Source organism: Micromys minutus (genome assembly GCF_963924665.1).
Source record: "Micromys minutus genome assembly, chromosome: 11".
NCBI lineage: Eukaryota > Metazoa > Chordata > Mammalia > Rodentia > Muridae > Micromys > Micromys minutus.
In genome coordinates this window covers 51,738,393-51,852,070 of record NC_137980.1, presented here as the reverse complement: position 1 = coordinate 51,852,070, position 113,678 = coordinate 51,738,393, and the positions used below count along the sequence as shown (strand labels likewise).

The following is a 113,678-nucleotide window of genomic DNA, read 5'->3' as shown; positions in this document are numbered from 1 at the left end:
TACATATGAGGCACACTACAGAGCTTATTGTGAAAGCATTGTACCTTACTCATCTGTAACAAGTTCCTGTTCACTTGTTTTGTATTTTGTGGTGGTGGAGATAGAACCCGGGCTCTGTGCACGCTGGGGGACATGGCACTAACCAATAAGCAACCTCCACATCTCTTAACGTCTGTCTTATTTAGGGCTGAAGTCTAGTGCCTGAAATATAGTGGCTAATAAGACAAACATGGTAGTTTGAATGAGAACAGCCCTCATGGGCTCCAATGTGTGAATACTTGGTGGAACTTTTTGGGAAGAATTAAGGGTAGCCTTGTTGGAGGAATTGTGTTACTGGGGTTGCATTTTGAGGTTTCAAAAGACTCCCAGAAATTCCCAATGTTCTGTCTCCTACCTGCAAATCAAGAGCTCATAGCTGCTGTTTTAGCCCTCTGTTGGCACGCTGCCATCAAAGACTCTAATACTCTGCAGCCTAAGGCCCAATTAAAGTCTTCCTTTTTACGTTGTATTGGCCATAGTGTTTTGTCACAATAATAGAAAATAACTAACACACCATGTACAAATGACATTACTTAGGAAAGGTACTTGTCAAGTGACCTATTATTCTTAACAAAGAGCTCACCCAGTAGTTGTGAAATTGGTTAAGAAAACAAGTTACAGAGTTAGATATCTGAGCCTCAACCCAGGTTCTTCTACTTAACAGGTAAGACACTTTGGACGAGTCCTTTAAATAACTTTTTGCCCATATTTCATCAATAAAGTGAGAATACTATTTATATCTGGCTCATGAGGTTTGTGACAAAGATTAGGTAAGATCATTTTCATAAAGTGCTTAGCTTAATTTCATTAAGTGCATTTAATAGATACCTACAATAAAAGTTATTATTTGTAATTACTAGTATAGTTTTGGCAACACAACCCCTACTAAGTTGATTCCAGGATGTCCAGGTGTCAGGAGCTTCTAAGATAGAGCAAGCCAAGGTCTCCTCTCTCACTCTTACTTCCAACCCCATGTTTGGATTTTTGGTCTCTAGTTAGGCATACTTTGACATTTTTTTGGAGTTTAGAGAACCCCTGGAGGTGGGAACTAACTGGAGGAAGAGGGAGTCTAAAGAACAAGGCTTGCGCTACTGACCTTCTTTCCCGTGCTGTCTCTTTCTCCTGATCTGCCCTGGTGTGAGCAAGCTCCCCTGCCACAGCTAGAAACTCTTTTATCACCAAGCCATCTAGGCCTGATGGACTAGATCCTCTTAAACTGCAAGCCAATGTCAACCTTTTCTCTCTTAAGTTGCATCCTGCCAGTTATTCTATCAGAGCAATGAGAAAGCAACTACTATATCAGTTAAGCAGAAATCAAGCCAGAGTCAGGGTTAAGCAATATTCTTCCTTTAATTCCCCATTGCAAATGGAAGCCCCTGAGCTGATACCCACCCCCACCCCTACTCGGCTGTCTGGGGACCTTCAAATGCAAGGTCCTCAACCTGGTGGAAGGGGAGGATTACCTCTCCCTATAATGGCCAATTTTAAAAAATCCTAGTCACTTAAGAAATGGGGCCAGATACAGGAAAAGGGAGCTGGAAGACAAGGCCTAGGTCAGACCAGTCTGAAGGTGTTGGGGTTGAGAGACCCTTGAGAAGGGTTTGCAAGCACATCCCTAAGCTCAAGGATAGCATGGCTGAGATAGGAGAAGAGACAGACAGACAATCTGACTCCTCAAGGTCCTGCCTGTCTGGTCATGACACTGATGTCATCATTACCACCAAAGGCCTCCTGTTGGAGAATTTTCCAGTTACTCTGGGATAGGGTTTGCTAAGCATCCCTTCTGGCCCCTGATCTGAGGCATCCATGGGGTCCCCCTGAGACCAAACCTGGGAAAAAGAGGGACTCTGGGAACATGCAAAGGCGGGGAGCAGAGATCCCGCCCACCCCGGTGCTCTACAGGATGGTGGCTCCAGCTGCATCTGGGCTCCGAGGGTCCTTCACACCGATGATGAAGTTGTTGGTTCTCCGACTGCCGTGGACCCAGGATAAGACATCTACCTTCTCCACATGGTGACCCCTGGCTTCCAGGAACTCAATCTCTTCCTCAGTGAACTCACCTGCAAACCATCCCCACAGCACACACGCATTAGAGCCCTGACTCAGGGACCTCACTATCAGATCTGAGTCATGGTCTTGGCTGTTTCAACAGCAGGAACCACATGACTTTGCATAAATTGCTTTGCTTCCGTGAGCCTCAGTGTCCTCATGCACACATGGGGTATTATAGAGAAGTACTATATACGTTGTTTCAGGGTTTAAAGGAGATAATACATAGGAGCACTGAGCTTAGAGCCTTGTAATCAGTCAGTGGTCTTAATAAGTAGTTGTTCTTGTTTTGCTTGAGTCAAGAGTCTCTCTATTAAGGAACCCTAGCTGTCCTGGAACTCATTCTGTAGATCAGTCTGGCCTCAAACTTGCAGAGATCCACCCACCTCTGCCTCCTAAGCACAGGGATGAAAGGAGTGTACTATCAATACCCAGCTTAGGCAGGATTCTTAAAAATGCCAAGAGGCCTGGACTCTTATTGCCAAGTGGCCATCCTTACTCATGAGGACTACTGTATGGTCTACTGAATGCTCCCCCAGCCCTGCCTTCTTTACGGCTTTACACAGGAGCCAAAGGGGCTCTTCTCCCACTCAAAACCATCCGACAGCTCTGACAGGTTTTAAATAAAAGTCAAAGTCCACCTAAGCCTTCAGGGCCCACTCGTCCCTTTCTAAAGTCTTTCGAGTTCCTTCTGTTCTCCACTTTGCTTAACTGTTCTGGCCTCACTGGCATCCCTGCCCTCTCTCCAGCCACACTGGCAACCTTGCTGTCTCTCCAGCACAGGCCTTTGAACCCAATATTGTTTCCGTTTAGAATGCTTTCCCCTTGGTAGTCACACAGTTGGCTCTTTACTTCATTCCTGTCCTGGGTCAAAAGGCACATCTTTGAGAATTTTCTGATTATCTAGAATATCAATCTGTTAGGCTTATCCTGCTTTATTTCCTCTTTCTCCTGCGTTTGGAATGGGAGCCTTAGGTAGTCATGGCTGACTTCAGACTCATGGCTGACCTCAGAGTCATGATGTCCCTAGGTAGCCAAGGATGACCTTGAACTTCTGATCCTCCTGCCTCCACCAAGGGCAAGCACCACAAGGTCAACTTTTTATGGTACTGGGGTAGAACCTAGAGCCTCATGTGTTGTGGGCAAGTATCTATCAACTGGCTTCATCCCTATTCATAACCAGCCATTTTATTTTGTTTGTTCTGTTTGGCTTGTTTGAGAGAACATCTCATTGTGTAGCCCTTGCTAGCCTGGAAGTTGCTCTGTAGATCAGGCTGGGCTTGAACTCACAGAGATCTGCCTGCTTCTACCTCTTGAGTGCTGGGATTAAAGACATGCACCAGTAAGCCCTGCTCCCCTCCACCCCCCCCCCCCGAAAAATTATTTACTACCGTTTCTACTGGTTGACTATATCACTTGCCTTAACTTAAGGTTTTTAAATGGCTGGTTGCCTTATTTGTGATTGCTTTCCAGTGTTCATAGAAGGTCAGTACTCACAAAGTTAAGTCTGTATTTGTGAGACTGTGGTTGCTTAACCTCTGGTTTGAGTTCAAATTTTCATCATCTTCAGCCCTGAGCTATATCCACCTCCCCTCACAAGAGCAAATCAGGCTCTAAGTTTCTCCTCAATTGGCTGCTTCTTAACTTAGACCCAATGATAAGCCTTGTTAATATCTCTTCCCTTGTTCCTCCATAAAGGCTTAGTCTTATGTCCCCCAACAGGATGATTTTAGGGGTTCTTTTGAGAAAGCATCATCATCACCATTTTAAATCTATTTATTTGATTTTTTTTTTGAGACAGAGTCTCTCTATTATGTAGTTCTGGCTATCCTGGAATTCACTCGTTAGACCAGGCTGGCCTCAAACTCACAGAGATCTGCCAACCTCTGCTTCCTGAATGCTGAGATTAAAGGCATGCACCATTGTGCCTGGCCACTAGGGGAAAAAAATCCATATTATTGAATGGCATTAAATAACCACATCAGAAATCAATTTCCTTTGTGCTTCACTCTTTGTCCTTTGGATGAAGGCAAGGCCCATGAACTCTAACATTCCCTGAAACTTCTTAAACAGTGAGTGAGAGAGATCCTCTGGGCCTTCTGAAAACAATACCACCCACTACGACCTAAACATACTTGATTTTTAAATAACTCTTCATCATCTATTTGTTGCAAATTATATCATTTTCCTACTTGTGAGCATAAGGTTTATGGTCAAACTACTGATTGACTGTATCTCTCTCCTTAGAGTAAGGGTTTTAATGGCAGGCTGCCTCATTTGTGATTGCTTCCCAGTGTTTACAGAAGGTCAGTACACTGTAAAAGTCACAAAGGTGCCAGGCAACCTCAGGAAACACCTGGTCTCCAGTGCCATTCTTTCTGGGTCTTTCGTAGATTGTCCCTAAAGGCTGCCATCACTACATGCCGAATTCCCACTTCTTCTTTTTTGTTTTTGTTTTTTTTTTTTTTTTTAAAGATTTATTTATCTCATGTATATGACTACACTGCAGTTGTCTTCAGATGGTTGTGAGCCACCATGTGGTTGCTGGGAATTGAACTCAGGACCTCTGGAAGAGTAGTCAGTGCTCTTAACCACTGAGCCACCTCTCCAGCCCCGAATTCCCACTTCTAATTCAAGGCCCAGCTGGTCACCATCTCCATTGTAAAGCTTCCCGAAGTCACTTGCTCATGGCTTCTTAATCTTCAAAATGAAGCTTTGTTCACCAACCTCTGAGGTCCACGATCTGATCCCTGTTCTCTCTGATCTCAATGTCTCCTTGCCCACCCTGGTCACTTTTTATTTCTCAAAAACATGAAACTGAACCCTGCTCCAAGCTCTTGGTACCTGTTTTCTTAGTCTACAGAGCTCTGCCCCAGTTTCTGGTGTGTGTGTGTGTGTGTGTGTGTGTGTGTGTGTGTGTGTGTGTATGGTGGGGAGTAGGGGACCCTTTGTCATTCTTCAGATCTCAGCTTCGATGTCACCAAAGAGAAGCTTATTGCCCTTGTAGGTCCCATTACATCATCCTGCTCTGATGCTTGGCCAAGTTTTTCTTTCTCTATCTTGTGTGTCTCTGATTATTTTTTCTGTCTGCCCGTAAGTGCAGTATCCCTCCACAGCTGGGACAATGCCTGGCACACGGTAGGTATTTATAATATGCTGTTGAATGGAAGTTTGTCAAAAGATAGCTGTATCCCATTTTATAAAGGAGAAAACGAAGTCTCAAAGGCGGAGGCATGGATTTCCTAACACTAGAAGGTCAGGGAATGCCAAGATGGTTCCAATCCCCAGATTTTACATTGGTCCTACCAAAACCTTCTCAAGAAGGATGTTAATGGTGGGCAAGGCAGGGAAACCATGGGAAGAGCCCTTCTCCATCCATCCCTGTGCCCATCCTATGGGAACCTGCTCTGCACTCACTGTCCACCTGCAGGAGGTTGGACTGCAGGTCTGGGTGGAGACGTCCTCGGGCCAGGCTGTCACTGAGGTTCCGGTTCAAGGTCAGGACATTCAGTAGAACCTATGAGCAGGCCAGGAGCAAAACCATCAGAGCTGCCCCATAAACAATGCCTCAAGCTCTCATCCTCTGTCCAAACCCTCTGGTCTTCAGAAAGCTCACACTGAGTTGGTGTATCATCTAAGTCTTGCCACTGCCCTAGGAACAGGTGAGCTGCGGTAGCTGTCCCCATTTTACAGAGGAGGAATCTGAGGGCCACAGAGACTGTGACTCCCCTTCACAGAGTTTATGGAAAAGGCACTGCTAGCACTGGTCTTCTATAGTCCAGCCCAGGGCTGCCTTCCTTCTTCCCGATAAGGCAGGGCTAACAGGGTGGTTCTGAGAACAAACTGGGTAGTTTCATCTCACTGGTTAGGGGCTGGACAGGCTTTGGAACTCAGCTTCCTACCAAATGTGATAGCTGAATGAACTGGGGCCAAGTTCTTAACCTCCCTAAGGTTGTTTCCTTACCTGTAAAATCAAAACAATCATTCCTCCCAGATTTGGGGGAGTTAAAGGGGTTAGCATACACACATACAAACATACATATCACACAAACACATCTTACATACATAGACACATCTCACACATATTTCACACACATACACATTACATACACACAAATATACCACACACACATCACATATATACACCACACACACATCATACACATATACACATTATACACATATACACAAATACACATCATACATCACACATACTATATAGTTTATATATATATGTATGTATGTATATATATATATATATATATCGCACACACCACACATCACACACATACACCACACACACATCATACACACATACACATCACACACACCACAGTGCCTAGTACTAAGTAAGGACTCTGTGATATTGGCTATTGTGATCCACTTCACAGAGGATACTGAGGCTCAAGAGAGGCTAAGTGATTTCCCCAGCATGCCACAGCTGAAGGCTGGCAGCACTTAGGCTGACCTCACGGGATTCTAATTCCAGAGTTAGCTCATCACCTGTCTGGGTGCTCATGGAACTGTTCTGAGGCATTCTGGAGAATAGCAGGAGACCTTCTTTTCAAAAATAAGACCTTACAGAGGCCTGGTGGTCTATTCATATATAGAGTGGGGGATGATGGGATGTGAGGCTTACAGAACACAGGTGGCCCAGATGCCAGGGCCCCATTTTCATTATGAAGCCCAACCAGTACCTCCGTGCCCAGGATAGGGCTGGCACAGTGCAGCATAGCCTGCAATTGCTGGAAAGGCATGGGAAACATGTGGGACGTGGCAGGCCAGGTCACAGCACAGCTCCTGACCACAAAAAATCCATAATGGAGTAGCTCTCACCTGGGTCAGACCACTGAGGCCTCGGGCAGCTCCGTTGGCCCCCAGAGCGAGGTAGGTCCCACAGAGCCCTTCTGCTGGTCGGACTACAGTGGGCAGAAGGAAAGAGAGGGGCCGCTTCCCTGGCTGCACCGAGTTCTCCTGTTGCCAGAGGACAGAGATGAAAAGGAGGATGTAGAATGGAGCAGAGGGGAAGGCCCAGCCCCCCACCTTTCCCACTTCCTTTCTTCTATGTGGTTCCTCAAGTTTGGCTCCTGGGACATGGGCCCCTTCCTGGCAACAATGTGGAACAATGTCTGTGGAATAGGACGTGTTCCAAGGGAAAGGCAAGGGAGAAGCGGAACCACTGAGCTATGATGCCTGTATGGTATTCTAGAGAACAGCAGGAGACAAGACTGAACCAAGAAAAAAACGGCAATGGGAACAGCAGAATTCCCGCAGTGTCCAAAGACCATCTCTGTGTCTTTGCCCTATAGGAAGCTTACAGAGGCAGAAGTGCCGGCTCCAAGCAGGTGGTGTTACCTTGGTCCCTCTTCGGTGTCCCATCACAGATCTGAACACCGTCAGCCCAGTGTCAAGTGATCCTAGTAGCTCTTTAGTGCCAGAAGAAGCCTGAACACTGAATGGGGGTCAGTGGTCTCACTGTCCAGAGAGGAGGCCCGTCTTTCCCTAGCTGCCCTGATATCATGACAGGATGGCACAAAGATTCCTTAGAGCCACCAGCTTCAGATGGGAAGGAAGTGAACATCTCATTTCCTTAAAACAGAAAGCTCTTGAAGGATACAGGGAGGGAGGGGGATCCACAGTACTGTGTGTCCTGCCTAGCCTCAAGGTCCCCGGGGGTGGGGGGTGTGCGACCCTACCAGGCTGGGTGCAGAGTGATTAGCGGTCCTGTTGGGCCAGGAGAAGTCTAGCATCTGGCTGTTGAGAAGGATCCCGGACGGAGTGAGGAGGCCACTTCCAAAAGGCCGGTTCAGGGAGCTGGGGGTAGAAGTGAGGTTGAGCCTATCTGTGGGTGACTTCACACCCACCCAGCCCCTACTTCCATCCTCCTTGGAATGGTCTCCTGTCATTGGTTCTAAGCCTGAGCTGGCGTACCTGACCATGGCCACGATGACGTCATCAGGGCCCATGACCAGCACCTGGGCAGTTGTGGGAGCCCCGTCCAACTCATAGACAGGCAGGAGCGGGGCGGGGGCTGCCTGAGAGTCACTGATGTGGCCCCGGAAGTTGGCGGCCTCCACCTTGCTGGAAAGGGGTTGGTAAAGAAAGGAATACACAAAGGATTTTCATCACATCCTACCAATCTGTGGTATTTATGTGACTGCTTAGGTGACATCTGCCTTCTTCATTGGAGCATTAGCCCACAGAGGGAGACCACACCGCTAAGATGTAGGAAACGCCCAGAAAATAACTATTGTGTGGAACCAGTTTGTTCAGGCATTGTTCAGAATTGAGAGCCAGCCTTTTGTTTTATTTAATGTTCCGATCAAGAGTTACAGTTACTTGGCTAGGTCGGAACTAGAAGGCAGAGCTCCAGGACGGGCTTGGCTATATAGCAAGATCCTATCCCAAAAGGAGGCGGGGAGGGGAAGGGGAACAGGAAGGGAAGAGAAAACTGCAGTGTTATAGCTGAAGAAAGATTTTTGTATATGGGGATCTTTATCTGTTATTAATTTTATTTTATTTATTTATTTTTTTCTGTTTGCAAGGCAAAGAATACATGGTAAGCCCTAGATAGCTGTTTACTGGTGGAATTAGCTGTAATGTTTCATGTAAGCGCAGGCATGTTTTAGAGCTGTAAAGAGCTGAGGAGCTCTCCATTATCAGTGTTATTGTATGCTGGGTTATTTGTGGTGATCAAGAAATGATAAGTTAGGGAGGATTACCAAAGACATTTATTTGGTTTTCAACCGAACAGGCTGGTGACCATGCAGAGTGGGCTCGGGGCTTTGGACAAACGCTGAGCGTTCACACCTCTGCGGAGTGGGCTCGGGGCTTTGGGTGGGAGAGCTGAGTGTCCAAGGCTTGTCCTTGCTGCTTTGATGTTCACTAGTGTTCTTACTTTTGCCTTGTTTCGATAAATGATATTAACGTTTGCTTTTCTTTTTTGAGACAGGATCTCTCTTTTTAGCCCTGGCTGTCTTGGAGCTCTCTATGTAGATTAGAGATCGGCCTGCCTCTGCCTCTAGAATTCTGGTGCCCAGCCTAACTTTTGTTATGGTGTATATACTATGAGTGCATGACATGAAGTACATGTGGAGGTTAGAGGACAGCCATGGCTGTCTGTCCTTACTGTCCACTTTGTCTGAGGTGGGCTCTGGTGTTTCTTCCACTGCATATACCAGGCTAGCTTCTGGGGATTTTATCTCCACCTCCCTCCTTTGCCTTCAGAGGCTACTAGAATTACAGACACCATGCCATGTTTTTATATGGGCTCTGATTTTAACTAAGGTCCCCAGGCTGTGCTGTAAGTAGATCTACCCACTGAGCTACCTCCCCAGTCTCGGTATCTTCAAACTGGCTGCCACAATTAAATGTATTTCATACAGAGCAGCTCACTTTAGCTCAGGTTGACCCACAACTTACTATGTATACAGTTCCAGCTGACCTTGAACTTATGGCAATCCTCCTGCCACGTCCTCCTGAATGCTGGACTAAACAGGCACAAGTCACCAGTGTGATGTTTTGAGGAGGTGTAGACACGCAGAGGAATGGTCAAATCTAACTAACAACTGTGATACTCCACACTTATTTCTGTAGTGAAAAGACCTAACTCTTTAACTATTCAAAATATAATAGCTTGTCATTAACTATGCAAGAGACCTCTGGAACTTATTCCTGCTATCTGCAACTATACATCCCTTTCTCCGAAGCCTCCCAATCACCATCTTTTTGTTTTTAAATTATAAGTTGCTTACAATTTAATTCACAGAGTGGTGTTTGAGTAACAGCGCAAATTTACATTTGCAGTATTTTTGGCTTGCGATTTTCTTGGAACTAGACTGTAAGTCAGGTACAGTAACAGTCAACCCACTCTGACCTTTATGGGCAATTAGTAATAATAAATTGCGTTTATTGCACATTTACTATGTTCCCAGTTAATGTGCAAAATATCTAACATGTCATCTTGTTTCTATACATGTTCTCTTATTGATTTACACGTTATTATCATCAACACCTCACAGAGTGGACACAGTATTGCCAGACTCTTTACATAATCAGACACAGCGAGTTTTAAATTACTTTCCCAGTGTGATAACTAGGAAATATTAAAAGTGGTGGTCTAACAGAGGTGGTCTCACCGAGCATGATCTTACCACCGTGGTGCTGGCAGAGATATAACCGCTCAGAGTTCCCATCACCATCTGCACAGAGACTATTGTATTGCTCTCAGAGTTTTCCTTTTCTACTCAAAGTGGAGGACAGCTGTGTCTGCACAGGTTAGGGTCATGCAAAGGTCCAACGGGCTCATAAGCAGTTGACCAACCCACTCTGCAGACAGGGAAGGTGATGCAGCTAGGGGCACCATGTGTCACACAGAGAGACTTCCCCAGCTTTTTGCCTGATCCCTTCTCCCACATCTCCCCAGATTACTGCAGCACCCAGGGCCATATCCCAGGACAAACCTGAGCATGTCGTCCATGCTCTCAGTGATGGTAGAATCATAGACAGGGTCTCCCAGTCTGCTAGCCAGGGCCAATGCAATCTTCAGGGTCTGAAAACATAGCAGGGATGGGGGAAAGGCTGCCGGGCCCCTCCCAGCACCCCCCCACTTGGGGGAATCCTCAGAACTCAAAGGTGTTTTAGTCCTGCTCCAAAGGAGGTTCCCAAATCCAGGTGAGATGGAAGAGCGAGCCTTACCTCGGCTACCCAGTGAAGCGCTTGTTCACGGGATACCAGGCTGGTGAGGTTGAAGCCCTCCAGGATGTTGAGCGCACTGATAAGGGCAGGGCCTGTGTGTGGGGGTGGGGGACTGAGAACCAGGTGGCCTGAAAGGATAGGAAATGACCAGATAGCAGGAGAGGGGTCAAGTCATCTTCAAGAACACATCTCATATGCGCACCTCACAATTACACATACACAGTGACAGCCCCTATCAGACCAGAAAAAGAACCGCTCAAGAGGTGAAGGGACCCACGGAAGGTCACATGCTCGCCAACCAACGACCAAATGTCTATAGAATCCTGGTTTGCTCTGAACTTCCTTCAAACCCTCTCACAGGTCGGGAACTGCTCATGGGCTCTGATGGTTCCACTCAACCTGAGCCATCTTGGGAGCAGCATCCTTTTCTTCCTACTTAGTCATTCTGCGGTTGGACATTAAAAGACTCAGAACACCACTGAGAACACGGAAACACCGAAGACACGGAACACTAGCAGTAATAACTGACGAATCTAGTCAACGCTTTTCTATAGGGACAGAAACCGAGGCACACGAATCGACCGGGCTAGGATTATAGGCGGTCAGGTGAACCTATAGCACTCGAGGCACTGGATGGCTGAGACAAAAAAAAATCCGCCATGGATTTAGTGTCCACTGTGGTCAAGGTGATACTGTGTCATCAAGCTCTAGTGGGCATCCTGTTACTGTCTCCACCTTACAGAGGGATCCAAGGCTCGAAGTGGGAAGGGCAGGGAAGAGGCGCACACCTGATGCTCACCTAGGCCTTCCTGACCCAAAGCTACATTCTTTGCTCTGTGTCATATACTACTCCCTCTAGATGAGGACCAGGAAGACAGGAGCCTGGAAACAAACTGAGAGGAGGCCTCGCCCAGGGCTCGAGGTAACCTGTCCTTCCTAGGGAGGAAAGAACCTAAGAATTCCCAAGAGACCTAGCACATCGCACCTTGGAGTCAGCACATATAAACTGCATTCATGCCACAGGCTTGGCTTTCTAAGTTTCTGATTGGTTCCTGAATTGTTCCGTTCCTCCTTAGGTCTCAACTGTCTTTTACGGACAATGACGGGCAAATCTGTGGCTGTGTTAAAGGACTTGTTCTGCCCTTAGATGGACTTTGGTCTCAAAATTTCTTAGGAAGCTCACAGTTCAATGAGAAGGGAGCTGGAGGACAGAGTTAAGGCAACACAGAACCCAAGTCAAGGAAACCTAAGACGTAGCTCGGTGATGGGGAATTTGTCCTAATTCCCAGCACTATTAAAAAAAAAAACAAATAAATAACAAATCCCCAAGCAACAAAAGAAAAAGCCATGTCCAAACCCCCAAACCTCTAGGTCTTAGACGTTGTGCCCCCAACATCCTAATCACGAACTGACCAATGACTGCCCAGGGAGCTCATTGCCTCTGTTTATCTCCTGTGACAGGGAGAGGGGTCTCCAGGCCAAAAAGATGTGGCCATGAACTAGAAAGCTTCTCCAGAGTGGGGCCCCTTAGGAGCTGGGGGAGAGGTCACCTCGGTACACGCCACACACAGGCTTCTCCGTGAGAGCACTGTAGTTGGTGAAGTCCTCCTCGGTTATGACACCCCCTGCACGCTGAGCCTAGAGGGGAGAGAATCACCATTCATCCCCGTGAGCATGCGAGGGTGGCCCCATGCCACATGTATCAACCGCAAGCGAGCCCTTTACAACTTGTGTTTCTTCTATAACCTTTCGGGATCCCATCAGCCCAAGGGAAAAGGAGGCAGAGGAAATTACCTCGTACATAAGAATTATTAAAGCTAGCTACATGGTGGTGGTGCGCACACCTTTAACCCCGGGAGGCAGCGGCAGGTGGGTCTCTGAGTTCGAGGCCAGCCTGATCTACAAAGCGAGTTCTAGGACAGGCAGGGCTCCACAGAGAAACCAAACAAGAACAAGAACAATTAAAAAAAAAAAAAACAAAAAACAAAAAACCCATCTGGCATTTTACTATAATTAACTAAAGACACAACAGGGCTGAGGGTATACCTCAGTGGTAGACTGCCTGTCTAGTATGCTCAGAGCCCTAGGTTTGACCTATAGGTTGGCCTTCCTCTACAGTCAGATTACTACAGAACTATGGACTTGGAATGACTGGGCAGGACTGACCCACCCTATTCAACATGACTGACCACTCTTCCCTGACCAATGCGCCAATCTTTGCACCAATCTTGTACAAATCAGTGTGTGCACTCCATGCCAGCAGTGCATTCATGGTTAATCTTTTCAAATTGATTTTAAATTATTTTATTATTCTAGCATACAGGTGTTGTGGGGTGTTTTGTCTGTAAGTATGTTGCGCACCACATACATGCAGGGCCCGTAGAGGCCAGAAGAGGACATCAGATCCCCCAGGAACTGTAGTTGCAGCTGGCTGTGGGTGTGGGGAAGCAAACCTGGCCCTCTAGAGAAGCAGCCTGTGCTCTTCACTACTGAGCCATTTCTCCGGCCCCAGGCCAATTTTAAATTAGTATTACCACAATCAGTTTTTTCTATACTTTCTAGTATAAAACTTTAGACTTATCTGCCCTTAGGGAACTACCCATTGAGTTTCTTGACTAGTATATAGTTATGTGTCTGGTAGATTAATAAAACACAGTGACCAGTAAGGAGGGTGCACTTCATGGCAGACCTATGTAATCCCCACAGTATAAGACAGTGGCTTAGCTAAATGTCACCTCTGTATAACACAACTCGACAACATTCTCTGTACCCATTATTACCCCCAGACTAAGCCTCTTTGGAGTTAGGAGTAACCCCTTGTGTCAGTCTCCTATGTCAATATCACTATCAGCTCTTGGAACATCCCAGACAGAGCAGGGAAGAGTCGAGAACCAGGGGAACTGAGACCTGAGCTGGGTTTCCTGGGAAGAAATAGACCCAACACCTACACATCTGGCCCCAGGCCTGAGAACACACATCTGGCCCCAGCCCTGAGAACACACATCTGGCCCCAGCCCTGAGAACACACATCTGGCCCCAGCCCTGAGAACACACACACATCTGGCCCCAGCCCTGAGAACACACATCTGGCCCCAGCCCTGAGAACACACATCTGGCCCCAGCCCTGAGAACACACATCTGGCCCCAGCCCTGAGAACACACATCTGGCCCCAGCCCTGAGAACACACATCTGGCCCCAGCCCTGAGAACACACATCTGGCCCCAGCCCTGAGAACACACATCTGTCCCCAGGTTCCTCATGTCACAGAGAAGACAGTGCTTCTTGTCCTTAGTAATCACTGGTCTGACGTCTATCGCCAGAGGTTAATTTTGTTTACGAAGCACACAACCAGAAACTATGTACGTAAAAGATAAAGGGTGGTGGTGTCTTTGCCATACGGGCACTGTGAATACCCCACCTCCCCCTGTCACACTCACCTCAGCCACCATCTCCAGTGTGAGGTTGCCACCATTGTAGAAGGCAGCGGGGCCAGAGATGCCAAGTATTTCCAGCACCTCAGCTAGATCAGGCCGTCTCAGCAGGGAGCCAGGCAAAGGTAGATGGCCCAATGGCAGGAAAGTCTCCAGGAAGCGATCAGATGCATTGGGAGGCAGCTGCTCAGCCAAGGCATGAGCTGGGGGGGGGGGGGGGTGGGGGGGGATGGTTGAGAGGCTGGGTGGGTGGTGCCCAGATTGGACTTGATGGTTTGGGTGGAAGAGAGTGAGAAGTGACTGGCTCTGAGCTCCCAGAAGCCTGTCCTCTCACCGGAGGCTGCCTCCAGGGAAGAGTGGGATGGGAGGAAGACTGAAGTGCAAATTGGAAAAAAAGCACCCCTTTGCTTGGGGCCCAAATCTCAAGGCCTCCCCATTAACCTTGTTCGTTCCCCCCTACCTCCAGGCCCCACTGACCTAGATCATGGGTCACGTTGAAGCCATCTTGGGCCACAGCTGCTGCGAAGGCCAGGACTTGGGACCAGGGCAGCCTGAGGGGGCCGGAGAGCAGGGGGTGGAGGAGGTCCTGGGGGGAGGAGGAGGGGTCCTGGGGGAAGGGGGGTTCCTGGGAAGGAGAATCCTGGCAAGGGAAGGGGATATTAGGAAGGGGAGTTGGGAAGGAAAGAATCCAGGAGGACAGGAACAGGCCACCCAGGGAAGGAAGTAGGCAGAGACTCCTGGTCCCCAGGGGAGGGTCTTTACCTGCCAAAGAGCTGGTGAGCTTCATGTAGCCCTTTCACCATTCCGGGGACCCCCACCAAGAGCCCAGGCTGGGCGAGGCGGGCAGGCGAGGGAGAGAGGAGACCAGGTCACTGGAAGGGGGGGGCTGGGCTGAACTCCGCAGAGCCCCAAGCCAGGAATGGCTGGCACAGGGGAAAGACAGGCCAAGTATCCCAGGAGATGGGCAGGCTTTCCCCAGGGGGTACCTCTCCCTCACCCCTGACTTCTATGCAAATGTAGAAAGGTCTCCCATAGTTAAGGGGTTTGATAAATTAAGTGAACCCTTCCAAAAGCCAGGGCACAAACTTTCTAGGTAGAATCACTTCACACCGGGTAATAGGTACCCTTGTCTTTTTAAGTGGGGCACAAAGGACCTCAGTTTAGCCAGTTTACCTTCATGCCACCATTACCTGCACTGTGATAACTCAGGGGTGTGTTTGGTTTTGGCCATGGCACTAAATGCCTACTTTCCCAGGTTACTGCCTTTCCTCCTGTGCTCTCTATAAATAGTGAGTTTGCCTCTAGCATTTCTTTCCCCCAGTATGACAAAGCCTAAGAAAGTTAGAGTCATCAGTCTTAGAGTGAGATAGAGGAGTTTGTTTACTTTGGGATTCTCTGTGTAGCTCTGGCTGTCTAGACCAGCATGGCCTTGAACTCAGAGCTCTTCTGCCTCAGCTTCCCAAGTGCCTGGACGAGAGGTGAGCTCAGAGAGGTGACTTTTATCACACCTGAGTGATATCTTAGGGTACTCAAAGGTAAGGCTGTCAGAGAAAAAAGATGTGGGAGTCTAATCTGTTAGTAGTCATTCAATTTTGTTTTGTGCATTTTGCTTTCCTTTTAAGATTATATTTTATTTATTAACTAGTGTGTGTGCACGAGTATGTGCATGTAACCATGATATGGGTGTGTGAAGAGCAGAAGAGAACTTGTAGGAACCCGTCTCTCTACTATGTGGGTCATGGACACTAGACTTAGGTCATCAGGCTTAGTGACAAATGCCAGCACCAACGGGTCCTTGTTCGTTATTTTAAATTGTGTAGCTAAGAGCATTCTGCTCAACTCATTTTGCTACTCCATAGTAAATACGGAGCACATTAATGGCCAGGTTAGCAGAAGGGAATGAAGGAGACCTCCCCCTCCCCCTCCTCCTGGACCCTCCCTTCTCCCCAGGGTCCCCACCTTGGTATCCCAGGATCTCTGCAGGGCCTCTTCTCTGAGGGCCCCGGGTGCAGACTCCCGGAAATCAATGAGGTGGCTCTCGTTCCGTCGGATGTCGTGCACAAGCATCACGCCCCCACTGGGAAAGACACAGAGAGTGGAAACTGAGGAGAACTTGCCACCCTTCTGAAAGATTCAGCGACCACTCCCTTAATCCCCCGTGGGAAGGTTGTAGGCTGTCGGCCACACTGGGTCAGACATTGGAGCCCCCTCCCCAGCAGGAATTCAAAAACTCAGCCACACTACAAAGGGTGAAACCTAGGAGGTGGGGAGCCCAGGTTACTGGAGACTTTAATCCCTGATTAAGAAAAATGCAGGAGACTGGGGGAACAGGCTGTTCTGTCCCCTCCCTAGAGCGGAGATGGACCCCTGCCAGCTTCCTGCACCTGCCTACTTGGTACACCCCCTCTTCCCCCCAGGGCTGGATTATGTAAGGAAAAACCCCCTGTGAGAGGCCAGAAGGGGGAATTTCATTGGTAGGACCTGGAGGGTTGGTCCTACCAAGAGAATGATTTTTGTCAGCCTGTTCCTTCTGTGTGGCATATTTGCATCTGGGAGGGGGGGGGTGGCAAAATTAAATGCGTGCAGCTAAGTAACAAAATAAACAAAGCAGAGCGGATAAATAACAAGGTGGCTGGAATTACAGCAAAGTGGCCAGCACCCTGACCTACCACGGGAAACACTCTGCTCAACTTCAGACACCTGCAGCCGCATGGGAATGTGGGCTACATGTTACCAGATTTCCTGATTGTCCCTGAGAGGTTAGCTGTTAGCAATCTGGATTTTTATGGAAACCGTCAACATTTTAACAACACAACAGCAAGCTTTTTTTTTTTTTTTTTTTAGATATGCAAACCAAACTAGCCTAGGTGCTGGGTCTGACTTTAAAATGTCCATTTTGTAGTCTTGGTTTTAAGAACTCAGCCTGGGGTGTATTTTCTGTGGACGAGGCCCACAGTTTTCATTAGAGTCACGGGGATTTGTGAACCTGGAAGTTGGAGCCTTTTTGCCTTAACTGATACCCCATTGCTTCCCGTGCACCTCATCTTACACATCACAGAACTTCTCTCCTTGGTGGAAAACCATGGAAGCTTCTGAACACACCTCCGTATCTTCCATATGGTCTGCAATTTGGACTCCATCAAAGGAGGAAGAGTGAAGCTGACCATTGAGAGAGAAAACGCTAGGAGTGTAATCCCACCTTCGCCTTAAGCTCAAACCTAGAGAAACCTGCAGCCAGGCCCAGAGATCAGGAGACAAGAAGTAGGCCTGAGGGACCCAGGCCTCCACCAAGTCCTTACCCAGCTCCTTACCCGCCCAGGCCAGAGCTGTGTGGAGCCACTATTCCCAAACACAAGGCTGCTGCCACCGCTGCATCCACAGAAGAGCCCTGTTTACTGAGCACCTCCATGCCCAGCGCCGTGCAACGGGAGGCATCGGTCACCACAGCGCCCTGCTGGAAGATCTAGGGGCAAGAGAAGAGCAGACCAGTAGGGCCCTCCACCACCCTCACGCACCTCCATTACTAGAACCTCTCTCTTCCTGTCCCCTTGTCTTGAGCCACTTCCTTCCTCTTCCCTTCCCACTTCCTGGCAGCCTCCCACCACCCCAGCCATTCAATCCCCATCTCCCTCTCACCCCCTTCACCCAAGTGCCCTTCTGCCCATCTGCTCCCCTCACCTGGGGATCCCCGAAGTATATTTGCATGACCAGCGCCACGGTGACACCCGTGGCGAAAGTGAGGCAGGCGGTGACGATGACCGTGAGCCCGTCCTGGCGGCAGGAACACTCGGCCGCTGCAGCTGAGAATGGGTCCTTGCGGGTCTCGCGAAGTGGTGACCCGTCCTGGCTGCCCATCTCCGACGACGACGAAGGCAGCCGCTGAAGCCGGGCAGACTTCAGGAAGGAGTCTGGGTCTGTGGAGAGGCTGGGCGTCTGTCTGGCAGCCTCCTACCAGGCCCTGTGACCCTCAGGGCTGGGCGTTCCACACACCCCTCTGCCCCGCCCATCGCACAAACCCCACTGCCCTGCACCGCTCAGTTTTCCTCCACTCCAGCAGACCGTGGGGGCCGCAGGACGCCAGTCCCCAGGTGGAAAAAGACCTCAAACTGGCCTCAGAAATGTTGGGCTCCACCTCTGGTGAATACCCAGTCCAAGTTCCATGAGTCTGAGAAGAGCCAGGAATTCGTGAGGGTGATCAGCCTCCCCTGGAAACCTTATCCTGTCCTAGCTGGTATCAGCCTTCAGGACAAGGATATGAGCCAATTGCCTTGGCTTCCAGCCTTGCTCCACGCATCCATTCAGCAACCGAAAACGAGAGCCTACTATATGTCTGGCCCTAAACTACAGTAGATAATCGCCACCTTTGTAGATGGTCTCAGGCCGATGGAGGAAAAGGAAATTAAAGTAAATACATTGTGGTGGATGTTATAAAATGCATGTGTCGGCTCAGTCTGCAAGCACGAGGACCTGAGTTCAACTCCCCAGCACCCACCATTTTAGCTCCTGACACCATTGTGGGGCATTACAGGGTTGAACCTGAAAACTAGCTCCTCGGCCATTCTAGCCGGAGAAGCCAGCAAGAGACAGACTAAAGGCAATAAGGCTGAGAGCAAAAGGGGGAAGACACCAAGGTTCTACAATGGGCCCGCCTCCATACATGCTCCCATGAGCAAGTGCGTGCTCGTGCAGGCTTGTGCTCGAGTACACACACACACACACACCTCACACACACACATTCCCACACATATAACTTAAAAAAACCACACCCCACCCATACACACACTCCCCTACAAGACTCTCCCCATATTCATATCCTGCCCCCCCCCCACACACACACACTCTCCCCAGAGCATGAATGAAATATGATGTCAAAAGGGAAACTACTTACGAGGGAAATCAGGGAAGGGCCTCACGAGGAAGTGACTTCCCAACTGAGAATGAAGGGACAAGAAAGAGCTGCCACCAAGAGAGAACATCTATGTATAGAGTGTTCCAGGAAGAGAGAATAAATAGCAGGTTCAAAGGCCCTAATGTTAGGAATGAGTTTGACATTTGAAAGAAATAACAGGTCTGGTGGCTCTGGTGTGGCAGCAAAAGAGGCGGAAAAAGCCAGTCAGAGTGGACACCAGTCCTATATATTGGTCCTATGGACACTGAGAAGTTGGACTTGACCTTTTCCTTAGAGGCCACTCGTGAGTTGTGAGACTGAAGCAATCTGCGATGGTTTGAGTAAGAATGGCTCCCAAAGGCTCATACATCTTTTGAAAAGATAAGGAGGTGTGGCCCTGTTGGAGAAATATGTCATTGAGGATATCCAGATAGAGGACTTTCAGCTACTTCTCCAGCACCACATCTGCTGGGACGCTGCCATGCTCCCTGCCCTGATCATAATGGACTAACCCCCCGGAACTGTAAGCCAGCCCTAATTAAATGCTTTCTTTTCTAAGAGTTGCCGAGGTCACGGTGTCTCTTCACAGCAGTAGAGCACTGACTAAGACACCATCTGGTTTGTGTTTTCATAGGTTCCCTCTGGCCGCCGTGTGAAGAGCAGACTGCAAGAAAACAAGAGTGGAGGCGAGGGAGCGTTGGAAGCCATTTGTGGATAACTCACTCCAAGCCGTGAGCCTCATCTTCTTCATCCTAACAACACAGCTAAGCCCTGACACGATGTGTGTGTGTGTGTGTGTGTGTGTGTGTGTGTGTGTGTATTCCATGAAGTGATGTACCCATGTAAGATGCTAGGCAGGGCTATGCACCCCTGTAAGTCCAGCACTGTGTGACAGAGACAGGTCAATCCTGAGAGCTAGCTTCCCAGCCAGGAAAAGGCCAGCTGCTGGTTCAGTGCTGGACTGTCTCAAGGGATGAGGGAGAGACTGTAGGAAGATGCAGGCCTTACTCTGGCTCCTCACACACCTCTTACCCAAGGAGAAGACTCCTCTGGGTGCCATTACTCTGAACCCACTCCCCAATGACCTAAGAGGTCTAGATATTTGTGAACAAGGAGGTAAGAGGATGACTTTAATGCCTTACTTAATGTATACACAATAAATTCTTACAAGTTTAAAACATTTGAGTGATTTTATTAAAATTTGACTGCCATATTTTTCATGTTTACTTGTTAAAAATCCAAGGTCTCTGACTTATTTAAGGATATTTGAGGACCTCCATAACTCACACCTCCTCCATCTTTTATGTAAATGAGAAATCACAAACAGCTGGGCAGTGGTGTCGAACACCTTTAATTCCAGCAGACAAATGCACTTTTTTAAATCCCAGAGTCAGAAGCAGACAGATCTCTGTGAGTTTGAGGCCAACCTGGTCTACAGAGTGAGTTCCATGACAGCCAAGGCTACATGGAGAAACCCTGGCTCAAACAAAAGAAAATCACATAATAAATAAAACGATCTGTGCAAAATTATTAGAATGCATTTAAAGTGGTCACTTGTAGGAAAATATACTTTAGGTGGGAATTAGGTAATTACATGTTTTGACTGAAAAAAAAATCTACTTTCATTTTTATTTACTGTGTGTGTGTGTTTGTGAGACACTCAGCTCTAGCTGACTTTGAACTTCCTAAGTAGCCCAGGCTGGCCTCTAACTTGAGGCAATCTACCTGTCTTTACCTCCCAAGTACTGTGAGTGCACGTGTGAGACACCATGCCTGATGTGTGTGCGTGTGTGTGTGTGTGTGTGTGTGTGTGTGTGTGTGTGTAGAGAGAGAGAGAGAGAGAGAGAAAGAGAGAGAGGGAGAGAGCATCAGAGACAAAGGCAGAGAGACAGACACAGAATAGAGAGGCATGTCTGTCAGCAAATGCAACATCAGACAGTTTTCTGAGGCTGCTTCTCTCCTTTCCCCTTGTTGAGACAGAGGCTCTCTTCTTGTTTCTACTGCTTTTCCCACCCTAAGCTAGACGGCTGGCAAGCTTCCAGACAATTCTTCTGTGTCTGCCTCCTATCTTACTGAAGGACTTTTGGGATTAGAGATTCGAACCACCACATCTGGCTTTTAATGGGTTTGGCGGGGTAAGCCATCAGGTTCGCATGGCAAGTGCCTTTGCCTATTGACACATCTCCACAGCCCTGTCCCTTTCTAATTTCATCTCTTTCTGTATGTGTGCACTTGAGTTTACACATGCATTGCTTGTGTGTGTGCAAGTGTGCACACATGCCCAGCCGTGGAGAGAGGACACCTTGCAGAAGTTGGTTCTCTCCTTCCACCATATGGATCCTGGTCTTGAACTCAGGATGCCAAGCTTCATGCCATTTGGCTGGCAGCATACCCAGCTTTTGTTAATGTGGGCTCCAATTGAGCTAGCTCTTCAGCATTTATACTTCTCTAAAGTTTCTAACATATATACTTTAAAATAAAAATCTAAAACTACACAGAAATAAGAATTGGAGGACGGCTGGATATGGTGGTGCACACCTTTAATCCCAACACTCAGGAGGTAGAGACAGGTTGATCTCTGAGTTCGAGGCCAGCCTGGTCTACACAGTAAGTTCCAGGACAGCCAGAGTTTCATAGAAAGAGACCCTGTTTCCCTTGCCAAAAAGAATTGGAGGATAAGACTGGAAAACTGGCTCTGAGGCTAAGAGTGTGTGCGGTTCTTGCTGAGAACCGGAGTTCAGTTCCCAGAACCTATGCTGGGTGGTTCGTAAATGTCCATAGCTATAGCTCCGGGGATCTGACACCTCTGGCCTCTATGCGTGGGCACTGTACGCAATACAGATACCACACACACACATAATTAAAGATAAAAATAAAATGGAAGATAGATTGAGCATGGTGGCACATGCTTTTACTTGCAGCACTCTGAGGGCAGAGGCAGGAGATCTCTGAATTCAAGGCCAGCCTGGTCTACAGAGTGAGTTTCAGGACAGTCAGGGCTACACAGGGAAACACTGCCTTGGGGGGAAAAAATAGAGAAGGGGACTTTTACTTCCAATATTTTATTTTGCTTTTACATTAAGCAAATAATACGGAATTTGCTTTTTAATTCTTTCGATTTTTACATATCTTATTGTAGTTACATGCATTTTGGCCACATACATATCTGTACATTATATGTATGCCTGATGCCCTGTTTTTAACTTTTTATTTTTTAAAAACAGCTTGTCAGGCTGGCCGGAGAGTTGGCCCAGAGGTTAAGCGGAGTACTGCCTGATCTTCAAGAAGGGCTGGGTTTGATTTCCAGCACCCATGTCAAGATTCACAAGGGTCTGTAACTACTGTTCCAGGGAATCCAATGCCCTCTTCTAACCTTCCTTGGACACTTCATGCATGTGGTGCATAGATGTGCAGGTAAAACACCCACGCACATAAAATACTAAAATACTTTCCAAAAAGTTTGTTATCCTTAGATAACCATGCTATGCTTAGATAATCATACTTATCTCTAAACCTCGACATCGTGACAGTCTGTAGATGAGAAATCATTTTTTAAAAAAAGTTAAATATCCACTGTGGATACAAGACCCTCCTAGACCCTTAGAAGTGTCAAAAGAAGGGCAAAAGGGACTTTGAACTTTTGTTTACTTATTGTAGGAGGTGTGTGTGTGTGTGTATGTGTGTAAGAGAGAGAGAGAGAGAGAGATCTGATGTGTATTCACAGACATGTATGTTCTTGCATGTAACTTCAGGCACTCAAGCATGTGTGGAAGTTAGCGGACAGCTTGGGCATTAATTAGCCCTGGTCTTCCATCTTGCTTGAGACAGTCTTGTTTGCAGCTGTGTGCACCAGGCTAGCTAGCCTCTGTGCTGCCGAGTCCCTGGCTCCATCTCCCATCGCACTGTAGAAGCACTGCCATGCCTAGCTTTTGAGATGGGTTCTGGAGATCTGAGCTAAGGTGCACACACTTGGACAACACCCTGCTGACACACTAGGTGTTTTTCATTTTCATGAGCTGGGCTCTGCTTTTCTCATTTTACAGATGAAGAAGCTGAGGCTAAGTGGTCCCGTCTGTCTACAGCCACAACACGAATAAGTGGGAAAATGGAGGCCTTGATGTCACCTTTCTGTGTCACTTGATGTCACCTTTCTGTGTCACTTGATGGCCTCCTTTCTACTGACTCACGTGGCACTGGCAGCTATTTCTAACCCCCAAAACCATTGCAGTGAGCTGGGTGAGTGTGGTGGCTCACATCTGTGATTCCTGCACTTGGAAAGTGGAAGCTGAAGGGTCAGGTGATCAAAGCTTGCCTGGGATAAAAAGAGACCTTGTATCAAAAAAAAAAAAAAAAAAAAAAAAAATCGAATAAGTAAAAATCCAACCTTACTAGCCAATTTTAGTTTCTGTTTCCAGGTACTTGGCTTAAATGGCCCCGCCACAACTAGATCATTTAAGATTATCCAACATATCAAGTTACTCATCTATTAGCAAAATTACATACTGAGTAAAAGTATCAAAAATGGGGGGGGGGGGGTCTTGAGTATATATTATGTGCCCTGCATGAATAGTAGAACAACAATCCCATTGATAAAAGCAAGAGTGGCATACGGGGAAAATTTGGTTTGGGAACAGAAGAAAAAAGTTTATTAGAGACGGACTTGTGGCTGGAACTTATAATCCTAACACTCAGCAGGCTGAAGTATCCAGACCGAAACAAGTTTGAGGCCAGTGTGGGTTGAAATAGTGAGTTCCAGGCCAGCCTGAGCTACAGAGTAAGATCTCAGTCTCGAAGCAAAGACCCGGTGTGCTTTCAGAGACAGGTGGGTTTCGTTTTGATTATGCCGAGTTAGTGAGTCACAAGTCATCGCTGTCTCAGAGTAGCCAGTCAAAAACTGTACTTTTCTTTCTCTTTCATGTTTTTTCCCCCCAAATACAGGTTATAACACATCCTAGGCTGGACTTGAACTCTCTTGAAGGGGAGATTCTTGAACTTGGGGTGACATGGCCGGAAGTTCGGAGTGGTGCGTGAACTTGAAGTGAGGGCAGCAGCAGGAAGTACAGCTGTGTGGTTTAGGAGTCACACAGGTGTGGCAGGTGCCTGGCATGGTGATCAGATGGGATTTAGGAGATTCTCAGGAGGGAGGATATAGAAAACCAGGTCACATTTTGAAAGTGAGAAGAGGAAGACATTCAAAGGGAGAGACTCTGGACATCTACTCTGGATTTGGAAGGACGGTGCCCCTCACTGAGAATAGCGCTGCACAAAAAGGAAGCATGTGAGGAAGACTTGCTGATTTCCGCATAGAAGGTTGAAGGTTGGGTATCTACAAGATACCTAGAGGCTAATGCTTGGAAGAGGAAGGCTCGAATGGCTTCCGTGTGTACGAAAGGAAGCATTTCCTAACTTTGGAGTGGTCACTGACGAGCTAGCTCTCTTTTCTCCAGAGCCTGCCGTGGGGTGTGTGGCACTTGATTTTGGAGAATTCCGGGCTACAGGCTAGCCAGGCACAAACAACCAAGGTCCGGCGAAGAACACAGAGCAGTGCCACTAGGTGGCACTACCAGGCTGCAAATATAGAAGGTCATGTCAGCTTACAAGCTGGTCTAGCTGGACCAAAATGAGTCTTGGGACTTGGAAACAGGCCTAGATGACATGGCATCAAAATGCTTATACTGTTGTGACAGCAAGGCCACCAAATCAAGTCCTGAGAACCTTAGTGTACACCCTTGTGGTAAGGTTTAGGTTCCTGGGAGCTCAGGTAACCAGTCTCTAGGCTGAATTTCTAGGCAAGTGTTCTACCACTGAGCTATCTCCCCAGCCCCTCTCTGTTGAATTTCTACCCACATCAGGATGCAGCCTACACTGAACTCCCCCAAAGCATTCCTGAGATTTGGAAACTCAATTCCCTATCATTACTTCGTCTTGGCACCTTCTCTCTTTCATCTCTTCATTCAATAATTATTTACTGAGTACCCAACACTTTGCTGAATGCTGGAGAAATATAAGTGAATAAAAAGGCCACAATCCCTGCCCTCAGAGGCCTCATGACATGCAGAAGAAGAAGAGAAAAAAAAAAAAAAAAAAACTCACTGCCAAAATAAATAACCACAGGCTTTTTATAAAGCGATGACTTTAACAAGGGGCCAGAAGAAGACAGGTCAAAGGTTCCACTCTGTTATTTAGGACAGATGGATATCCTTTGTTGAGGTAGAGGAGAAAAGGAAAGCTCAGTCCAGGGTAGGCACACCTACTATACTATGAGTCACAACTGCACTGCTCTTGATCTCTGAATAGAAAATGCAGACTGGCCAGGTCGCCAGTGTCAATAGACGACCACAAGGCTGGTCCCACATCTTCTATCTCCAACGCTACCAGCCCCGCAAGAAAATTAGTTTTGAAAGGACCCAAAGTCTCCACACCCCATTCTCACACCCATCACAGGTAAGGTGAGACCCAGTCAGGTTGGTGGGATCTGGCGGTCAGAAAGCAGGGGAGAGGCTTTCCATTTGCCAGGACAGGAGTGACAAACGGAAGAGCCAGGCTAGAAAGAGCCGGAGCAGCATCCTTCAGTACAGAAAGGGAGAAAGCTCAAGTGCAGGCACCACCAGGAGGAAGTCAGAGAGGGAAGCAGAAGACTGCTCTAATGCCAGGAAGTGACGTTGAGGGAAAGAGGGCAGAGGGATGCAGGGTAAAGAACGGAGGGGAGCACAGAGCTGGACCACATGGACAGGAGAGACAGCAATAGGGAGGAAAGCCCGGCTTCCTTCCCAACCTCCATCTCCTTCAGTTTCTGCAGAGGGCTGAGGACACGGATCTTGCTGCTGACCAGAAGCTCCTACCAACCTGACTAACATCTGGGCCAGATCCACATCTCTGGAAGGGGTAGGGTAATCCACAGAACGGCAAAGGCACAGTCGTCCCCAAGGACTTTGAGAGGTCATGCGGTCCATCCCCTCGTTTCCCAATACCCAGAATTCCCAGACAGAGAGGAATCCTATTTTCTTTACCCTTCTCTGGATTCTCAGCTCTTCTCCGGACACTCTGCTTCCCATAATCCCTGGCTATGGAGAAGTTCTCCTTAAGGTCTAGACTCCATCCCGCCTGCTGCAGTCTCCTACTTGGTTTCTTCTATCCTGTCCTCTGTGGCTAGAGAAAAGCCTTTACTAGGTGACCACAGCTGTTCTATAGGCTCACCCTTCCAGCATCCCTTCCTTCTCAATCGGTTCTTCGTAAAAGGTAATCAAAATCCCTCCTGCTGCAGTCCTTACATCCCCTCCCATGTCGCATCCTACGCCTCTCAGGCAAAAATACCCCTTTCCCCACCAGTTAACAGGGCTGAGGGAGAAGGGGAGAGGTCCAGGATGCAGAGGATGAATGAAGGAGATAGGAGAATGGAAAAGAATGCTCCGAACACAAGAAGGAGGACCCGGACACCAGCCCCCACCCTCACCCCCCAAGGGGGGGCATGGATAGGACCAGAGGGCCTCACCAGTATCCGGGTCTCCCAGGAAGGCATCCTCGTCCTTACGGCCCCTCAGCGGGGCCGCAGGCGCTGGCTCATCCTCGGGCAGTCTCGGGAAGCTGGTGATGCTCATGTAGTCCACTGGTGAGTAGGCGCCTAGGGCGCTCTCCTGGCTAGCCTCGTTCTCTGCCGCCATCCTCGCCCTAACCCCCAGCAGCGCAGCGCCTGCCGGAAGTGGCAGTGAAGAGGGGGGTGCGAGGGCGGAGGGCGGGGTCTGAGCTCCTGGACAGCCGGGAGGGGGCGCCCCCACCCTCAGCAATGTCCTAGTCTGACTCGCCCCCGCCTGCTTAAAGTCTACTGCTCGCAGCCTGCAGGCAGGTCAGGAGGATGGGAGCCCAGAGGGCAGTGGAAGGTTGCCAGGAGGACGATGCTACTCTCCGATCCTCAAACAATCCCTGGTCCTTCCTCCATCCAGTCCGAATCCAGCTCAGATTCCATACGCTCCTAGGACCACACAAACTGACTTTGGAGCGCAAATTTCCCCTTGACTTCAGATCTTCTGAACACTCACTCTTTGGACCCCAAATATCTCTGTGGTCGCCAAGATTCTCCTCTTCGGATCTCAAACTACTCGCCCAACCCCTCTCAAGACCACTCTTCACACACTCAGAGTTCTTTTTGACTTACAAGTCTGGCTGCATTTCACCCCAAGATTTCTTTTCAATCCCCAACCCTTATTTATCCCGACTGCCTTTTCACCCGTAGACCCCTCTTTCGACCTCACGCCTCTCTCTGTGCCCCCACCAAATTGCTCACATTTCTCTTTAAAACCCTACCTCTTTCTGGAACCATCCTGATGTATCAGCATAGGAGACTGCCCCCCCAAAAGCCCCCCCCCAACTTTAGGATCTTTAGAAGCAAATCCTCACTTCCCTCTTCAGGAATCGTGATTCAGTAGACAAGAACATGCTCTCTGAGCCCTATTCTTTGGCATTTTAAAGAGTTCTTGATGTGGGTTTGGAACTAAAGTAAAAGAAGTAACAATGGTGTGGTAAGAACAGGACAGTGGGCTAACAACAGGGGCTTAGGAAGTAACTCATTGGTAGAGTGCTTGCCTGTGTGAGGGTTTGACACCCAGCATCAGAAGAAGAAAAAAAAATAAGAAAGAGAGGAGGAGGAGAGAAACAAAGAAGTGGGGGAGTAAGAATGGAAACTTATTTCTGAACCCTAGGTGCTTGCCAAGCCCATCTCTGGAACTGCCCTCCTAGCTCCAAGAATGAAAGTTATAAGTCCAAGCTTCCACTCTTGAGTCCGCAGAGAGATGGGGTTGGTGGAGCTGTGGATATACAATGTTCCTTTCTTCCTGACGCAGGGTGACTTGAGCTGTTTTAGCATTTACCACGAAATATGAAGCCGCAGTGCTACCTACAGACAGCAGGGGGCAGCAGTAGACAGGGAAGTTAGAGGAGAAAGGTCCTTATCCCCGAGATGGAAACCTGTTTCTTACCCTGATAATTCCATCTTCATCCTATAAGCAGGGCTTTTCCATGGGGTCAGAGCTCTCCAGAAAAATTCCTGCCTCCTTAATACAGTTTAAACAATTTCAATGATGTGTGTATCTGTTCAGAGGGCTTGATGTCTCAGTGACAAATTATCTGTTCCCTCACTGAGACCTGTGTCTATTCTACAAGGTCTGTATGTGTTTAGTAAACCTCAAAACCTCCCCTCAGGATCAGGTAAGCTCTGAACAAATACCTGAGCATGAGGAGACTTTTCAGTCTAGGTTGGGCTAAGCGTATGGTCAGTTGGACAAAGATGAGGGTAGTAGGTGGGTAGATGGGTACAAGCCCTAAGTAGATATTAAATGTCAGGAAGCTGCCTGCTTCAGACCTCAGATTCAATCTTGTTGCTAAATATTTAAAGATCCTTGTCTTGACAGTCTGAACTTTTAGATGAGGTAGTCCTTGGTGATAACTGTAGGAAGGAAATGCAGAGTATCCTACTCAGCTTCCTTTTTGGTGAAGAGGATAGAGGGAAGTTGGAGGTAAGTAAACTCAATTTGTGGCAGAGTGTACTTAGGTGAATTAAAGAATGTAAATTTTTCCTTTCTATACTTGTATTCTTTTATATTGCATAGACCTTGTGTTTTACAAGATCTGGCTTCTGTTTGTGTTAGTAAAAACAGACAACGCAACTCAGACTTAACCCTAACTTGATCATTATTTGCTCCCCAATTCTGTAAAATTTTCCTTTCCTGAGTTTACCTTTAGTGCAGAGAGAACTTGTGCTTTTTGGGCCAAGATCGGAAGGATCCTCTCGTCTTCACTTAAGAGTCTTGTCTTGTACTTTAGATCAGGATGGAGATTTATGGAGGCAAGAAAGAATGACATCTCCTAAGAGGTGGGAGAGAATCAGAATAACCCAAGTTGGCATGAAGGGTCATATCCGGGAGCTGTGCCCTCAGGGTCGCAGAGGGATTTTTTTCATGGGTGTGGAATAGAGGTGCTGTTCGGTGGGAGACTTGGAGGAGTGTCACCCAGAAGGAACTGTACTCCACCTGGCTATCCAACTCTGTAGTGACAGGATCGCGCAATCAGACCACGGTAAGTGCACAACAGATGACACAATGCCTCTTATTAGCCAGCCCTTCACGTCTCAAGCTGCGCGGCGCCATAACCCAACCACTATCTGTCACTCCAAGACTCTAACTTGGTCACTCCACAGCCCTGCCTCCTCTCGTGTCACATCCAGCCAGGCTACACCCCATCACTCCACGGGCCCGCCTCCTCGCCTGTCACCTCTGGCCCCGCCCCTCCTCTGTCATTCCAAGGCCCCACCCCTCTCCTGTCATTCCCTGACCATTCCCTCAGCTTTCACTACGGCTCCACCCCTTCCGGCAAGTCAGCTCCGCCCTTACCCCTCGGACTTGTCTTCAGCGGTTTTTGCTGGCCCCGCCCCTTCACACATGGCCCTACCCACTATTGGATGCCTAGAGCACGGCCTCTAGCCTCAGGCTCCGCCCCCAACCGAGGCCCCGCCTCTAGGGTCGACCTGTTTTCCCCGCCCCGGCACCCGCCGCGACCGCAACGGCGGCCAAGGTGCTCAGAACTTGACGCGATGGGGCTTCCCGAGGAGCGGCGCAAGAGCGGGAGCCGGGCTCGCGAGGAGACCGGCGCCGAGGGCCGGGTGCGGGGTTGGTCCCCGCCGCCGGAGGTCAGACGCTCGGCGCACGTCCCCTCTCTGCAGCGCTACCGCGAGCTGCACCGGCGTTCCTTGGAGGAGCCGCGGGGTGAGGCTGGGCCCGGGCGACTCTTGGGGGCGCCAGTGAGCAGAGAAGCCGGAGTCCGAAGGGGATTTACCGAGCTCTGTTTGAAAGGGAGGAGATGGAGGGTCCCCCGAGGGAGATGGAAAAGGGATTCGAAAGAGATGGTATTCCGTGAGAAGCAGGGATCTGTGAGGCGAGACTTTCTAGAAGTTGGGGGAACTCTCTGGCGACTTGGCAGTTTTGTGGGATGTGATTTTTCACGAGGAGATGCGGGTTCTGTGAGAAGAAGCGGGGTTCACCGAGGAGAAAGTTCCAGGAGAAAGAGAGCCTTTGAGGGGAAAAGAAGGGCTACACGGAGGAAGGGTGAACGGGGAGGGAAGGAGGGCCCTGAAGAGAGAGAATCACCTTTGCCTCCAATTCAACAATTGCCTCCCTCGGGCCTTTAACGAATGCGCTCATCTCATTTTGCTCAGCGTCTGTGCAAGGTCTGTTTCCCATCCAGGAGTCCTGCCTCTGTAAAATAACAGCAATCCCAATACACAACTGTACAAATGCCGATTATTTGGGTTGTTTAGGGGGAGTTGTTTGTTTGGTTTTTGCTTTAAAAAAAAATAAACTTGGACCTAAATTCTAGTAACTCCGATTCTGAGAGAGAATTCCATGCCTTGACACGTTCTTCAGTGTCAGGGCAGTTTAGGATGCAAAACCACATCCTGTCGAGGCCTGGTGCATATGCCTCTAATCCCAATGACTGGGGAGGCAGAGGCAGGTCTTTGTAAGTTCAAGACCAGCAAGGTCTGCACAGGTAGTTCCAGAACAGCCAAGGCTCCGTAATGAGACCCTGTCAAAAACAGAAAACAAGTAACAGTAACCCACCACCACCACATCCTGGTTGAGAGGCAGTGTGATATTTGGTAATAAGGCCAACACAAGCCATATAGATCATGCTCAGAAAAGTACATAATTAGCTTTGCTTGCAGTCTTAGGCAGACTAAAAAAACCTGTATTGAATTTATTCATCTTTAAGATAGGAATAATAACACTAGATCCATAGATTAAAAAGTCTAAAGTGGGTAATAAAGGGTCCATTATCGAATATTTGATACCGAGAAGCTACTAAATAAGTAATGATTTCTTTAACAACAATGCGGGTGAGGCAGATACTAAGCAATGCAAAATAGTATTGGATCAAGCGTGAAGTAGTTCATCGCTACAAGTGGTGTCCAACTTTAAGTCCCCGGGTGTCTGTGTATTTTCTTCTATCACGACTTCCATATAGTTCCTTGGTAAGCTAGTACTAAACAGTAATTCCTAATCTGTGTATATAACCACATAACTTGGTTTTCACTTATATTTTATTCCCAAGTTTCACAGGACTATTCACCATTTGTTTTTCACACTACTTGATAATGTCACACTGAACAAAACCAGACTATGAGTGAGGTTTACCACCAAATCTGCATTTTCCCCTAGTTCTTCCTCTCTCTCTCTCTCTCTCTCTCTCTCTCTCTCTCTCTTTCTTTCTTTCTTGCCCTAATTAGTGTCAGTGGCATTGTCATAAACTATAAATTTTTTCTATCATCATCTCATATTTTTTATACCTTATGAATTATTATTGTTTCCTAAGAAGTATTTTGGTATCATTTGATGTGGGTACAACCAACATTTTACAGAGAAGGAAACTGAAGTTTAGAAAGACTAACCTACTCAAGTTCATCAAGCAGGGCTTTCATGAAGTTAGGATTTAAACCAACATCACCTTGGCTAGAGAACCTACACTCTGAATATTATGCTATTCTCTGACTCCACAATTTGTGTTTCACAAATTCCATCAAATACTACTTCAAAGTACCTCTCAGATAGACCCTTTCTGCCATTCTCACAGAAACTTGAAATCAAGAAAGCAGGAAACAATCTCCTAATTTGTCTCCTCCTCCCTAGTCTTAACACCTTCAGTTGTTCCAGCAGAGTTACCTAACACGATTAAGCTGATATTCTGGAAGCACTGCTTTCATATGCCACTGTAAAAAATGTTATGTGCATGTGTGTATATGTGAGGGTCTTAGTACATAGTTCTGGCTGGCTTCTTTAGAAAATGGTCATTCAGTATTTTATTATATTAAAAAATAGATAGATAGATACACACACATACTAGTTTTGACTACTTTTTAATTGTTGGACTTTGGAGTTTGTTTGAAGGTGTGTGTGTGTGTGTGTGTGTGTGTGTGTTGACTAGAGGACAACTTTGGCAGCTCATCAAGCCCCAGAGATCTACCTGTCTCTGCCCTCAAAGCGCTAGAATGACAAGTGAGTGCCACCTAATGCTTGTGTGAATGAACTGAACGATTTCTCTAGCCCAAGTTTTATTATTTATGGATTTTTTTATAGTCAGTGTTTCATGTAGCCCAGGCTCAAATTTTCTGTTAGCTAAGGCTGACTTTGAACTCCTGATTCTCTGGATCTACCTCCCAAGCAGTAGGATTACAGGCCTGCATCATTGTACCCTTTTCTAGTTTTCACTATTGTAGTGTTGCTATGGAAACCTTTTTAGTAAAGCCTTCTTCCCTCTTTGGGGTTATTTTCATGGAATATACTTCCAAAATTAAGTTAGCAAATAAAGATTCTAAAAAGTTTTATAGCTTCTCTTTGCTAGATGTTTCTTACAGCATTGTTGATGTACAAAAGTATCTGATTCCCTAGACAGACTTCGTGTAGAGTTAATTTTTTTAAAAAAAATCTTGTTTTATAGGTATATATACAGTAGCACCTTGGGTGTATTTAATTTTTATTTTCTTAATAGATTGAAAAGTGGCATAACTGATTTAGCTTTCATTGTCTTGTCCCACTATGACAAATTATGAATTAGTTCCTGCTGATATTTTCATTATTTTTAATATTTCAACTTCAAATAGTCTCTCTATCATAAAATAGTTTCAAACCCTGTTTAGTTTCTTCTCAGACCATTTTTATTTGGTTCCAGAGTAAAATATATACCTATTTTTTGAAAATTAGCAAGGATGTCTTCTCCAGGAAATTCAATTCTTGATTTGGTAGCCTGCAGAATCCTACTTGTGTAAGCAGTTGTATTAGGAAATGTTCAGTAAACAATAGCTAAGAGATAATGAACAAACTAAGAAAAGATGATTGTGGAAGACGTTATGGGGAAAGAATTTACTTTTTATTGACTGCCTATTGGATACTGGTCATTGTGCTATGTACTGCATGAGTATGATTTAAATAGGTGGTAAAATATGAACAAGCTTTTGAATGTGTGTGTGTTAGAGACAAAGTCTCATATAGAACATGCTGGCTTTGAACTCCCTGTGTAAAGACCGCTCTTGGACTCCTGATACTTCTGCCTCTACCTCCCAAGTGCCTGGATCATAATAGGCGTGCGGCACCGCTCTTGGCTCCGGATAGTCAGCTTTAAGTATACAAAGAACAATTTTGATGAACGTTTTGGAATAGCCTGTAGAAGGGAGAGTAATAGATGTCTAGGTTAGACAGATAATGAGTTCTAGGACAGGGTGATTGTAACTTGGTCCTGTGCATATACTAGCAATCCATCTGACGATAATGTGTTTGATACAGAGTGATATGTGGATTATCTCTTTTTGTTGCAGAGTTTTGGGGAAACATTGCCAAGGAATTTTACTGGAAAACCCCATGCCCTGGCCCATTCCTCCAGTACAATTTTGATGTGACTAAAGGGAAAATATTCACTGAGTGGATGAAAGGAGCAACTACAAACATCTGCTACAACGTGCTGGACAGAAATGTCTATGAGAAAAAACTTGGCGACAAAGTTGCTTTTTACTGGTAAAAATATTTATAGTCTATGGCAGAGAACAATCTCGTATTTACATAGTGTTTTATAATTTGCAGTGTGCTTTATCTTTATGTTTTAAAGTATTATTAACATTAATTGTGTGTGGATGGCATTTGAAGGCCAGAGGATAGCTTTCAAGACTTGGTTCTGTCATTCACATTGTGGGCTGTAGGGACCGGGAGCAGATCATCAGGCTTATAGGTAAATAAATGCATTTTCCATGTTGGTATCTCGCTACCTGTGACTCCAGATATCTTGAGACAGAGTCTTACTGTAAAATCCTGGCTGGTCCGGTATTTGCTATGTAATGAAAAAATAGTTTTGAACTTGCAACGACCCTGCTGCTCCAGCATCAGCCTCCTAACTGATGGATTTACAGTTGTATGCCGTCCACACTGGACTGGCTCAAAGTACTTCAAATTCCACAAATTTACTCGATGCTTACGGTAACCAAAAGGAGTTAGCAAAGGATCATTAATTTGATATTTCAGTAAGGAAAGATAAATCAAGGAAGTTAAATTATTTTCTTCAAGTCACATAACTACTGGGTATTGGTCAACATAAAGTCAAGTGGCCCTTTTCTGGTTGGAGATGAGGAGAATGGATACATAGGAGAGAACAGTACTAGGTTGCTTTTCTCATTCTTGCTTTGGGACAAACATTGAGAGTTATGTTTGTACTAACTATATCCCTGTTATCGTTGCCATTTAATGCGTTAGCTGTTAGATACTATATTTAACAGCTTAAGAAATAACATATTTGATGCCCACATAGTAACTACAAAAGCTACTACTATGCCTGGCAAAATTTCCTTTTAAAATATATATGTTTTACTAGTTCTTGAACATTTTTTTTTACAACATATTTGGTTGTATTCAATTCCAACTCTTCCCCCTAATTCCTCCCAGACCTACCCTCACATGCCTACCCCCTCAGACTTGTCTTAGTGGGACCCCAACGTATGTTAACACTGTCTCTAAGAAGAAGTGTTCAGTGCAACACTAATTTGGGAAGCACTGCCTTAGTAACCTGCGGATGGATTTCCATTGCTATTAATTCCGTGGTAAGACACCCTTATCTTACACAATCACTTGTGCAACAGTAGTTTTTAAAGATACTGGGTACCATGGCTGGAGAAATGATGGCTCAGTGGTTAAGACTGCACTTGCAAAGGATCCAGGGTCAGTTCCCAGAACCCACACAGAGCAGCTTAACCTGCCTGTAACTCCAGTTCCAGGGAATCTGATGCCCTCTTGTAGATGCCACCAGTACCTGCACTCATATAATAAAAATTGTAAGAGGATAACAGATGCTTAGCCTTGTATTAGGTGTTGTGGACACAGGGGTAGAAAAATGGAAGACAGTACAGTGAGCAACTGATTTTCAATTCTTTTATGCTTAAAGTAAACTACAAATGGATTATATGTTATAATAAAAAATGAAGGGCACAAATACCAGATATGTAGTTGCTTCCCTTCATTGGGCCCATATTTGTGAATATACTTAAACTACTTCCTCTTCCTTCTCTTCCTCCTCTTTCTCTACTGCTGCTGATTTTTGTGGTACTGGGGATTAAACTTTTGCACAAGCGAAGGAACAGCTCCATCACTGAGCTACACTCCCAGCTCTCCTCCCCTTTAATTGTCTTTAAAGAAGAGATTGGCTTCTTGTTACCCTGGATGAGAATTTAAACCTCAGATACTCCTCTGACTTCTTCCTTTCATTAAACATGGTTTTAAAATTAACTTCAGACCACAGTCTTTATCAGAACAGTGTAGTAAATGTATTAAGATAGAATTGCCTCTTTTTTTCTTTTCCCTCTCCTCTCCTCTCCTCTTCCCTTCCCTCCCCTTTGCTCCACTCCCCTCCCTCCATCACCCCCCTCTCTCTGAGATAGGGTCTAGCATATCTCAGGCTAGTCTCAGTAACAGTGTAGCTAAGGATGACCAAGAGATCTGATCCCCTTCCCTGTACTTTCCTCTACTGCTCTACTGTGTCCTGGGATTAGAGACCTGGGCCACCGTCACCTGCCCAGTTTACACTGGGGACTTGTCCACGGTAGGCAAGCTTTCTACTAATGGAGCGACTTTCCAGCCTTTGGGTTTCCTTTCATGTGCAGATTTTTTGTTTTCTCTGACATTAGCAGTTACCTACCATCTTTTTCTTGTACCATTTGCCTTTATCATATCATTATAGAATTCATTGTGTGACCTGTTTTGGGTTCAAAATCATGGCAATTAAACCCACAGCTTTGTACATGCTAAGCAGCTGCTCTACCTGCCTCAGCCTCCTAGATATTGAGATTACAAGTCTGAGTCATCATATATGGCAGGCTTTCTTTTCTTACTGCTTTCTCCTTAGCTTAAATAGTATCGTTTAGATGAATGTAATATTATTACCATACCACATTTGTGGTTTATTTCTTGTATTGGGAAATACTTATGCACTGAAGTAATACACAGGAAAATAGCACTCTTCAGAATGTATTCTAGTTAGCTAAAACAGAACCACCGCAAGGAAGAATTTGGCCTTTTACTTTGGCTTGGCACATAATAAATATTTATGGAATTATATTATTTTTAGAACTCTATGTGCCTGTTAGAATCTACATAGGTCAACTTTCTTTATAGATTAGCACATCTAAGATTAGCTAGATAGGTAAAATGCTTTCTGAAAGAGTTGTATACCTATTTGAAGATAAAATGAAGACTAATCTCAGATACTTTTACTAGCCAACTATACTTTTCTTTACTATAGTACTGATTTGTTCAAATTGACAGCATTTTATTGTGATAAAAGAGAAATTAACCATGCTAGTCATATATTTATTTTCAAAGTAAAATTTAAAAGCCAGGTAAGATTTGTTAAATCAGGATTAAGTGTTCTAGGCACAGGTATTATAGGGTTTATCTTCTATTTGGGGAGATTAAATTGATATTTAAAATTGATACCAAAAAGTAAACAAAAAACTAAACAACAGCAATTCAGGAAGTAGAGGCAGAAAAATCAGGAGTTCAAGGCCAGACTTAGTTACATAGATAATTTGAAACCACACCAGCTACAGGAGATTCTGTTTCCAAAAACCCAAAACAAAAAATAAAATATACATAAAATAGCTTTAATATTATGGAGTTGTCAATTGAATAAAATTAAATAGGATAATAATCTCATGTATCCAGTATCCTGGAATGGTAAAAGTTGTGCCTGTTAATCACTGTAGTTTTGGACAGAAAAACACCAAGTCTTACCAAATGGTCAAGCTAAGAAACCTTATACATATAAGCAACACTAAACAGACTAACTAGGTTATACTTATGTACTTATTCACACATATAAAATAATAAGAATTTTTTGAAAAAAAGACCATAAATTTGAGTGGGGGAATAGAGGGAATATCGGGGGGTTGGAAGGAGTAGTAAGATGTAATTATACTTGAGATTTTAAAAGTTGCAAAAAAAAAGTTGGATGATAAACAAAACAAGACCCAAGAAGTCTCTTTAGAATAAAAAGGTTTTTTCAAGGAACAATTTATTTACTTAACAAATACTTGAGAATTTACTATATACCAGGCACTGTTCTGAACAAAATAGACAATTTTTTTTCTTTATGGACAAACAAAATATGACAAATAGAGGCTGAGGATATAGGTCAGGTAGTAAAGCATTTTCCTTACAAGGACTTGAATCCAGTCCTCAGAAGAACACGCACACGCACACATGCACATGTGCACACATGCATGCAGACACATAAAGAAATTTAACAAATAGCGATAGATAATATATAAAAATCACTAGGAAAGGGAATGACAGTACAGATAGGCTTGATAAAGGAAGATGCTTTGATAGGGTGACATCATTTGGGCAGATACTTGAAAGAAATGATGCAGAATGGCACGTGATAATTGGGCTAGAGAAGAGCAGTGTTCCAGACAGATGGAAGAGCAAGTGTGCACTGATGCTTGGTGTGTCTGAAGACTGCACGTTAGTGTACTTCAAGCCATGTAAGGAGGAGTTCAGGGAAAGGACTGAGGTCAGCAAGTTGTGAGACCAGTTACAAAGCACAGTAGAAATCTAGGTGAGACGTGATGACGTAGGTAGAAGTTGCAGGTGTGAATGTGGTGAAAAGTGCTCACAATCTGGATCTATTATGAATAAAGAGTCCATAAAAGTTGCTGTCTTGGAAGGTTTTCAGCCTGCTGACCTCAACACCTTTTATATGATGGATAAGGTCCAGGAATGGGAGATCACTACTTTTGAGATGTTAAAGATTCTTATAAAGAAGAATGATGTGGCCACAGCTAGATTTAAGAAGGTTAATCTGGAACTGGACCAGGTGGCACACGCCTGCAGTCCTCACAGTTGAGAGGTGGAAGTGGGAGCATCAAGAGTTCAAAGCCAGCCTCAGCTACTCTGCAAGTTTGAAGTACGCCTAGCTATCTGAGACCCTGTCTCAAAAGCAAAACCAGAAAATGTGTATGGTAACAGGAGTGTGACTCAAGAGAACTGAGAGTTTATTCAGGGTAGAGATGCCTAACTGGGTGCCGTAGACAGGTAGACAGTACCAAGGTTGTTGGGCTTTGGTGCCTGGGGGCATTTCTTAGTGTAAACTAGAGATAGAATTCTAGTACATATGACAAAAAAATCAGTCACCAACCATTATTTCCATTTTCTTTTCATAAGCCTTATTTAGCCAAGGCTTTTCTTTAACTTGCTGTGTAGCCACGGATGCTCTTGAGCTATTATATAGGCTACGTAAACGAATCACTACCTCTCAGTGTCCTTTCTACATACCAGTTCTCACGCATTTAGCTACCTATAAAATACATCACGTATCTCTCCCTGAATAACTGTCCTAATATTTTGTGACTGATTATTTTATTAATCATGTAAATCATCACTAACATTCCTACCTACCACACTAAGACAGAGATGGTGACAGAAGTTATAGGCAAAGTCTTATTTTAGAGGACAAATTTAACCCTTGCTCAAGTGAGCACGTACCTGTGAAAGACAATATACTAAACAGAATTCCTGTTCCTTTGCCATATTCCATTCTGCTTACCAGCAATACTTCCCTTCCTCTAACTGAAAGATGTCTTTCCATTCCATTCCCAGCAATGTTCTCTCCTACCATGTGGGTTCTGGAGATCAAACACAGGTTATCAGTGCTGAGTGTCCTTATCTGCAGTCACTGGCAAGATGGCCCTTTAAAAAGAGCTAATGTTTAATCCAGTCATTCTAGTTTTTATTTGGGCTTCTTTTATTTCTGCTTGAATTATGAACATATTGATTACACCTTCAAAACTCCACATCTAGGGTCTTTGAGCTCTAATTTCTTTGAGCATTTAACTTGATGATCACTTTTAGAGTTTGTGGATTCTTCCTGCTTCTCAAATTCTAACACCTTCCCTAAACATTAATGAGTTCAAATCAGATTAATTCCCTAAAGAGCTCTATATGGATATGCAATATGAAGGTAAAAAGAAGTTGTTATATTTTTCATGGTTTTTGTTAACTGTCTTGTAGTTCTTTCTGACAAACCTAGACATAATTCTGTAAATAAATCAAAGTCACAGAGTTACTCTGAAAGGTGCTTTCAATAATGTATAGCTACTGGAGGAGGCCTATCACCATACACATTAACTTATCTTACCCCTTTAAGTCTTAGTTTTCCCATCTGTACAATGGGAATAATAGCAGTGTCTATCACACAGACTGTTGTGAGACGTGGATTAATTTTTGTAGGAGCACAGAGGGAATCCCAGAGTCGCATTGCACTGTTTCCTTTCCCATGTTCCTGTGGAGTCTGTGATATATGTGCATGGGAACTTCCAGAGTTCATGTAAAAAAGAAAAAAAACCTTTTAATCTCTTGTAGTGTTCTTGTTGTATAGATGAGGTAATACTGAGTCCACATTCATTCTCTGGTTCTTCACATGATATAGTTTCCTAAATAACCCTTTTATCATTAGCCAGTTTCCTCCAGACATACTCTGGTTGGCTAAGGTCATATTCGCTGTGGTCTGCTTCATATTTCGATGTTAGCATGTTTGACCGTCATGTCTGCAGTGATGCTAACTACACGGGTAGCTGTGCTTGCCAGACCTGAGGTTGGTTGACTGATCTTTTACTCGTTTCTTTTCCTTAGACATGGGGTCTTTTTGTGTAGTCCCGACTCACCTGGTATAGAACTCATAGAAATCCTCCTGCTTCAGCCACCCAAATGCTAAGATTACAAGTATGTGCCACTAGTTCTGGTTATAAATGTCTCTACTTATTCTAAAAATAAACTATGTCTCCTGTTGCTGTGTTTATGTATTTGTTCCCTTATTTTTTGACCTGGGTATAGTTCATAACATTTTGGATCTTGTGGCTCATATAATATAAATGACTTGGCCAGGGTCTTGAAGTAGTTAGAACTTATTCTGGAAGTAGGTGATTTATATTCTGTCTTCCAGACACCATGCTTCTGCCCACACAGCCTTTGCTTTTCTGTCACTCTGCCATTTGTCTATTCAGTAGTTTATTAAGAGAGTAAAAAAAGAACTGCTTTTGGAAATGTCAACTACTATTTATAAAGCTAAAGATACTAAAGGAAATCTTAATAGAGTAGGATCTTTTCTGTAACTGAAATACACCTGCTCATTAAACAATTTCCCACTCAACATGTGCAATATATGGTTTACATATTAACTTGAGAACAAACAATCCATAGGTGATCAGCAGAGAGGCACTTTTGTAGTCCAGGAAAGAGTCAACAGCAGTGATAATGGTAGAAGTCTAGGAAAGTGGGCAGATTTCGTATATTAAGATATGTGTACACACACACATAATGTAAATAAGTAAATTAAGAAAATACATTTAAAAAAGAATATCTTCAAGGAGCCAAGCATGGTGTCTATGTGTATAATCCCAGCACTCAGGATGTTGAAACAGGAGTATGAGGCTGGGCTACACAGAGCAGCCATGTTTCAATAAAAACCAAAGGGCTGACTGTTCTTCCAGAGGTCCTGAGTTCAAATCCCAGCAACCACATGGTGGCTCACAACCATCTGTAGTAGGATCTGATGCCATCTTCTGGTGTGTCTGAAGACTGTGACAGTGTACTCATACACATAAATAAATAAATCGTTAAAAATAAACAGAAAGACACATCACTTAAGGTTTTTGCGAATTTGTCTTATCAACTGGAAACAATGAAATGGAATTTTCATTATTTTAGATGAATAAAGATACTTGGGGGAGAAGTTCTGGGAAAAAGACCAGAACTTTTTGTTTCATACAAAAACATACAAAGTTGTAGTTGTGACAAGTGTTAGAAAGTCATTGAAGGGTTCAAGTATAGTTACAACAGATCAGATTTATATTTTGAAAAGAAAACATTCTTTAGATTGTGAGTATTATTTAAAAAGATAAGCCCAGCCTGAGGATTTGTAGGTAGAGGCCTTAGTTGCTTTGGAACCTTAAACGAGTAATGACATCCTTCCTGAGGTTTAGTTTTCTCAACTCTCAGTGGGGATAGTGAATCTTGTCTATCTCAAGAGTACAAGGGAGCCAGGTTGGGTGGAACAGGTCTGTAATCTCAACTACGCAAGAGAACTGGGCAGTAAATTGAGAATTCAAGGCCTGCTCATCCTGGAGAATAAAGTTTAAGTCCAGCCATGTACAAATAAATGAGAAGGTTGTAGCTCAGTGGTAGTGGGATCGTACACATAGTGGCTTCTATGTGGGCCCTAGGTTCAGTCTCTAATATTAGAAACAAAATCAAAACCAGAAGAACCGCCACAGGACTAGCTGGAGTTTAAGATGAATAAATATACTACGACAAGTAGAAAATATCACAATTATAGAAAAGTTGCAAATGCAGTGAAAACAACCTTTCCCTCAACAACTTGAGGGCACTACAAATAAGATCTCTCTCCTGTGTAACTGTGATATGACTCAAAATACAGAAACCAACACCCATATATCACTTGACATCTAATCTTTTTATTCTATTGCTGATTTGTTGAAATTGTTCCAGTAATGTTCTTTATAGCAAGAGGGCTCAGCAATAGAATTATGTATAATAGATGCTGCTTTGTCTTAGTCTCCTTCAGTCCAGACTAGTCCCTCAGTTCAGTCTTGACGCGCATGGTCTTAAACGACTCTCTTTTCAGTCTTAGCAGACAACAGGATGTAGCCGAGATACTTAACTCAATTGGTTGCTATCTATTTTATACCAGTAGTTGAGATATATTTATGGAAGTCTACTTAGTCATACAGGCCTCTTATTACTAACTTTAGAGCCAGCTGTTTTTGATGACTAAATAATTGAAGTATCACCCCAAACAACCTAACACCTTAATGTATATTAAGTTAGAGAATCTTAAATATGACATCTAGATTTAGTGGACATCGATCCATAAATACTCTACTAGACTCTAGCAGTCGGTTTTAAACTTTTTGATATTTATAAATATTTATAGATAGGTTTTAGGTAGTACAGTAAGTAGATAATAAAATAAATCTGGTCCTTGTTTTCGTGGAGCTCACAAGATTGTTTAGAAACGAATTATTAGGATCAATGGGAAATAAGGAAACAAAGAAATGTAAAACAGGAAATTATTTCAAGGAAGAGTGTGGGAGTGTGGGGGGCACAGGAGCAGATGGCCATGCATGTGCCCCCGTGACTCTTGACAGTACCTGAGACTTTCTTTCATGTACTTATTTATTTATTTGTGTGTGTGTGTGTGTGTGTGTGTGTGTGTGTGTGTGTGTGTGCACGAGTAAGCCAAAGAACAGTTTGTGGGCAGCAGTTCTTTCTTGCTACCATGCAGGTTCCAAGAATTAAACTCAGGATGGCAGGCTTGGCAGCCAGCATCCTTACCCACTGAGCTATCTCACTATTCATCAAGGACTTAAAAGTTGAAATGTGAGTTCATCCTTGCTTGATTGAGGAAGTTGTCAGCAGCTGAAAAATTGTGGTGATACCTCGGTTGCTGTAGTAAAGCAAATCGTCTGGGATTCAAAACCTGGGCCCTCGGTACAGGTTTACATTTAGTCCCCTATGTGACCTTGGCAAAATCTTCCTCTAGACTTCTTGTAATTTTTTTAATCTATCAGATTTATATGTTAAAGTCTCAATCCACAATCCGTCCACACAATAAGCTTACAACTGATTGACAAAAATATAAACCACCCACTGAACTAAGACAAACCGACCTATTGAAACCCTTAAAAATGTTCATATCTACCTATCACCAGTTAAGACCACCTGGATCTAGATTCTCCTTCTCTGGCTCCATCTTATCTTGATTCCTTCTTGTAATTTTAAAGTAAGAATAGTGATACTTGTTCTACCTATTGCTAGGATAGTTGTGAGATCAGGTTAAAGGTGACCTTTAAAACGCTTATATATAGTCATGTGGGGAACCAGCTGCACCTGGATTGATTTACTCATCATGTGAGGCAGGTATGGCATTACTTTTCTTTGATCTCTGTATCAGCTAAGTTTTCCCTCTACCCCATGTAAGCAAGTATTCAATTACCATATAAGTTTCATATTCTGAATCTTCCAGGAATGAGCCCACTGATCCACTGTAGAAATGCAAGAACATTTGTCAACCTGACTCCAGGCTCTGCTCATTTCCATCCTCTTCCTTTCTGTACCTACATATTTTCTTTGAAACCGATTTAGAGAACTGCTTCCCTACCAACTGAGAAGGAAAAAAAAAGAATAAAAAAATGTAAGATGCACAGAGATTATCCAGTCTAACACCAGTTTCTTCCCTCTTCCACCCCTCTTTTTCCTGTCTTATATTTTACTGCATTTTTGCATGTAAAAGTAGACACTTGAAAGTTGTGCTAGGAATCCGGGACCCTGTCCCAGGCTACTTTATTTTATGAATATGGGTGTTTTGCCTGTATGTATGTTTGTGCACCACACGTGAGCAGTAACTGTGGAAGGAAGAAAAGGAGTCAGATCCCCTGGAACTGGACTTACAGACAGTTGTGAGCTGTCTAGGATATGTGAGGCATAGGGTCCAACTACCTCCATAGTGATGTTAGGTAAGGAGGGGAAATGACGGTTTTTAAAGCATAGGAGAAGAATGGTTGTGAAAGACAGCAGAAAAGAGAATTCTCTCCAGATTTTCCAACGGGTCAGTGTTAGGAAAGATTACGTAATCTCTCAACATCTTTTGGCTGAGTGTTGGTGACATACTAGTCGTGGCACTTAGGAGGCAGAAGCAGACAAATTTCTGTGGGTTTGAATTTTTCAGCCACACAGTTCTCAGGGCTTTAACACGCCAATTTTCTTCCTTAACCTCTCCCTGCTGGCTCTGGAGATATCTCCCTTGGGAAAAGGACATGTTGTTTAGGAGGAAAGTATCTTGGATAGATAGGCATTTAGAATATCCATCTGCTGTGTCCAATGTGATGACTACTAGCCACAAGTTAATTTATATTTAAAGTAAGATTAAATAAAATGAAAATGTTTGTCACTCACATTTTAAATGTTTCCTAGTCACATGTGGCTAATACTAGGTTAGATGGCACCATCTAGAATAATGTAATGTGCTAGGGAGCCCCAAGGCCATCACTTCCCAGTCCTGTGTCTTAGGCTACTCGTGTGTAAGAAAGAGTGGTGGATACCAAAAGCTTCATTCTTTAACTTTCTGGGGAATTTATAATTCAGTTTTGGAAATATGGCTCCCTCCACCCTTCTTCTGGTCTTTCTGCTGTAGTTAGAGCATAAGGATACCCAGGGGAACATGGCTGCTAATTTGTCAAATTACGTTGTTTCCATTTCCTACTCTGTTGGTGGAAGGGAGAAGTGACCTGAGGGCACACTTACATCAGAATTTCTTACATTTGTGCAACACTTTATGGGTCATAGAACCTTTTTGTGTTATTTCTTTATTTTATGCTGTTGGAGTTTTTTTATTTACTATTTTTAGTATTGTTATTGTTTTGTTTTTCAAGACAGAGTTTCTCTGCCTAGTAGCTTTTGCTATCCTGTAACTCAGTCTGTAGACCAGGCTGGCCTCTGACTCACAGAGATCAGCCTGCCTCTGCCTCCTGAGAGCTGGGGTGCTCTTCTTCTGCCAGGCATGTAATGGTGTGCATGTAATCTCACAGCCCCACGGTTGAGGGGAGCTTGAGTTACATAGTGAGACCTTAGAGCTGTGACTCAGTTTGGAGCCTGACATGTACAGGACACTGAGTTTGATCACCAATACTAGGAAAACTAAAAAAGAAGTTGAAAGGCCTTACAGCTAATCTTTAAGACTATAAATTATACGAGGACTTTTTGTAAAATGAAAAGTCCAACACTGGTGTGATAGCACACACCTATAATCCCAGCATTCACTGGAGATATACCAGGAGTTTGGAGCCCATTAGCTGTATAAGCAAGACTGTCTCAAAAACCAAAACCAAAAAACACCAATGTCACACACTCTGAGAATGATCTAGTATAAATAGTTGCTAGAGTTGTCCTGGACAAACTGAATAATCCTATTCTTAACCCCATAGTGTGTGTTTGGGGATGTTTCTTGGAATCTACATTGCTAGCGTTATTTGAGCATACCTTCAGAAATACTGGTTTTGCTTGGTTCTCATGACAGACCTGCCTTTTAGTATCTCTGCAAATCTCAATTCTACATTTTCTCCAGAGGTAGAGAACTAAAAGAGCATATTCTGTCTTTGGATATCTCTGACGGTTAGAAAGGCTTTCTTTATATCGAGCTCTCCAAAGAGATCTAAATATTCCACTTATTACTACATAGTGCTGGCCTGCTTTGTTCCAGTAAAAATCTTTCATATTTATTAATTCATTCAGAAAAATATACAAAGTACCTATTATAAACAAGTTTCTAGGAAGACACTGGGAATTTAACAGTGAACAAGACCACTTTAGCCTCTACCTTCAGGAGGTAGCTTCTATCATGCTGGGGCAAACAGACAATTTTCTTTCAGCTATTTTTTATTAGTTTTAGTGTGTGTGTGTGGGGTGTGTGTGTGTGTGTGTGTGTGTGTGTGTGTGTTTCTATGGTGTGTACATGTTTATATGTGTGCAGGTGTGTATGGAGGCAAGAAGTCAACATTGTGTGTCTTTCCCTGTTGCTATTTTAGTTTCTGAGACAAGGTCAGTCACTGAAACTAGAGCTTACCAATTCAGACAGTTCAGTAAGACTAGCTGGCTAACAAGCCCCAGACATCTTCATTCTCACCAGCACGGTATTTCAGGAACATGCTGCTGCACCCAAAGACTTTAGTGGGTGCTGGAGATCCAAACTCGGAAAGATAGTAAATGAGCTGGGGTGTCCTGTCTATAGGAAGGCTGGTGCGATCCGAGCCTTAGAAAGGAGACTGAGAGAATGGCACAAGGGGAAGAGACAAGCAATGGCAGTTTGGTTTTTCTTCCTTATATGACAGCATCCATTGATGGTTTTTAGGCAGAAGGCTATGTGGGCTGATTGATGTTTTTAATTGAGCGTTTTGAATGATGTGTAGATACAGAGGGGGAAGAGTGAAGTGGGAAATCAGTTTGGAGGACATTGTGATCATGCAGGCAACAAATGAAAGTGGCTATAGCTCGGTGTAGGCAACAGAGAGAGCTGAGGAAGGCCAGGGAACCCCTCAACAGCTTCTTTTTTTTTTACCCAGATAAGCCTCTGGTTAGTGCTCCTCTCATACAGGTTTGACTTCTTATCAGGTGTTTGTTCTTTGCACAGCCTGGCTCCCTAGAGTAGACCGTCCCCCTAGCTGGTTCTAGGAACAAACCAAATCTCTCATTTATATTTTATTGGAAGGCAAAGTATTGGAGATCTTAGTGCATGCTGGGCAAGTACCCAGGCCTACCACCCATCTGCTTCCAAGTCTTTGGTCCTATTTTATGCTTTATTTGTAGTTGTAAGAAATTAAGGTCGTCAACCTGATGCTTATCTTTCTAGTAGAAAGAGGATCCCTAGTCTTCTCCGTTAACCACCTATAAGTCTTCTAATGATCTGACCTTGAGCACCCTATTATGCTGGCTTTATTTGGAAGAGGCAGAGAAAGCACGTGACTCTCACCTCCGGGGTAATAGGAAAGGTTAGACCCATACAAGTGCAGTAGAAGGTTGTGTGTATCATGGTGTCACGAGGAAAATGATGTTTTGGTTTGGTTTTTGGTGGGGGGTTGTGGGGTTTTGTGCCTGTTTTGTTGTTGTCATTTTGCAAACACCTTTTGTTGGTTTATTTTTCTTTAAAATGTTATATTTAATAGAAGAGCAGTTTTAAAGAAGAGGACATGAAACCCTTGCATCCCTTTCTCAGATTTAGGATGATTAGGTGGATAATAGAGCCATTTCTTTTCTTTTCTTTTTTACTTTTTGATAATTTTTTATTGATTATTCTCTGTATTTACATTTCAAATGTTATCGTCTTCCCCCCCCACTCCCGCTCCCCCTCCCCCTCCACTTCCTTTCATGAAGGTGCTCCCTCTTCCAACCCCCTTCTCCCACCTCAGCTTCCTGATGTTCCCCTACATTGGGAAAATCTGCCTTCCTTGGACCAAGGGCTTCTTTCCCATTGATGCCAGACAATGCCATCCTCTGCTACATATGCAACTGGAGCCATGGGTCTCTCCATGTGTGCTCAATGGTTGGTGTTTTAGTCTCTAGGAGTTCTGAAGGGTTGTTTGGTTGATAATGTTGTTCTTCCCATGAGGTTGCACCCCGATCCCTGTGCTCAGTCCAATGGTTAGCTGCAAGCATTCTCAGCTGTATCTGTATGACTCTGGCAGAGCCTCTGAGGAGGCATTCATATCAAGCTCCTGCCAGTAAGCACTTCTTGGCATCATAAATAGTGCCTGGGTTTAGTGGCTGCATATGGGGTGGATCCCCAGGTGAGGCAGTCGCTGGATTTTTTCTTCAATCCCTTCTCCTCTCTTTGCCCCTGTATTTTCTCCCCTGAGTGTTTTGTTCTTTCTCCCTTCTAAGAAGGACTGAGGCATCCATATTCTGGCCTTCCTTCTTTTTGAGCTTCATAAGGTCTGTGAATTGTTTCTTGGTATTCAAACCACCCTTTGATCCCAATCATAACTAATAGTCTCTTTAAACCTCAGAAGTAGAGCAGACTAATCTGTTAAGAGTTGAAAGATGCTAGTGGGCTTTGTATCTTAAGAAGGCCAATTCTTATTTTCTTCCCCTTCTGAGCAGCCAGGGTCCCCAGCCTGGTGTCTATGACAGAGAAAGAAGACACTGGAATTAGTAATGTACCTATATCAATAATGTATAGCTTGTGCCACAGCCAAGGAGAGGAACACACACTGGTATGTGTGTGTGTGTCTGTGTGTGTGTGTGTGTGTGTGTGTGTGTGTGTGTGTAATTGGGTTCAAAAAAGCTGTGAACATAAGAGCTGTACACATCAATTCCCATCCATCATCCATGTACCAAACCTTATTCTTGGTGCTAGAAATATAGCCAGGAACAAGAGAGAGCAGGTCTCTGATGTAATGAAGTTTATATTCCAATAAAGTACATGTGTAATAACCCTGGCTGCTCTGAAGGGGGGAAGGAATGAGAATTGGCCTTCTCAAGATACAAAGCAAGTAGGATCTTTGAATTCTTAACAAATTCTTAATTTGATCTACTTCTTAGGTTTAAAGATTTTATTAGTTATGATTGGGATCAAAGGGAGATTACTTCAAGCAATAGAAAGTTTTATGAAAATAAAAAGCAGAATGATTTGATGAAAAGTTTGTAAAAAAAAAAAAAAAGGCAAGCTGTGCCTGTAGGTGGGTACGTAAAGGTGCTTTCAGGCAGACCTGTGTTTGAGTTCTGGGTACATATATTATATATGTATCTTCTATATTAGTATATATGGTTTTATGCAAATTATATACAAGGTGAGTTGGTATGTGGTACACTCTGGGGATTCATACACGGGTACACACATGTCAGCATTTGTGGAGATGGTTTGACGTTTCCATAGCATTTGTTTGTGGGCAGCATTTCTGCTTCTGTCATTCAGGGCCATTTGCCAGCTTCCTCTGTCCTTGTCCTGTCCCATGTCCCATCCCGTGTCCCGTCCCGTTTTAGTAAGCCTGCTATGCCTGGCCTCTCTCAGCCCTAGGAGGGTTAAAGCCAAGGAGAAGATAGCAACTGACTCATCAAGCCAGAAGCTGGACAGAAGCTGATAATTCCTCCGTAACTTCTCAGTAAGAAAAGGTCTGGCATCCTTGCCTGTCCTTTACACTGTGATGAAATAGTCCTGACTTGAAATCAGAAGATCTGAGGCTCTATTCTTGGCTCTATCACTTATTATTGTGTGACCTTGGCTAGTTCTCTCTGGGTTTGTTCCCTCCTTCATAAGTGCTCCGGATAGTAAAGGGGAAGGGAGCACAGACGGCATGCTGGGAATATTATATAGTAGTGCATCTGAAAAAGGAAGAGGAACATTTTGAGTAGAAGCAATGGCACGGTGAGAAGAGGAGAGGCTGAGCAGACGGCTCGGTGGGTAAAGGAGCTTGTCACCCAGCCTGACGACCTGACCTACATGATGGTATTGAGACATCAACTCCTCTAGGTTGTGCTCTGACCTCCACATATATGCATAGAATGCCCCCTCTAAACAAACACAAAAATGTAAAATGGAATTTAAAATGTGGAGGTAGGCATGCGCTTTGTATAAGGAAATCCAGAAAGAATGTACTTAGAGTCAAATGTAAACACCCAGGCGCCCCTTGGTGTGGCTGACGCCTACCTGTTGTTCTCATCTGTTACTCAGTGTTTTCCAGCCACACTGAGCTCCAGTCTGTCCTTCGAGTGGGGTCTCGTCACATTCATGTTTGAAGCCTTCTATGTGCAGTATATTCGTTCCAAGAATTGGCATGGCTACCGATTTCTTATTGAGGTCTTAGCCCAAATTGCACTTCCCCAGGCCTTCCCTAGACTCCTATCTAAAGTGCTTATCTCTTAATAGTGATCAATCTATAAAATGCACATATCTTTTAGCCATAAAATTGTATTTCTAGTAATCCATTCTATGGATATATTTGAAAATGACACATGAATAAAGATGGCTACTGAAGTATTACTTGTTAAATTAATTCTAACATACAAATAGTAAATAAAGAGCATGGAACTGGTCTTGATAAAGAATGGTAGCAAGACATGTTTATGTTTTTAAAAAGCAAGCCGATTGAGTTATACGTGTAATGTTTGTCCAGTTTATTCCATAAATATAACATCTAAAGGCTAAAGCTGTGCTCAGTGGTAGAACACTTTTCTAGCATGCCTGAGACTCTGGTTTACATCCCTGTCAACACACACACACACACACACACACACACACGTACCCAACTGCTTGTGTATGATGGCACATGCCTGTAACAGGAGCCCTTGGGAAGTTCTGACAAGAGGATTGTGGTATTGAAGTAATCCTGAGCTTCATAAGCTTACAGTCTCAAAACGAAGCAATGATTAAAATTCTGTCATTTGCATAGAAAATTAGAATCTGTATGAATACATGTACGTAGACATCTTTGTCTGTGTGCCCCTTGAGTAACCTTTTCCTAAACCTTACTACCCCATGCTTGGCTAGTCTGTAAGGAGCTTATCTCTTCAAAGTCTAACATCTTAAGTTCAGTTTTTAAGTTTCTGTCTCCATTGGTATCCTAAGGATCTTATGAATGATGCTAAAAGTATAGATGTCCTTTCGAGTCATTACTTCGGCCCCTGTACACAAGCTCTCCATACGAAGAATGGCCTCACCTGCAAGTTATCTCTAGAAGGTTATACAGAGTATCAGTAACCGTGGTTGTCAGCAGGCGAGGTGATTGGGAGATAGGATTAGGAGGGACACTTATCGGTTCTTACCTTTTCATGCAGTATCACTTATGTCACGTATTAAAAATCATTAATTAGCAGTAGAGGAAAGTGGGAAAAATATTTTATATCTACATTTTCACATGTAATCATGTATTTCCTTTGTATGTGTTTGTTGTTTTTGACACAAGGTCTCGTTCATTTTAGCCCGGGCTGGTCTAGAGCTCACTTTATACCCCAGGCTGACTTCAAACCTTTGGTAATCCTCCAGCCTCAACCTTCTGGGTTTCAGAATTACAGGAATATGCCACTGTATATGAGTATGCCAGAAAAATTGTGTAGCTTTAAAAGATATTTTCCTTGCCACTCTGTTTTCTATCACTATATTTTATTTATTTATGATACTTATCATAATTTAATTGTTGGTTGTATATTACCTACTGTATCATTCACATACAAGCTCCATGAAACCAGGTACCTTGTATGTCAGTGTCCTGTTTGGCACATGCGTATGGCGTGCGGTAATTGCTGTATAAGAAAGAATGATTTTAGAAAAAAAAAAAAACAAACTAACTAAAGGCCAAACTTAGAACTTAGGGAGTCAGGAGATAGAAATTATATTATAGAAAGTGGGTGACATTTTCATTGTTTTGTTATTGATTTGAAAATTATGTACATACCTTTAATCGCAGAATTAGAAAAGCAGAGGAGGTGGATCTCTGTGAGTTCGCTCCCAGCCTGCCTGATCTATATACGAGTTCTAGGCCAGGCAAACCTACATAGTGAGACTGTCTTTAAAAAGTATTTTATTCATTACTTTATTTATTTACTCATAGGTAAGATCTCACTTAGCTCAGGCTGGCCTGAAACCCACCAGCCAAGGATGGTGTTGATCTTCTGTTCTTTATGCCTTTACCGTTTGAGCACTAGGATTATGTGCTGCCTGCCCATTTTATGCAGTGCTGGAGATTGAACCCAGGGGCTTCATGCATGTTAGGCAAGCATACTACTAACTGACTATATTCCCAGCCCCCGGAAAGTTTTATTTTTAAACATGTTACCTCTAGAATTAAAAAGTAACTATATCTATTTCAGAAGTTATTTTATTTTTATAGTAAAAGTTGTTCATTTATTTATTTATTTATTTGTTTGTTTGTTTGTTTATTGGCTAAAGGGCTTTTAGCAAAATGGCATAGCATGTAAAAGTGCCTGCCACTAACCTGATAACCTGAGTTTGATCCCCATAACTCAAACAGGGTAGGGAGAGATCTCTGATTAACACTTTTTGTTTAGTCACCAGAAAAGTAAAGATTTATAAAAACTAATCATCTTTTGTGAAATCAAGGTAATAAGAACTGTTTCAGCCTAGGATTATTCTGTCCAAGAAGAGATGGCAAAGCACCACGTGATGCGGTTGTGCGGACTTGCACCTGGAGTCCCATTCTTTGAAGGTGGGAGGCAGACAGGAGATTGGAAATCTGAAGCCAGTCTGGTCTGCATAGCGAGACCCTATCCCTTGGTCTAAACAAAGGGAAGAGAGAGGGAAGGAGGGAAAAGAAAAGAGCCAGTAAGATAGCTAAGTGGCTAAAGGGTTAGCAGTGCTGAGACCTGAATTCAGTCCCTGGTCCCATATAGAAAGCCAGATGTCCCAGCAGTCCTGTGTGAGATGGGAGACAGAGACAGGAGAGTTGCCTAGGAGCTCCTGAACCAGCCAGGAATACACAGCACAGCAGAAACAGAGATCCTGCCTGCTTCAACGGGGTGGAAGGGGAGAACCAATTCTGACCTCTACATGGGCACGATGGAATGTGCGTGTGCACACACAAGTAAACACATGGATATTAAAAAAAAAATGACTAATGAACAGGACAAAGCTTTCTCTGCCATCTTGGCACATGTTGAGGCCTGCTAGGAATAGTATTATTTCTTCTTCTCCTCCTCTTCCTTCCTCCTCCTCTTTCCTCTCCTCTTCCTCTTTCTTCTCCTCCCTCCCATTTCCTTTTTTCTTTTTCAAGACTGGGTTTCTCTGTGTAGCCCTGGCTGTTCTAAAAATCACTATGTAGACTAGGCTGGCCTCAAACTCATAGAGATCTACCTGCCTCTGCCTCACAAATGCTAGGATTAAAAGCATGTGCCCATCTTTTGGGAACAGAACTTCTAAAAGGTAAATATATCTGGCATACTATGGGGCAAGGTCATTTTTTGCTATAACCAAGGTTTCTAGACCCAAAGAGAACACTCACCTCTTCTTAAAATCAATAATAGTCATGCTTGAGATGAAACTGAATTCTGTAGGCTAGAGTTGTGCTTATTTGTGTGTGTAAAGCAAAAGACAACAGACTTACTCCTGGAGGCAAACTGAATCAAACCAGACTACTCTGGAGAAAGGCAGTTGAGGCTCATGGAAACAATGGCATGGTTTGTGCCAAATCCCAGAGCAACTTTCCTACAAAGGACACAGAGTCTGTGTGATGCTGTACCCTCACAGATGTAAATAAATAAAAGTGGGTTTGTGGAACAAAATAATCAAACTCCATTTAAAAGGACTTGTGTGTAGCACATGATTACCTTGACTTTGAAATCTATCCTTCATCTCCTGAGGGCTGAGACAAAAGATGTGCTCCACTATGCCTGGTTTCATTAGCTGTCTTTAAAAAATGACTTTGTTCCTCACTGCCTCCACAGCCCACATTTTCTGATGCTTGGACTGTCAAGGGTCTCTCACATGCCAGGCAAATGTTGTACCACTGAGCCATGTCCTCAAGTCCAAAGGTAGTGTTTTTCGCCTTTTTTGTTCCAGCTGTAATAAAGAAGCAGACGCACAGTGCTTCAGTGGGTAGCTCAACACCCATGCTCATGTAGATGGTGAACTCAGTGGGTCACAAAACAGAAGTAGATGGCATGAAAGTGGGAAGGGAATTAATAGGAAAGAAAGAAATTGTCAATATTGGTAGGAGTGAGTGTGCTCAGAATGTATTTTGTACCTATTCAAATTGTCCAAGAATAAGTGTGCATATGAGTGTGTATGTGTGTGTTTGTATTTGTGTGAGTGTATGCATACACAAATAAATAGATTTGTATTCTGATTCATTGGGTCTGAGTTGAAGTCTAGGAATCTATATTCAAACAAATTCCTTAGGTAACGGGGCACAGGTAATGTGAAGGCCCTATTCTAAATAACAATATAATTTCTTTTCTTTTTCCCACCAATTTTTTTTTCCTATAATAGCTCAGTCTAGCCTCGGAGTTTGTGATCCTGCTTTAACCTACTTAGTGCCAGGATTACAGGCATGCACCAACCTTACCTAAATACCACAGCAATTTCCTCATGTCTTTTTTGAGAAAGGTCTCATGTAGCCCAGACTTGCCTCCAATACTCTAAGCAGCCAAAAATGACTTCAAATGCTTGATCCTCCTGCCGTCACTTCTCAAGTATTGAGGATGCAGATGACGGCCACCATACTTCTATCTATCTATCTATCTATCTATCTATCTATCTATCTACCTACCTACCTACCTACCTACCTACCTACCTACCTAGGACAGGGTCTCACACTATAACCCTGACTAGCATGAAACTTAGTATGGAACACAGGCTGGCCTTGAACTTGAGATAGTTCACTTGGGAACTTCCTACCTTGGTCTCCTGGGACATTACAGGATATTACTCCTTACTTTACAGGAGTGAGTCAATATACAAAGCCTTAATTCAGTCTTGATACTTTACAAAAGTCATATCTTGCTGGGCCTGGTGAGATACATCTTTAGTCTGAGAGGCAGAGGTAGGCAGTGAGGAGTTCCAGGCACCAGACTCTGACTCAGCATTAGATCCAACAACAAGAAGGTGCATCTGTTATATGCTTTCTCCTTAATGCAACCCTAGGATAAAAGAGGAGGGCTCATCACTTCATTTTGTTGACATAAAAAATATGACTCAGAGATAGACAGTACTCTTTTAATCTTATAAAATTTGTATATAAAGTATGTTGAGAGGCCACAGTGTCAATCCAGTCAGCTCATGGTGTGGTATTGGGATTGGAGAAACTGACTGCTCTTCTAGAGGATCTGGGTTTGATTCCTAGTATTCACATGGCAATTTATAATCATCTGTAACTTCAGTACTAGGAAATACAGTGCCTTCCTCTGGCCTCTGGTGGCAAACAGGCCTGCAAGGTGGTACATTCATTCATTCATTACATTCAAATAAAACACTCATACACATAACATTTAAAAATTAGTTAATTAAAACATTTTTTAGAAAGATGTAGCAGAAGATTCATTGACAGGAGAGTGTCAGGCATTGATATGAGCAGATGGAATTTTGTGACTGCTCCTCTCTTGCTTATAAGAGAACAAAGATGTATCGCTAATTACCGATTCTTTCTGGTTCATTTCAGGGAGGGTAATGAGCCAGGGGAGACCACCAAGATCACATACCGTGAACTCCTGGCCCAGGTGTGTCAGTTCAGCAATGTTCTCCGAAAGCAGGGTGAGTATGGGCGTGGGAGAAGAACTAGAGGACCTAACCCTGAGGTATCTGGGGAATTGGTGAGAAAGAGGACAAGAAATGGAGGAAATTTGGTAACAGGAACAGAAAAAGTTAACTGGGAGGGACCCTCTGAGTGGGAGGGACAAGGAATAGCAAGAAAGGCCCATGGTGTCTGTTCTGTGTCTTTTCCTGTAGGTATTCAGAAGGGTGACCGCGTGGCCATCTACATGCCTATGATATTGGAACTTGTGGTGGCTATGCTGGCGTGTGCTCGCCTTGGAGCTTTGCACTCCATTGTGGTAGGAGCTCGGGCTGGTGAAAGCAAGCAAGGGTGAGGGACAGGGTTGTGGAGAAGGGAATTGGACCTGGATGGTGAAGGATCATAAATATAGGTCCAAATCAGTTATTCAGTACCTTCCGGAACCCTGAGAACCTCCTCTCCTTAATCACTTACCCATAGTTCTCCCCTTCCCCTCAGCTTTTTCCCCCTTCCCTAGTTTGCAGGCTTCTCTGCAGAGTCTCTCTGTGAAAGGATCCTGGATTCCAGTTGCTGCCTGCTCATCACTACAGGTGACTAATTTTTTCACGCCTTCTTCAGATCCTCCTACTCCTCAAGCTTGGTCTCCAGTCTGCTTGTTGACTTGGGGCTATTGGAATGGAGGGTAGGGACTGCTTGCCCGCCTTCTCCTCATCCTGCATCAGCTGGCTCTGTGTCAGCCCAAATCTCCTGGGAGAACCAGAGTCAGGAGGCCTATTCAGGAAGGGCCCTGTGGTCATTGGGCCCACTGGGGAGCATAGTGTGTACTAAGGCCTGGAATGTTTATTGCTCCCCAAAGATGCCTTCTACAGGGGGGAAAAACTTGTGAACCTGAAGGAGCTGGCTGATGAGTCCTTGGAGAAATGCCGAGAGAAGTAAGTTTGCTGGCCTACTGGCTACTAACCTGGTTAACAGGGTCTTTCTCCACTGCCAGCTTCCCTTTGTCTCTTTCCTAGAGGGGCATGGGTGCATCCTGTCAGCTTCTTCTAGCGAACCAGGCCAGTGCTTCAGCCTTCTTCTTCTTCTTCTTCTTCTCCAGGGGTTTCCCAGTGAGATGCTGCATTGTGGTTAAACATCTGGGGCGGGCAGAGCTGGGCATGAATGACTCCCCCAGCCAGTCCCCACCAGTTAAGAGGCCATGTCCAGATGTCCAGGTGAGTCTGACACTACTGTACTCTCCTTTGGGCTCTAATTCCCTCTCTTCCTTCCCCCACCACTTTTGCTTCTTCACCATAATGCTGAGGTCTAGGAACAATTCTAGGAAAGTGTCTTCTGATAGAGCTGATTGAGACAAGGCGATTTTGACTTTCAGTATGGGTAGAGAAGCCCTTGGGCTCTAGGATTTTGGGGAAAAAGCTGTGATGGTTGATAAGCACAGGGGACCCTTAGGGTTTGGGCTTGGGTGGGAAAGGTGCTGACTTGGGTGACTGTGTTCATCCTGATTGAACTGTGACTTGAATGAGCTACATTTGTGGCTTTGGACCAGTTACTTCTGCGGAAAGCTGTAGGACATGTTGACAGCCTACAGTTCTGAGGGGTATAGGTACGTTAATTCTGGGGTCCAGAAGGATAGAAGATTACTTAGGTTCTTTGATTTGAAGTATCTGAGAAGTGCTGGGAGTAGAGAGGCTAGCTAGTGTGAGACTAGGGAGGTTGGAGAGCCAAATCAATATTAGAAATTTTGTTCAGAATAGGGGTTAGGAAAATAGAGGCTGGGGGGACTAGTGAGAGGGCAAGCTGGGGAGAAAGAAGGCAAGTAGGGGTTGAGGGAACACTCACCCTTCCCTCTCACCTCTATCCTTGGACCCTGCTCATCAGCCTTTCCATTCCATGGGCTCTTAACAGGGTAAGCTGAAAGAGAGATCCAAGTGCATCCGGCCCCAGGTATCCACTGCTTCCCTGTGTGCTGCCTGTATGTCCATCTGCTGTCTGTCTGTCTGCTCCAGTGAGCTTACTGCCAGAGCTAAGCCTGGTCCCTTTGTTTCTGGGCCTCTTGATGTCCCCTGTCATTCTGAAGGGCTATGGAATCAAATGTCTGATATGCCTTTGTCAGTTCACATATAGCAAGGATATCGGAGTTAGCAACAGACATCAATCCACTCCTGCCACATATATCCTTTGTAGGAGAGGGGACTAGGTAACCTTTAGGAAAGCATGTGCTATGTACTTAGCTGGGCAGAGTGTAGATCCAGGAAAGACAGGAGGCATCTGGAGGAAGTATAGGCTCTGATCTTGGGATTTCATCATCAAGTGCAAAGTTAGACCTGTGTTGCAAAGAAAAAGAGTTTTGTAAGGACAGCAGAAAAGGGGTTCCATAAATACATTGTATGCAACTTAGCATTTCTAAACCATGCATTATTCTGAAGTAACTAAATGCTAAATTCAGCAAAAGTCACACTGTGGCGCTCAAAGCAGACTAGTATAGAGCAGTGGCTTGGCATTCAGAGGCCAAATTTTAGTTGTATGGCTTCAAACAAATCATGCCTCGTCTCTGGACTTGACTTTAAAAAACATCAGTAATAAAGAGATTATGAATGGTTAAGCAAAAAAACAGTTCCCACCCCTAAAAAAAATGTAAAGGCCACCGTTCCTGTGAGCTTCGCTGTCTTCACAGGTTACTTGAGTCTTCCATGAATCCTTGTGCTGGCGGTATATAAACTTACTCTGATGGGTGTGGACACAGACCTGGTTTCTAGAAAACTGTTTTTCTTACAAAATTTAGTCAAAGACTGGCTTGGGAATGCATGCCTTTTTATCCCAACACCAGAGAGGCAGCATCATAAGGATCTCTGTGAGTTCAAGACAGTCTGATGTAGCAAGTTCCAGGCCAGCCAGGAAGGGAAGGAACAAAACCTAAAGGAGACTTTTTTTGAAAGAGGTAACAAATGTGGTGGTTTAGAATGGGGTCTCCAGATCCAGACTCCCTGGTTCAAATGTTGTCTCTGCTGCCTGCTACAATGTAAGCTAGGGCAACTTAATCTCTTTTGTTTCAGTTTTGCTCTATATAAGGGAAAGATAGTAATTGTGCATATCTCATAGGATTTTATCTATCTATATGTTGTTTGGCATGTAGTAACTACTCAATATATGTTAGGTGTTGTCACTGCCTTAAAACATCAGACAGACTAGCAATTTATAGAAGGAAGGCTGGGCTAAGTAAATAAATAAATCCAAAACAATACAACAAGAACATGTTCTTGTAATTTGGCCTCAAACAGCAAACTCATGGGTTTTTGTTTTTTGGAGAAGAAAGTAAGTCAATCACAAAAACAAAACGAGTCACAAAAACAAAGATAAAAAAATAAACCGCAAACAAATAAAAGCAGCGAAGAGAATTAAATTACTCTCACAAAGCTCAGGTTGGCTTGTGTGAAGACTGCAGTGAAAGCTGTAGAAACCTTGTTGGCCTCCAGGCTCCTGCCTTGCTCCACAGTCTTCGGAGGAAGGCCCGGAACAGTTTGCAGGTGCTCTCTACCATACCACCTACAAACTCCATTTTCCTCTTACATATCTCGTAATCTCTGTTCTGGCCCAAGGACAAGGCCAGCTCCTCAGTTCTTATTTTAGAAAACCCAGCCCTTCTCCTTCCAAGGTCACAAGCCTCCTAGGTACACATTCATAAGCAATGTTTGCTTCACTAACAGCTCATTCTGCTTCCTGGTGTGCACTATGCTCACTATCAGCTCCACAGTTGGAGCACCACACCTACTCCACCCCCCCACAGACACCCACAAAGGAAACATTGTTATAAGACTGTTAAAAATTCTCTCATTGCCCCAGTATAACTGTCTTACCCTATGACAATTCAATGCACAACAAACCAGCACCATTTATAAAGAATATTGACATAGTTACACTTAAAAGCACTAAAGCCCTCAGCTCAAATAATCATTTGACAGAAAAAACGTATTCATGTGACAGTGTACACATATATAGATCAACCACTTAATGATGGGGTACTTTTTGTTTTCTTGCTGGGACAGTTTTTCCTGTCACATAACCAGATCCCTCTAGAACAGGGCTTCACTCTGTTATGGCCACAGCTGACCTGGAACTCCCCATGTAGATCAGGCTGGCCTTGAATTCATCATGCCTCTACCTCCTGGGTGCTGGAATTAAAGGCATAAGCCACCCTACACAGCTTCACCTTTTATAATCTTCATAATGCTCACATTCCAGACATTTCAATATCTCTTGAGTAAAGGTCAGGTGGTACATAAGAATAGGAGTGATTAGAGAGTCATATTCTAATTTATCAAGGTATATGCCTGACACTTTGGGGATTTAAAAAAGCAAATATTCACAGAGCATTATGGCTATATTACTATGTATTAGAGAAAGGAACTTATCTAACATTGCTATATCTACCAGTCAGCCAGGGTCATAGAATATTCCAAGAATCTGATGGAAGCAGATGGAACTACATATCCATGTAATCCCACCAGTGTGGGTGCTGAGACTGGAGAATTATAATTGGAGGCAAGCCAGAGACCTTGTCTTAAAGTAAAATAAAAATAATTTACTGACTGTGAAAGAGCTTTAAGGTAGATAAAGAAAACCCTAAACATTTCTCACCAGCTTAACCTTTCCTCCAGTGGTCATTAGACTTACCCCTAACCTTTCTGACTTTAGTTAGTCTTTCTCTCTACTTGCAACAATCATGTCTCTGTTGACTTTTACAAGATCATGTCAGAACTTTCTGGCAAAAGGAACTATTCTCGTTTAAAACCACTTAAGGGGCTAAAGAAATTGTTTAGCATTACGAGCATTTGCAGTTCTTGAGGGGAACAGGGCTCTAAGAATTCACATCAAGTGGCTCACAACTGTCTGTTAACTCCAGTTCCCAGGGATGCAAAACCCTCCTCTTGCCCAACCACCTGCTTTTCCATGGCACACCAACATATGTTCAACATACACATATACACATGAATAAGAAAATAGGAAAGTGGGTGACTTCCCATGGCCATATGGGTAAAAGATTGAACTCCAGTGTAATTTTTGAGACATCAAGGGACTCCAACTTCACCCAACAGAGCTTAAACTGGGAACATAGTCAGGAAGAGAAAACAGTTTCAAAGGAGAGGTGAGAAATAGGATAGCAGATGATCCTGAAGTCATTGTCAAAGGCACTCAAGCACAGTAAGCCGTCCCTTTCCTGAGAGGAATTTACCTTTGGCTTTCTACTAACTTGAAACGAGACTTACTGCTGAGTGGAACCTGTCTTCAGTAGGAGCTGCTATGGGAAACCCTGTTGGTTCTACTTTGATAAAGATACCAGAGAGAAACTCCAAGATGGCTTCTAAACACATGGGAAAAATTCCTGAGCCCAAACGTGTTGGGTTCTCTTGCTATTAACTAACAGAATTAAGTGCTCTTCTCACCTGTAGGCAATGACTAATTTGTTTTTCTGGATTGTGCACTTGTCTACGTACCTGCTAATGGGCCACCAGTCCTAGAGTGTGTATGTGTGTATTCAGGCTGTGTATGCATAGTTATTTATTCATCAAAAATGCCTTTTGAGTGTTGAATACATTACTAGATGCTAAGGCTATGGGAGATGGGGAATACAGCTATGCCACTACCCTCCTAGAGGTCCCTGTCTAGTTGGGGGAGATAATAATCAAGTAGAAAATACCTGGAAATATGTGTTGTGTGGGAATAAACCAGGCGTGATGATTAATAACGACAGGTGGGGTAGGGGATGTCAGATACTGTTCAGGGAAGTCTTTCTAGGAAGGTGGTATTTCAGCTGAGAGGAGCAAGACATGAAGGAGCCAGTAAAGGAGCAATTCTTAGAGTAAGCCAGGTAAGTGAGGCTCTGGGGTAGAGGAAGAGCAGGAGTAGGAGCATAAGTCTGTTCTCTCTGCTCCATTGGACCCATGAAATCCATATATGTAGGGCCTTAACCCCTCCAGGTATCAGGTAGGGTATCTCCTGCCTCTATCTTGAACTGTTTTACAGTTTTCCCTGCCCTTTTTTACTGTTTTACTGTCTTCCCTACAGATCTCCTGGAATGAGGGGGTTGACTTGTGGTGGCATGAACTCATGCAGCAGGCAGGAGATGAGTTTGAGCCTGAATGGTGTGATGCTGAGGACCCACTCTTCATCTTGTATACCAGTGGCTCCACAGGCAAACCCAAGGCAAGTGTGTGTGTGTGTGTGTGTGTGTGTGTGTGTGTGTGTGTGTAAGGGTTAAAAGGGTGAGAATTGAGTTTCCGGGGAAGCTTGGAATGACTGACAGAAACTTTTAGAATGAGTACTGGGGATCCTAGTGACATGGTGACTCAGATACTCGATCTAAGAAGGTAAGTGGTCAGGATACTTTTGTGGCACTGGGGTACAATAAAGGAGATCGAAGAGAGAGACAGATGCCATGAAAGGGCATTGGCAGGATTAAAATCTTCAGGAAGGATCTTTTTCCAGCTCTGTGCAGGCTCTCTCTGTTGGTCAGTAGAGGTGGACACAAAACCCCGACCTGAGGCCCCATTCTCCCCACAGGGTGTGGTGCACACAATTGGAGGCTACATGCTCTACGTGGCTACAACTTTCAAGTATGTGTTTGATTTCCACCCGGAGGATGTGTTCTGGTGCACAGCAGACATTGGCTGGATCACTGGTCATTCCTATGTCACCTATGGGCCACTGGCTAATGGTGCCACCAGTGTTTTGGTGAGATGGGAGATGGGCATGGACAGAGTTCTCCTGGTGATCATTTCCCAAAGCTTCTTCATCTTCCTTGAGAAAAAGGAATTTTGAGGGGTTGTATATCCTACTAGAAGGTTTCTTGACTTGTGTGGACAGAGGGTAGAGACACAGTTGGTCATAAAGGGTGAATATTTGGTAGGGAATGGAAAGACTATTGGGAAGGGCCCAAAATAACCAGATTTCACTGGGGTCAGTTTGAGGGGATCCCCACATACCCAGATGAAGGCCGCTTGTGGAGCATCGTGGACAAATACAAGGTGACTAAGTTCTACACAGCACCAACGGCAATCCGGATGCTCATGAAGTTTGGAGATGATCCTGTCACCAAGTGAGACCCTTCCCCATCTGTTGTCCCATAGCCTTCAGAGCGGAACACTGCCCTTCATGCAGTTTCTTTCTATTGTCCCAACTTCCTGACCGGGGATAGGGGAGGGGCAAAGGAACACTGCATGCATGTGTACTTTGGCTCCTAATGGTACTCAGAATTTTCCTCTCTCCCATTCTCCTGTTCAAGGCATAGCCGAGCATCCTTGCAGGTGCTAGGCACAGTAGGTGAACCCATCAACCCTGAAGCCTGGCTTTGGTACCACCGGGTAGTAGGTTCCCAGCGTTGCCCCATTGTAGACACCTTCTGGCAAACAGAAACGGTGAGTAAGGGATTAAGGAAGCTAGGGGTCAGGAACACTGCAGGAAAAGTGATTCAAATCTTTGATCTCTGACTTCCACAGGGTGGCCACATGCTGACCCCTCTCCCTGGTGCCACACCCATGAAGCCTGGTTCTGCTGTGAGTAAAGACTTCTGCTTGTCCTAGGCTTGGCAGGGATAGGACTTGGGGCTGTTGGCCTATTAGAGAGTAGGGTACTGGCCTGAGAGCTAGGAGGAACTGGGGCTCTGTGGAAGCTGAGTCAGAGTTCCCTGTTCTTGGATTGAGCCTCTCATTTGCTTTTAGTCTTTCCCATTCTTTGGTGTAGCGCCCGCAATCCTGAATGAGTCGGGGGAAGAACTGGAAGGGGAAGCTGAAGGTTATCTGGTAAGAATCTGGAATCTTTGGGAGAAGAAAGTGTCTGCAGAGGGTACTTTGTTTTAGAATTTATAACCGTATCTTCCCTGGTAGTTGCTAAGAACCAATACAGTTTACAGTTTGTCCTCTGCTGAAAGACACCGATAGAGATCCTTCCAAATACTTTCCTGTATCTTTAGTTTTTCGTACATAGGCTCTTAAGGGCCCTTATAGATTATATTCCAAGATTCATGATGATAATTTTTTGGTGTCAGTAAGTCTTAGTCTTAATCCTTCCTTTGACATCCATTTCTAGAGAAAAGAATCTTTGTAGCTTAAAGACTAATCATATAAGCTCTGAAGTCAGCCTGCCTGAATTCAGATCCTGACTCTGCCTCTTCTGTGACCTCAGATAAGCTGTTACCTATTGCCTTTGAATGTAATTTTTCTCATTTGTAAAACTGGGTTATAATATGCATAGATAATAGTATTTTATCTCCTACATTTTATTAAATTATTGGATAATCTGTACAAAAAGGTTAGTCTGAAATTGCACACTTAAGTGTTTTTAAATGTTAGCTGTTGCCATTTTTGGGATTTTTGGTTTTGTTTTGTTTTGTTTTTCTGGTTATTAACTGTCAGATCTCAATCTCATTTCACCTTTCCAAGATCAAGTTAGTAACAAAGGCAGGACATGAATCCAGGCTTTCTTACTCAATCTAGAATTCTGCTGGCATAGAATTCTATTGATTGGAAATTATTTATTCACTAATATAGCTTCCATTTTTATGACTTGATTGCATCTAATTGAACCTGCTTTCCTGGGTATCCAAAAGAAACTCTATTTTCCAGATGTTTATTTATTCACAGAACACTGTGCTAGACAGTTTTTCATACACTAGTGATTTAATCCTTATAATAACTTTAGGATTTATTATTTACAGATGATGGTCCTGAAGTTCAGAGAAGCAAAATAACTTACCTGAGGCCATATAGACTCGGGATTCTAGGCCAGGTTCATCTACCCCCAAAGCCTATACTTTTCAGGGTTGATATTTAGGATATTTTTCCTTAATGTTCAGCAGTGCTATGATTGTCTCCCTGTGAGACAGCCTAGAAGATGTGATCATATATCTTCTGTACCTTCTGTATCCCCCAGGTGTTCAAGCAGCCCTGGCCAGGGATCATGCGCACAGTTTATGGGAACCACACACGTTTTGAGACCACCTACTTTAAGAAGTTCCCTGGCTACTACGTGACCGGAGATGGTGAGCCTTGGCTGTCCTGCCCCCAACCCTTCTCTGCAAGACATGTACCTTCCATTTTCAGAAGAGTTGGCTAGGGATGAATGACAGAGAAAGGAGTATGCCCTAATGTCTGAATCTGGTACCCAGGAGAACTACAGTGAAGGCTATAAGAGCAGGAATGAGGGATGGAGAGATGGCTCAGTGGTCAGAGCACTTGCTGCTCTTCCAAAGGTCCAACCGTGCCAGGTGGCTCAAAGCCACCTGTAACTCCATCTTCAGGGGATCTAGGGCTCCCTTCTGTCCTTGGTGGGCACCCACACACAAGTGGATACAGTAAAACATAAATGCACACATATTAAAATTATTTTTAAGAAAGAGCAGAAAAGAGTATTGTAGGAACAGTCTCGGAATGGTACCATCTGAGATTAGATGTCTAGGGAAACAGACTCTGGTGTTTTACTCTAGTGCTGACAGAGCTAGGGCATGTAGAAATGGGTATTACTATATCGTACTAAGCCTCATATCTAGAGCCTGTTTGTGCATTTTCTGACTACCAGTTCATCCCTCCTGCAGTATTTATTGAGTGGTTACAATGACCACTGATCTGATGAGTACATGGTATATTACTGTGAATAACACTGTCAAATTCTATCTTATGGGGCTCACATTTTAGTAAAGAGGGAACAGACAATAAACCAAGTTTATTGGTTACAAGTGAGTCGCAGGTAGAGAGAGATATTATGAAGAAAACAATGAGGTGGTGCCTTCAAGGATGGCCAGAGAAGGCCTGAGGATTTAAAAAGGATCAAGCACAGAGAAGTCCACAGTAAGAATATGATAGTGGACACAACCTTGAACTACATAAGAAATGGATTAAAGGCTGTGAGACTGGAAGTGAGTCTAGGGAAGCATTCTTAATTATGTTGGAAAGATAGCTAAGAGGTGACACAGAGTGTGCAGACATGGGAAGCAATCTACATTTTATTCAAGGTAGTGGAGGCTGGGATGTGGCTCAGTTGGTAGAACCCAGGCCTATGTAGTTATAAAATTCTGGAATCTGTTCCCAGCACCATATTTACCTCAGCACAGTGCAATCCTAGAACTTTGGAGGTAGAAGCAGAATTAGGAATTTCAGGACCAACTTTGATACATAGTGAATTTGAGGCCAGCCAGGGGTGCATAAGACCCTGTCTGAAAACGGGAGGGTGTGGAAAATAGATCAGTAGTAGCAGGTTTGTTTACCTAGCATGAAGTCTTAGTCCTCAGTATTACACACACACACACACACACACACACACACACACACACACACACACACACACACACGGTGAGGGTCGGTAGTTAGTATCTGGAAAATAATCTTGAATGTTCTAAAAAATATACTTGAGATTGGATATATTATTTATTTCCATGGAACAAATTATGCCCAAGTTGGCAGTTTCCAACAACTTGAAGATTGGGATCTAAGAGCATCTTGGTTGGGTGTTTTTTAGTCAGGGTATTTCGTGTAAGAATGAAGCTGTTAGCTGCTGCTGTAGTCATTGAAAGGTCTGACTGAACCTAGAAGGTCTATCTGTATGCTGGCTCACAGGACTTTAGGCGGGAATTCTCAGGCAGTTGTAAGTTGTTTGGCTTGGGTGCTGGGAACTGAACCTTGGTCCTCTGGAAGATAATCAGTTTAAGTAGGATCTCTCCATAGGATTACTCACATGGCGCCCGGCTACTCCCAGAACACATGATCTGGGAGAACAGACTAAGATGGAAGCTAAAATGTCTTCAGTAAACTAGAGGATGGAGATTGGCGGGGCCATCTTGGAGGCTGGCTGCTAAGGAAGACAAAAGTGGGAGCAGGAAGACTTCTTCAAAGATCACAATAAGCTACTGTAGTAGATGTGGCAGTTCCACATTATAAATCAGGGTACTCACTGTGTTGAACATTTCCCCAGGCTGCCGACGGGATCAGGATGGCTATTACTGGATCACTGGCAGGATTGATGACATGCTCAATGTGTCTGGTGAGGGTCCTATATCCCTTCCCATTTTATTAGCTCTTTCCCCCAGCAACTCCTAGACACAGACTTTGAAAAGAACCAGGACAATCCTATTGTGAGACTGTGTGTAGAATACATCATTCAGTCCTGGTCCCAGGTTTTAGAGGAAAAGTCTAATGCAGGCTAGAATATGCTGAAAATGAGTCTAGGATGGTCAAGACATGCTCAGAGGCGTACCATTAGAGAGTGAATGAAAGCCTTCCCCATTTGACCAGGTCAGGTCAGCCCTGTGGGTGCAGATGGGAGCAAGAGCTGGGGAAGGAAGGAGAACTTCCTCTCATGCACTTCCTTTCTCTTGACAAGGACATCTTCTGAGTACGGCAGAGGTGGAGTCAGCACTTGTAGAACATGAGGCTGTTGCAGAGGCAGCCGTGGTGGGCCACCCTCATCCTGTGAAGGGTGAATGCCTCTACTGCTTTGTTACCTTGTGTGATGGCCATACCTTCAGTCCCACCCTCACCGAGGAACTCAAGAAGCAGAGTAAGGAGCATCCTGGGCAGGAACTAAAGGGTCTGCAAGATACTGGGGAGAGGTTGCAGCAAAGCACAGACAGACCCCTGCTTTTCTCCCCCATTCTCCTCTCGTCTCCCACTGGGATAGTAACAGCCAACATTTTTTAGAAAACTTTTTCTGTGTTACCACTAAGATCAGTGCTTTAATGCTTTACCCCATTTAATTCCTATAATTACCCCCATGAACTAGATCCCATTGCTACTGCAGTTGTAAAGAGAAGAAACTTCAGGTGCAGAGAAGTTGAACTGCTTGCTCGAGGCTATGCTGCCAGGAGTGAGATTTAAACTCTAGCAGGCTGATTCTAGAGACAAAGTTCCATGAACATGGATTTAATAAAATAAGACAAAGAATCAAAGACACCTATTCAGAGAGAGTGGGGAACAGGAAACCTTGGAATGACTCTAGGCAGAACTCAGACAAAGAAATAGCTGAGGAAATCAAGTCATGGCTTTTGGAAGTCTGGCTAAAGGCACTAAAGACATGCTTGATAATTTGTTGGTTACAGTTAGAGAAAAGATTGGCCCAATTGCCACACCAGACTACATCCAGAATGCACCCGGCTTGCCTAAAACACGCTCAGGTAAGTTTAGAGTTCCCCCAGGAACTGGGATGGGCTACACAGCCCAGTGGTGGCAGGTGTGTGGGTGAAAGTCCTTAAAAGGGCTGGGATCAGTCAGCGCTGTTACCACGTCAGAAGTGTGTGGGTTACCAGGGAAAATCATGAGGCGAGTACTCCGGAAGATTGCTCAGAATGACCATGACCTGGGGGACACCTCTACAGTGGCTGACCCATCCGTCATCAACCATCTCTTCAGTCACCGTTGCCAGACCACACAGTGAACAAGACTCTTGTCCAGGGTTTCCCTGTGCTTGGCTCTCCAAATTTCTGCCCATCCATCCTGCCTCTCACTCAGGAGTACCAAGGGCCAGTGCTAGTTGACACTTTGGTTGAAACCAGGGAGACAGTTACCTAGACTGCCAGGTAGAAGGGAACAGGGCTCAGGTCACACTGGCATGCTCCTAGACTACAGAGAGGTCTCCAAGCCCAGAACAGAGGCTAGAACGCCATGTCCTTAACCAAAGTTAGCTGCCCAGAGCATAAGTGTGGGCCTAATTGAAAGCAGGGCAGCAACTCTAATCCTTCCGGCTTTCTCAGAAAGCGCCTGCACTAGCCTTTAGAAGTGACCGTTTGCAAGTCTATGAAAAAATATTTTTTAAAATACTTTGTCTGTATTCTGAGTCTGAATTCCTTGCCAGAAGGTAGCAGTGTCTGCCCGTTTGTTCTAGAGACTAGGCAGGTGGGTTCGGTCTCCAGAGGACTTTCACATCATCTGCTTCATTGAAAGAATAAGATATGCTGATCCTAGAACCAAGGGAGTTAACATTCCTAGTTCTGCACCATGACCAGAACCCTGCCCAGGAGAGGCACTTTTAGGTGAAACTCTCTTTTCTTTTTGTGCTCAAGACCCACTGTTGTATGAATAAAGTTTATGAGCTCAAGAACATAATGGCTATTTTTAGGTATCTGTGTTCATTGTCTGTTCTGATGTGTGGCAGATGGGAAGGGAACTGCTATGCCCCAGACTGCCCTGGACCCCTTAGTTTTGGCATAATTTTGCAAAGCTCCATCCTGAAGACCTCTGAGGAGCCCCTAAGCAAGAGTGAGAAGGCAGTTTACACCTGTGATGTCACATCAGGGTTGCTCTTTCCTCGGATCATCTTGACCCTACAGTCCTCTGGGAGTGACCAAGGATTAGAGAACTTGAGTATCTTATGTACGGGATCTGAAACCAGTGAGGAGCCCCCAACCGCTCACACACACACACACACACACACACACACACACCCCACTTAAACCCAGTCACCTTTCTGGCAGATCCACCTTACATGACCTGCCCTCCTCCTCTTGGTACATGAAACATTGAATTAGCTTTGTTGTTTTATTTAGGGCAGAGCTGGGAAAGTCTGTGTCCATCTACCCTCTTCCTCTGGTCACTCGGTCCTACCCCAGGTCAAGGCACTAGATCCTGCTGGTGAGAGGACAATGAAGATTTGCGGGGTTTGTGGGCCTTTGCCTCAAAGCAGCTTCCATTCCCACACTCCAAATCTGGGGATCTCCAGAACTCTTTCGATGGAATCATAGTTTATCTGGTCCTCGGACAGAGGGCTGAGAGAAGGTGCCCAGGATTTTCCCTTCCCTGAAGCCCCTAGAGGTCTATGGAAGAGACAAGCTCCCCAAAGATGGGGACAGGGGTAGCCCCTCAGGAGAGGAGTGCCAAGTACAGGGGATAGAAGGTCTCTTGAGTGAAGTCCCTTCACACAGGGTAGGGGTTGTCCAGGACTGCCACTCCTGCAGCCACACCTCCATCTGCATGTTCAATGGCTTTGGTTCGAAGTAGATGTCCCACATGCTTGTTCATCACAAGTGTTGTTCCCTGTCTGTGGAAATGAGGTAAGGAGACATAACATTAGAAACCCAGGACCCCTCTGGTCCCAGCTGACCAGCAGATTGGACGGGGCTATGTTTAAGAAATGGTAGGATTTTAGAATCAGATTTGGAGTTGCTCCCTAACTTGGAAATTATTAACTCTGAAGCTTCTTCACCTTCCTAAAAAATGTCCTTAATTTAAAATTGAGAAATTCCTCTTATATTACAGGATGGGCATACAGATTAAATAAATTGAGAAAAGCTTATAGCATGATTCAGATGAACATTTATGTCCTGAGCTAGACATTTCCTTTACCTTTCTTTCAAGGTGCCTGCAGTGGTAATGGGAGCAGGGGTAGGAAAAGTAGCAGGCAAAATGCTGCAAGTAGTTAAGAGTCGGGAAGGCTGTGGTATGGGGCATGGCATGGTGGCATTTAGTTGTCTTTATACTTTGACCTGACCTTGAAGTATTTTTTAGGCAGTTGTATTAGGACTTTGTTCCTTACCAATTCCAAAGTCCTCTTTTCTTCTTTATTTGAAATAGGGTCTCTCACGTGTCTAGCTGTCTAGAAACTTGCTGGCCTTTACCTCGTAGAGATGTATCTGCCTGTCCTGTCTCATAAGTTCGGAGACAAAAGGCATACACTACCTTGCCTCCTTCTTATTCTTAGTATTCAGATCCAAATCCAGAAGCTACTCAGCATTTCAAAGCCACTAAATACCCTCCTGCTCCTCATCTTTCTCTGGAATCCCTATTGGTTTTAGAGCTGCACTCAGACTTTCATAGTTCCTGGAGTTCTCAATCCTTTTTGGTACTACATGGAATTCCTTTACAGCTATAAAACATGTCTCTTCACTTTTAGTGCTGTGGGCTGGATAAGTCTTGGATCCTTGGCCTTTTTTAATAGGTAAGGAAACAGGCAATAAAGCTAAAGCTAAAACGGAGCCCTGTGGCTCATGGCTCTATCCAAGGTTCAGTCCGTGCTCTTGTAGGGATGTGGTAGAAGAAGCTGCTCCTGACTGGCTTACCTGACATAGACTCCAAAAATACCCAGCTCCGAGATGCACTGGACCACTTGGGAAGGGCTGCCAGGCCGTAGCAAGCAATTCAAAAACGGCTCAGGTTCAATCTTCTCCATGAGGATGTAGGAGGCTCTCTCCTCACTGTCCTTCAGCTGCTCCAGAGCCTGGACCATTTCCTCCCCATATAAGTTATTACCTGCAATTAAAGCAGCCAGTCACACAGAGAATACCTGGCTTCTGAGAAGGAAAGAACACTGACAAGTGAACACCCCCGCCACCACACTGTTCTGTTTGGTTTGCCCCATCTATGGATGTTTCTCCTTAGCCACCATTACTGGTTCTTTCTCCTCTTAAATGTTGGGGTTCCCTGGGCCTGAGGCGATGTCTCAGTCTGTAAAGTGTTTGTTGTGCAAACACAAAGACCTGAGTTCTGATCCCAAGCATCCATGTAAAGCTAGGTGTGGGGTGGAGACAGGTGCATCTCCAGAGCTTGCTGGCCAGCCACTAGTCTAGTCAGCTGGTGAGTTCCAGGATCAGTGACAGACTTTAAAAAAATGGTGGAGAGCAATAGAGGAAGACAATGGATGTGACTATGCATACACATGGGCACACACACACACACACACACACACACACACACTGAGGTTCTTTAGGAATTCTTTATCTTTGCTCTGTCCTCTACTTTCTGTTCCTAAGGCTTCACCTATATTGTATAAGTTAACTTCCAAATCTTTTAACTCATATCCTTTGTTCTAGACATCATAAGCATGTACCATGTGTTCCTAACGCAAACTCAGCATATTCACATGCCTATCTATTTCTGTTAGAACTTACCCCTCCTGAACTTATACTCCTAATAGGATGAAAGGCATCCCTGAGTCCTACTGAAGTTCACTCTCCCCGTGTCACCTTAGTTAGCTTACCTATGTTACCAACTCCGAAATGTTGCCATCTATGCTCATATTGTCATAACCCTAGTCTGGGCCTCTACATGGGTCTTCTTGCCAATGGAATCAGCCTTTTTCCATGCTCTCTGCCACAAATACCTCTTCTCATTCCAGGAAATCTATACAGGCTGAAGCACTAAGCTTTGAAAGTTTTCTTCACTGCCAAACCTACTTGGATCCTGAATAGTTCATGTATTCTGATGAAACGTTAATGGCTTCCTACCTCACTTGTGATAAAATACAGTTTATACCATATATCTGAGTGTGAGTGTATGTGTGAGTGTGTGTGTGTGTGTGTGTGTGTGCATGCCAATATTGGGGTATCTTTTTCAGTGGCCTTAGTTTTTGAGACAGGGTCTCTCACTGAACCCGGAGCCCGCTGTTTTGGCTAGACTGGCTAGCCAGTGGGCCCTCAGGATCTGCCATTTTCTGCCTTCCACTCCAAAGCCCTAGAGGTGCTGGTGCCTGCTGTCATGCTTGGCTTGTGTGGGGGTGAAGACCCAGCACTTGCATAGTAATCACTTTTCGACTAAGCCATCTCCCCAATCCCAAATTTCCTGACATATTTTCAGTGCTCCTAATTATCAGGTCCCCAGTAGTCATTCCCAGCCCACACTCCTGCCATCTCCAGCCCTAGCCTCACCAGTTTCTCATTAACCTCTCAATAGTCTAATCGGTGTTTGTGTGGCACAAGCTTTTACTTGAATGGCCTTTTCTTCAGTTTAGAATGATCTTCCCCATTTTCTAATTAGAAGAATCCCACCTGTCCTGAGACCCAAGTGGAAAGTCAAGTCTGTAAGGTAGACATAATTCTTCCCTCAAGGAGTTTCACAGGAAACAGGAATACAACCAAGTATTCTCCTAGACTTCCTTCCTAGTATGCACCTATTTTTCATTTCCCTATAATTTACCCACAGGCATCTCACAACTAAGCTTGTCAAAATCTGTTTAATCAGATCCCCTTATACTCCACAGTGCTGAGTTTCTGGGTGTTGGGAGATAGGCTCCATGCTGGGATCTGGGTTGCGTTGCTTTCTTTCATAACCACTAAGCCTGGGACTGAATCCACACCAAGTGCCAATAAGCACTGGCAAGAACCCGTAGGCCTTCACTGAGCAGCTCCACAAAGGAGATCACCTACCGCCGCCCTCTCTCTGGGGCTTCAGCACAAAGTGGCTAGGAGCAGCAAGGGCCTCAGCAATGGCCTGGTCCCCTTCTTCACCCTGATAGGAGGCAGAAAGTAGTCACCAGAATTCAGGCTACAAGTCCTGCTGGTCATGCAAAGTGACATCAGGGGGAAGGACAGAAGGGGAAACAACCATAGATTCCTTTAGGCTAGACACTTCAATCTGGATGTGGCCCTTGACTCCCGTGCAGCACTAGACACCAAACAGGCTTTCAGTACTGCAGCAATGGCCTGGAAACTGACTACAGATATCCCCCAATTCTCTCTACTCCTCAGTCATTCCCTCTGCTTTCCATCCTTACCACCACTGCTGAGGGAGTTTGCAATGGATTTTAGCCTCAGCCCCCCACCCCCCCACCCTCCACCCCGCCCCAGGTTTTAACTCCTGCTGTGGTAGTTTAAATATGCTTGGTCCAGGGAGTGTCACTACTAGAAGGTGTGGCCTTGTTGGAGGAAGTATGTCACTGGTGGGCTTTGAGACTCTCCTAGCTGCCTATGAACCAGTCTTCTCCGGGCTGCCTTGAATCAAGACATAGAACTCGCAGCTCCTTCTCCAGCACCATGCCTGTCTGGACACTGCCATGCTCTCGCCTTGATGATAATAGACTGAACACCTAAACCTGTAAGCCAGCTCCAATTAAATGTTTTCCTTTATAAGAGTTGCCTTGGTCATGGTGTCTGTTCACGACAGTAAAACCCTAAGACACCTGCCCTCAGGTTCAGGGGTCCTCCAGAGCACCAAGGGTGTGAGCCATATGCCAACCCTAGTGCCAGCTGTGCTACACCCCACCCACAACACATTTGTGCCCAGGTTGTGTGGTAGGAAAAACACTACATACCATGTCCAATGAATAGAGGCCAGCAAAAGTGGCATGGAGGCGGGCCACAGCCTCAGGCTGGCCCGGGAGCAGCACTTCCAGCAGGCCCACCCTGCTCAGTTCCTGTTGCACCTTCTTAGTCCCAGCCAGCTGTGTGGCAATGTCCGGGCACTTGGCAGCACATGATCTCTCTAGCAGCAGGCGAGCTTCCCAGTTCTACAGATGCAATAAGACCACAGAGCCTTTAGTGATTAGGTGCCAGACACTGTGCCTTTTAATCTTCAAGCTGCTTATCCTTACAACATCTCAGTCTGCAGGATGCTAGCCTTTAGGGAATTTGTGGTCTAGCAAACAAATGCAAGTTCATAATTAAATGGCAAATCACTACAAGGAAATGTCTTTACGGAGGAGGAATAGGGTCTCAGTATGTTGCTCTGTCTGGCCTGAAACTTGCTATGTAGACCAGGCTGGCCTCAGACTCACAGAGATCCATCCATAGCTGTCTCCTGAGTGCTGGGATCACGACATCCAAAAGAAAAGACATTTTGTGAGGGTAAGGAAAAACCAATGAGCTCCTCTTGCCTCTCCTTTTCCCTCCCCTCCTCCCCCACCTCTCTTTCCCTCCCTCCCTCTCTCCTCCAACCACCCTCTCTTTTGAGACCAAGCCTCACTTGGTAGCTAGGCTTGCCTGTAACTCCCTAGATAGCCTAGGCCATCCTCCTGCCTCAGCCTTCAGAGCACTAGACTTGTCATTTCTTAACAGGATCTGGTTATGGAACAAAGAGTGTTCTAGAATTTGCAATCTTCCTGCCTCAGCCTCCTGCACGCTGGGATTATAAACATGTGCGCCACACCCGACTGGATGAGGTTTAAAGGGTGTGAGATACTCGATTATAAGCTGAGCTTTTCACTGTGCTCCAAAGAAAATCCTACACATAAACATCTAGTTAACCATATACTCTTCAGCCTTTTATCAAATAAGGTCCACTCCTCAGCATTCCTGTAAGACAGAGTTCCCCAGTTTTCCTGTCTCATGCCGAGGCTTCCAGCTACTCCCCTAACTCCTGCATTCTAGCCATACAAGACTGTAATTACTTACATTTCATTCCTTCTCACAGGTCTTTGATTTACTGTTTTCTCTGCCTTTTGACTTTTCCTGTGGATAGCTACAGCCTTCTCCTCTAGTCTTGGTTCAGTCTTCTCCTGACCAGTGTGGGTTCCTCCACAACCCTCTATCTGTTCATCCTGTTCTTTCAGTCAAAGCCAATTACCTCTCAACTAGAGATGTTTGCCTCAGGCCGAGTATAGCATTCCACATTTATAATGCTAATACGCAGATGGCTGAGGCCGAAGTTACAGCAGTAACCCGTCAGAGTTACAACAGTGAGTTTCAGCATGCCTGGGCTATAGAGTAAGCCCAAACAAGTTTATATGTCTCAATAAACATAACAAAGCCAAAACTCAAAAAATAATTTTTCTGTTTTTCTTTCTGATGTTCATCTCTCGGCCCAGGCTGGTGTTCACCATAAGAACCAGACCCTTGGATTTGCCTTGTTTTCTGTTGTTATCCCCACAGAAATGCAGTTTCCAACACTTCCTAGGTACTCAGTACCTGTTATTCTTGCTCAGTGAAGTGAAATTTGAGTAATATCCTGACAATGGGCCGTCTGACAGGTGAAAGTCACTGGAGAATGGGCCCTAGGCAGGCAGGATCTTAGGAACAAAGGCCTGCAGGTGGCTAATCACAGGTTGAATAGCCTGATTGTTTTAGGAGCTTAGGACACAAGAGACAGGGAAGTCAGCGGATTATGCCCCCAGCTCTGGTCTCCATTCTCAGGCACTGGGGAGAAAGTTGTCCTTGACTTGGTCATGGACACCTGTCCACAGCTGGATCAAGGCTAAGGCCCAACACGCAAGCCCCGCCTTCACCCAGTGCTGTCCACGGCAACAGTTTGACTTGATCTTCACCAGTCATCTGTCAACTGCTGTCATGGAGGCCCAGAACACAAGACGAGAAAGATGTCTTATAGAAGCAGAAAAATCAAAACTCCAGCACAAGAAGAGTCGTCTGTGACAAGTCACAGAGCTGTAGCTGTGCCCATGGGCCTAGTGCCAGCACATGAGCTGCTCTCTCTATACAGCACTTCCTGTCCTTCATTAGCTCACCCTCTCCTCTTACGAGTTGATATTAAACTGTCCTCTGCTTCCCTGTCCTGAAACTTGGATCCAGTCCATTTTCCCAATGGATAATTTCCCTCTTCTCTAGTTAGCAAGTTTCCAGCACTAACCACATCTCCAAAGGACTTTCACTAGAGCTGTGCCCTACAGAGCTCAACCCCAACGGACCCTAAGTGAACTTATAAATCTTACAGGGGCCCCTTCATTTTCAGAAGCTGAGACCCAGGAGAGGCTGGGTAGGTTATCAAGGCCATGAGTCAGCTCACCATCCAGGGTATTTCCTTGCTTCTTTTGTTAGGCACTTTTAAAAGAGATTTATTGTGATTGTGTGTGCATTAGTGTTATTCTGCATGCATGTATGTATACTGTGTGTGTGTGTGTGTGTGTGTGTGTGTGCCTGGCACCTGTGGAGGCCAGAAGAGGGCAGTGATCTCCTAGAACCGGAATTACAGATGGTTATAAACTGCCGTGTGGGTTGGGAACCAAACCTGGGTCCTCTATAAGAGCAGTAAGTATTCTTAACTGCTGAGCCTCTCTCCAGCCCTTCCTTCCTTCTTTCCTTCCTTCCTTTCTTTTTTAAGTCCATGAAAGTCGGGCTTTTTTGGCCTTTCTTCCATGGTACAGGCATTAACTTCAGGAGAGAAGAACGGCATATTCCGGCATATTCAGAATACACCAGCCTGAGAGTCAGAAATCCTCGGAAATTCTTGAGAGAGTTTAGACAAGCCTCTGCATGGCTCCAAACCTTAGTTTCCTCATCCATGTAATGGGAATAATTATACGTCTCACATGATAGCTGTAAGAGTTAAATAAAATGTGTGGAAAATAATTTTCGAAACTACACAGTAGTTAGCAGGATGAGGTAATATTGATTGCCGTGAATATAGATGAGAACATGGTCAAGCAAACAAAACCGTTCTGCTTCAGAGAAGGGAGAGGCACAGAGAGTGAAATGGTAAGAGAAGCCTTGAACTTGAAGGCTGAGGTAGGAGACTGCCACTCACTGAGCTACATTGAGTTTCTGGTCAGCCTTGAAGGAAGTCCTTGTTCCTCCCTCCCCCAACCCCAAAAGCCACAGAAAAGAACAAACAAAAGTAGGTGGGTGGGTGGCCTGGAACCAGCTTGCATCAGCTAGTGAGAGCTGGCTGTACCTATCTCTTCCCACATCTCTGGTCAAGGTGGTTAAACTGAGTAGCTCAACTTCATACTATGGAAGTTAGCAATGGTATACCCTGGGGCTCTTCCTCTTAAAAAGATATTTGTTAAAATCTGCCAGTATACCTCCAGAAAATGTATAAATGGCTAGATCTTATAAAATGAAAGGTTTAAAAAAAATTAAAAGGCCCAAAGGAAGAAGAAAGGTGTTTCCAGCAGCAGCCAGCAGCAGTCCCGGGAGAGAGAAGGAACTCATGGGTGTGACGCCTGAGCTGGGTTTCTGTGGAGCTCCAGCTCCCTGGAGGCACAGAATGGTCTGACAGAAAATACCAACCTGTGGGTTATACTGACTGGGCATGTAGCCATCTCGGAAGTAAACCACAGCAACTTCCTGGTTATCCCTGGAACATAAGATAGAAGGAAAAAAAAGCTTCTGAGTAAATTATCGCTGACGTGTTTGGTGGTGCAGTCGATTTCAGGATACACCCAAAGCACACGTGGCAGTCCACAGAGTAAGCCTGGACGGAGGTTCTCTAAAACCAGTGACAACAGAAACCCACTACTTCTATTAAAATCAGAGGTGTGCATCGCACGGTGCTTTAGAATATTCTGGATCTAAAGTTATTTTACGAAGGCAGTCAGGAAACAAGGTTAACATACAACACTAAAAACACATGTATCCAAAAATGTGAGTGAAAGACTCATATTGCCCTGATTAGCAAAACAGAATGGCACTTAGAGTTTCTACTGCATAAGGAGCAGAGACCAGACTAAGATTTCATAAACTGTTGGTGGTGGGGATGTGCAAAACCTTGGCTCTAAGATAACTTCTTCCCTCGCCCTTGGCCTATTTCCTAGTATCTAGTTTATCTAAAAAGTAAGCTAGCTACTTGGTTTTGTGGTGATAGCATGTTTGGAAATATCTTAAGTGAGATTGGGAAAGTCTGAGACAGTTCCTCATCTATCCCAGGCTGACCCTGATCTCACTTTGTACCTGAGAATGACCCAGAACCCCCGATCTTCCTGCCTCCATCTCCCGAGCGCTAGGATTACAAACATGTGCCATCACACCTGGCTACAGTCTTCTGTTTTTAGATAGGGTCTCATTATGTAGCTTTCTATATACCTGGAAATTTCTGGAACCTGGAGCCAGGCTGAACTAGAACTCCGAGATCTGCCTGCCTTTGTCACTGGAGTGTTGAGACTGAAGGCCTGTGCCACCACGTGGAGCCCTGGCTATGTCTAACTATGTAAGCTAGAGTTCAACCCAAGTATGTGGTACTAAAGCTATAGAGTAATGGCCCACAGGAAAGACAATAGGGCCTGTCTCAGAAGACAAGTCCAGGCTGTAGTGCAGAATGGCCCCCAGATGGGTGAGGATGAGCCTGCCTCCCTGCCTGCCCAGCCCAATTGCTCAGGCCTGTTTTGACTCACCACAACGGTAAGCAAGGAAACTTTTAGAACCTCAGGGTTCTCTATGAAAAACGAAGGCTATCTTTAAGGATGCTGTTCTTATCCAGAAGATCAACAACTCTGACAGATCCCTTTAGAAGCGTTCCTAAAATTTCCTCGGAGGATGAGATATTTCAAAAATTAAGAGAAAAGAAAAGAAGCTATTATATTCCCAAAGGAAAAGTTCTTTAGTGATAGGAGGTGTCAAGAGAGGTTCTTAATCGAGCTGTCTAGTGGCGCCTTTGGGATGCTTACATAAACAGCCTTCGGTTTGGGTCTAGAGAAGCCCTTTCAGAGACATCTTCAAATTTTCCTCGGATTACGTGGATCTTCCTGGGAAAGAAGGGTGAGAATCAGAGGTAATAGACGTGCGTTCTGAATGGTCCTCTTACCAGGGCCATCTGAGGGTCTCCTCCTTCCCTTACCTGTCTAACAGCTCGTTCTCTATGGCACGCTGGTCAAATATGTTCCTTTCCTTCTCTTGAGCAATCAGTAGCACCACCGCACTGCGGAAAGAGCATAAGTGAGCCAGGGCTGCTGTGGAGCTATCCTTCCTGCTGCTCCCTTTAGAGACAGCGAGAAGATGGCCTCTCAAGTCGTCCTGCTGATGCAGACTCTAATCTCAGCACGTGGGGTTCTGGGCAAGGGCCAGAAGATCATGAATCTGAGGCCAATCCTACAGAAAGGAGGGACTGAGGAGATGGTTCAGTCAATAAAAGAGCTTGCCATGCAAGCCTAAGGACCAGAGTCCAAGCTCTAGAATACACTCAAAAAAAAAAAAAAAAAAAAAAAAAAGCCAGCTTTGGCTGCATGTCTGTCATCCCGTCACTGGGGAGGCAGAGTCAGGAGGATCCTTGGAGCTTGCTGGCCAGCCAGTCTAGCCAAATTAGTGAGCTCCAAGTTCAATGAGAGACTGTCTCAAAAACAAATGGAAAGAGATTGAAAAAGACACTAGATGTTGAGTTGGCCTCCACATACATGTACACACCAGACAGACAGACAGAATATACCTTCCCTTCAAGAACAGATGCTGTCTCAAGTTAGGATTGCTTGAGGCAACAATACATTTTTTAAAAGATGTATTTATTTAGTTATTTAATGTATATAGGAACATTGTAGCTGTCTTCAGACACACCAGAAGAGGGCATCAGATCCCATTACAGATGGTTGTGAACCACCATGTGGTTGCTGGGAATTGAACTCAGGACCTCTGGAAGAGCAGTCAGTGCTCTAACCACTGAGCCATCCCTCCAGCCCCAACAATACATTTCTTGACAATGGAAAATGTGGTGAAGAAAGGAGGCATCGGGATGCTGTAATGACATCAAAATTTAAAACCATCTAACCATACCCACTTTCTTTTCCTCTAGAAGATAACTGGGCAATGGGTGATGGTGCACTCTTTGATCCCAGAACTCAGGTGAAGACTGGAGAATTGGGCATTTAAGACTGGCCTGGGCTACATGAGACCCTGTCTTAAAACAAGCACCAGAAAACATAACACCATGATTCAAAAAGCTGTCTGGAGAATAAGCACAGAGGAATGTTTTGTAAGTCAACCACAGTATTGTCAGGTGCTAATAATGACTCCACAACCAGGCTGTAAAGGACATGATCTGAGAGTGGAGCTCTTACATGAAAAACAAAGGAGCCAAAAGAACTCCACAGAGGCTACTACAAACAAGTGTCTCTTGGGACCTCAGCAGCTCTGTAATGTCCACTGGGACACATTTGGTCTCACGGTAGTAATGGGATCGCTAAGAATTGTTGGGCCTGTTTCTCTCGTCCAATAGTTTCTTAAAGAAGCTGGAGCTTTTACACTCAAGAAAAAGCTTATGCCAATTAAGATATGTTCCATGTTTTAAACACAAGCCCTTTCCTCCCTCCCCAACTAGAAATTATAAGGCAGTGTTTTACAGTGCCAAATTCCCCTTTCTGCTATAGCTGCTGTTTTGTGCTGGTGGGTTCTTGCAAGATCATCTGCAAGTCCAGACTCTGGCTTAGCATGCTATATATTTCTCACCTCTTTATCAGCCTCTTCTTTCTCTGCTTTTTCCAACCTTAGCTGAAACTCTTGTCTAAACCGTGTTCGCCTGACTTCTATCTACTGGACTGAATTACTCTTCCAAGCTTGCTTCAAGTCAAGAGGATAGATAACGACATTTAAACTGAAAACTGACTTTAAACTATTTCTATGAGACAAAGTGGAAGTAGTTTCTTATACGCCATCTTGTCTTGAGAGACCTAAGAGCCAAAGGTTTTGCTCGTCACTTTGTACCCTGAACCCCTCTGCTGAGGGGGCAGGGTGACACCTGGCCCAGGATGGCTCACCTCCAAGAAGAGGCAACAGAGGAAGCCTGGGTGCTGCAGGTTAAGATGGAACTGTGCACCCTGGCTCATTAAGTCAGCCTTTCTTCTTGCCAGACAGTGGGAGCCAGATTCAAGGACACACCTTCTACCCCCACTGCCTTCAGTTCTGAGAAATTTGGACTGTACAGGACTCGGAAAGTTGTTGATTGAGAAAGGTGAACTAGAAATAGCATGCTGGCTGGGAGAGAGGACCCAACATTCTTAGTCCTGACTCTGCCAGGGTCTGGTAGTGTGTCCTTGAGCAGGTCAGTCAACTTCTTACCCTGAGCCAATTGAGACTCATCTATGATTGTCCCATCCTTTCAATGTCAATAACCAACCTTAGTCTGCTCATTCTAACTACAGGCCCTGTTTACTGTTGTTGTCTTAAAGATTTTTTTTTATGTGTACATGGTTTTGTGGCTGTATGCCGTGTGTATGTAGGTGCCCCCAGAGCTAGAGAGGGCATCTGATTTCCTGGAGGTAAGAAATACAGGTAGTTGTAAATGACCCATTGTGGGTCCTGGCAAACTCGGGTCTTCTGAAAGGTCAAAAAGCACTCCTACTCCCTGAGCATCTCGCCAGCTCCAGACTGTTTAAAAGCATTTGTCTAAACTGAAATCATAATTTTATAGACAGTAAGTTGAACTGTGGTCCTTTGCATGAGCAACAAACTCTTTTAACTGCTAAATGAATCCTCCAACCTTGCTGAAGTCATGATTTTATAATCAGGACTGGTGGTACAGAATTCCACTCTTGGGAGGCTAAAGCAGAGGGACTGTCACAAATTCAAGGCCAATGTAGGCTATATAACAAGACCCTGTCTCCAAACAGCAAACAAGACTGGAATGTAGTGAGAGACAGAGCACATAAGACCCTAGATTTGACCCTCACATGACAAAAAGGGTTTTAAAAAAGCAAACAAAATTATAATTTAATTCTCAGATTTTAATTTTTTTTTCTGGATTGTTTTCTTTCTTTCTCTTTCTTTCTTTCTTTTGAGACAGAGTCTTGCTGTGTATTCCAGAAATTATATCCACTACATAGCTCAAAGCTCAGACTGGCCTTGAATTTAAGGCCATCCTCCTGTCTCAGCTTCCTGAGTACTAAAATTACAGGTGTGTTTTTTATTTTTGAGGATCTTGATCTGTAGCCTTGGCTGTCCTGGAACTGGCTATGTTGACCAGGCTGGCCTTGCATGTGTAGAGACTTACCTGCCTCTGCCTCCTGAGTACTGAGATTAAAGGTGTGTATTGCAACGCCCAGCTCAAGAAAACGATCTCAGAGAGAAGACCCACTAAGGTCATGTGCTTGCTCAGCAGAAGAGCCTTACCACTCTCATAGTGGGTAATGCCATTCCCTGCTCAGAGGCCACAGAGCCCGACACCACCAGTGGCCTGACTCTGGACACACAAATGTTCCCTCCCTACATTACTGTTGGCCTGGCAGGTCCTGGCAGGAGGATCCTTCTGCAGGGTTTTCATCTGCAGTTTCTCAGGTGACCCATCCCCCCAACTCCATTTTCTTAAAATGGAACCTGGTGGAGAATTCTACTTGACATTGTTTGTCCTGCTTGTAAATGCTCAGAATTTGAGGCTTCTGGAAACTTAGTGGGGCACAATTATATATAAACACTAAGTTCTACCACCAGCTCACCATCACCGTACCTCTCTGAACCCCGGCTCCTCTATCTGTAAAGCAGGGAGAGAAATGGCACTGCCTCTGCACAAATGTTCTGAGACCCTGCATGGAAACCACTCAGTGCTCACTAGAGTATAACTCAGTCCCATGCGGACACTGAACAGCTGCTAGCCGTGGCCTCTCAACCATCTGGAGTCACTTAGCATCTTCACACATCTGGAACATGGTTGAGAAGTAGGAAGAAAGCAAAAAGAACACTTCTAAGCAGTCAAAATGGACACCATAAAATTCCTAGATCAAAGAGGTCCTTACACCCTTCACACACAATTACAACAGCCAGGATCCCTGATTCTTCCCCACCCCCACCCCGAACTGCAGCGGAATGGAAGGCAAAGGAGCAGAAACAGAGGACTCCTATTTCACTGACAGCAGTAAAATGTAAAAGACGTTTAAGAAGCCAACTGGGAACATTACAGAGTCATGGATGGGACTCAATGCCAGCGGACCAGGCGCTTTCTAGATGTAGGTGTGGCACCAGAGTGCTTCAGCAAGATGCAGTCACTGTCCATCATCATGATGGTCTCCAAGCAACAAGGAGACAGTAACTTACAGTCAACATCTCTTATTTTAGAAGAAAACCCAAAACTCCACTAAAATATGTTTGGCATTTAAAGGCGTGTGTTTCTATTTAGAAATACCCCTTCACCCCCTAACGACTCTAGCAGAGGGGCTGCTGTCACGGCTGACACAATGGCAGGGCACTGCTGCCACCTCCCAGTCTTACTTGGCTGAGCCATAGAGCTCCCAGGCTTTGGCGATCCCCAGGGCCAGTCCCTTGCTGGGGTTGTTGGACAGGATCTTGGAAGCTTCTTTGGTTTTATTCAGGACATTAAGAACATGTCTGTTGGAAGAGAGATGGCTGCTCAGTAACTGGACGGACCAGAATACCTTTGACCTCTCAGATACATATAGGAACAAAACCCAGCCAAGGGCTTGAAAGCACTTTATTGCCCTTCCTGGAGGATCCACAGCTAGAATATGTGTACTCCCAGGAGTCCGAAGACCCTGTGAGGCCATTCCACCCCAACTCAGTTTTTAAGGGAGTCAGACCCCTTACCTTGGGCCTCCAGGTGTTATATGGAATCCATATGGAATCACAGTGACCTGAGCAACCCTGATGGCTAGGAAACTACTACCATGGCCCAGCCCTCAGAAGCTTCTCAACCCCCCTCTGCTTTGAATTCAGGACCTTCCTATCTGAGGCCCCTCAAGGTATCATCTTCTGTGCCTGAAGCATTTATCTGCACAGTGAGGGGCAGGGCTGATACGCCATGAGGACGCCTCTTTCTCTGATATATAAATGATCTGATCTGAAGCAGAAAACGACTTTGGGGAGAAAATGGAGAGGTGAAGAACACATGACTCGTGGCTCGGGAAGGTACAGTCGTCACAGTAAGAGATCTCTGGCTTAGCCAGTGACTATTGGCCCATTGAGCTCTTCCCCACAAATGTGGTCCATACTGCCCTAGGAACCTACCGGTGCACAGCTGGAGTCCGCGAGGCCAGGCCCCCAAAGCTGGCAGAGATGGTGTTGATCTCAATCTGCTTCAGGGCTTTGGAACCATCTGCGCTGCACTGGAACATGTAATCTGAGCGATTGAGGCCCAGGAACACAGTCTGTGGAGAGAACCGAAGGCTGAGGACACTGGCCATGGGCTCACTCTGGGGTCAAGTCATATCGTACTATATAGAGCTAAGGAGAACTCAGAAGGATCATTCTGTCATCCCAGAACTGGTCATGTGCAGGCCCAGTAGTGACTGGTCAGAGGTAGATTCCTATGAGATCAAGACTGAGGCCAATTCTTCTAGTAGAAACAAAACAAAAATCCACCAGCAATAAAAAAGACAAGTGCCAGACAAAGGCGGGACTAGTACTGGTTACCTGGGCAATGCCCTCTTTCAGGACTTGCTTGTAGATCTCAAAGAGACGGGCAGTATAGTCATCCTTTTTGATGGTGCTAGAGGAGGAAAGAGAACATTTTCTAAGATATGTGAGACCCTACAAGTCAAGGAGTCCCACTCCTGGGTCCTTTCTGGGTTTTGAATACCCATTCCAACCTAGGAGAAAATAGTGCCTAACAATGTACCCTTGAGCCAGATAAACTGCAAACCCAAGCTCTGTCACCGCTGTTAGGCAACCTCAGGGAATCTTATTACCTTTCTACCTTAATTTGTTCAACTGAAGAAGAAAATAACGATGCTTACAACATAGGCTTATAGTGAAAAGTAAAGAACAGTATGTTTTTAAAAAATTCCTGAGTGAGGTAACTCAGACCCAAAAGGACATGCATGGTATATACTCACTGATAAGAGGATATTAGCCAAAAAGTAAAGAATACCCAGGATACAACCTACAGACCGTAAGAGGTGTAACAAGCAGAAATGCACAAGTGAGGAGGTTTCAATCCCACTTAGAAGGAAATAATCACAGGAGGCGGGGGGAAGGAGGGACCTGGGTGAGAGAGAGAAGGTGAAGGGGAAAGGGGAACAGGATTAGATATGGAGGTGGGGATATGAGAAAAGCCCAGAGGGCCAGCAGAATGAATGGAAGTATGTAGCCTCAGGAGGTGCAGGGTTGGGGGGGAACCCTCTAGAAAGTACCAGACACCTGGGAGGTAAGAGACTCAGAATTCAATGGGGGTCGGGGGCAAAATGCCCAACATTGGAGAAGGGAACTAGAAGAGTCCACCTCCAGCAGATAGACAGGGCCTCAAGTGGAGGGATGGGGTTACCAACCCACAGTCAAAATTTCAGACCTAGAATTGTTCCTGTCTAAAAGAACTGCAGGGACGAAGATGGAAAAGAGACTGAAGGAAAGGCGGTCCAGTGACCAGCCCAACCTGGGATCCACCTCATGGGGGACACCAAGGCCTGACACTACTATGCTATGGTGTGCTTACAGACAGGAGGCTGGGCATGACTGCCCTCTGAGAGTCTCTACCAGCCACTGACAGAAGCAGATACTTACACCCAACCATTGGACCGAAGTCAGGGACCACTATGGTTGAATTAGGGAAAGGATGGACGAAGCTGAAAGGGAGAGTGACCCCCACAGTCTCAACTAACCCAGACCCCAGGGAGTTCTCAGAGACTGAGCCACCAATCAGGAGCATACATGGGCTGGTCCGATGCCCCTGGCACATATGTAGCAGAGGTCTGCCTGGTCTGGCCTCAGTGGGAAAAGATGTGCTTAATCCTTGAAAGACTTGAGGCCCTAGGGAAGGGAGAGGGCTGATGGGGGAAGCACCCTCTCAGAGGCAAGGAGGAGGAGGAGGAATGGGATGAGGAACTGTGGGAGGGGAACCGGGGGCAGACAATGATGAGAATATAAATAAATATAATAATTTTTTTAAAAAAGTATTCATTCATCTTGAATACTGATGGCTGAGAAGTTTTCTAGCTGACCTAAAGTCAACATTTCATAGTACTCTGGTTACCGTGCAGATATGTCCCCACCTCCTCCATGACAGTACCAGGGCAGTTTGCTGTGCGCCTGCAGGTTTTTCAGGCCCAAAGCACATATCCTGGTTTACTTACTTAGGTGACCCTCGTATGAGTTTCTGTGGAGAAACGTTCGCTGTCCAGGTCAGAGCCCCTTTTCTAGGAGCTCTCACAGCACCGTGAACGCCCCCTTTACAGAGCTGACTGAAGATGCAACTTTCACTTTATTATAAGACAGCTAACGTCATCTCTTCTGTTCGGCTAGAGACAAACGATGGTGAGCCAGATCTAAGTGAGCCCGTCCTCTCGCCCAGGGAGCTGCTGTGGATGGCAACACGTGCTAAGAGCTCACCCAGTTTTCTGGAACCTTAGCAAGAAGCACCGCAAGGAAGAGTCTGGAAGTCATTAACACAACATTTGATGCGTCTCAAGATTCAGGCCGACGTGGTGCTTCAGCCCATGCCAGGCTTACGGGCTTATCTGGTTACAGGAGGCGTGTGCTGGAGCAGTGTGGAGTTGGCAAGGAGTTTGCCTTGAAGCCTCTCTGTCCCTAGCCAGCCCTCTCTGGAGGCTGAGCGCTTTCACTGGGGCCTTTCTTAGCCCACGGTAAGGTGAAGAATCCCCAGCTAGGCTTTAGCCTCCTTTTGACACATTTTTGCTTCGTTGAAGAGGTGACACCTTTCACCCCAGGTTCTAGGCCTTTGTTTTATTTTATGCGCATGAATGTCTTACCTGTATGTATTTAAGTATATTCCATAAAAGATTTGGTGCCTAAGGAGGCCAGAAGCGGGTGTTGGATCCCTAGAACCACCATGTTGGTGCTGGGAACTGAACCCTGGTCCTCTGCTACGGGGCAAGTGCTTTTTACTCACTGAGCCACCTCGCCCAGCCCCCCCAACCCCCGATCTCAGTCAACCTCAGTTTCCAGATGAAGAAACTGAGGCTCAGAGAAGGAGGAGGGCTTTTCTTTTGCCTCCCAGACAAAAAAGCAGCAGAGCCAGGATTAGAAGGCAGTTCTCCTCACTCCTTTTCTACTTTTTATGTCCTCTGAGGAGCAACTGCTTCCCATTCCACTAGGACAACTAACACAGCAACAACTCACGGCTCCCCAGCCTTCCCATCCCAGGCTTTTAGCATCCCTGGCCTCCAAGACCTCAGCTCTCAGTACCTAGACAGTGTCTGCTCCAGGAAGGCTGAGTTCTGGCTGACAGCATCCACCAGTATGTTGAAATCCATCTGCACAGCATAGGCCTGCTCCAGCAGAGCACTGGGTACTGGTGAGGGGAAGAGCGTGAATGGGGCGAACGTCACCACCTGATCAACGAGAGAGTGGGGCAGAGATAGAACAGCTGTGAATGGGTATCCTGCTGAAAAGTCAGGCCCACAGGCACTAAGCACACAACTGCAGGGTAGCGGTCACTTCCCGAAGGGAAGAGATGAGAAAAAAGCAAGAAAGGGTACAATGGCGGTTTCCAGGTTCTGTGACAATACTACAGGATTTTCTTTAAATGAGAGGCACACACACACACACACACACACACACACACACACACACAAAAACCTCCCACAAGAATTATTAGGTGCTTACTGCTTGCAAATCATTGTACTGAATACTTCAGACAGGTTCATCATTAAATTCTGTGAGGAAGGTGCTACTGGTTATTCAAACTTAGCAAAGGGCTTGAGTTAGAAGTTAATAGGTCTAAAATATATTCAGGTGCTGGTATTTGGATTTGAACCAGGATGGTGACTAAACCACTCTAACACACTCAAACCACATGCTGGCCATATAACTGCACTCCCCTCCTGTTCCTAACTGACTAATGTCAAAGTCTGTCCCCATGTCAGGAGCTCACACAGAGGCCCCTGGCCTTCTAGTTGGGGTAAAGGGAAAAGGCTCCTGGTAGGGAGCTAAAATGAACTGTGGCTCTCCAACTAGAAGCCAGGAGTGTCATGCCCTTGTCTTTGTGTACTCTGTCCTTGTCCTGGTGACTCCGGTTAACAGGCTGGCATTTAGTTGCATGCTGGGTTCTTTGGACTTTGACACAGTCATGAAATCCAAGTATCATTTAGGACGGCTATTCTAAAAGGGAGATATGCCTCTTGGGATGTCCAACAACAAACGAACTGGAACTTGGCAGATAAAAATAGACCCTGTTACTTGAATTATTTACCCTCTTGGTTAATATCAGTTTGCCATTATGGTAGAATGGGTTTATGGTGGTAGAACTTTCTCTTTATTTTTGTTTTTGTTGTTGCTGTTGGTTTTTTTGAGGCAGAGTTTCTCTGTGTATGTAGCCCTAGCTGTCATAGAACTCGACTCTGTAGACCAGGCCAGCCTTGAACCCAGATTCACTTCCTGTCTCTGAGTGCTGAGATTAAAGGTGTGCACCACCACTGCCATCTTAGAACTCTTATTAATATACTTAAAAAAATTTCCTTAAGCTGTGTACTCTTGCCCCCTTCTCTCTTTCTCTGTCTCTCCCCTATCCTCTCCCCTCCCCCATGGTGACCTCCCTTGGTCCTTGGGGCCAGTGAATTTAGCCCACCCAAGAGCAGCTTCTCAATAAACCTGCCTTTTATATAATCTTTTAAAAAATTACCTTGAACTAGATATTATAAATAATCATACACATTTCAAAAGAGCTCTAAATAGCTCTTAGGTGTGGTGGCACATGCCTTTAATCCCCAAACTTGAAGCAGAGAAAAGCAGATCTCTATGAGTTCAAGACCTACAAAGTGAGATCCAGTATCGTCAGGGATATGTAGAGAGACCCTGTCTCAAAAAAATAAATAAATAAACAAATCAAAATCAGAGAGTTAAGGTACATGGTGAGAAGTGTGTCTCAATTTGGCCTGAGTCACCTAGTCCTCTCCCCAAGACAAATGGAACACACACACACACACACACACACACACACACACACACGTGCACTGCTAAATATAATGATAACATATATGTTCACAAATATATGATCTCCTTTTTACACATATAGAAAGAGCCTGTCTCCAAAACAAAACAAAACACAGGATCAGAATTATTGCAGATCATGTAAAAGGTGACCAGCACCCAAAGTGCAGGGCTTTAGGACGTGGAAAACTGCCTCTCTCAAGTCTCACCCAATCTAAAAAATTCTCAGAGTTTTTTCCCCAAGGCTTCTGTGTGTCCTGACCCCAGAGCTCATTATGCCTACTTGAATTTAGGAAGAATAGCACACACCTGTCTTCTGCTGCCCACAGGCTGAGACACACAGCTCTCGCTTCCTAGAGAAGACAATAGCACACATATGACAACAACGCTCTGCTTTGTCACCAGGGGAACAACAGGAACAGTGAGATGGAGGAGAAACAACTACCAGGCGATCTGATATTTGTTTGAAGACAGGGTCTCACATAGAGCAGGTGGCCTCGCTGTAGGCTAGAGTGAGCTTGAGCCTCTTTTAAAAAAAAAAACTATATTGTGTGTGTGTGTGTGTGTGTGTGTGTGTGTGTTTGTGCACAAGTGTGTTCTATAGCATGTATATAAAGTTCAAAGAACAGTTTCTGGGAGTCTTTCCTTCTACCACTAGGCTATGGAATCAAACTCAGCTTCTAAAGCTCAGTGGCAGGTGCCTTTACCCACTGAGCCATCTAGTGGTTCAGGCTTGAACTGCTTCCCTGATGCCACCACCCAGAATTACAGGCGTGTGCTACCACACCTTCCCAGTTTGATTTGTATAGGTAAGCTGGGTAACTTTCTGTTGTTGTTGTTATGTAATTTGCATATGTGTATGGTGTATAGACTTGTTAGTATGGGTGAGTGCATGCATATTGAGGGTTAGGTCTTTCCCTGGATTGATCACCTTTATGTTTTGAGACAAGGTCTCTCAGTAAACCTGAAACTCAAAGATTTGACAGGCTGGCTAACCAGTGAAATCTGGGGTTACAGGTGCCCACTGCTGTGCCAAGGATGAATTCTGGGGTCTGAACTCAGGTTCTCATGCTTGGTCAGCAGGTACTTCAAGAAATGATCCATCTCCCCATACCCTACTGCTTTAGTGTTGGCTTTGACTTTTTAAGGCTGGCATGGGGATGGAGAGATGGCTCAGTAGTCAAGAGCACCAGTTGCTCTTGCAGAGGACCTCAGTTCAACTCCCAACACACCTACATGGCAGCCCCCAAGCACCTGTAACTACACTTCCAGAGGACCTGAAGCCTCTTCGGGCATTTGTAGCTAGTGCACATACATACACTTGAGCACACACATAAACACATAAAATAAATATTTCAAAATAAAAATGCTGCTAATTTTTTTCTTGAAAAAAGAAAGAAGACAACACTAGCAAAATTTAGAAGATGTCTTGCCTCTGAAGGGAAGGGTGGCTGGAGGAAGGAGCCTTACTCTACACTGGATGTGCTTTTGGACAATGCACCTAGCTCCTGTGACATCTGTTCAAAATGAACTCACTGTCTAATGTTGCAGGTGCCAAACCTTCAGCCCTCGTGTGGTCAGTTTGCTGCCCTGATCTACAGGCTGAAGGTCACAGTCCCCTCTACCCAGAATCAAAAGCTTGGCTGTCTGACCTCACCTGACTACACCCATTGGCCAGCTCTGCCTTTCAGCTGTATTCTTAGAACATTTTTGCCCTCTCTCTACTTTGGGGTGTCCCCCATTTGTCTTTTAAGCTCTAGTTTGACTATCATTCCCCGTTTTACCTCTACTCAAAATGAATCACTACTTCTAGTGGGCATCCCGAAACACAGTAGGGTAGGAATTATACAGACATGCCTTAGGAACCTAACTCCATAGGATTAGAGTCGGGCTCTGCCAATCTTCCCACGACCTTGGTGACCTCAGTCAGCAGTGATTTCTCTGTTGTGGTGAAGGTTAAATGAGTCAGCAATTCCAAAGTGATCAGAGTAACACCGAACACACAGTGAATGGTCAATAAATGACAGTTAATGCTACACTGCACACTGCCTGCACCTCAGTGTCCAGTGACATTCCTAAACTGTATTCTCTGCGACATTCTCCAACTAAACCCGTGCTCCAAAGGTGAGACCTCTGACTGACCACTTAGTCTTCCATGTCAAGGTGGTCCTGGCATAGAGCAGGGCATGGATTAGAACAAAATCACAGATTCAGGGTAGGAGGGGCAGAGAAAAGAGGGAAGGATAGAAAAGGGAAAAAAATGAGTGAAGAAGGAAGTGGGGTTGAAAATTGAAAGAAGGAAGCAAAATACAGAAAAGCTGATCTAGTGCCTTTGAACACAAAGAGGGAGAAAGGGCTGGGGAGGTATACAAGATAGAAAGCCCAGCTACTCAGAAGACTGAGACAGGGGAGCAGAGGGCTTGAGCCCTGTCTCAAAACAAACAAAAAATCAGCAGAGAAAATATGAATGTATTATCTGGTTGAAAAATAAACAGATTAAGTGTGACTGAGCCCAGGAGAAGGAGTTTAGATACACAGAGAAACCCTGTCTCAAAAAAAGCCAAAGTGTGTGTGTATGAGTATGTACGTGTGCATGTGTATGTGTGCATGTGTGTGTGTGCATGTGTGTGTGTGCATGTGTATTTGTGCATGTGTGTGTGCATGTGTGTGTGCACGTGTGTGTGCTCGCACACACATGTGTATTTGATGTACCAATGAGTGTTTAATCTTTGTATCATAAAGCAGCATATTAAGTGTTACCATTAGGGAAAGTAAGCCTAAGAGCAAGTAGAATAAGCAACTAAATGAGAACTGAAAATTGGCCTTTTCTTTCTTTTCTTCCTCAGATTTATTTATGTGAGTACTATTGCTCTCTTCAGACACACCAGAAGAGGGCATCAGATCTCATTACAGGTGGGTGATGGGAATTAAACTCAGAACCTCTGGAAGAGCAGTTGGTGCTTGTAACTACTGAACCATCTCTCCAGCCCCTGGCCTTTACTTTTCAACATTTAATTTGTTATCCTTGGCAATTAAAAAAAAAAAGCATCAGCCACCAGAAACAATGACTTAACCAAATTCTTAAGAAAATGGCTGCATCTAGAGAAGATCATCCTGAGTGAGATAACCCAGTCACAAAAGAACAGACATAATATGCAGTCACTGATAGTGGGATGCTAACCCCAGAGGCTTGCACTCCCCCAGAAACAACTCACAGACTGTATGAAGTCCAAGAAATAAAGAAAACAAAAAAATATACATATATTTACAAAACAAGAAGACTTTGACTATTTCCATGTTGCATTTTGTTTTGCATGTACTTTACGCTTATTGTAACTATTAGGTTTTCAATGCATACTGTCAAGCCCTTGAAAAAAATCAAGTACTGACTAAAAAAATATATTCACATGGTTTTATGTAAAAATTATTTCAATGTCTGAAAAAACAGTACTGACAAAAATGTATAATTTTAAGCAAAAAATGTTTAAAATCTGTACATTTATCTTTGTTTTGTAAAATAAAGTCGTTTAAAAAAAAAGCATTAGACAAATAAAGCTAGCTCTCACATAAGGTTAATTCCTTAAATAGATTGTTGCTAAACAAAACTTAAAACACATGACAGAATAATCTGTATGATTCAACTTGGATTGTTTTTGTTGTGGTGGTGGTGGTTTTTCAAGCCCTGGCTGTCCTGGAACTCATTCTGTAAACTGGGCTGGACTTAAACTCAGAGATCCACCTGCTTCTGCCTTCTGAGTGCCAGGACTAAAGGTTTGTGCCACCATGCCTGACTCAGCTTGGATTTGAAATTACAGACGTGTGTGTGTGTGTGTGTGTGTGTGTGTGTGAGAGAGAGAGAGAGAGAGAGAGAGAGAGAGAGAGAGAGAGAGAGAGAGAGAGAGAGTTATCACAAGCCAAGCTAGGCCTGGTGATGCATGCTTAGAAGGAAAAAAAAAAAAAAAAGGAGGAGCACCATGAGTTCAAGGCCCTCTTGGTCTACACAGTGAATTTTAGGCTAGCTAGGGCTCCATGCTAAGGCGGTTTCCAAAACAAACAAAAACGCAATTGCAGAGAAAACATGGTGATTCATGATTCAGGGTGCTTGATATATATGGGTTCCCTGGACAGAGTGCTTCCTGGGATTTATCTCCTACATAGTCAATGATGTGATCTTACTGCATCTACACACTGGAAAAGTACATCTTACAGAAATGAAGCAGGTGCCTAAATTATACTTCAAACCCCGGACTTAGTGTGATTACTACAGCACGCTGCTTTCTGCTTTTAGAATCACACTTTTAGAAATCAATTTTAGTTACTGAATAAATCAAAGGTAAGAGACAGTCTTGGACCCAAAGGTGCCGTCCCCATCATGGAAGGGTGGGCTCGGAGGAGCATGATGAAGCTTACCTCAGAGGAGCTGGGGCTCTGTGCAGACCTCAGCAACACACCCTCAGCCAGGGCCCGGTCGATGGCCTGCTGTGCCAGCCCTTCCAGCTGCTTTTCATCCTGCAAGATGCTTCCCCAGCTGGTGGCCATGCCAACCTGTGACAGACAAGAGGACCTGGTGACAGAAGGCCTGCATGCGATCCAGTAGCCACTGAAATGTGGTTACTTCCAACACCGTGAGACCAGTTACCATGAATGGGCCACTGTGGGAGGGAGCAAACTGCTTCCACTTCCTCTGTGTGCATACCCCAGGTGACAAAGTTCTCTTTGTCCTTTCCATGGCTATTTGTTCTCTTTGGATTCTCCAAACAGCAACAGCCTTACTCTCACAGTGAGGAGACAAGGGTTCAGAGAAGTATCATGACTTGCCCTAGACAATGGTGTTTAAGTCCAGGACTCTGGGCTTCCCGTCTAAAACTATTAGAATGGGGAAAAAAGGCACTAAAGCCATATGTGACTGGAACAAGTAACTTCCCTCCCAGAACTGCAAAGTTCCTACCTGCGAAATAAATGGAAAGGGATAATTTAGATGTTTCCAAACCTGGCTTAATATTCTGGGTGTTTGGGGAAAAAAATACATATTATTGAATCCCACTCCAGAGATTATGATTGAAGGAGCTCAATGGGTAGAAAGGGTTTGAAACTACATTTTAAAATGTTTCCTAGAATGAAAACCATTAGAGTAGATTGTTGATTTCCCTTCTTTAAGTTTTTAATTACACTTATTTTGTGTGTATGTGAGTGTGTTGCCATGGAATGTCTGGTAGAGGTCAGAGGATAACTTGCAAATCAGTTCTTGCTTTCCGCTATGTGGATCTCTGGGATCAAACTGAGATAATCAGTCATGGTGGCAAAAGCATCTTTACTTAATGAGTCACCTCTCTTGGCTCTAATTTCCTTTCTTATTCCAACAACCTACCACAGCAAATCTTAAACAAATTACAAAGTGGGTAGGGGGGAAACTGTATGGTATACCATGAATTGCAGATAAGGTCAGTTTTAATTTCTTCCTCATACTAACCAGAAGCCCCACCCCCCCACCCCAGTTTTTCTAGACAGGTTTTTTGTTTTTGCTTTTGTTTTGTTTTTGTACAGTCTTGGCTGTCCTGGAACTCACTCTGTAAAGCAGGCTGGCCTCAAACTCAGAGATATGTCTGCCTGGTGGTGTTTTATTTGCATGTAAGCCTGTATACCCAAAGAGTGCATTGAATTCCTAGTTATGATCCTCCATGTGGTTGCTGGGAATTGACCTCAGGACATCTGGAAAAGCAGCCAGTGCTCTTAACTGTTAAGCCATCTCTGCAGCCTCCACCAGGAGCCAATTTACTATCATAAAACAATTACATTTTTGTGTAGATCTTTATCACCATAGTATAAAAGGGGCAGAAAATATTTTTAAGAACTCACATTATAGCCTGGAGTGGTGGTATATACCGAGCACTTGGGAGGCTGAGAAGGATAGATCTCTGTGAGTTTGAGGCTAGCCTAGTGAGTTTCAGGACAACCTGGGCTGCACAGAGAAGCCTTGTCTCAAAAACAAAACAAAACAAACAAACAAACAAACAAAACAACAAAAAAGAAAGAAAAAGAACACCCCCCCCCAAAAAAAAAACAAAGAGGATGGAAGGAAGGATGGAAACACGTTATCAAGGTAGAAATGCCTAAAACCCAATGCCCAGCCCAAGGTAAAGGAGCCATTTCAATTGTGGCCAGAGACACTGAGAGGCACAGCAAGTCTCATTCTGCTAATTGTTCCCTTGGCATCAGGTTCAGGGTTCAGAGGATCTTGATTTTAAAAAATCTGGAAACCTCTGCTCCCTGTTTTTGTTTTACCCTGCTGTCATTTAATTCTAAGTAACCAATATGGCTGCCCAACTCAGTTGTCTTTGGGAAGAGAGTTAGACCGTGATAGATAACCTCCATCACTTTCAGCCTGTTTTCTCCCCACGAATGAGTTGGGCTTAGATAATTTATCCAAGTCTGCCAGCCTCAGCACAACGCTTTGACAGAAAGAGCATGTGATCTGAAGGCAGTCTGGACAAGCGCCCTGCTGTGTGAGAATGGGAGACAGCAGTCATAGTAAAGAACAAGACTCTGGAGTCAGACAGACCTGGGTTGAGTCTGTAACCCTGACTTCCCTTGTAAGTAAGACCACTGCATTAAATGAGAAAAATCAGTCAGGTTTCTCGGCATGTTCAGAGCTTTTAGTTTTCTGTTCCCATGGTGAAAGACCGGAATCTTCATAACTATGGAGGGTTCTTCTTAGGCATGGTGTAACACTGTCTATGATTTCAGCAGAAATAGGAGCATTTCTGCAAGTTCAAAGCTAGCCTAAGCTCCACACTGAGTGCCAGGCCAGCCAGGGCTACATAGCACGGTACTGTCTCAAACAATAGTTCGGCTAAGACGTTTTATTACTTCTTTTTCCAGTCGGGATCTTGCTGTGTCACTCAGCCTGGCCTCCAACTCAGCAATCCTCCACTCTCCGCCTCCCAAGCAAGCAGCTCACAGGCACGAGCCACCACACCCAGCTCAACAGTTGACTAATTAAGCTCTCTGTTCTGAAGCCCGTGGGGCATGGTGCTGGCTGCACTGAGGACTCCCTGGCTGAGTGCCCTTCAATGGTGGGCATGCAAGCAGAAAGACACCTAGCAGTGTGACTCGGGCTCACTCATGACAACTCACTCCTCCAAGAAGGAACGCGGCCTTTCCAATACCTTCCAAGAGCAGCTTCCTCAATGATCTGGGGACATTCCACCAGGCCTCACCTCTTAAGGGTCCCCCCACTACCCAAAACCACCACACTGGGGACCAAGCCCAATACACAAACCCATAGCTGAGGGCTATGCATAGGAACTTGCTCTGGTTGCACTCAGTTAACAAGCAGCGGGAGACTTGCTAGATGTTATGTGGAAACTTGGTCACAGGCCCAGAATAAGAACCCATAGCTTCAGCATTAGAGCAACTGGACCTCCAATCATTCCCCATTTCTCCACACTGAATTCCACAGCTGTCTGTCCATGGGTTTTTGCTTGACTGACAGAGGACTGCTAATGGCTAAGTACCAGCAACCCAGAGAAAGAGAACACACTAAAACTAATTGCTACGAATGGACATGGTGCCACAGGTCTGTAAGCCCAGCACTCGGGAGGTGGAGGCAGGAGAACCACGAGTTTGAGGCTAGCCTGGGCTACACAGCAAGACTCTGTATCGGCTGAGGCGATGGCTCTGTTGGTAAAGTGCTAGCCACACAAGCATGACAAGTCGATCTTCAGTACCCATAAAAGATGACCACAGTAGTGGGGTACTCTTCTGAAATCCCAGTGCTGGGGAGATCACGACAGCTGTACGTCTGGAGCTCGCTGGTTCGTGAATGTGAGTAAGCTCCGTGTTCAGGAAAGAAAGCCCTGCCTTTAAAAAATAATAAGGTAGAGGGCTAGGGAGGGGGCTCAGCAGGTAAAGAGCTCAGGTCCCCAGAATGCACATAAATCCTGGGCAGGGAGGGAGTAGGCTATAATCCCATAACTTGAGGTGCAGAGATAGTGTAGAATAATCGAGGAAGACACCTGAAGCTCAGGGCCTACATGTATGTGCACATGCAAATGCACCCTCACATACAAACACTGATAGGCACATCTGTGTAACGCATGCACCTGCAAAACAGAATGTGTGGCCATCCACATGCTCAAATGCTAACTGGGCCTCTTGTTTTTCTTTCTACAGATAACTGTTGGCTGGTGACACTTCAGTCTGTATTTACACAACAGGTACTTTCCTGGTTTTAAACTAGAACATTCACCTGCTCCCTGGGATGCTCCTCTCACCTTGGCTTTCAAACCTCCCAAGCATTTTTCTCTTGTATCCCCTCTCTTCCAGTCCTGTGGATTCTGCTATGCAGTGCTTTGAATTCCCCCATTCCCCCACGTCTGCCTCTACTGATCTCGCCTGTGCACTGGCCAACCCACTCCTCTTCCTGGGCCCTTTCGGAGTAGTAAAGGCATCTTAAACTGGCTCAGACACACCAGCTTCTCTCCTACTTTCAGATCTTGGCTGATGTCCCTTTCCTCGTGGCTTAAAGGCTCCCCCACTGAGCTACGTCCCCAGACTGTCCCCGAAACTCCTGATAGAGTATTGGAAGCCATCGCTGGATCTCCCAGTCCAGGTTTGTACCTCTACCATAAAAACAGTATTTGCTTTGATACTTCTCTCCTAGTACTAGAACCCAGTAGTTCTAAACAAGGCTAAATAAGCAAGTGATGAATGAATCACGAAAAACTTTAAACGCCCACACAGAAATCCGGTTGGACTTTAATCCCATGGGCGAGGCGAGTACGGGCTCAGGACCTGGGGCTCCAACACAGTCGCCCATCCCGGCTGGTCCCCAAGATGGGCCCCATTCACTCCCCATCCCTGGACAAAGTTTAGTCCTGATCTCTCCCAGTTTTTGATGGCGGCTTGTCTATTTTCCCTAGAACTCTGGCTCTGACAGTGTCCGAGATGGAAGCCAGCGATCTAAAAATCTAGGTTCAGCAAGCCTAGCTCAAACCCCTCACTGGACACAAGTTTCCCGGTGCTCGCCCCGGTCCCAGTCACCGCATCTGCCCGCCCGCCGCGTTCCAATCCCTCTCAGACCCCTCCCTCACCGCTCTCCTCCCAAGGAAACTTGACCCTCGCCAGCCGCCGTCGCCAAGCCCCGACTTACTTGTTCGTTGTCCAGCTGCTCGCCAAGCTCAAACTCCTCACGCCGCTTACCCAGGCTCGGGGGGCGGGGCTTCTGTGCGACCCAGTGCGCCTGCGCAAACCGCCCGGCAGGACTTAAAGAGGAGGATGGGGAAGGAGCCCCGCGTCTATGGAACTGGACGGCGGCCGGGAAGGGGCATTACATGAGAAGCGGCCTGGGCTTTAAGGGATTGGTCAGTACTCTAAGGGCGAGGCCTTGGGTGTGGCTACGGCAGCGGAATGCTACCTGTTAACTTAGTTCTCAGAGAGTCAGAGCTAGTGACATTCTGTGAAATGGCCACACTCAAAGGCAGCAGAGGACATCAGATCCCCTAGGAACAGAACCCGGGTCCTCTGCAAGAGCACAATTTCTCCTAGCCGCCCTCACTTCAGCTCCGTGGGGCTGTTTTTTAAATATATAAGCTCATGATCCTCTTCCTGCTATACAGACCCCTCATCCTCGGGCAACCTACAGTCATTTAACTTTCTTCTCCCCACTGTGAGAGGTTGACTCAAAATCTGAGGTACCTGATAAAAATGTTCCTTTCTGATAATAATTTCCCTTCAATGAATGGGATGTATCTGATCAAACCCTAGGGGATTGTGACTAAAATACTAAACTCCTAGTTGATCTGGTGTAAATAAAAGGTGGATTCTAGAGTGTCGGACATGCTGTTAAGAGCTGGCAGTAGATTTAGCACAGAAAAGACACTGGCAAAGCAGGGAGTATATTGGCATATACCTTTAATTCCAGCCCTTGGGAGGCAGAGGCAGGAGGACCTCAGTGAGTTCTAGACCAGCCTGGTTTACACAGCCAGTTCCAGGCCAGTCACAGTTAGTTAGACTTTATCTCAAAACCAAAACAAAAATGAAATTATAACTGAAAAAAAAAAAAAGCACCAACCCAGAGCTCTGCAGGTCCCTCTCTTCTAAGATGGACCAGCAATGATTATGGTGATTATGAGTGACTTTTGGGGAGGACCCCAGATGTTAACAGCCCTTTGGTTGGGTTTCTTCACATTGTGGCAGGTGAAAGGGCTTCATTTCCATTTTGTAGAGGTGGCTGAGAGGTTACCTAATGTATCCAAAGTGACATGTTGTATAATAAGAGGGGGAATGAAGGGCCTGCCACTCTGGCAAGGCCTGGCCCTTCCCACCCCTCTCCTTGGATGATTTACTTTTTTTTTTTTAAGATTTATTTATTTTATATATATGAGTACACTGTCATTGTCTTCAGACACACCAGAAGATGGCATCAGATCTCATTACAGATGGTGTGAGCCACCATGTGGTTGCTGGGAATTGAACTCGGGACCTCTGGAAGAGCAGTCAGTACTCTTAACCACTGAGCCAACTCTCCAGCCCCAGATAACTCCTAAATCCTGGCAGAACTGGCTCCTTGTCATTCAGATGTCCACTGCCCCGTCAGTCTGTCACGTGAACGGTTTCTCTTCAGACCAGGAATTAGTGCCTGGAATCGCTTCTCTTAGTCCTTCCCGACTCTTGGACGTGGATTCTGCCACCACAGCCAGCCCCTGCCTTGTTTGCTCCCACCAAAAGGTCTGGGGCAGGAAAAGATGAAGAAGCAACTTCAACAACAAACAGGTTTAACCTGAGGAAATAGCAACATCTCTAGGTCAAGAATCCAGAGAGGCCCACTGCTCACTTACAGACTAGAAAAGGGGAGAAGGAAGTGAAGACTGTGGAAAGCACCCCCCTTTTGGCTCAAGATTGCCATTGCTAGGAGTAACTGAGGAGACTGATGAAAGAATGTGAGGAGAAGGGAAATCATTTCCCTAGCGGTCTTTCTCTGAGAGTCAGCAGGCCTGGTGGACGCAGGAATCTTGGAAAGCAAGTTACTTAGTTCTGGAAATCCACATTACTCTGGTTTCAAGGATTTCAGTCATCATTTAACCAAAACGAAGGAGCATTACAACATGGTTGACACCCCCTAGACCAGTGGTTCTCAACCTGTGGGTTGTAACTCCATGAAGGTCGAATATCAGATATCTTGCATATTTGCTATTTACATTACGATTCGTAACAGTAGCAAAGTTAGTGATGAAGTAGCAATGGGATAATTTTATAGTTGAGGGTCACCTCTGCATGAGGAACTAAAGGGCTTCAGCATTAGGAAGGTTGAGAACCACTGTCCCAGACCCTAGAACAGTGCCTGCAAGAATAATCTTCAGTATTTGATAGATAATTAGGATAGTCTGAGGAATGAAGAAGGCTGCCAGCATTAGTGAAAACTTGAGGTTATCTAGGGTGCTCCTCACAAGTTATCTCAGGTGCTCCTCACAAGTTACCTCGGGTGCTCCTCACAAGTTACTTCAGATACTCCTCACAAGTTACCTTGGGTACTCATCACAAGTTACCTCAAATACTCCTCACAAGTTACCTCGGGTGCTCCTCACAAGTTACTTCAGATACTCCTCACAAGTTACCTTGGGTACTCATTACAAGTTACCTCAAATACTCCTCACAAGTTACCTCGGGTGCTCCTCACAAATTGCCTCAGGTGCTCCTCACAAATTACCCTTGACTCCTTGCACAGCGTTTCAGAAGTCACCTCCAAGAACTTTACGGCTGAGGTTCAAGTCAGCTCAGTCAGTAGAATATTTGCTCGAATCCGTGAAATCCTAGCTCTGATAAGCAGCACCAGGTGTGGTGTGGACACCTGTAATCCTGCCACTTGGAAAGTAGAGGTAAGGAGAGCAAGAGTTCAAGACTTCCCTAGGCTACATGAGGGGGGAAAATGTGACTTTGTGTATACCTTGTGGAGAAATTAAAGGGTCTAAAATCAACAGATGGAGGCTTGGGGTGTATCACAGTAGTAGAGCAGTTGCTTAGCATGTGTGAGGTCAGGTTTGATCCCAGCATCCCCTCCAAAAGGATTGACAAGGCTCCTACTCTTCCGTCATGTAGCCTTTAAAATCTGGCCACAGTGCTATGTCTGTAACTGCAGCACCTTGGGTGGGGGCGGGGGTTGAGGTGGGAGCATCACAGGGCCATCCTAGGCTGTACGTACTGTACATAGATTGCATCAAAAACCCAGGATGAGGGAATTTGCCCAGGGCCTTTCTGGCCTCATGCCTTTGCTGTTCATAAACCAGACACCAGAGAACCTGCCAAAGATTCTGCAGAGGGAGATGAAGCTGTAGGGAGCCTTTAGTATTGAAGATGTGAGTCCAAATCCTGACTACATAACCTAGCACTGTGACTAAAGCCAGGTCTCTGGCCTTGGTGTATCCCACAGCCTGACTTCCTAAGTGGACTCCTTTTTTTCCTTGCTAATAAGGAAGAAAATAACTGCCCTTTATTGAGCTGGTCCCAAGTGCTAGGAGCTTGGCTAGTTCCTTCGTACAACAACCGTTGTTATGAGTCCAGAACTGTTATGGTCTCCATTTTTAAGTCAGGGGAAGTGGAGGCATGAAAAGGTGTCCTGGTTTGCTAGAGGTCACACAGCTCAGCGCTCTTAAGCTCTTAGCTGTTGACCCTCTTCCTACACCTTGGGGTGAGGTCAGACTTCCCGAGCTCACTGTTGAACCTGTTGCAGTTTATGTTGAAGGCTTGTGGGAACATTTTAATCGGGCAGAAAGAGACAAGCAAGGGTGCCTTTAACTTGGTGCTCTGTGTTTGCCCCCAGAGGGCCTCTCTCCAAGTCTCAGCTAGCTTTATGGAGAGTGAGGTTGAGACAGGGTCTCTTGCAGTTTATTATAGAGCTGCAGATGCCCTTGAACTCCTGATCCTTCTGCCTTTACCTCCCAAATGTTGGGTTTTCAGGGTTGTACCAACACACCACACCCAGCTTTGGTCTGGTATTTGATTGGGACACCTCCCATCATCCCAGGGTCTACATCGCACATGACTGGTGTCTCTTTTTAGCCATGACTTTGCCCCACCTGGCACTATAAAGTTTATGGGTTTGTCTACCTCTCTGCCTGGCTGGGGGCCACCACTTCAGCTATGCAGAGTGGAATTCCTCTGCCTTCCAGCCTCTAGCAAAGGCCTGGCCCAGACTTGCTACTCAGGAAATGCCTGTGGAATCAAAATGGGACTCTTGCATGTGTTGAGGATTTACTGTGTGCCAGACCCATTCCTGATACTTTATATGTGCTAGCTCATTTACACCCCCACGGTAATCCTGGGATGGAGGCATCGCTGTTCTTACTTTACTGAGAAGAAATAGAGAAGCTGCACTCTGTTGTAGGCCCGCTTGCAGTTGCTGTTAAGTCTAGGACTGGCTCTCAATCATCTGAACCACCATTTCCCAGGGGTTGCATAAAACCCTCAGAACACACAGATATTCACATTATGATTCACAACGGTAGCAAACTTACAGGAATGAAGTAGCAAAGGAGATAACCTTATGGTTGGGGGTCATCACAGCATGAGGAGCCGTGTTAAAGTCACAGCATTAGGAAGACTGAGAACCTCTGCTCCAGGGCTCTCATTGTCCTGGATGAACTGGGGAAGCAGCCACTGCTTTTCCTCTTTTGCCTTCACTTATTTTTTTTGAGACAGAGTTTTTCCATGTAGTCCTGGCTGTCCTAGAACTTGCTCTGTAGACCAGGCTGGGCCTGAACTCAGAAATCTGCCTGCTTCTACCTCCATAGTCCTTGTATTAAAGGCATGTGCTACCACCTCCTGGCCAGGTAGCTACATCTAAGCTCCAGGACCCTCAAAGATGTATCACAAAATCTGGTCCAGCTCTGATTTCACTTACAAGCAAAGAAAACCCCAGAGAGGAGAGAGGACTGGGCCAGTGAGAAGGCTTCTCGGGATGGGCTTTTGTCACCAAGCCTGAAGACCTGAGTTCAGTCCCCAGGTCGTGCAGAGTGGAAGGAGAGAGCTGACTCCCACAAGTACACGCTGACTTATGTCTGTGTGCAGATACAACTAAATAAATGTAGTGAAATTTAAAATATGTGAACCTTCTTTATGATTTTTTGTATTCTGAACATTTCATAGGAATGGAATCATCATGTGTGGTCTTGTGATTTTCACTTGGCTAACATGATGTACTCTGGATCAGAGCGTTTTCCCTAGGGTTGGAGAGATGACTCAAGGTTAAGATCACTGGCTACTCTTGCAGAAGACCCTGTTCCATTCCCAGAGAAAAACAAGTTAGCTAATTTCATTTCCAGAGAACTCTACACCCTTTATAGCCTTGTCAGGCACCAGATACGAACATGATGCACACATTCAGGCAATATGAAGAATAACAACTTTATTCCCTTAGGGTGAATACTCACATTTGAAATTATACCATTTTGTTCATTGGTTTAGACGAGTTACCTGGAGAAACAAAGACCAATGGGCATTCTTCATCATTCATAACCAGAAGCTAATCAAAATCAAAGGGTGGAGAAAGTGGTGAGTTTCTGAGTTTGTCTGTTTCTCTAGAATGAGATATTGCTCAAAAAGAAACTTGCACCATGTGATGGTTTGTATGTGCTTGGGCAAGGGAGTGGCACTATTAGGAGGTGTGGCCTTGTTGGAGTAGGTATGTCACTGTGGGCATGGGTGTTACTACCCTAATCCTAGCTGCCTGCAAGTGGGTCTTAGAGGCCTGCAGATGAAGATGTAGAACTCTCAGCTCCTGCACCATGCCTGGATGCTGCCATGTTTCCCCCTTGATGATAATGGACTGAACCTCAGAACTTGTAAGCCAGTCCCAATTAAATATTATCTTTATAAGAGTTGCCTTGGTCATGGTGTCTGTTCACAGCAGCAAAACCCTAACAAACATATACCAGGTACAGTGGCTCACACCTGGGAAGCTGAAGTAGGAGCATTCCCATGAATTCTGGGCTACAAAATGAGACTTTAGCTAAACACACAAAGAACATGCTGGGAAGATGGCTTGGTGGGTGAAGTGCTTATTACGCGAGCACTCACTATGCAAAGGTGAGGGTCTGAGTTTGGATCCCCAAACCCACATAGAGCCTGGAATACTAGCATCGTGATCCCATTGCTCCCGAGTCAAGCTAGCAAACAGAGGCAGGAGAATTACAGGAAGTTCAAGAGCCAGCTATCCTGGAATATCCAATGTCAAACAGGATACACACACACACACACACACACACACGTTTTCCCTGTGTTAACAAAACTCTTGGCTATCCTGGAACTTGCTTTGTAGACCAGGCTAGCCTCAAACTCACAGAGATTTACCTGTCCCTTCTACGCTGAGATTAAAGATGTCTGTAACCACACCTAGGTTGAGAATAGTTTTTGCTGTGTAGCCCAGACTGACCTCACAGTTACAGTTCTTCCTGACACTGAGTGCTGTGACTATTGGCATGGGCCATCACGCCCACTGGACCAGACATCACTGAATCTAAGATCCCCACGAGTTGTCCTCTAAGAGTTTCATTGTTTTAGGTTTTAGGATTAAGCATTTGGCCTGTTTATTTGGTTTAACTTTCAATACCACATGACAGAAGTCCTATGAATTTCAGTAGATGCTTCTAACCAATATATGATACTGTTTTCTCACGGAATTTGGACTTTATGTGGTGATGTAGTGCATGTGTTCGTGTGCAGCTTGCTTTTTAATTCAGCTTTTGTCTGGGGAGCCATTCACTAGTGAGATCACATTAGCTCATTTTGTTTCACTGTCCTGTGGGTTTCATTTTAGCCAGAACTGGCAGCTCACACCTATAGTCCTAGTACTCTCAAAGCTGAGGCAGGAGAATTGCTACAACTTAGGGTCTTGCCTGGTTTGCCAAGTGAGTCTGATGCTTGTCTTGATAGCACTTTTGAGATCCTGTCTCTGAAATAAATAGGTATGCCAGGCACAAGCACTCAGGAGGCAGAGGCAAGACAGATCTCTGTGAGTTTAAAGCCAGCCTGATTTACAGAGTGAATTTTAGGACAGTTAGGAGTTAGGACTAGAGAGAGAGAGAGAGAGAGAGAGAGAGAGAGAGAGAGAGAGAGAGAGAGAGAGAGAGAGAGCCTGTATGATGATACATGCCACACACTTTCTCTGACTCTTCTGTGAGTGCTAGAGTTGACTGTAGTAGTTTTTCTATTACAAATGGAACACATTCTTGCTTTGTGCCTCCTGATGTGTTAAGGAGCAGATTCACCTTTATTAGACAACACTAATTTGTTCTTTTGATAGCAGGTTTTTTTTTTAACTGAGTTTCACTTCTTCCAGTAATATATCAGACTTACCTTTGTTCTGCATCCCCACGAAGTGTTATGGGAAACCTTGGTTGTCAACTTGACACACCCGGGGAGAGGGAACAGTAGCTGAAGAATTACCTTCATCAGAAGGCCTGTGGGTGTGTCTGTGGAGCGGTTTCTTGATAGCTAAGTGGTCTAGCCCACTGTGGGCAGTGCCATTCTTAGGCAGGTAGGCCTAGCTATAGTAGAAAGGTAGTTGAACTTGCACCTGGAAGGGAGCGGGGTTCCTCTGTGGTCCCTGTTTCAGTTCCTGATTAGGCTTTCATTGATGGTGAACTGTGTGCTGTCAACTTGACACAGGCTAGAGTCACTGCAAGGAGAAAGCCTTAATTAAGGAACTGCTCCCATAAAATCAAGCTGTAGGCAAGTCTGTAGGGCATTTTCTTTTTAGTAATTAATGGGGAATGGCCCAGCCCATTGTGAGTGGTGGGGTGTCTAGGCAGGTGATCCTGGGTGCTATAAGAAAGCAGGCTGAGTAAGCTATGAGGAGGAACAAGCCAGTAAGTAGCACCCCAGCATGTCCTCTGCATCATCTACTCTGTCTTCCCACCTTGACTTCCCTCAGTGGAGGTGACAGGTAAATGAAATAAACCCTTTCCTTCCATGTTGCTTTTGGTCAGTGTTTGCCATAGCAACAGAGAAGCTAACTGGGACACCGGGACTCAGAACTGTTCATTGTTGTTTATTGTTATTATTATTTATTTTCTAATGTTCTGGATGAGGAGGGGCAGCTCCCCGTGGCTTTCCAGATCAATAGCTAGTTTCCTTTATACTTGCGTAGTTAGTTACATGGCTGCTTAGAAGCCCATGAGGAAGGAACACTTTTCTCTCCTGTGGCTGGAGTTTGGCAGGGTTCTGTGTCTAGACTCTTGGCCATGCAGAGGGAGACAGTAGAGCTAGGGCATATTGAGGAAGGCAATGACCCTGTAGGGAGAGGCTGTTGTCACCCTGGAACCTATGGAGGAAGGGAGTCAAAGCTCCATCTCCTTGAACTTGCTCAGAGAGAAGAGGCCACAGAGATGGGGAAACTAAGGAGAGGCCTAAGGGCACCCACAGTCCTCGGCAAGACCTTTCCCTCCAGTGACCTCTGCAATGGTGAATTTAATGCTTTCCTTTCTTACTCTCCTGAGATGGTAGTAATAAGAAAAGTAATTATCACACATTAATACTTATTATGAGGAACGACTTGGCATTCTGTTTGTTCTCTTTAAAAGGTGTGTATTATCTGACTTAATTCCTTAGGGAACAGCTGCTGTCTCAGAGACAGGGTAATTGGAGTTTACACACAGACAGCCAGACTCCAGCACTGTATTGTTAGCCTAGGTCAAAAAAACAAAGGCAGAGGAAGCTTGCGTGGGCTGGGGTTGGGGAGAGCAGGGGTCAGTCTTTTGCAGGACCTAGAGTGGGGAAGGTAACGAGTGGTAAGGTCCATAGAGCAGATGGTTCTAGGAAGTAGCTGCCTGACTCCAGTGAACACGGTCATTCTGCTCCGGTTCCCAGACCCATGGCAGAAGCTGGTGACCCAGCCTGAGCACTGCCTGTTCCAAGGTCCTAAGTTTGTCCTGATCTTCTAGGGAAGATCTGAAGAGCAAGCCTGGCAACAATGTAATAAATTAAAATGTCTGGGTACTTGCCAGGTGTGGTGGTGCACACCCTTAATTCCAGCACCTAGAGGCAGGTGGATCTCCTGAGTTCCAGGCCTATGATTAATAGTGAGACACTGAATAGACAAAAAGTTACTAGGAAAATCTAAACGAGTCGATCATATTTCATATCAATGTTGAGATAGAGCAGTCTGACCCAAGGTGGCTTAACATTCACAATGTTATACATGACAGCCTCAAACTCACTGCCGTCCTTTTGCCCCAGGCTCCTAAGTGCTAGGATTACAGACATGAGCAGAGTCACACCAGCATTCTGTATTTTTCTTTAACAACTGCATGTAATTATTAAAAAAAAAAAAAAAGGAATATAATCTGACAGGAAGTGTGGTTCAGGGGCACATGGCCTGGCTACCCTGTGCCAGAGCCTGTCTTCAATCCCAAGCACTACAAAAAAAATTATTTAAAAAAATAGAAAAAGAAATTTAAGACATAAAAACTCTGAGAGCTATGCTTGAAGAGACCTCCTGTCCTTCATGAGAGATGTGGGGCTGAGGTAGTGTCGCCCTCTACGTACTAGAGATAAGGTTACGGATCATCAGCCAGGGTTCCCAATTTTGGAGTCTTTCTGCTCCTCAGCCCCAGAGTTTCTGATCATGAACACAGAACAAGGGCAAAGTCACAGTTTGCCTACTCCATCCACTCCCACTTGATCTTTTACAGAGGACGGATAGATGTTCTTTCTACATTCTTAGTCCACCAGATGGGGCTAAGTCTCCCTTCCTGGCTAGCCCCAGGCCACTTATTAACTACATTGGGACTGCCTCCCTCACCAGTCTGAGAAGCCTTACGACTGGGCCAAATCCTAGCCTGGAGGTATCAGACAGCGCTGATGCTTTGAGTTAAATAGGCAGCTGACACAGTCTGGACCAGTCATTCTGGTCCAAAGACCCAAGGCAGGGGTCTATGCTTTGGCACAGAATTTGGGCTGCTGCGTGGTCCTGTAAGACTCTGGGACTTCCCTTTCATGAGTTGGGCCCCTTAGGACCACTCCTGCAAAAATGTTGACTGACCTGGGGCACCATCCTAAGTTCTGTCCCCAGAGTGGCAGACTCGAGGTTTTCTTCCCACAGAACCTCAGTTTATTCACAGCCAGAGTATCAACCATTCCCACCCCAGGGTAAATACTGTTTGGCTACTTCTCATCAGCAACCTAAGTTGGGTTCTCTGTGTATATCTGTTTTACAGAGAAGAAACATGAGGCCCAGAGGTGAGGTGTTCGAAGGAGGCCTAACCCTTGCAGACACTCAGATTAAAAAGAGGTGCTCCCTGCTCTATAGGAGTGGCTGCTGCGTTGGCATCCTGAAGACTGTGGGACAGACACTGGCTTGGACTAATTGAATACTCACAACAACTCAGTACATATAAAGTTATGCCCCCTTCACAACGGAAATTGGAGCTCTAAGAATAGACCTGTGCAAGGTCACGTGGAAAACTGGTCCCTCTTCTGCCGACCCCAAGCCTCCTGTTACTGATTTCCTTCCTCCCACTCTGCATCCCCAGACCCCTCCCTGATGCTGCCGCTGCTCTTCCTTCTCCCAGAATCTCCGGCCAACGCATGTCCATATCCCCACATTCACAGTCTTTCTGTGGTTTGGAGCCTACTGTTGGCCCAAGCTGCACAGATGAGTGTACAGCTGTGGGGATAGCTGCTCTGGGGCATTCTTCAGCCCTTATTGCTTCCAACTGCTGGTCAAGGAAGTGACATCCAGGCTCTCTGAGATGTCTACATCTTTGTAACTAGAGCAGGTTAGAGGGTAGAGCCAGTCGGATATACATGCCTAGCAGGGATGTCAGATGCACGGGGGCGGGGTCAGGATCCGGCCTCTCACGGATGGGCAGCTCCCAGGATTGGCCCCTCAAGCTGGAAACTGATATGAGCATCAACAACTGCTTTATCTGGCTTCTAAGAATAGTCTGAGGTAAAGATCAGAGGCTAGGGCTAGGGAAGAGAACAGCGGGCCTCTGCCTCCCTGTCCATCCCCGGGCTTGCCAAGGAGGCTGGGTTCCTCCCTCTGGCTTACTCTTTGCTGTGGAAGGTTTTGAGTGGACACACTTGTGCACTTCTGGGATGGAGAAAAGTGGACGCCCTTGGGGCTCAGACTCAGGTTGCCAGTGCCGGGGCTAGTCCACACCCAGCTCCCTTCCCACATTATTTACTTAGTAATTACTTAAAAATGCCCTTAACAGTATACATACATGATTAAAATTCACAAGGTATTAGAAAGGAAACAAACCAGTTTCTCTCCTTTCCCCCACCAACCGATTTCATCATCGTCCTGAGGGACTAGTCTATCCACAGATAAAGCCATGGGCACAAGCCTCCCTTGACACACACAGCTTGTTTCTGTCCCTACATCCTTTCCCCCCCAGTGTTAGGGATGAAGCCTAGGGTCTGTGCGTGCTAAGCAGATACTCTACCACTGAGCATATCCCTAGCTCCTCACGTCCATAATGCTCTGTCTTAGACAGTAATACAGCAAGCAGGTCTCCACCAAGACTAAGTACTAGTCTCAGCATTTCCAGTGCATCAGGATCTACAGCGTTGCTCCTCTACTTACTGTTACAGGCTCACGTAACTTCTCAAGATGCCATGGCTGGTAATTGACAGAGATAGGATTCAAACCCAAGGTGTTCTTCCTCTTAAGTTTGAGTCATACCCTCTGTTACAAGCCTTTTTTCTCTCCTTCTAAGGGCCAAGGTAAGAAATATATAATGAACATTTACCAGGCGCCCAGCTGAACTGGGATTTAGTAGACTATAAAGACCAGGTCTCTGCTCTCATGCGACGGGTACCCCAGCTCTCATAAGTGCTTGTCAGCTAAGGGGAACCCATCTGTCTCACATCCTGTTCAAGTCTGCTGTTCAGACATACCCTCGTTCCCTTACCCATGAGTCCTCCAGCTCTGCAGTCTTGGAGCTAGAAACTCTTAGAACTCAAGTGAAAGACAGAAGAAGATCAGAGTCCAGACCGAGGTAGCCGCCTGTGAGGTCACCGTGTAACCCAGGGGAGCCTTCTCTCATTCCTTCTGAGATCCACTTCAGCAGGCCTGGTGGGGGTGTCTGTAATCCAGGGACCAGCCATTGTTTGAAGCTGAGAACAATTGAAGGACAAGAGAGCTATAGATAGATGCACAGCAGCTGTCACCTGTTCCAGTTTGGGCCCAGGGCCCAGGCATTGTCTACATGGAGCTGCTCAACCATCGAGGGCCCCTGGGGGTGGGCGGTGGAACAGGCTCAGCTGAACCTTAGAGACAGAGGCAAGGCCAGGGGAATGTCCTGAGAGGGCAGAAAGGAGCAGGTAACATGGAAAGACTGAGACCCTGAAAGATCCCAAATCCTCCCGTCCACTGTACAAAACAGTTGGATTGATGCTGGGGCCAGAGAGAGAGCACGGTACAGACACTGTGGATCCGTGGCAAACGTCGAACTCACGTCTGAGCAGATCAGAACCCGGAATAGAGTGAATTCGGGAGTTAGAGAGCCTAGCACCACACACCTACACACGCACCTTCTTCTTTTCCTGGGGTGACCACATCCCAGAATTCTTCCTGGGGTGATTTGAAGGATCCTCTTGAATGCTCTGAGAGACATTCTTTAGACCCCAGAGTCTTTATTAAAAGCTTGAGGTTAGACTGTTGGGTGACAGTGGCACAAAGATCTGCCTCTCCTTCTGTGCCTCAGTTTCCCTGACTTTAATGAGAGTTGATTTGTACAACCATTACGGCGTCCCTTCATCTTCTGACGCTGGCAGGACAGTATTCCTCTGTGTCCATCCTCACCCCTCTTGCAGATGGGTTTACCGTCCTTTACATAGTTCTTTATGGGGATGGGGGACAGCTGGTTCCCCACTTCCTCCCCCCAGTAACCTTTCAGTCATAAATCCAGGCTGAGGCATCTCTTCTCCGGATAAACAGTCTTGATGCCTTTTGGCTGCCCTTATCCTATTTTCTGCTCGGAGCATCAGAGCTGGGGCCCACTCAAGCCCTCTGCAGCTGCCCAGGGCCCCATGAAGAGAACAAACCTGGGGCAAGCAGGGGCCCAGCCACCCCCAGGGTGCCAGGGTGGCGGGCTCCCCCCCTTGAGGCCTCACCACCTTGTGTGTGGACCATTATGGCAGCCTCCTCCTGAATGCATCTTCCTGCCACCGGTGGGTCTCGCCCCTTCAGTCCATCCTCCACACCAGCTGCCGCGGGATCTGATGAACACATAAATCTGACCACAGTGTCAGATCCTCTTGCTCAAGGCTCTTTGATGAAGAAATAAATAAAAAGGCCTTTGATGGTGCCCCAACTCAGACAGGGGAAAGCTCTAAATCCTAATCTTACTTTTGAAGTTCTTTATATTTCTATTCCAGTGATAGGTCCAGCCTTACCCCTCTTTATGCCCTGGGGCCTAGCCTCAGCCCAGGCAGTTGCTCAGGCAGGATCTTCAGTTTCTTCTCCTGGGATTGTGGGCTCATGACACCTGTCTCCACTCTAACCCCCCAACCCCTGCTGCCTTCAGCACCCCCAGCCCTATTGGCCTCAATTTGGGTGAGCACAGCAAACTCAACTGTTCCCTGCTTAACCTTCCCAGTTTGTTCTCAACCCGACGGCCAGAATGGCAGCTCCTAAACATGAGGCCACTTATATTCTTGCCCTAGAAGGTTCCCATCGCTCTTGCAATCAGTCCTGTGTCCCTTTCCAAGTGTTCTGGGATTCCGAATGATCTTGCCTTCTCCCTACACACATGCTTTTCTCCAGCCACACCTGTGCCATGGGCTCTGTTGGTATTGGAGAGATTTGGAGCTGGGTTCTAAAATCTTGGAGTCTAGCTTCCTGAAGTTGGGCCAGACTTTAGCCATTGCTTTCTTTAGTTGCAGGCTGGCTCTGAGCTTGAGAACCCTCCTTGCAAACACAGCTTTGCTCCCTTGTTCCTGCTCTACCCACAAGTCTACTCCCCCTATCTCAAATGCTGTGGACTAAACCCAGGGCCCCAGACTTGCCAGAGAAATGTTCTTTAATGAAGTTGTCTTTTCTTTGCGGCTGCCCAAGTCCCACAAGTTCACTTTGCCCCTGACAGCACCTGAACTTAACACCTTGAGCCCTTGCAAACGGCAAACTTCCTTGGCTCTCTCAGGACATGGTTTCCTTATCGCCTTGCTATTTCAACCCAGATGTTCATCTCAGCAGGAAGCTATGCCGGGAGAAAGGGAAAGGGAACCAAGTAGGCCACTAACCACCGAGCCATCTCTCCAGCCCCCAAGTTCTGATCTCTTTAGGCTAATTCTGTCACTCTATCCTGGTGCAAAAAGCCCTGTATCCTGAGCACCTTTGAGCGGTGAAAAGTTGTATCTATTCTTTGTATTTTCCTAGTTGTGGGTGATTGTGTATACATGCACACTCTCACGCTCATGTATACATGCACACCCACCTGTGAGTGTGTAGAGCCTATGGAGGACATATCAAGTGCCCCGCTGTATGACACTTGGCCTTTTCTTTTGAGGCAAGGTCCTTCACCAAACCTGGGGCTAGACAGATGGCCACCAAGCCCAACCATCCTCTTGTTTCCTTTCCCATGGTGACAGGTGTGTACATGGTCATGCCTAGCTTTTTACAAGGGAGCTGGGATCTGAACTCAGATCCTCAGGCTTGTGCTGCAAATGCTCTGACCACTGAGCCATCTGTCCAGTCCCTACTCTTCACATCTACAAAGTTCACACTCAGCTCTCCCCTCTGACCTTGTACAGAGATGAAAACTCTATCACCTGAACTAACAAGGTTAGTTCATGTGCCTGGCAGCTGTCTACTGAGTCTCTCTCCTGGACAGGCTTCCTGAAAGGTGCTGGGAATGCAGCCCAGACCCCATCCCTCAGAGTTCCTTTCTAGTGGGGAGGCAAATGAGAAACAACCCTCCTCTACAGAGAGCGAAGATAACCTTGTTTTCTCAAACACATCAAGAGGACGAGGACTAGAGATATAAGGTCCCAGACATAAGATTCTGACAGGACCAAGCAGAAACGATTCCTTGGTGGGGAATACTTACTTGTGTCGGGCATTACCACACAATAAAGTTGTTTTTAAAGCTTACATGTTTATATGTGTGTGTGTGTGTGTGTGTGTGTGTTTGATTTGATTCACAAGGTATACACAGCTGAGTGACCACCCTGTCGCTCAGCGTCTGGAGTATCTCTTACTAAATGGCTCTCTTATACCCTCCATTCTCAGAAGGCCAGCCTTCACCTTCTTCCCCAGGCCTGCTTTGAAGGCATATGTGGTAAGAGTGTATAAAATTACCTTTGTTTTTGTTTGGCACAGAGACATATCTGGAATGGATTGCCTATTGGTACAGAGAAGTCTCCTGATGTCTATTTGGAGCATCCTAGATCTGTGTCTAGTGTCCAAGTTCTTGGATCATTTTATGTCCCGCTCAGCCTAGGATCTACTTGGAATCCTGGCTTTGGGGTTCTCTAGTCTTGTGTCCAGTGTTACAGACATCATTTGAGCCTTTAATTCTAAAACCCTGCAATGTCACCAAGCCCCGAATGAACTGACGGACAGAAGAGTCTGGAAGTGTCTGACATATTCTACAGCTGCATCAGACAGATGGAAGTGTAAGCACCCCACTCCTCGTGAGAGTTGGGTACAAGTAGTTGGCTTTCTGTAAATTATGAATGTCAAAATATGAAAGAGCTCCTAACTGATATAAACTTCTAGATCTTCCTTCTTTTACTGTATGGTTTCATTTCTGGTTTTTTTCTTTTTCTTCCTTCCTTCCTTCCTTCCTTCCTTCCTTTTTTTCTTCCTTTTTTCCTTCTTTCCTTCCTTCCTTCCTTCCTTCCTTCCTGTCAGAGACCACACCTAGTGTCTCCAGCTTGTTCAGTAAGCGCTCTCCACAAATCTACACCCACAGCTCTTATTATTTGATTTTGAGGTGGGGGTCTTGCCTGAGGGGGTAGTGGCCAGGTGCTGCAGAAGGATGCAGATCCTTGCAGTGCTGTCTGTGACTGCTGACCTCTGACACCCGGTTAGCGCGGTCTTCCTCCGGACTTCACTCTTCCTAAGTGCATGAAGAGAGCTGAAGTGGATGGCCACAGTGGGCATTCTATGGCTCTCTTCTCTTTGCTCGCTCCTTCTGGGAGTGTAGGTCTTTTATCTACCTGCAGGAAACTCCCTGTGACTCAGTTTCCACTTGAGTGCCTCACTGCCTTGTCCTGGTCCCTGCCACTCTGAATCCCAGCTTCCTGACTGAGTAACTCTTCCCTCTCCGCCTTTGTGATCCCCTGACAATGGGAGGTAAAAATAGCCCAGGGGCTGAGCTAGAGGAGATAAAAGGGAATTTGCCTTTTGTGTCCTGTGGCCAGGCTGGGTGTTGGGGGGGGGGGGGACTGTGACACGTGGAGATTGCTGACATAGCTCTCCTTTGCTGACCTTGACAACAGCAATAAAAGGGGTAGCAGTGCTCCCTGCCCTCACCGTGGTGCCAGGTGGGTGATCAGGGCTGAGGGTGGGTGATCAGGGCTGAGGGTGGGTGATCAGGGCTGAGGGTGGGTGATCAGGGCTACGTTTGAAGCTGGAGGGAAGG

General features: G+C 45.3%; 3 protein-coding genes across 8 annotated transcripts; 1 reads left to right on the top strand and 2 right to left on the bottom strand.

Moving 5' to 3' along the window:
• Positions 1-1,497: 1,497 nt before the first annotated feature.
• On the bottom strand, positions 1,498-26,766 carry GGT7 (gamma-glutamyltransferase 7; the record flags this gene model as incomplete). 4 transcript variants are annotated; one of them, XM_080924681.1, is made up of 15 exons in its annotated part: positions 1,498-2,099; positions 5,506-5,605; positions 6,925-7,062; positions 7,785-7,902; positions 8,020-8,169; positions 10,551-10,639; positions 10,786-10,913; positions 12,336-12,423; positions 14,224-14,420; positions 14,695-14,768; positions 14,980-15,047; positions 16,165-16,294; positions 17,529-17,680; positions 17,896-18,131; positions 26,598-26,766. In XM_080924681.1, the coding sequence occupies 15 exons, from the start codon at positions 26,764-26,766 to the stop codon at positions 1,936-1,938; spliced, it is 2,001 nt and encodes a 666-aa protein (XP_080780807.1). In that variant the 3' UTR covers positions 1,498-1,935. The 4 variants fall into 4 exon arrangements, with proteins under 4 accessions (XP_080780807.1, XP_080780806.1, XP_080780809.1 ...); XM_080924680.1 differs by having other exon boundaries at positions 16,177-16,294; XM_080924682.1 differs by having other exon boundaries at positions 1,933-2,099; positions 5,513-5,605; positions 16,177-16,294.
• Positions 26,767-29,628: 2,862 nt separating this feature from the next.
• On the top strand, positions 29,629-68,014 carry ACSS2 (acyl-CoA synthetase short chain family member 2). 2 transcript variants are annotated; one of them, XM_080924769.1, is made up of 19 exons: positions 29,629-29,859; positions 33,459-33,654; positions 54,855-54,946; positions 55,142-55,245; positions 55,444-55,516; positions 55,783-55,858; positions 56,023-56,137; positions 56,829-56,867; positions 60,987-61,124; positions 61,482-61,652; positions 61,883-62,016; positions 62,203-62,335; positions 62,417-62,473; positions 62,639-62,719; positions 63,849-63,957; positions 65,883-65,951; positions 66,291-66,467; positions 67,006-67,080; positions 67,213-68,014. In XM_080924769.1, exons 1-19 carry the CDS (start codon positions 29,688-29,690, stop codon positions 67,338-67,340), a joined length of 2,139 nt encoding a protein of 712 aa, XP_080780895.1. In that variant the 5' UTR covers positions 29,629-29,687; the 3' UTR covers positions 67,341-68,014. The 2 variants fall into 2 exon arrangements, with proteins under 2 accessions (XP_080780895.1, XP_080780896.1); XM_080924770.1 differs by lacking the exon at positions 56,829-56,867.
• Positions 68,015-68,439: 425 nt separating this feature from the next.
• GSS (glutathione synthetase) lies at positions 68,440-97,289 on the bottom strand. Of its 2 annotated transcripts, XM_080925039.1 has the most exons (13): positions 97,241-97,289; positions 92,500-92,634; positions 86,347-86,492; positions 83,620-83,695; positions 83,215-83,354; positions 82,462-82,578; positions 78,113-78,193; positions 77,943-78,020; positions 76,570-76,636; positions 72,924-73,118; positions 72,040-72,121; positions 69,958-70,147; positions 68,440-68,939 (listed from the first exon to the last, which is right to left on the bottom strand). In XM_080925039.1, the coding sequence occupies exons 2-13, from the start codon at positions 92,626-92,628 to the stop codon at positions 68,816-68,818; spliced, it is 1,425 nt and encodes a 474-aa protein (XP_080781165.1). In that variant the 5' UTR covers positions 92,629-92,634; positions 97,241-97,289; the 3' UTR covers positions 68,440-68,815. The 2 variants fall into 2 exon arrangements, with proteins under 2 accessions (XP_080781165.1, XP_080781166.1); XM_080925040.1 differs by lacking the exons at positions 92,500-92,634; positions 97,241-97,289 and adding an exon at positions 88,399-88,427.
• Positions 97,290-113,678: the final 16,389 nt, after the last annotated feature.

Excerpts from the sequence above, each read along its gene's own strand:
- ACSS2 (XM_080924769.1), top strand. The coding sequence starts at position 29,688 with ATGGGGCTTCCCGAGGAGCGGCGCAAGAGCGGGAGCCGGGCTCGCGAG. Across the intron at positions 61,653-61,882 it reads ATGGTGCCACCAGTGTTTTG|TTTGAGGGGATCCCCACATA; the intron begins GTGAGATGGGAG and ends CACTGGGGTCAG. Across the intron at positions 67,081-67,212 it reads CTTGCCTAAAACACGCTCAG|GGAAAATCATGAGGCGAGTA; the intron begins GTAAGTTTAGAG and ends GTGGGTTACCAG.
- GSS (XM_080925039.1), bottom strand. The coding sequence starts at position 92,628 with ATGGCCACCAGCTGGGGAAGCATCTTGCAGGATGAAAAGCAGCTGGAA. Across the intron at positions 86,493-92,499 it reads AGAGCCCCAGCTCCTCTGAG|GTGGTGACGTTCGCCCCATT; the intron begins GTAAGCTTCATC and ends CTCGTTGATCAG. Across the intron at positions 70,148-72,039 it reads GCCCCAGAGAGAGGGCGGCG|GTAATAACTTATATGGGGAG; the intron begins GTAGGTGATCTC and ends CTTTAATTGCAG.